Genomic DNA, 144179 nt, shown 5'->3' with positions numbered 1-144179 from the left:
CACCGCCTGATTCATCAATCCAGTTTATTTCCATCGCCGTGCCAGTTTCAACAAGCGTCAACACCTGGCTCATAAATTCCGTTTATTTCCGTCATCGTGCGAGGTTCAACAAGCGTCACCGCCTGACTCATCAATCCCGTTTATTTCCATCGCGCTGGTCTGGCTGTCCGTATAAGGAGTGGGGGTGTGGATATAACTTTACGAGGATAAAACTCGTCTCTCTTTTGCTAAGGGTTCGTGGGTCCCAAGGCTGACCCTGGAGCGGCTGAGCATACCTCAGCTATGGACGAAACCCCATTACACACCTTTCAACAATTGTTTTGCGTAAATGAATTTCTGCAGATCATTCCAACGTATTGCTGATGCGTTTACCTCAAAATCCTCGGTTTGAACCGTCAACAATCAAATTGAAAATTTTGTTACGGTCCATATTTTTTAATAAAATTAAAAAAATGATATTATTGTCTTACAAATCTTATTTGTCGTTATACAATATTCGCACTTGGTATTTAAAATGAGCTTTGATATCTCTTATTTTATTAGAATCAGTTACAATAATCGCTCGTAATTCTCACAAAAAGAATCTTTATAATTCTTATGTTAATAAAATCTTTAAAATTTTTATATTAATTGCATTTCATTACAGTGACCACTTTTAGTTTTCACAAAAACTTTATATTAATCAAATTGCATCACAATAGCCGCTTTAATGTTTACACAGAAAATTTGAAACAATCTTAACAAATTTTAATTAAAAAACGAAAGTTAAATAAAATTTAAAAGACTTTGCTGTTTGTGTTCCACGACGTTATTCCGTTAGTTCTGTACCTATGCAAGTGCTAGAAGGATTTTCTCTGCCACCGCTTTATAATTTGCAGCTTTCTCCAATGCAGCAGCTCGCAGCGCACGCACACACTTTTATGTTTATGCCACTTCTGGCACAAATTTCTGTGGGTTGCTGATTAAATTTATTATGTGGCAATTTATTATAATATATATGTATATATATATGTGGATGGCCGATCAAAGATCGATGGTCCATAGTGGTCCGCACAGAGCCATTTCTCCTGTCATTAGAAATGAGCGAGCCTAGCTAACAGTTGACTGGATCTGGTAGGTTTTGACATTTCTCAATTGAAATGACTGAAACGGCCAGATTGAAATTCTCCCAAAAATATACATATGTGGACAAAAGGATTTGTTGCCGCGGTTCAAGATCGCTAATAAAAAATTTTAAGCAATGAAAATTAGAGAAAATGCGAAATTTAAATGTATTGGATTACACATTTTGTAATGTGATGCATAGTAGTAATAATTTCCAATTAAAAATTATTAAAAACATTCATTGGTTGAAAGATAAAAATCTTATTTCACTTTATTAAGAAAAGTTAGTTGTTTTATTATGAAAAAGTATTCGGTTACTATTACAACTAGATTAGATCGTATTAAAAATACAACCCTGTATAAATTTATTTTTCATTCCCTGTATAAATAAAGTAAGTCGTTGAATAAAAGCCCATCAGTTAAAACGTGACTTCAATTTATTCCATTTTTATTTTATGATTCTCCGCTATATATCTAACAAAGGTTGTGGACCTAGGCGGTTTGTTTGTAAATGCGTGTATCGTGTGTGTCGCGAAAAGTGTCCTTATATGTACATGGACTGTGGCATATAGTGAACGAAAGGTTTATAAAAAATGAAGAATATGCGGCCGAGTGGGAAGCACTCGAAGAAAAAACCTTAGCTACAATAACTCTAAGTGTGAAAGCGTCGCAGCTTAGCCATATCAGGCAATGCAAGTCGTTCACAGAAGCGTGGAAAGTGCTAGAAAAATTGCATCAGCCAAGTAGGCCTCTGCATAAAATTTCATTATACAAGAAACTGCTGAATATGAAGTAAAGTGACAATGAAAGAATGCCGAAATATTTAAATGATTTTAGATCTATTGTTGAAAAATTATCGGAAGTCAGCATGGAAATTATAGATGAGTCAGTAACTATTATTCTTCTTTCAAGTCTGCCGAAACAATACGAACATTTTGTTATTGCTATAGCAACAAGAGACGCGTTACCAACGTTAGCTATTTTAAAAATAAAGCTTCTAGAAGAATCAGAAAGAAAAAGGCAGTGTAAAAGCGGTACTGTTGAATCCCAAGGAGAATCGCAAGCGTTTGCAGTGTGGTCGAAAAACGCTGAAAAAGTAAAAAAATCTTCGAATAACTGAAACAAGAATATGCAATACATTAAGTGTTTTAAGTGCGAGCAGCGCGATCAAATCGCCACTAAGTGCAACGTAAAGAGAAACAATTTCGATCATAGGTCACCAAAGAGAATCGAACATTCGTTTACGTTGTTAGCAGTAGCGGACGCAGAGGCGTTCGACAACACAACCTGGCTTCTTGACAGCGGAGTAACATCGCATGTGCGTAGTAATCGAAATTTGTTAATTTCATTAGAACAGCATATAGAGAAAATCTCTTTGTCTGGAAATAAATATATTACAGCTGAAGATCTAGGAAATATGTTTTCAAAAGTGTGATATTATTCTTCGGAATGTTCTGTTTGTGCCAAATATGTGTAGTATATTTCATGTCAGTCGCGAGAGCCGTAGAAAATGGACTAAAAGTAACGTTTGATAAAAAATGTGCAAGGTAATGACAGAGAAATAATATTATATTAAAAGGAAAGAAAGTAAACAAACTTTTCATATTTCTATGCGAAAATAACAAGTGTTTTTATTATTCGAATGAAAAGGCGGCATCATGGCATGAACGATATGGACATTTAAATTATGGTAGTTTGCAGGAATTAGTGAATAAAGACATGGTTCGAGGTATGGAAAAAGTGAAATTTGGTAAAGACATTGTATGTAAAGTGTGTGCGAGATGCAAAATAAGTGTAAAGTCAAAAAATATTTTAGGGATAGTGCATACAAATGTGTGTGATCGAAGTCTCTGGGAGGCGCTCGTTAGATCTTAAATTTTATAGATGATAAAACAAGGATAATGCTTGTGTATTTCCTAAAATCTAAAAAAGAAGTTTTAGATAAATTTAAAATGTTTAAAACTTAGTAGAAAAGCAAATTAAAATGATTCGTAGTGACAATGGACGTGAATTTGTAAACAAAGACTTTGATAATTTTTGAAGTGAGTGTAGTATAAAAAGGCAGTTGACGGTGCCATAAGCTCCACAGCAAAATGGAGTTGCCGAAAGGGCAAATCGTAAAATCATTGAAATGGCACTAAGCATATTGTTACAAAGTGAACGTAATGAATTTTTGTGGGTAGAGGCAGTTGCTACTGCGGTGTTTTTGTGTAATAGATCTCCCACAAAATCATTGCATGCTATTACGCCTTACGAGGCATGGTCCGGACAAAAACTAGCTGTTAATTTTTTGAAAATATTTGGTTCAGAAGCCATTGCACTAAACAAAGTAAATAATAATAAATTTCAACCAAAAGGTAAAAAATATATTATGGTAGGGTAATCGCTTACATCGAAAGCATAACTTTTGTACGACTCTGATCAGCGTATGATTGTAGAGAAACGTGATGTAACATTTTTACCATTTAAAAAGAATAAGGCGGTCGATTTTTCCGAAGACGTCCAGGACGTCCACGAAAAGTGTATAATACAATAAATATGATGCAAAATGTATGCGAAATTGAAATTCCTTAAAGTGTTGCCGAAGTTAAAAACAGTAAATATTCGAGCGAGTGGTCAAGAGCAATGAAAGCTGAATTTGATGCTTTAGTGCGAAATAAAACATGGAAGTTGGTTAACTTACCAAGCAAAGAGAAAGCAATTGGATCCAAATGGGTGTTCACCGTAAAACATGACAAGAATGGTGAAATAGAACGTTTTAAGGCGCGTTTAGTTGCAAAATAATACAGTCAAAAATTTGGGGTGAATTATACTGAGGCATTTTCCCCAGTGGTGCGTTACGCTTCGATTCGTATGGTATTGGCCTTAGCGGCAGAACTCGAAATGTATACACATCAGATGGATGTATGTAGCGCGTACATTACCAGTGAACTAATCGAAAATGAAAGGAAAAGAAAATTTCCTCGACAAAAAGTTTACAGATAGTATTTTGAAGCTCAATAAAGCTATATATAGGTTGAAACAATCTGGAAGAGAGTGGAACCATAAGTTGGACGAAGTCTTGAAGCGAATTAGTTTCGAGGCGTGCAGTAATGAACATTGTTTGTACAGAATGGCTAGTCAAGGTTATTATGTCTCATTGCTGTAGATGTGAATGATTTGAATGTAAGTTGCCAAGCAAAGAGAGATCTTCTTACAATCAAAGCAGCCATCGCAAATAGCTTCGAGTGTGTCGAAAAAGGTCCAATATCATATTTTTTGGGGATGGAAATCAGCAGAGATGGTGAAACAGGCAGCATTGAAATTGGTCAATCATTGTATGTTAAAGAGATTTTAGAAAAATATGATATGACCAGCTGTCAATCAGCAAAAACGTCATTAGTTATAGGTTTTCAAATTGGGTGCACCAGCGAGTTGTGTAGTAAAGCTGACGTTAAAAATTTGTACGAGGCCAGATATTTTACTTTCAGTCGCAAAATTGGCTCAATTTTACGATACCTATCAATGACAGAAGATTATAAGTTGATATATTGTCGTACAGGCAAGCAAATAGAAGGGTTTGTGGACACCGATTGGGACAGCAACAGTCTTGACCGAAAATCATACTTGGGTATGTGTTTTTCTTGGGCGGTAGTGCAATTTCATGGGAAAGTAAACGGCAAAGTAGCGGAGGCCTTAGTAGTACAGAAGCTGAAGATATAGCATTATTTTCAACAACGAAGGAAGCGGCATATGTACGCCGTCTAATAGCAGATATTGGTATTAGTGATTCAGATGATCCGATCAGAGTTTACGGTGACAACTTAAGGGGGAAGCCTGCTTTAGAGGCTTCAAAAATCGATTTTTTTTGAGAATTTTTTTTGGGAAGGAAAGAAATAAATGATTAAAGCGAAATTTCTAGGGTCTATAGTTATATATCAAAACATCAATCGAAAATATTTTGAATACGAAATCTTTGATATTCTGCCCTTGGGAAGCAATTGGCCGATGCATCTCGCATGTGTATTTATCGGTTATTAAGTTTAAATAGAAAATAATTTAATGCCAAACATAATAAACTTTGCCCCAATTCCATACGACGCACATTGGGGTAAAATGTGTCGATTTTGGAGATTAATTCAAAAATCAAAATTCAAGGTACAAGTAAATTTTTGGTATCAAACGAAAGTAGATAAAATTCTACATCACTAACTGAACAAATATTTGGCAAAAAAATTTACAGTTTTCTTGTAATATTCTCTGAAAATTGCAAGTTTATTTCTTTTTGTATGCGCACAGTGATATACGTGATTTTTTTCATTTTTCGAAGTTTTTTATTTTCTTTCTTGAGAAAATTGTAATAGAGCCTTTTTGTTCAGGTAATTTAGTAAATACAAAAAGATTTCATTTGTGTTTTTACGTGTCTCTAAGTATTTCAATTTTTTTTTTTTGGGCGAAAGCCTTAAAATATTGGGATTTCGACCTTATATGCAGACATATAGTTGTGAGTTAAGCGGGGTAAAGCAAATCTTGTTTCATTCCTGTAATCTATGACTGTTGTAGTTTCTTTTTGTAAAAAAAAAAGTTGCGCCAATACTGCGCACTTTCTCAGTATATGCATTTCTTTATGCGAACTGCCTGGTCAAATATACACGAATACGTTACGATAAGCGGCAGTTTAAATGCATAAGAACATATTCCGAATTAGTCTAAAATTCGCGTTTTACTTACATATGTATAATAATAAACATCATCACATACATTTTTGAAATAAATTTTGATTTCTTACATTTTGTAATAATTAATTAATATGGCATAAGGTTCTTATCTAAGGTTTAGGGTATATGTAAAATCATGATAACCGACATTGTTTTTTCCCGCGCAATTTTTATTACTAATGTTTGTATGTCATGTGCAGTCGAGAGAAATAACAATAGTGATGTATATTTAACTAACATGGTAAAAGCGATACCGACATTGACTACACTTAAAGAGGATAAAAATATTATTATCTTCCTTATAGGAACCAGTTCTAATGTAATTTGGGTTCCTCGTCAAAGTCTTTATGACATAATGAAAAACTCTGGCTGTGATACATTTAATGAAAAATTTTAATTTTTAAAAGAGCAATTGAAAAAGCGTATTGAGCCATCTGATGAATTTATAAAAGAGTTTGATGATAGGATAAAAACCTTGATTAGTCAATTTAAAATTCGTTGGAGCAGAGCCAATAGGCATTGTTTAAATGACTTAAGCATCCACCCACTCTACCCGGGAAAAACTGGCGCACCCTAATAAGACAGCTTAGTTCACCACAGCTGAGAACACGACAACACAAGCCTATACACCAACAAGCTTATCAAAAAGGATGGACAACGAGAAAGCAGATACATTCGCTTACGCAATTCGTCCGACACGATCCGATTCCCCACTGCGCCGCGTAGACTTTACTTTCGTTTTAACCTTACCGCCATATACCTCGCTGTTAGCAGCTTTCGTTACATACAAAATTCGCCAGAACTCTACGTGATTCAACAACAATTTCGCACTGGGATAATTTATACACCGAAGTTCCAATTCTATTTCGATCTATTGAAAATTGTATCGTATTTTAAATTTATCAAACATTAAAGTTAATTGTACACAAAATTACTCGCGCATTTTCATTTGTATGTTTAATAGCGGGTGTAAGTGAGTTGTGCATACCCTAGCCAATGGGATGTTAATCAGGCATGAAGAGCGTTTCCTTAGAATAAACCAAAGTTGGCTGTATTCTTCGATAGGTTTCACCCATTCACAAGGAATGAAACGTGGCTGCAAAGAACTTTCATTTGAAGAATCAAATGAGAAAACGAAGCAAAAAAAAAGTAAATTTTTAAGAGATAGTGTGCCTTTGCCTTTATTAGCTTATGCTGCACAAATGAGTTTTAGAGCTTCAGGGCAAGTGAAAGCGTCAAAGATAGTGAAAGAGGTTGCAAGTTCACCATCGAGAGCGAAAAAATTTCATAAAAGTATTGTCAAATCATCACTATCACAGCAAATGTTCAAAGAAGACGCTTTATTTGTTTTGGTGGAAGCAAAGTTATCTCGACAATAGTACAATGTTATGAGGCAATCTGCTCCAGATAGGTTTCCTTGCTATTCATATGTCCAATAAGCAAAAAAGGATTGTTATCCTAGACATGAGAGCGTGCATTTTTGCGAGATTTCAGCACAAGTAAGCTTGCAAGCGCTTTTAGACCATACCACTGAGCGTATAACTTTAGCCCAAAATAACGTAATTAAAACATTGAACGATGAGGAAATGACGAATTTATGCTTGTACACCAAGTGGGGATTCGATGGAAGCTCTGAACACAGCTCATATAAGCAAGCGTACCATAATCCGGGTGCAAATGATTCATCAGTTTTCATCACCTGTATTGTTCCAATCAGGTTGATTTGTGGAAGCAAAATTATGTGCAAAATCCGCGTCCAGCTTCTACCAGGTTCTGCAGGCCTTTTAAAATTGAATTTGTAAAAGAGTCCACAGCTGTTTCTAGAACTGAAAACGAAAGAGTTGGTATAGAAATACGAAATCTTGTTAATTTGGTTATACCTTATGGAAATAAATATTTGGAAGTTAAACACAATTTAATTTTATCTATGGTTGATGGAAAAGTATGCAACACATTAACAGAAACAACATCTACACAAAAATGTTATTTATGTGAAGCTAGCACGAAAGATTTTAATAAAATTGATGAAATGGTGAAGAAAGTTGTGAAAACAGAAAATTTACAGTTTGGGCTTTCAATACTTCATGGGTGGATTAGGTTCTTTGAATGTCTTCTCCACTTATCATATAAATTGTCTATAAAAAAGTGGCAAGCTCGAACAGAAAGCGAGAAACTATTAGTTTCGGAAAATAAAGCACGGATTCAAAAAGGATTTAAAGATAAAATTGGTCTGATTGTTGACCAACCGAAACCTGACCTTGGGAATTCTAACGATGGCAATACAGCTAGGCGTTTCTTTCAAAATACCGAGATGTCAGCAGCAATTACTAAAGTTGACATAAATTTGATTAAAAAGATGCATACAATACTCGTAGCTGTTTCTAGTGGGCACGATATTGAGGTAGAGAAGTTTCGTGATTACGCTTTAAATACTGCAAAATATTTCGTTGAATGTTATCCTTGGTATAACATGCCTCCAACACTTCACAAATATTTTATCCATGGTCCAGAGATAATATCGCACGCTATGTTGCCAATCGGACAATTATCAGAAGAAGCTCAGGAAGCTCGAAACAAAGATTTCAAGAATTTTAGAGAACATTTTTCTCGCAAATTCAGTAGAAAAAAAGCAAATGAAGACATATTTAACAGACTTTTAGTCAGTTCTGACCTCGTTATATCAACCACAAGAAAATTACCAAAAAAAAAAGTGCAGGATTTACCCGAAGAAGCATTAGAGTTGATCGTGATAGAGAGTGGCAATAATAATGAAGTTGATGATGACGATGATGATGAAGGCGATGATAAAAATTCAAGCGAAGACGACAATGATCATGAATATGAAGAAACAGTTTATATATCTTATATATAAAAATGAAACCGTTTTCGTTGTCACGGCATCACGCGTGAATGGCTGAACCGATTTGGCTGATTTTTTTTTTGTTGTATTTGTTATTATTAGGAGAAGGTTCTTATGTAAGAAAAAATTACGAAAGTTGCCGGAAAACCCCTAAAAACAGCCCTTTTCTTTTTCCCATACAAACGTTTTATTTTGTATATACATACATACATACATATGTATGTACATATGTAAGTAAAAATGATTGTTTGTTTGTTAGTAACGCTAACGCACGAGAACGGCGGAACCAATCTTCATGAAATCAGAAGTTCGCTGCGGATCTGGAAAGGGTTAGATATAAAAAAACCATAAACTTTTCATAAGGAAAAGTCGAAAAAGTGGAAATTTCCAAAAAGTGACTTTTCATACAATCCTTTTTTGTTTTGTTTTTCAATATTTTGTTTTGTAAATTATTTCAATCTTTCAATTTCGGTCGCTTGCTTTTTTATTCCGGCTATTTAAAAGAAAAATTATTGAAAATTGTTCAGTGAAAACTTTATGGGTGTTTCAAACGAAGTGATCAATTACAGATTGAAATTTTTACGAGGCAACAAAGACATCGCGCTAATATCGGTCGGCTTTCTTTTTGCCATCAACGTATCAAAATGAACTACATGAGACTCCCAGGATGCGATGACATATGAGTGGAATTATGGATCGCTGTCAATCAGCAAGCGATCATCACGATAATACAGCAAGATTTTTCAAACAACAGCTACGATATTTGATGGACTTTATCTTGAAGCAACGTATGTATAATATATATATTGTATATACAAGTATGGTGCAGTCAGATGCTGGATGTACTCTGTTGAGTTGCAAAAACGAGGTTTGCCGCACGCACACATTCTTCTTTGAATGGTGGATGGTGGTTACACCAGATCAAATTGATGAAATCATTTCTGTGGAAATTCCTCATGCAGAGAAAGATCCATTATTCTACGAAGTGATGAAAACCAATATGGTGCATGGACCTTGCGGACACCACAATCCCACTTGCAATAAATGCACGAAACACTATCCACGTGCTTTTCTTTCGGAAACGCAAACTGGAAATGATGGATATCCACTCTATAGTCGTAGCTCATCAGACGACAATGGCATGACATTTACCATTCAACTTAGAGTAGCGAATATCGAAGTCGACAACATATGGATCGTACCATATTCGCCACTATTGTCTAATTCACATTCAAAACTCATGCCAATGTTTGATATTGTAGTTTGGTGAAATCGATTTTTCCGACTGTTGTGCGTTTCGCAGTTCATTTGGAGAATGGCTAAAGAGTGTTTTTCAACCCAGAGAATACAGTACAGCCAGCGGAAACACTTCCAACAACAAAATTTACATTGACGAGTTTTTTCTCAACTTGCGTCAGCGATTCGTTTGTGAGAACATTGCTCTATTTGGAAATGCCTTGATATTATGCATGGAATGCATCGCCGAAGAAATAGGTACTCAGAAAGCAATGCCAACCAATAGATTGACATCCAGGTGTGTTCTCAACTAATTCCTTAGGATGAATTTACATAATCCACCCGAAAAACTACGATTGCTAATACCTTCGGTTGCTATTAATAAATGTACGTTGTTCCGTTTGATTTGAGTCATTGCGCACACTTTTCGCGATGATCATTTCGACATATCAGCCTTCAAATACGCGTCAATTATGGAACACGAACAAAAGTACATTGCCGAAGACATTTTACATCGTATTCGTTAGGAATTGGAAATAGGCAAATTTCTGTTCCAGTGGTTTGATATCAATTCCACCTCCCTTTTGTCAATTCACTTCAACGAAATATGAACTCATCACGAATGTTTATGCCAAATTGGCCAAATTATCGTAACTACGATTGCATGGGTTTTCCCGAGTTCCCGAGTTCCCCATCTTCTCCGTACATTTACTCACCGGAATAAAAACCAAAAAATGTTGCTTATCAAACTGCGTGACATTGAAAAAATTTAGAAAAATCGAAAATAAATGATTTTTAACACAACGTAAATTCAGTTTTTTTTTTCATTTCAAAACACATAATTTCACGCAGGACAACGAGTGCGTTGTTACGGCATCACGCGTGAATGGCTGAACCGAATTGGCTGATTTTTTTTTGTAGTTTTCTAATACTCTGTACAAGGTTCTTATGGAAAAAAATATTAAGAAAATCTCTCAGAAAGATTGAAAAATATACATTTCATTTTGCTTATTTTAAAAAACGCGCGTAACAAATGTAAACGTAATTCAATTTAAATGTCAACGTCATTCAATTAAAAAAAAAATTGTGATAATCTGTTTTCATGTAAATTTTATTAAGTTTTTGGTAAAGTTCGTTTTGTTTTAAAGACTAAGAAGTTTTTTGTTTGCTAATAAGTGCTTATTAATCACGGTAAGTTAAATTCACCTTATATCGAGTTTTGGTAACTTTTGCTGACTACACAATATTACAATTTGGTATACATGGTTAAACAGAAAAAATATGAGATCATTTTATTTTCAGTTGGATTTTCGTTTTTAACAATGACACCAACCAGACGTACAAACAAAGATCAAATGGATGAAATCATTTCTGCGGAAATTCCTGATGTAGAGAAAGATCCAGTATTAAACGAAGTGAGGAAAACCAATATGGTTCATGGACCTTGCGGACACCTCAATCCCACTTCGGTTTGTATGTCTAACAACAAAAGGAACGAAACACTATCCAATTGTTTTTCTTTCGGAATCGCAAACTGGAAATGATGGATATCCACTCTATCGTCGTAGCTCATCAGACGACCATACAACTTAGAGTAGTGAATATCGAAGTTGACAACATATGGATCGTACTATACTCTCCACTGTTGTCTAATTCACATTCAAAACTCATATCAATATTGGTCTTGAACGATACGGTCGATACGTGAATTGCAATAAAGCGCTTTGTAGGGTATTTACTTTTGCAATTCATGAATGTTTTTCGAATGTTGTGCGTCTCGCAGTTCATTTGGAGAATGGCTAAAGAGTGTTTTTCAACCCAGAGAATACAGTACAGCCAGCGGAAACACCTCCAACAACAAAATTTACCTAAAACATTGACGAGTTTTTTCTCAACTTGCGTCAGTGATTCGTTTGCGAGCACATTGCTCTATTCGGAAATGCCTTGATATTATACATGGATTGACATCCAGGTGTGTTCTCAACTAATTCCTTAGGACGAGTTTACATAATCCACCCGAAAAACGACGATTGCTAATATCTTCGGTTGCTATTGATATTTCCAACGTAAATTTAACTTTCTTTTCATTTCAAAACACATAATTTCACGCAGGTCAACGTATGCGGGGTCAGCTAGTTTTAAATAAAATTTGAAGCTTAAAAAATTAAAAATTTAGAAAACCGATGTTCAGCATATTTTGTTTTTTAAGATATAAAAAAAACAATCAAAAAACTCGAATTGCATTATTTTCTTACTTCTTTATGATTAATTAACTAAAAAAAAAATAACTTTTCCATAACTAGAAGACTTGTGGGAATTAATCTCCATTTTGAGCACAATTTACCCCACTGTGCGGCGTTTGGATTTTTTTTCTATCATGCCCGCCATTTAAGAAAAATCGTAAAAATGAAGAACTGAGAACTCGGCCACTATTTTCCTTCTAGCTTCGACAATATTTCGAATACCCATCTATAACTTTGGTGACATATTCTTAGATAATTCTTAAAGAGATTTAGGCAAAAAAATCGATATTTTGAAGCTTTTAAAGCAGGCTCCCCCCTTAAGTGCACAGCAGCTAACAAAGAACCCATTATATCATTCAGGAAGCAAGCACATAGACATTAAGTATCATTTTGTAAGATAAGCAATAAATAAGAAACAATTGATGATATGATATGAATGATATGATAGCTGACGTACTTACAAAGAATCTGAATAAAATTAAACATGAAAAATTTGTAAAACTTTTAGCTTTTGAACAATAGTAATGTAAACGATCTACTCGTGTTGAGGAAGAGTGATAAAAAAGTATTCGGTTAAAGTACCCATACACGAAGATACTACCAGGAAAAAGACTGATAGCATGCACGATTCATATTGTCCGCTAAAGTACACCTCTTTCGGGACCACGCCCATACAGTAATAAATAACTATGCTGGACTTGCGAAGCAGTATGCCTACGTACTAAATCTATAACTCCGGCTGCTGTAGCTTGTATTCGGACCTGCGGGATCGCCGTTAAGCACTAATTCGCAGGCCGAAGCTGGGTGGTAACTGCCTCTTCACGACCTACCGCTCGGGTTATTCATGTGGTATTATGCTTCTTCGCTGCCTTTCTTTCGCTCTGAGTTCTAGGAGCGCTATTGCGGCCCACTCTTTTATTTTAGCCCACACCAGCTGTGATCGCAGCATGTGACCCACTATGTTGTCGGGCGTTATCCTCTCATTTGTCAGCTTTTCTCTCTATTACATACCTCGAGCAGGAGAAAAAGACGTGCTCTGCGTTTTCTGCGGCATTTCCGCAGAAGGAACATTGCGTTTCGTCATCGTGGCCAAATTTGTGCAGGTATTCCCTGAAACAGCCATGGCCCGATAAGAACTGCGTTAAGTAGAAATCTGTCTCCCCGTGTTGTCTTTCAATCCAAGCTGATACATTCTTAATTAATCTATATGTCCATCTTCCTTTATCTGCCGCATTCCATTGCTTTTGCCACTCATCGAGACTTGTCTTCCTCTCCTTTTTGCGCTCGTCGACCGTTAGGCGCCTATTCATTGCTTTTGTTTTACGGTAGACTGTACTTAACTCAGAGGCCATTATATCCGGTGGCATAAGAACCAGATATGATAGCACTCGCCTCGTGCGACACCGTTCTAAATGCACAGACTACTCTCAGGGCACATAACCTGGACACAGCCTTTGCTATATTGACATAAGTTTTTTGACGCAGGGCTGTCCCCCATATGGGAGTTGCGTACATAAGCATTGACTGGCTCACTTTGGCCAACAGAGCTCTCCTACTTTGACTTGGGCCACCAATGTTTTCCATGATCCTCGACAGGGCCGCAGTCACTTTAGCCGCCTTACCACAGTTCTTTTCAATGTGCGCCTTGAAATTGAGCTTCGTATCGATCATAACGCCAAGGTACCTCAGTGAATTTTGCGTTACAACGTTATATCCATCAATGTTCAAGGTGATCGTTTCTAGCCTTTTTCTGCTCGTGTTGAGCACTGCCTCTGTTTTTTCACCTGCAAGCTGCAGCTTGGTACTCGTAAGTCAGTCTTTAATTTTCAACACGGTCTCATTGCATATGTTCTGAATCTGCAAGAGTTCCTTAGCTACGATCGTTGCGGCAATGTCGTCCGCATAGCCAATTATCTGTGCTTCTTTTGGCAGCGGTAATCGTAACACCCCGTCGTACTCCACCTGTCACCGTGTAGGTTTTTGGCTTTGGCCGCAATGTCCATCAATTTTCCAACTGCGTCTAAAGTGGACCGATGTCTTCTGAATCCATATTTGTTTTCAGATAACTACTGGATGCCATCAAGTCCTGGAGCCTTTGTGTTGCCAAATCTCTCCGCCACTTCCATCACCCCCTTCTCGTCTACAATTGGAGATTCCATCCTGGTTGGCATCGTTCTACTCGATTGTGGTTCTTGCGTTGGGAAGAGCGTTTTCACCACCATTTCTAGGAGGGTCAGACAGATTGGTGCTTGACTTTTACCCCCTCTGATTTTCGCCATCACTATTTTATACGCGTCACTCTATGGATTCTCGTCCACCTTTTCACATATGTAGTTCCTTAAAACTCAAAGACTTACTTCTTTTGATAGCATTCTTGAGTTCTTTACGTTTTCTTTTGAAACTTTCTCGCAATATTGTATGGTATGGCGTACCTTGGCTTCTTTGGCAGAGGCGTCTCGCTTTATGGCATTCTCTTCTCAATGTGCTGATCTCCTCGTTGCACCAATATGCGGGCCTTTGGGTTATGTTGTGTCTTTTCCTACACATAGTTTCATTGCTTCTGTTAGCCTCTTGATCATGTCCCCTAGTTCAGACATAATGTCACCCTTCGGTTGCATTGGTTCCGATTGAGGCGTGTTGTCTTGCAGCGCAGGTGGTGACGACCTTGCTCTTACAGGTTTTTCAACAACTAGCGCCTGTTTTGGTGATCGCATCAATCTTGGTGCACGTTTGAAGGGGTAAGCTCGCTAGATCCGCTAATGGTCGGCGTTTTCCTGGATAAATTCGTTTCTAAGAACATGCTGCCAGGCCTTTGAGTGAAGTTGCTCATCATGCAGTCAGGTACACTGCTGCTATTGGTTTTGATGTATTTTCTCAACTAATTCTCCATTTGTTGGTTTTTTACAGCGCATCGTGTGTAGGGGGCGGGCCGAAATAGACAGGAAGGGGTGTTCCCTCGGAGACTATGCTTCTACCCCAGTTCACTGAGGCCTGTCCTTCGCTTTACCAGTCCCGGAAAACACGGACGGACCGGTGCTCGCCCGGGGCAACGCAGGCTACTACTCCTGCGCCCAATGCACACTAGGGTGGGTCGATTCCGGACTTTTTTCGATTCGGGGTTCCTAATAGTGCGGAAAAGTTGCCTTAGTACTTCCTGATTCCAATGCAACTTTTTGTTTTGAGATCGGATTGCATCTTCAACCACAACTCCGGCCTTGAAATTTCGGAAATTCGCCTAAAATCGTGAAATTGTCTACCTAGCGCCTGAAATACGCATCTCATTGCAAAATGTATAAAACAAAAGTTATTTGTCACGTCATTTGCTACCGAAATAGTATATGTGATCATGGCCGTAGGACGAACCGTTCCCGAGATACGAGCGAAAAGGCGGCGCGCCACAGCGCAAGGTGAAAATTGTTGCAGCTCTCAGCTAACCTGTATTGGTCACCCAGAACCCACCTCGTGGAGGTGGCTGCTCTTCGGGTTCCTCCCTGGCCCAACCCAACCAACCAACCATATGTCAGGCTTGTTTTAGTCAGAATCTGTGTCAAATTTATTGATAAAATCAGATTTTGTACTAAACTTTGGCACTTGTTGCCTAGATTTCAGTGTAGAGCGTATAAAACGATCACGAGATTGGGGGCCAATAACTTTAGAAGATGCCTCTGTCACCAGTTTTACGGTTCTCTCGACTGCCACGGTGTGAGAGGGGAATTCACTAAATTTCCATACCTCTGCAGTGTCTCCCGACAGCCCTTTTATGAAACTGAACAAAGAACTGGTGGAACAGTCAAGGTAATAGTCTTGCAGTTAATCATATCATAATAATTATTAGCTTTGAAATTCAGCTTTGGCACTTTATTACATCTAACCCTTCCATTTACAGTGTCAGACTCTGCTTCTCTGGCTGCCAGAAGACGGTCAAGGGCCAACTTCCTGACTTCTATCCGTTCGTCAGTCATCATACTAAGGAGAATGTTTTCTGGAAAAGCAAAGAAAGCATTCTGTTGAATGGATAAATCGACAACCTTGCGCAGTTAGCAGGTAAGTATCTCGACTTTGAATTGCAGCATAGAGATGGCGCGAGCCATCTTTGATTGAAATGTTGAATCTGATTGAGAACCACAAAGGTGAGTAAACTGTAAGTATGTACTTGACCAAAATCTTTATTTCCTTTGTTGGTTTGTCAGTAGAAATGTATAATCTCAGAATTCTATTTGTACAGGTGAGCCAGCGAGATTTGCACATGTTACCTGGATGCATCGACGCTAAATCTGAGGAACATTGACCGGAAATAGCAGCTTCTGATATTTTATAGAGATAAGCTTGGTCTGTGCTAAGTTGGGTCGGATTAATAACCTCAGAAGGTAATTGGCAGGATGGAAAACTTTCAAATTTGACAACAGGCAATTTCTCACAATCAGGGAGCAGTTTACCTATGTCCCCAGAGAATGTATTTGGACTCTTTGAGACACCATCTATGTGTTCGAAAAGAGCACGAAATGGAAGTTCGTTGAACCTACCTACAGTGTCGCGGTAGTACTTTTCACCTTCGCTGACTTGTGTAAGTGTATTGTCTTTGCGGCCGTCAAAATACAGCCCATATACAGAGTCAATACTTTCGGTGTTTTGGAGCTTAACTCCAACACTTTTTTTTTCCGACTAATCTTGCATTTGTCAGTGACAAAGCTAGCGTGATCCTCTGTTATCAAACCTGATTTATTGACATCCAGAAAAGCAGATGAAACAATCAAGGCCGCTGCTCTATCACTTACTCCAAATCTTTGGGCAGCTAAAGCAGTGTGTTCTAATACTGGTGTGTTTTGTTTGGTTTTAGAGGATGGAAGAGAAAATTCATCATCAGCATCGTTTTTGAAAGAAGAAGAATACATTGTTGTCGTCTGTATGAGAGTCTGGCTGATCTGAATGGTCACGTGTTCTAGCTGATACTTTTCTGGTAAGTGTTGATGTTGAATGACGTTTTGAAAGCTCTTCTTTACGTTCATTTTTCTTTGTAATCTTTTTTGTTTCATGTAGATCAACACTTCCAATGCAACCAATTCTTCTGGTTCTCTGGTCCAAGAGAAATGGTTGTTCATTGATAGGAACTTTCCTCTCCTTTGGACAAGTGCAAGAAGAAAAATAAATGCATTTACAAGCAGCGATGTCAAAAAATTTTCCAGCAGAAGAGACAAAGTCGTCTCTTTTAGAGCTCAAACCTATTGGGTTCCTTAAAAACATTTGTTTAAGAGTCAGAAATTTTTTATGGTATGTGGTGAGCATTTGTACAACTCTGGTGTGTGAAACTATCGGAATAGATGACTTTTTGAAAGTATTTTCAACCATTTTTGCAACTATTTCTGTAACCTCTTTACTCCTAGGTTCATAGTTGTCGCCTCGGAGTCGCCCTATACGAAATCTTTCAAACTGATAACACAAAAGAACATCCTGGTAAGTAGGTAACTGGGACTCAGAGAGATTGTACGGATATATGCAGGACATACTCAGGACATTTCTGTCTAAATTTAAATTTAGATACAGACATTTTGAGTTCTGTGTTCTGTTGAGAGAATGTAAGTGATAGAACTCGGCGAAATCACCGACAAGAGTGAAGGGAATCGATGAAAAAATATTTGTGTGGAGACCTATCCGAACGTGTCCTTTGGCGTAGGTGAATGAATGTGAGTGATAGCACTTGGCGAAATCAACATCAAGAAGTGAGGAAGCAAGCCGATTTTCACCTTGCGCTGTGGCGCGCCGCATTTTCGCTCGTATCTCGGGAACAGTTCGTCCTATGGCCATGATCACATATACCATTTCGGTAGCAAATGACATGACAAATAAGTTTTGTTTTATACATTTTGCCATGAGATGCGTATTTCAGGCGCTAGGTAGACAATTTCACGATTTTAGGCGAATTTCCGAAATTTCAAGGCCGGAGTTGGCGTTGAAGATGCAATCCGATCTCAAAACAAAAAGTTGCTTTGGAATCAGGAAGTACTAAGACAACTTTTCCGCACTATTAGAAATCCCGAATCGAAAAAAGTCCGGAATCGACCCACCCTAATGAACAGCCACAATCACCATGACCAGTGAACTATTTTTTTTTGTTGGGGACTACTTTGATTTAAAAAACATATATATTAAAAAAGTAAAACACGAAAAAAAATTTATTTTGTTCATTTCAAAATACAAAAAAAAAAATTTAAAAAATTAAAATTATTGAATTTTGTTGTCGCATAAAAAAAATTTCCTAAAAAGTGGTAAAATGTATGCGTTCACATGAGAGTACCCCCTTAACAATTGGCTACATCAGTTCCATCCGAACGTTTATTTTTGAAAGCTAATCAGACAGTGATAACACAAAGAAATATAATCAAATTTAAAAGGTTCAATAAAATTTTATTTTCTCAAATCTAGTAAAAGAATATTGGGTTTGGTAAAAGTTAAATAAAACATGTGCAGAAAAAGTTTTGATTTACACTTAAACTACTGGAAACCATAATTTTTAAATCCTTAAATAAATCAAACTTTAAATTTTCTATATTTACTGGTATAAGTATATTTCCTAAGCATATGCACTTAAACGTATGTAACTTAATTGGTATTCTTATTAGGGGTATCCACTTGATCTTGTAAAACCCTTGCAAGGTGCACGAATTGCAGAATTTTCCACTTGGTGCAACGGCACAATAAGAAACACACGCAGAAAATTATTCGCAATAACTGTAAAATATGTCAGACCAAAACCCATTTTTATTTTCGTGCAACGACACGTAAAAATATAATTCCAATCCTCTTTTAGCTGTAATTTTATATAAAGACTTATTACGCAGTTAAATTGTTGAGGAAGGACGTTTTAATAATCGCGTAAACGGTGTCTACGCCAGTAAAGAAGAAAGTACGTTTTAAATAGATTTTATAATTTCTACTTAAATTATAAAGTTTTGTTAGAGTTTTTTGATAAGAATGAATACAGAATCTGAAATGCACAATAGTCATTTTCAATAATTTGACCCAATCAGCCGTTGATATATCACTAGATGGCACAATTCCGATTACTTTGGAGGTCGGGAAAAAACAAGAGTTTCGGTATAAATGGGATATGTACGGATAGGGGAGCTTCTCCAGAAAAGGAATATGCAAAAACAATGTTGCTAACGCTCATATATGTTTTAAAATATTCCCTATTAAAAATTCAAAAATATTAATTAATAACACTTAGTATTTCACAAGGTTTCACTAAATTTTATTACATTTTTCACTTTGTATATTTAAATCTACACCCTAAACGTTGACATAAGTTCATATTTCATATTTATTTTATTACATTTAAGCTAAATTTATTCATTTAAAAATCACTTAGCACACTCATCGTTGAAAAGTTTAGATTGCTTACAATTATGAGGAAACCGAGCGTTGCCACATCTTAAACACCAAATATGTAGGATTTTCAACGATTTTTCTTTGTTTGTATTTTCGCGTGATTTTTTTCTATATTAACCCTCATCGAGACCCTCGGGTCTGGCCAGGCATATTTTGTTTTTAAATGTTATTTAAATATATTTAGAGTGTTGCAAACGACTTGCGCTTCCAGGTAGCTTCCTAGAATTTTATTGTCTATAGAATTCAGAAAAAAAATTCAAGGATATCGTATCGAAAAGGACGAAAAAAGGATATTATAATATTACACCTTAGTGCACCAATGGTGCTTGTCTAGACCCCATATATTTTGTATGAAAATATTTGAACTTTGGTGTGTTTCTAACACTTCGCACGGTTGATTTATCTGTTTTCATGTTCGTTACATGTCCAAATTGGTTTGTATGTTTATCTAGGTCAAATACTTTAGCCGCTAGAGCGTTTTAAAGGTTAAGAAAAATGTAATTTTTCTCAAAATGTTACATTTTTGTGAACGCTATTGCCACGCCTCTGGTAGGGATAGAGGGGAGGTTGAGGGCTTTCCTGAAATCCCCAGGGGTGAACTAACTCGCAAAATGGTTTTGATTCCCCCCGGCCCCATAACCCCCCAACTGTAGTGAAACAAAAGGGGGGACATGGTGAAAACCCATTTTCGCCTACTGCCACGCCCCCGGTGGGGCCTTAGGGGAATTATACATTTCCTGAAAGCTCTTCAAATTACCTAACCGGTGCATTTTATTTGACCCACCTAGGTCAAATACTTAAGCCGCTAGAGCATTTTAAAAGGTTAAGAAAAATATAAATGTTACATATTTTGTGAACGCTATTTGCCACGCCAAGCGTGAACAAGGCAGTTAATTTGATTTCAACCAAATCAAGAGGTAAGAAATTTCAAAAATGCATTTATATTGTACCTATATGAGCGTGAATACAACACGTATTTCCATACAAATGTATGTAAACACCACTTTGCCTAGCCAAGCACCATTGGTCTCGACCAGGGTTAACTGTAATAAAAAATACTTTCCAACACTTTTCAAGCTATAATTGGGGTGTGAAAACTTTTTGCTTATATATATGCATTTTCACAAAAGGTCCACCACGCGTGCAAAATTATATATGTTGATATATAATCTATGTTTATTTTATAAATATGATTTATATTTGACCAAAATATACATTCAAAGTAATACTATGATGTTTTTATAATTTAAAAAATCTCTGCTGATAGTAACATAATGTTAATACTATCGGTAGTTTTTTGTGTTTGCTTTTGCTTAAATTTATATCATTATCAAAGTGTTGAAGTGACTGACTAAAAGCAGATACATTATTTCACTTAAAAAAAGTAATAATTGGCTCTCGGCAAAAACGATTAAAAAAATTTATTGGTGTTTGAAATTCGTCGCGTCCGTTACCGTAAACCTTAAATATTAAATAAAGTTGTAGAAATTGCAAAAGAAACAAGAAAAGCAATAACAATGAAGTATAGAGAGAAAATGAAAGAAAACGTCGATAAATGGCAGGAATACAAGAAGAAAGAAGCAAAACGAAAGCAAGAGTACCGAAAAAGATTATCGCAAAAAATGAAAAGTGATAGTAATTTATTAGAAAAGAAGAAAGAAAAGGACCGTGTTAGACAGCAAGTTTTGCGGCAAAAAAAGAGCATAAATAATATTGACAATTTGAATTGCGAAATTTACAGCTGTAAACAAACGATGGGAAAAGCGACCTAAAAACCTGAATAGAAAAATAGCTATCCTCAAATCTTTATGCAATAAATATATTAAGCCAACAGAAACGATGAATGAAAATACAACCAAGTCATCAAAAAGCCAGATGCGCGAAAATTAATTGAACAATTCTTTTTGCAAGATGGAATCAGCGTTCAAGCTCCTGGGAGAAAGGATACAATGATAATCAATTTCTCAAAACGTTTTATGTATGGCCTTAACAGAAGCATATCAACTTTTCAAAGCCGAATATACCGAAGAAAAAGGCCAACTTACATTCAGTTAATCAATAATTTACGACACAATATGTGTGTCTGTAAGTACCATGCTAATTTTATTTTTCTACCTGTGCAAAGATTTCTGCCAAAGCTGAATTATTTCTTACATCAGTTTGCTGCGACGTTATGAATGAAAAGTCCAATACGTTTATTAATAAATTTAATAAACAAATAACAGTGGAGAAAAGTAGATGATCGCATAACTTTAAACTACACTATTGGTCCATTAATCGACTTAATTCATGATATAGAGGTCAGCTTTTAAAATGCATTGTTTTGTTAAACGTCACCAACACTTTGGTGACAGCTAATGAAATTGTTATGCAAGTTGATTTTGCTGAAAATTTGCTTGACATTCCAAAACGAAGTTCAAGATGCCCACTTTAGTTATAGCCAAGTAACAGTGTTTTCTGTGTTGGTGCGGCCTTTGGTGATAGATTGACCCACAGTAAATTCGACGTTTATTGCTTTATTTCCAAAATTATCAATATAACAAAACCTGTTACCAGCATTTATATTTTCTCTGATGGAAGCCAATTCAAAAATAAATTTATTCTTTCTAGTATTCCAAGACTTGCAGCTGAATTTAATTGCGGAATCTTAGAGTGGAATTTTTTTGCCACTTCACATGGCAAAGGTGCTGTAGACGGAATAGGTGCCGTAGTTAAACGAAAAGTCTGGCAAATCGTTAAAGCAAAAAATATTGTTCTCGGTGATGCTTCATGCTTCTATGAATGTGCTAAGAACAACATTCATGGAGTTAACATTTTGTATATCTCTGGAACACAAATTGATAGTTTTTGTAATCAACTGTCAGAGTTATGGCAAAATATTCCAAATATCAAAGGAGTTAAGAGTTTGCATTGGTTTTCATATTTCGACAGTAAATTTATTGAAGTTGCTCGGACCGCCTATTCATTCAAGAAAATAATTAAAATAGACCATACTAAAAACTAATAACTTTCTTCTTAATTTTTTAAGTAATTTTTACTAAAATGTTACTTGACTTTTTAATTTACGTTATTGTTTTGCTTAATTTTCAATAAAATTGAAGTGTTATAATGAAAAAATTGTATTTCTTTGTTCTTGGAAGATTTTGTCGCGTCCGTTATGTCGCGTCCGTATTTCTTCTATACTCAATTAAAAAAAACTAAGGGAAAATTAACATATTTCATAAACCTACGAATAACAGTCATCTGTTCGCATTTATTAATATATATATTTTTATATATATATAAATCCTTAATTTGCTGAATTTTGTATATTTCTGAATGCGCCTCAAAAAAACTTCTCTTTTTTGTCGCGTCCGTATCACTTTATAATTGCTTATAACTGTACTCTGAAAGTACTGCGTCAGCCCTTCAAAACAATGTCAATATATATAAACTTTTCCTTTGTCTTCTTTGTTTTGGACGCACTTAAAAGCGTATGTCGCGTCCTCATGTCTGTATATGTTGGCGGCCTTCGGTCGCTGCATTTTGAAAAAATAACCCTGGTCGAGCCAATACCCAGGGAGACTGAATTACTTTCGCGTAGCACTCCTCTCGGCGTTTAGAAAAGCCGAATAATTTTTAGAAGCTTGTTTTTATTAGAACTAAGATTGCTAAATAAAGAAAGAGGATTTATAGCGAAAAAGGGAAATTTCAGCGAATTGCTCATATTTGCTTATTATCATATGGCAGCGCTCCATTTCCTCATAATTTTTAGCACATAAATGATGCTAACTACGAGTGTAAAACGTAATTTTTAAAATAAAGATTTCTTAGTTAAAAAACGTGCAAAATTGTAAAATGTGGATTTATTAGATGTTTATAGTTTGATTTAATTAATTTGAAGTAAAAAATGAGCGTAAAGTGTGTTTAATTTGGTGAAATGGATTGTTGAAATGTTCGAATTTTGGCAATTTTTAAACTTTGAAGTCGAATATCTCGTAAACAAAGCAGGAGGACTTTCCTTTCAAACGCTACCTTCAGATCGCGGCACCAAAGAAACCGGAATTGTGCCCACCAGACTCTGCAATGGATGCTCCCTTGGCCTTGCATATTTTGGAATAGAATTTTTGCATTTTGTGTGATCGTGTAATCTTACAAGAGCAAGAGGATTTCCCAAAATTTTTAAATAAATTTTTTATTTCCTTCGTTGAAAAGTTTTTCTTATATTCATCGAATAATATCGATGTCAAGATGACAACTATCGACTAAAACATCGATGTTTGTTTTAATGGACATCCCTAGGGCAGATAAAATTTTTTGTTTGCACCTTTTCTGTTGATAGTGTAGTCTGGTTGATGCTTTTAACTTTATACATATGTGTAAATGAGTAGCTTTTTGTTAGATTTACAGTTTAAAAATGAGGGAAAGCGTACGACTTTTGCGCATATTTTTGTGGAAGAATTGGCGACAAATTCGATACTCTTGGATATCATTAATGCTGATATTTGTCGGTTGTTCAGGCATTTTCATTGTTTACTTATTTTCTACAAATAGGCTTCTGACAACGCCTCAAACGACTTATGAGGGGAGATTATTTGTAATATATCACAAAAGTTTTTTAATATTGCTTATTGTTCTATAATGAAAGGATTTATTTTGCAGTACGATATTAGAACGGAATTCCCCTCTAATGACGTTGATCGAATTTTCTACGCCCCAAACAATTTGCGCACAGATATATTGATGGAAGAAGTACGTCAAGAGCTACAGTATCCACACACTGGTTAGTATATTGCTTTTAATTGTTTTACATATATAAAGTGAATAAATAAACCATGGGGTATATTTTGGAATAGCATCCCTCTATTTCGGTGTTAAAATGGGTATGTACGGATAGAGGAGGTTCTCCAGATTGAGAAACAAATGTTATATATAGTGATCGCTGTCTATGGTTTTTGAGATATTCATATTTATTTAAAATGGGTGTTTGTTCAATTTTTTAATGAATTTTACGCTTATAACAACAGTTGCATACCAAAAAACGATTACGATTCTTTTCGCGCCGCGATCTGAGGGTATGAACGGATAAAAGAGGTCCTCAAGGTTAAAAAATGTATGCACATATACCCACCTCAGACTTCAAGATTTGAAGATATTTATATATAAAGTTTGTGTGTTTACATTCCTGACCAATACTAATGTTGCCACATATTGTGTTTTGAAAAACTAATCCAAAATTTTTGTTTATATATAAAGGAACAATGGTTAAAAAAATGTAAGGCTGCGATTTAGAATAGCATCCCCCGATTTCAGGGTTAAAATGGGTATGCAAGGATAGGTAGTGCCCTCCAGATCAAGAATATATGTATATATACATATAGTTGCCGCTGACTTACGGTTTTTGAGATATTTGCATTTAAAGTTCAAAAAATCAAATATTTAAAATGCGTGTTTCTCCGATTTATAATGCATTTTACACTTATATTTTTAACCTTTATATATCCACTAACACTTCACTAATTTGTTTCGAATCATTTATTTTATAATAAATAGTGCAAAAATAACTTTAATTCCATATCAAACTTTAGTTAAAATCCATTTACTCATAAAATAAGAAAATGGTTGTAAACAAGCAAAAAATTAGTGTTACCATATGTTGTAATGGAATAAAAATAAGTAAAAAGAAAGATTATGACGTCATAACTAAATTCATTATCGTGAGATGAGTAATGAAAAACATTTCAGAATTCTCATTATCTTGATAAATCACGTTGTTGGATCGGTCAGTGTTATTTTTTTTTAAGCGCGGCCAAAGGCCGCCAACGCAAAAAGGAGTTCAACGCAAAAGAACTGAGCAAGCCCAGGTGTTGGTCCGACCGAGGGTGATTTTTTTTGAAGCGCGGCCGAAGGCCGCTAAAGCAAAAAGGAGTTCAACGCAAGTTTTGAAGTGCTGCCGAAGGCCGCCAATGCAGAAAGGAATTATATGCGGAAAACTAATGTGTTATATATTTCCTGTCATTGGGGTATTATTTGTTTTCTTTATTTCTTTTGGTTCTTCTGTAAAATATGAACGTAAGGTAGTACTGATTATTAGTTAGAATGCAACCCTTTAGTTATTGTGTGAACAAAAATAATTGAACACAAGTTAAATGTTGAATAAAAGTTATTTTTGCATTATTTATTATAACATAAATGGTTAGAAACTAATTAGAGAAATGTTAGTGGATATAAAAGTTAAAAATATAATTATAAAATTCATTATAAATGGGAGAAACACGCATTTTAAATAGTTGAATTTTTGAACTTTGAATGCAAATATCTCAAAAACCACAAGTCAGCGGCAACTATATATATTTTCTTAATCTGGAGGACCTCCTCTATCCGTACATACCAATTTTAACCCCGAAATCCGGGGATGCTATTCTAAAATTTACCCAAATTTAATAAATAGATATAAGTTTTGGTATATTATTTCGCATTTAATTTTTTTAACACTGGCCTTCGTCCGCGATTCAAAAAAATAGCTCTGGTCGGTCCAACACCGGAGTGTTCTGAGTTCTTTTGTGTCGAACTTGTTTCTTCACTAAATAATAATAAAGATGATAAACAATATTTTTAATTATTTTTTCACGACAAAATGTAGCAACACTAATACGAGTACTTGTAATAAATGTAATGTCACAACTTTTTGAATCTGTAGGTAAGAGGTCGTCTTTGCAATAATAATATTGATATAAAACCATTTTTGCATTATATATTGTAAAAAAAAAATGTGTACAAACGATTTAATGAAGAGTTAGTGAACAAAAAATATAAGTATAAAATTAATTTTAAATCGAAAAAATATGTAATTCAAATAGTGGTGATTTTCAACTTTAAACGTAAATATCTCGAAAACTTTAAGTTTCCTGCGGTTATTACTATATCTATCCTCTATCCGAAAATACCCATTTTATTCTCGAAATCCTGGGACGGTATACTAAAGTTTTCCCTCAATGTGTACAGTGTAATTGAATTATATGTGCAATTTGAGTTAAACTTTTATACTATGTTCGGACCGACAAAGAAAACATGTTTTCGTGGGAAAAACTGGTTTTCGCCCTAAAACTTGTGTTTTCGTCCATGTAAAATCTGTCAAACGAAAACGCAATTTTCGCTGAAAACTACTTGAAAACTTACATTCCACTCATTATAATCGGTGCCTGCTCTAGTTTAATCGATGTTTGTGGAAGACATATTTTGTCGGCCCTAAATTGTCACTTGATATTTGTTTACATTCCATATACAAAAACAGCTGTCGCTTGATATTCTCATATTAGGGGGATTCTCTTGTTCTTGCAAAACCTTGCACAGTGCAGAAATTGCATAATTTTCCTCTTGGTGCAACGGCACAACAACAAACACACGCAGAAAATTATTTGCAATGGCTATAAATATGTCAGACCAAACCCCACGTTTATTTTGGTGCCGTCATATATACAAAATATTAAGGCATCCAAAATGTAAACGAACAAATAAATTTACATAGTATTACTTGCAAATATGCAAAAATAGTGTAAAAATAACTTATCTTTTAAAATATTCCCGATTAAAAATTCAAAAATTTGCACTAAAAACACATGGTATTTCTCTATGTTTCAGTATATTTTTTTTTACATTTTTCACTTGGTATATTTAAATATACACTCTAAACATTGAAATAAGTTCACATCTCACTTTTATTTTGTAATATTTTACCTAAATTTATTAATTTAAAAATCACTTAGCACAGTCATCGTTGAAAAGGTTAGATTTTTTACAATTATGAGTAAAACGAGCGTTGCCACATCTTAACGATTTTTCTTTGTTTGTTTTTTTACGTGATTCTTTTTTCTATATTAACTATAATAAAAAGTACTTTTCAACATTTTTCAAGTTATAATTAGTTGTGAACACGTTCCATATACATATGTAAATGTATAATATGTGATTTATATTTAATAAACACAAATAAGTAAAAATCTATGATAATATTGTAAAATTTATATCATATCGGGGTGACTAAATTATTTTCGCGTAGTACTCCTTCGGGCGCGCTCTAAAAAAATAAATCTAGTCGATGACCGAAGTACTTTTGCGTAGTACTCCGTTCGGCGTTGGCGGTCTTCGGCCGCGCACTAAAAAAAATAACCTGGCCGAGCGAATGCCCAGGGTGACCGAAGTACTTTCGCGTAGTACTCCTTTCTGTGTTGGCGGCTTTCGGCCGCGCTCTAAAAAAATAACCCTGGTTGAGTGAATACCCGCGGTGACCGAAGTACTTTCGAGTAGTACTCCTTATTATTATATAATATTACTTATTTGTTTATTAAATTTAAATAAGAAGTTTATACTCTAAACTTTACACTTTATGACGTAATATTATAATATAATATTATTTATAAATATCGTCACCTAAAATGCAAAATAGTTCATAAGAGAAGGAGAAACGATATAAAACCATTCCTATTTGAGTTTTGGATGGTTAAATATTAGTTATTATATTTGACAGCGATTTCCATTTTTTTTTTTTGATGACACGTTGTTTTGTGTTTCAGGTGACAATATATATTATATTATTATATAATATTGTTATACTATATATAGTATTATTATATTATATTATATATTAGGTTGTCAAAAAAGTCTTGCGGTATTTGCGCTAGTTGGCGCTGAAAGCGCGTAGTTCTAGTTTTATTCGTCGCATCGGATCATGCTATATCTTTTTGGAAAGCGCGCTAATACGTGTTTGATTGATTGTCGTTTCTTTTAAGTCGTTCGTGAGTTATAGCGTCGCAAACATGGAGCAAAATAAAGAGAAAATACGGCATATTTTACAGTACTACTACGATAAAGGCAAAAATGCATCTCAAGCCGCCAATAAAATTTGTGCAGTTTATGGACCCGATTTCCATTTCCACCGCACAAGGATGGTTTCAACGTTTTCGTTCTGGTGTAGAGGTGGTCGAAGATGCGCCACGCTCCGGAGGGCCTGTCGTCGAAAATTGCGATAAAATCGATGAATTGGTCGAAAGAGACCGGCATAGTAGCAGCCGTAGCATCGGTCAAGAGCTGGGCATGAGTCATCAAAAATTCGTTTCAATTTCAATAAAAAAAAATCATTAAAAATACCGCAAGACTTTTTTTTGCAACCTATTATACAATATCAAAACCCATAAGTCAGCAGCAACTATATACATATGTATATACATACATTCATATGTATATTTTCTTGATCTGGAGGACCTCCTCTATCCGTACATACCCATTTTAACTCATAATCGGGGGATGCTGTTCTAAATTATATTATATTACTTATTTGTTTATTAAATTTAAAAAAGAAAATATCCGTATGCATGAATAGAGGAATTTTCGCGAAAAACAGGAATTTCAGCGAATTGCCTTGTTATCATATGGCAGCGCTCCATTTCGTAGTAATTGTTAGCACACAAATGTCGTTTGGTGCGAAGGCATTTTAAACCTTCCTTACAGCCTAAAAAAAAAAATAAAAATTACGACTGTAAAATGTAATTTTTAAAATAAAGATTTCTTAGGTAAAAAACGCAAAAAGTGTAAAATATGGATTTATTTAAATGTTTATAGTTTAATTAGAGTGTGTAAGACGTGGTGAAATAGCTTGTTGAAATGTTCGAATTTTGGGAATTTTTGAACTTTAAAGTCGAATATCTCGTAAACTAAGCGCTTGCGGTACCTATATTTTTTTTAACCAGGAGGACCCCTCTTTCCAACGGTACCTTCAGATCGCGGCGCCAAAGAAATCGGAATTGTGCCTAATGTTTTATTAAGTTTGCCAGAAAGTTTTAATTTAACCAGAAAGAAACTTCGAGGGCGGTATAAAATATTTATTTAACTGATCAGCATGACGAGCTAAGTCGGGTTTGCTATATTCGTTTTCCGTTTGTCGGTATATATGAGAACTAGTCGTTTAGTTTTTGAAATATCGATTCTAACTTTTCTCCCTAAGAAGCTGCTTATTTTTCAGAATCGCCAATATCGGAGCACTATAGCATATAGGTACAATACAAACTGATCGATCAAATAAATGTCTTTGTAAAAAAAACTTTTTTGGGTAAATTTTAGAATAGCATCCCCCGATTTCGGGCTTAACCCTGGTCGAGACCAACGGTCTGATACACTTATTCGAGACCAATGGTGCTTGGCTAGGCCAAGTGGTGTTTACATACATTTGTAGGGAAATACATGTTGTATTTACGCTCATATACATATGTACAATATAGATACATTTTTGAAATTTCTTACCTCTCGATTTGGTTGAAATCAAATTGACTGCCTTGTTCACGCTTGGCGTGGCAATAGCGTTCACAAAAAATGTAACATTTTGAGAAAAATTACATTTTTTTCTTAACCTGTTAAAACGCTCTAGCGGCTTAAGTATTTGACCTAGGTGGGTCAAATAAAATGCACCGGTTAGGTAATTTGAAGAGCTTTCAGGAAATGTATAATTCCCCTAAGGCCCCACCGGGGGCGTGGCAGTAGGCGAAAATGGGTTTTCACCATGTCCCCCCTTTTGTTTCACTACAGTTGGGGGGTATGGGGCCGGGGGGGATCAAAACCATTTTGCGAGTTAGTTCACCCCTAGTGCTTTCAGGAAAGCCCTCAACCTTCCCTCTATCCCTACCAGGGGCGTGGCAATAGCGTTCACAAAAAATGTAACATTTTGAGAAAAATTACATTTTTATTAACCTTTAAAACGCTCTAGCGGCTAAAGTATTTGACCTAGATAAACATACAAACCAATTTGGACATGTAACGAACATGAAAACAGATAAATCAACCGTGCGAAGTGATAGAATCATACCAAAGTTCATATATTTTCATACAAAATATAAGGGGTCTAGACAAGCACCATTGGTGCACTAAGGTGTAATATTATAATATCCTTTTTTCGTCCTTTTCGATACGATATCCTTGAATTTTTGTTCTGAATTCTATAGACAATAAAATTCTAGGAAACTACCTGGAAGCGCAAGTCGTTTGCTACACTCTAAATAGTATATTTAAATAACATTTAAAAACAAAATATGCCTGGCCATACCCGAGGGTCTCGATGAGGGTTAAAATTTTTGAACTTTAAATGCAAATATCTTAAAAACCATAAGTCAGCGGCAACTATTATATATATAGGTATATGTATATATTTTCTTGTTCTGGAGGACCTCTTCTATCCGTACTTACCCATTTTAACTCATAATCGGGGGATGCTATTCTAAATCCCAGGCACTTTTTATTGACAAGATATCTTCACGCAATTTTGTCATGGATTATTTTGCATGGATATTTTTGCAGTATAGGTAATTTCCAAAGAAATTGGTCAGATAGGACAAATATAGTATATAACTGCCATACAAACTGATCAATCAAAATCCAATTATTGTAAGGACAACTTTTTTAATTTGACAGGATATCTTTACAAAATTTGGCACTTATTATTGTCTAAGGCAGCAGTATAATCTTCGAAGAAACTTCAGATCGGACTACTATAAGATATACATAGCTACCAGGCAAACTAACAGATTAAAATAAAAAAGGGTTTTTTGTTATAAGAAATTCATCTGTGAACGAGGAGCTTCAGTTCAGCTGAGATTGACATATTTAACTCGAGTGATATCGCTTCCCTACAGTTTAATAAAAAATAATCTCCCTTATTTTTGAGGAAAATCAGAATATGAACGGTACTATAACGTACGTATTTCCAAGTGGAATATAAAAACAGGTATGATTTTTACCAGGTAATATCTGAAGGATGTCGAATAGTCATCTTCATACTTATTTATCTCATAATAGTTCAAAATAAGTAATAAAAGTTTTCAAAAAATAAAAAAAATTGTTTAGAAATATCCAGTAAAAGTAGTATAAACTAATCCATTGATTAAACGTGTGTATTATATTAAATAGACGATATTTTATAAACTCATTCCTTAATCCTTAACTTTTTTTTTTTATTTTATACATTTATAGATTCTTTCAGGCTCTTTAGAATTCCTTACGGGATCTCCTACTTGTAAACTAGTTCGATATCAATTACTTTCTAATATATTTAATATACAGTGGACCAATAAAGTTTACATACACCTAGTTCTATTAAATTACGACACGTTTATTTGTTATAAAAATAATAAATTTTGTGGTTTTTTTCTATCCATTTCAAAAGATGTATGTATATTTAACATTAAATTTAGCATATAAAATTTTTTTTTTTTTTGACACAAATAAAAAAAATTAATGCTAAAGCTAAAAATGGGCATAATTTTTATCAAAAAAGTTTACGTACACTAATATTATTTATATAAATCAAATGTAATTACAATAGTTTTAGCAGTTTTTGACCTACATTTTGTTGCTATTATTGTCCCTAGACATCGATGTAAGCTCCCCACTCAATTTCTAGGATTATTTCCGGCCTTATTTTGATGAAATTCGATGTTTTCGAATACGATTTTCCAAAAAGTTCCATATATTTTGAATAGGATTAATGTATGGTGATTGCGGGACCTGTGAAATTGTTTTTATTTCCATAACAACCCTGCATGTACAAGATACAATGTGTATTTTAGGTCGGTATCTTGTGGTAAACAGAAATGGCTGCTATTAACAGCCGATTTAAGCACACTTAAAATTGAAATTTTGTTCTTAAAATGTTCAGATACATATGCTTATTCATTTTTGAAATGTACCCAAAAAAACAAAATCCCGAAACAGTAAGGAATGTGTTGAAGAGTGCTGGTTTTCATAGACGATTCTCGCGTCGTAAGCCATACATAAGTAAGGTTAATAAAAAGAAGAGGTCGGCGTTTACTAAACAATATTTAAACAAACGGTATTAGTTTTGGGAAAACATTGTGTTCACCGACGAATCAAAATTTAATATATTTGGTTCGAATAGATCATGAAAAGTGTGGAGAATGAGGAGTCACAAGGAAAAAATTTATCGCCAACTGTAAAGCACTGTGGGGCTAATGTTATGGTTTGGGGGTATATGATATCATCTGAGATTGGATATTTGGACTATATTCGTGAAAAAAATGAGTAAGCATATGTATCTGAACATTTTAAGAAAAAAATTAAAATTTTAAGTGTGCTTAAATCGGCTGTTAATAGCAGCCATTTGGTATTGTTATGGAAATAAAAACAACTCCATAGGTCCCGCAATCACCATACATTAATCCTATTCAAAATATATGGAACTTTTTGGAAAATCGTATTCGAAAACATCGAATTTCATCGAAATAAGGCCAAAAAGCTGGATCATGGACTTAGTGGGTCAAAATATCCGGAAATAATACTAGAAATTGAGTGGGAAGCTTACATCGATGCCTAGGGACAATAAGCAACAAAATGTAGGTCAAAAACCGCTAAAACTATTGTAATTACATTTGATTTATATAAATAATCATTAGTGTACGTAAACTTTTTTGATATAAATTATGCCCATTTTTAGCTTCAGCATTAATTTTTTTATTTGTGTAAAAAAAAAATATTTTGATATGCTAAATTTAATGTTAAATATACATCTTTTGAACTGGATAGAAAAAAACCGCAAAATTTTTTCATTTTGTAACAAATAAACATGTCGTAATTTAATAGAACAAGGTGTATGTAAACTTTATTGGTCCACTGTATATATACATATATAAGGTGCGTACCAAAGTAATCTAGACTTAAAAAACAACAGAACAAATGGTATTTTCGGCAAAATCAATTTATTTTATTCAAAGTAGTCTCCTCTGCTTCAATACAGCTTTTTGCACGGTCCAAAAGCATGTCGAACGAGTGTTTTAGCTCGTTGGCCGGTATGGCCACCAGTAAGCCGGTGCAAGCCTTTTGAATGGTCTCTACGTTTGTATAACGCTTTCCTTTCATGGGCAAATGCATTTTTCCGCAAAGGAAAAAGTCGCACGGTGCCATATCAGGTGAATACGGAGAGTGGTTAACGTCGATCTGATCTGAGCAATTTTTGGTCGTCAATCAATTTGTGGACCGTAAGCCCGAATGTTCGGTCAAAATGCGATAAATCGATGTTCTGAAGATGTTCAATTCCATTTCCATGAATTTCAATTATGATTTCGGGTGATTTTTAAAGAATTCACGCACAGTTTCAATGGAATTTATGTCCTCACTACCACTTTGAAAACGTTGAAAGCACTCGTGAACTCTGCTACGGGATAGGTAATAATCGCCATAAACTTGTTTCATCTATTGAAACGTTTCGGTAAAAGTTTTACCAATTTTAAAACAAAATTTAATGTTGGCACTTTGTTCGAAGCTCATTTTCGCAACTATAACACAAACATACTGACACTTAAAACGCAGTAACTTCATTTCCAATACTTCCACTTACACTGATATGTCAAAATTTGTAAACTTTTATTTTTGTTTTTTCTTATTATTTACAATTATTATTATATTAAAAAATAAATATTTTCCGACAAATCCCGAAAGTTTCACTAATTTATCTTTAATGGTTAACTCAAAAACAATTTTTTAAGTAAAAGAACCTAAAATCATGTAAAATAATTAAGTCATTTAAAAAATTATACTTAAAATTTTCAAAAATCGTTTGGGGATAAGTGTCCCAATTTTGCGGAACTCCATCGATCGAAAGTGGTTTCGCCATCAACCCAAGTAAAACCGGTGGCACCGCTGCCGTAAATGAGAGACCTCCACCTCCAACCGGCGTATACAATGAAATATGTAGGGCTCATCCTGGATAGGAAGCTTTCACGGAAGCCGAATATCGAAGAGAGAGCAAAAACGACTTCGATGGCCCTAAACTGCTGTAGAGGACCCATTGGCATGAGGTGGGGTCTCTCATCGAAAGTGGTCCTCTTGCTCTATAACACCATAGTCTAGCGCATTATGTTCTATGGAGTTCACCAAACCGAACTCTGGCGGCTCCTTCTCTGCCCATATCCCGACGTTGGGAGATATGGGTGGGAGAAGTCGTTGGAGGAGAGAGTCGGTGAGCTTCTTTAAGGATGAGTCAATGCTCGGGGGAAAGTTGGTGTCGGGAGCTCTCTATCAACTTCAGTTTCAGACTTCCTGGCTGTTGTTGTGTCTTCCATGCCAAGGTTGCAACTATTAACGTAGCAGTAGATCTGCTGCTCCGGAGTGCAGCCCCTTTTAGAGAAGAGGCCATTCACTCAGATAGCAGAGCAACGATACTAGCCTTGAACTCGAGAGCATCGAGTGTCTTTGTGATAAGACCGGTATGGTGCACGGAGTGCAGCCCCTTTTAGAGAAGAGGCCATTCACTCAGATAGCAGAGCAACGATACTAGCCTTGAACTCGAGAGCATCGAGTGTCTTTGTGATAAGACCGGTATGGGTGCCGAGCTAGGAAAGGCAACCTAGAACCGCTCTCGACAGAATGGAGCGGGTCGGTGCTCCCGTATCCTCTTGTGTTCTACCACTGGATAGATGAACTTTGCGGAAGCTTGGCCAGCGCTGAGCCACCATCGGTAATTGCGCGGTTGCAAAACCCTTTTTACCCAAGGTTGATCGCAGGCGATCTACTAATCTCTTTGCCCTCAGAAAGGCCATCTGCTCTGCTGCTCTTCCTCGTTGTAGGGCTTTTAACAGAACATTGCCTTATTGGCGTTCATGCTGTAAGGTTGGTACTTTATCAGACGCCGTTTGCAGAACCTGTTTGGAAGAAAATGAGGTGGAAAGAACTCAACACTTCCTTCTTGACTGTCCCGCGTTTGAGAGGTCAAGACTTAAACACTTGGGAGCGAATACCCTCAGACATCCCACCGATGCAAATTCTGTATTGGTTACGAAGCGTTTTGCCAATCTTTAAGTCTGAACACAGGAGTTCTTATTTTCTATGGCTTCACAAAGGACTACATATACCAGTCCACGTGCGAACATCGATCAGCCATATAACCTAACATTGGGCGGATTTCTGCAATTTTTCCAACCGAAGCAGCTGTTTTAGCTAATGAGCACAACGGCTTACGCCATGCCGATCCCGGGGATCCCTGAAGAAGGGATATTAATTTGGAGATTCGGCGATTGGTATGGGATAGAGCATCTGAAGTCCTGCAACCTCTCCACCGGTGTAAGTAAGCTTTGGGATAATGTCAAGGCTTTGTCTAAGTCGAAGAGACATGATGACCGAGTTGAAGTTCAATTCAATGGTCATGCCTTTTCGGCAATTTACATTGCACCCTTCGGTAGACAAAACCAAGCGATGTGTTAACCGACGGCAGCGCAAAATGCCAACGAATGCGCGCCACTTACTTTCACCGATGAGGAAATTCACAATGCCATCAACAAATCGAAATCTTCCACATCCATTGACCCTGATGGAATCAACATGCTTATGCTAAAGCATCTAGGCTCGACGGGAGTAAGCTATCTTACCAAGGTCTTCAACCTGTCGCTGACCACTCTTCAAATACCCAATGGGTGCAAAGTCGAAAGCGTAGTCCAACTGCTGAAACCTGGAAAATCCGGCAACAAAGGTGAGTCCTATCGTCAGATAACTCTCCACTCCCCAGTCTCAGCACCTGAGACTACCCAACCACCAGCATGGATTCCGAAAAGTGCACAGTACCACCACATCACTTAGCGTCATAAACGCTCAAATAGTTCGTGGCTGACGTCGGGCAATTTAATCGATGGCATGTGTTCAAAAGTAAATAGCTATCTCTCCGACCTTTCTCGTTTCCTCATTGCACGGAACCTAACACTTTCCGCCACCAAATCCACAGGGCCCATATTTACGAACTGGTTGAAGTATAGACTTGAGCTTAATATTGCAGTCGATGGCGTAAAATTCCGACTGTCATTAATCTTAAGATTTTAGGTGTAACTTTTGATAGTCTATGCTCCTTCACTCCCCATACGACCGCGATTATCGCCAAGGCACAGAGCCGCAACAAAATCAAGTCGTTAGCCGGCAGCACATGGGGAAAAGACAAAGAAACGTTGTTGGCAACACACAAGGCAATCAGCCGGCCGGTCCTCAATTACGCCGCACCAATATAGTTCGAGCTGCAGAACTAAACAGAGAAGGTACCATCTTCTATAAGAGTGTACAGCTGCTGGCGTATGCCGACGATATTGATATCATCGGCCTCAACACCCGCGCCGTTATTTCTGCTTTCTCCAGGCTGGACAAGGAAGCACAGAAAATGGGTCTGGTAGTGAACGAGGGCAAAACGAAATATCTCCTGTCATCAAACAAACAGTCGTCGCACTCGCGACTTGGCTCTCACGTCACTGTTGACAGTCATAACTTTGAAGTTGTAGATAATTTCGTCTATTTAGGAACCAGCATTAACACCACTAAAAATGTCAGCTTGGAAATCCAACGCAGGATTGCTCTTGCCAACAGGTGCTACTTCGGACTGAGTAGGCAATTGAAAAGTAAAGTCCTCTCTCGACAAACAAAAGCTAAACTCTATAAGTTGCTCATAATTCCCGTCCTGCTATATGGTGCAGAGGCTTGGGCGATGACAGCAACCGATGAGTCGACGTTACGAGTTTTCGAGAGAAAAATTCTGCGAAAGATTTATGGTCCTTTGCGCATTGGCCACGACGACATTGACATAGTTCAGCGAATTAAAAGACAGCGGCTACGCTGGCTAGGTTATGTTGTCCGGATGGATGAAAACACTCCAGCTCTGAAAGTATTCGACGCAGTACCCGCCGGGGGAAGCAGAGGAAGGGGAAGACCTCCACTCCGTTGGAAGGACCAAGTGGAGAAGGACCTGGCTTCGCTTCGAATATCCAATTGGCGCCACGTAGCGAAAAGAAGAAACGACTGGCGCGCTGTTGTTAACTTTTCTATAATCGCATAAGCGGTGTCTACGCCAATTAAGAAGAAGAAGAATATGGTCGCCCGGATGCAGTGGTACGCAGATGAAGAACTTCAGACCTACCAGAACACTGCACTCCAAACAACGACAGGACGCCTCTTGATGTCTCCCATCGAACAACTACATAGTGAGACGCTTATGCTCCTAGTTAAGAAGCACGAAGAGCTCGAGTTGCCGCAAGAAACGTGAGTGACCCTAGCGCAGCTTCGTTCTGGATGCTATAGCAGGTTAAACTCCTACTTGTCCAGAATAGACACCGACATATCCAATATTTGTCTTGCATGCAATGAGTCTCCGCATGACACTGGCCACCCCTTTGCATGCCCTGCCAACCCGACTCATCTAACACCTCTTTCCCTTTGGTCCGACGCCGTCAAAACAGCACGTTTGCTGGGCCTCCCGCTAGATGACGTCGACGACAACCTCTCCAACACTAACGTTGTCCCGAGCCTAGATGCCTTAGGAAGGTTGCCCGGACTTCAGGTTTACCGATCGCGCTCATTAGCGGGGTCTGAGGGTATTCGCTCCCAAGTGTTGTAAGTCTTGACCTCCCAAACGCGGTACAGTCAAGAAGATGTTTCCACCTCATCTTCTTCAAAACAGCTTCTGCAAACGGCGGCTGATAAAGTCCCAATTTAACAGCATGATCAGCAATAAGGCAATGTTCTGTTAAAAACCCCACAACTAGGAAGATGATAGTATTTCTGAAGGCAAATAGATCAGTAGATCAAAGCGGTTTCGCGAAGTCCAGCTATCCAGTAGTAGAACACAAGAGGATACGGGAGAACGGACCCGCTCCCACTCTGTCGGTAGCGGTTCTAGGTTGCCTTTCCTAGCTAGCTGATCAGCTTTTCCCCAAGCTTTGACCCATTCTTAAATAAGCTCACTGCTCCTCTCCTCCAACGGCCAGAGTTCGGTTTGGCGACTCCATGGTATAGATGATCCGGTATGAAGTCAAAGTGTGTGAGGATATCCGAGTGTTCAGAAACGCGTTCCACTTCCCGGTCATACACCTTTCGGCGATGTCTATGGATGGAATGGAATTAAATGCTTATGAGCGCCGCCCATTGAACGCGATCGATTTTATTTGCAAGTGTGGTCTTTTCTAGAGCCATCCACCACATAAAGACTCCATAGAACATAATGCGCTAGACTAGGGTGTTATAGAGCAAGAAGACCATTTTCGATGGGAGACCCCACCTCATGCCAATGGGTCCTCTACAGCAGTTTAGGGCCATCGAAGTCGTTTTTGCTTTTGAAAGCTTCCTATCCAGGATGAGCCCTACATATTTTACTGTATACGCCGGTTGGAGGCGGATGTCTCCCATTTGCGGCAGCTGTGCAACCGGAATCTTTATCTTCAACGCTGAGATACCGCTGCCTGAACTCGTATACTGTGCTTGCAACTTTTCTTTGAACATACATACATAAGTGTTACATCGTCTGCATAGTCAATCACCCGGCAACCACGATCCTCAAATTTTTTAAGTCCTCCCTGTGGGGTACTTACATTTCGTCGCGCGAGTTAATTTTTACCAGAAGTAAAAATGAGTCAAAAGAATATATTTTGAGCTGCACCGAAATGTGTACTCTTTATTTATACTCCTAAGACTAACTTATTACATGGTTCTTACTTCTATTTATACTAACTAGTATGATACTTATTACTAGTTAATAGTTTGTTTAGATATAATACCATATATTGTTTGTTTAGGTTTGTTTACAAAAATCTTAGTGCTATTTATACTATTGAAATGCTGGTTGTTTATTGGTAAATAACTATTTGGGTTGTTATTGTTTGTTGTACTGATAGTGCACTTCTATTGTTCCAAGATAAGCTTGTTTTGATGATTTTTCTTTAATGTTGTTCGTTTATTGAAACATAAGGCTGTTTTGATGTTTGTTTGTTTAGGATTGTTTGTTGTAGTGATAGTGCATTTCAGTTGTTCCAACTCAGTGTTGTCTTGATGCATTCTGTTTACTGAAACAAAAGGTTGTTTTGATGTTTATTACTACAAGTATTATAAGGAATATATTTCTTAATTCGCGCAAGTTAATTTTTACATGAAGTAAAAATGAGTCAAAAGAATATATTTTTCAGCTGCACCGAAATGGATATTCTTTATTAATACTTTAAGACTAATTTATTACATGTTTCTTACTCCTATTAACTTAAATAGTAGATAGATAGACAGTGGCGTAGCTACAACTTCGGGCGCCCGGGGCCAAGGATGTTCTGCCGCCCCCCTTTATCTACCTACCTAAATATCTTCGATATTAAGTATATAAAATTTAGGAAGGCCACGCAAATTCTGAAGTTCCACAATTCTCACAATACGGTTTTTGAGGAAATTGATAGTAAATTTACAAGACATCTTATTAAAAGCCCTAAAAAAACCCCTTTTCGGCACATATCTTGTACAATTTTCAGGAATTTTTGCCCGAATTGGAGTTTTAAAAAACAGCGAAGATCGTTTTACCGCCCCAAGACGTTGCGCCTGGGGCGACGGCCCCCTACTTGGAAAGCGTCCCACTGGTATGGATAGCTTGGTACGCGGTACCGCAATGTCTGCTCCAATGCCTTTCGGTGTTTTTGAGCCGTCAGTGTACCACTGGATAGTCTCTCAGCAGTATGTCAAGCGTGGAGTCATTCCACTCTGTCTTATTGCCTAGAATAACTCTAAAGTTCTTTGTGAAATTAATCCTCTTTATAACGCCGTCCCTTGGGAGAAGGGCTAGTGGTGCTAGTGCCTTCATCTGTTGAGACGACATTAACTTCCCTTTGCCCAAAACCCTCTGCTGACCTTAGCAGCATGGTATGTTTCACTACCTGTTTGATCACCAGATGCTTCTGTGTGAGCTCCAATATGACTTCAAGCGCAGCAGTAGCGCATTGCCCCTGAAGCACAGGCACCGGCAAGCCTTTGCAGTTTTGATAGTCTAAGGCCTACCGAACACCTCGTTGCCTTGGCGGCCCAACAACCGCTCCATAGAAGACAATAGGCCTGGCTTGCATCCCCAAAATTTGCTGTGGCCGTCTCCCCTGGAAAGTAGGCGGATGCAAGGACGAAGTCTGGACCTTCCTTGTCCTTCACCTGCACCGCCATCAGATCTTGCGTTAGAAACTCTGAAATACAGAAGAAGTCTATATCGGTTCTAACAACTACACAAATTGTTGTTCCTCGAATTGAGGCCTCTTACCTCTCCTTCCCGTTTTCGTTTCTTCGTTTTAGTTCTTAAATAAACCAAGCGCGAAGTCGTATGGTTTGTCTGCACTCCGGGGAAAGAATACTGGCATGTTGTGTAGTGGTGTTATATCTTCACCTCTCTTCACGCACATGACCGGACCTTTCCAAAACCTCCAGCTTCAAAGTGAGTTCCGCTGGCCAGGTGGCCGACTTCTCGTCCTGACAGGCGACCAGTAGTAGGCCTCCTTTGAAGTACACCCAACTCTTTTTTTACACGGCAGATACGTTGCTCAAAAATCCGTGTAAAAAAAGAGGCGTTTCCTATAGTAAAATGGGGGATACGTTCCTTGTCATCTGAAAAGCGTGTATAATGAAATAAAGTACTATATTTACTTCGAAAAACCGTGTAAAAATTTTTGAAAACTATATAAAAGATATGCATACAAATTGTATATTCATATGGCATTTTATTGAGCATTAAAACTTAAAATACATAATTCATACAGGTGAAAAATTTGTAGACTCAGCTAAAAACAAAAGAAATCTGTTAATCCAGAACTTAGAACAGAAAAATTAGAATAGAAATAAGGAAAAAGTATTTACATATCTACATAATTATTCGTCGCTACTTGATAACAAGCGCAACAGTTTGCGACGAACTTGACTAAAGTCGGTATCATAGCTGGAGATATCCATTTCAGCAATGTAAATATCATGCGAAAAAAATGTGTAGGTAAGATTTATCGAATAAGTTTACTACAATGTATGTTCATTTCAGCAATGGTGCTAAGTGTGGTAAAAACAAACATAATTACAAGACAGTGATTTTGAAACCGTAGATTAAAAGTTTTTAACAAAAAAAAACAAAATTTTCAACCGTGTAAAAAGAAACCGTGTACAAAAAGAGTTGGGTGTATATGCCGTTGAAGGAGCCGGTGTATCCGTCTCCCACAAAGAGCGCATTTACTAAGCAGTCCTGAATAGCCGTCTACTCTTCAGACCTCAAGAGCTCCGCCGGTTAGTTGCGTGGCAGCACCGCTTTTTAAGGCCTCCGACTACCTTCGCTGTACCGTTCCCACCGGCGGCGAATTTGGGGTGGAGCGTCTTCATCCGACCGCCTGTGGTTTGTTTTCTTTGACCTTGGTGGCTCCTAAGGGGTTATCTGGGCGCTTTTTCTTTTTGCGGACCGACTTGTTGCACCCTGAAGTGCCGACCTTTTGCTGCTCCGTCTCTCCGACGCTGCGCTGGATAGGCGACGCCTCCAATTCCTACGTCTGGTAGCAGACGCGCAGTTAGCACCCACGCGTCGTGCAGTGGTAGGATAAGGGTTGCTGCCCCTGCTCCTACTCAAAGACCGCTTCTCTACTGCCTCTGGTGTCATACCGTCTTGTTGGTATCTCAAATACCACTTGAGAGTGGCGCCACTCATGCCCGCTCTACGTGGGTCGTCACGACCTCCTGGTAGTCCTGATTCTGGGGTGTGTGGAATATTTCCTCCACCATTTCCTCTTTCTCTTCCGTTCGCCCTTCGATTCCACTCTCTTGAATTCACCCTGTTCTGTGCAGTCGATCCTGCTCGAGGGGGTTGTGGGGGCGGGGTTCGCAAAACCCGCAACAGCCGCAGTGGACGCCTTGCGCTGAGTACCGCTGCAATAGGGCACATCATCGTCGTCACGCGCATGCTCCTGGAAGAGAGCGCGTTCCTTCGGCGAAAGAGCGTCCAGGAAGCTGAACTTGCGTTTAGCCCCTGGTTGTTGCTGTAGTTGTTTTTGTTTTGTTCTTTTCCATCTGGTTCGTACGATCATTCGGCCCGTATAAGTGGGCCTACTGGGACCCTATTCTGTATCTCGATTCGTAAATGTATTCTATTCGATATTCGGATCTACTTTTTAATTATGCGAAAGTTCTACTACCCTGTGCCAGAATAAATACGTACAATTTTCGATTTTGCTTTCTACAACTCAAAAGCTAGCGAATATTTTATTCGAAAATTGGCTTGAAAATCCGAGAATCGAATTCGAGTAAATTTTTTTTTCGAATCGAGTTACAGAATAAGCCCCTTGGTCTTTTAAAGGGGAAACGCAAAGGTCCGCCGTGTCAGAGCTCCTTAACGCGGTAAGGCCACCGTTACTTCCCAAGGCGGCCAGGTATTGGGAAGCCTCCGTTCGAATACAGCCGAATTAACCTTCTGGCTGCAAATCATCTAATGTACGGGAGTCGCATAACACCCTGGATTAAGAGATGGTAGCTCTTGGTCGCCGCACACACGCGGCTTCTGTCAACCCCCAGGAGAGATGCCATGCCGAACCGCTCATGAAGGTTGGGAGGTACCGTAAATGCATTGCATTTTAAGCCCCTGCACCACGACAAGGTGCCTACCATTCGCAGTGGTACTAACTAGTCTAGTGTGTTTACTTATTACTAGTTGTTAATTTGTTTAGATATAATATATTTTTTTAGGTTTGTTTACATAAGTAAATCCTAATGCTACTTATACTATTGAGATGCCGGTTGTTTACTAGTAGATGGCTATTTGGGTTGTTATTGTTTGTTGTACTGATGGTGCACTTCTATTGTTCGAAGATAAGATTATTTTTATGAATTTTCCTTAATGTTGTTCGTTTATTGAAACATAAGGCTGTTTTGATGTTTGTTTGTTTAAGATATTTTGATAAGATACTATTATAAGAAATACGTTCCTTAACACGCGCGAGTTATGGTTGTTATGCTGTGAGCCAATTATGTAATCCAAATTAAATGTTATTACAAAGAATAACTACCAGTATGAACTCTGTTTTATGACTGCCTTATTCAAATCAAACTTAAGTCTACTTAAGCTACATATTATTCTATACCTGTTATTGTTTACATTAAAAAATGGTGACTCGTGACATTCCGTCACGGCATGGTTGGTTTTAACTTACAGCTATTAGGGAGGTCATACATAACACCCCCTTCGATTCTTTTAGGATTCTCCTGAATCTTTTACATTATTTGTTTTGATCCATATGATTAGCCATATAACTGGTATTATTATAATGATTATTACAATAGTATTTATACCGTATGAAATCTTTTTATGATATTTTAGTTCTTTGATTTCATTTAAATTTTCGATATGGTTTAATATCATTTTTTCAAAATTTACTTTCACTTCATGTGTCTGATTTAATACTGATACAGGATATGCATATTTATTTGTCAAAAAATTCTTTTTTACAATTTTTATACGATTTATCTTTATTTCGATTTTACAATTACTAAAATTTATTGTATAATGTTTTTGAAGTGTAAATTTCCGTGTATCGCAGTTTTGGATCATTTCATTGTTATTGTCATTTTTAACTAACAGATTATCAGCAGACAACTTTTGCACATAAGTTTTATTATTATATTTAAATATACAATTATGATTAAAAATACAACTTTCACTTAATTTTAATTTTCTTAACAATGTATTAGCTTTGTATTGATAACACAGGTCAACAAAAAAAATTTGTTTTTTTGGGTTTCTGTTCTCATGCTTGAATTCTGATCCTAGGCATTGAAAAACACTTAAATATTAATCTTTAGTTCTTTAAGTTTGCTTTGGGCTGATCTACATTGATAAGTATATTTGGGGTTTAATACGAGAGAGCTCATATTCGCGTAAAAGAAATACAAAAAATATTCATTTTTAGACAGTAATTTCTTGTTATTTTACATTTATATATTATTTTTTTTCACACGTCTTGAATAAAAACGACTCTTGTATCTAAAAAAAAGTTTTCTAATTATAATCTATAGTGAAATTGTACAAAAAATATAAAAATCAGTAATTTCTGCTTAAAAATCGAAAAATTGCTCTAATTTCTACAAAAGCAAACTTTAACTGAAAAAAAAAAATGTTTCCTTATTTTTGTCATAGGAGAAACTAAAATTTAACATGTAGATGTCAGACCCATAATCGTGTTGACCTGTGTAATGTTTAGATTCTGACGTTATATTTCCTCATCTATTTGATCAATTTCTAAATTATTCCTATTTGGCAAAGGTGTAATTAATTTTAAATCTGTAGAAAAATATGTTTTTGGAATTTGAATAGCGACCACAAGTGCTTCATTTTTGAAAGCTACTACTCCTACTTTGGCTAGTTTCAGCTTATAAAAATCTATGTCAAAACTATATATTTCCTCTTTTGTTAACATCCCCGGATGAATTAAATTGTTTTTAGCGGCGGCTATGTTATTTTGAATTTCACATATCTTTCCTTCAACATGTCTTAATTAATTCATTTGATCAATGTAAAGAACCAATTTCGCAAGCTCTCTATCCTCCTTTTGTATCTGATTTAATTCTTTTAAAATTTTACTCCTGTCATTTTTTACTATTGTTTTCATTAAATTAATTGAATCGTTCAAATGCTCATTTATGATAATCTGCTTATTGATATTTGTTATTGCGTTGTGCGAATTTCCCTCTATTACTTCTAAATGACTAATTATATCCTGTAGTTCCTCCTCGTCCATTACCCCGAACAACCATTTATACATTGTGCCTTCTAAATTAATTAAACCTCTCTTCTTTCTTCCCTCTTCCTTGGGAGTAATCGATCTAATTTTTGCTTTAATTATGTTAATTTCGTTAAAAAGAAGTGCCTTATTACTTAGGTGTGCTTGTCTTATGTTTTCTTCCATTTCCTCCACCAAACTTGCTAGCTCTTTCGGATGTATAATATGTAGTATTGTATTTACTTCGCCAACGATCTCTATTTCACCTAGTTGGATCATGGTGTATCCTGCTTCTTCAACTTTTGGTGACACTTGTAGGAATGCTGTAGCCAATTTCATGGCGGTCATCTGAAACATTATTATCCACATCATCTGAAAATATGTTGACTCGTGAATTAACACTTTCCAATACATCGCCATTATGTACTAGTATTGTGCTAAACCTATCATCTTCGTTTTCCATGCCTACTTTATCTAATTTAAGTGGTCTTTTTATGTTTGCTATATGAATGTTTTGCAAGGGGGTGATTCGGAAATATGGTTTTAGGGTTGAGTGATAGCGATCATTATAGTAACCTATAACGATCTGTATCCTCATTTCTGTTGAGAGGCTTGGATCCTCAATTCCTGTTAGTTTTTCTAACAAGGTTGAGTGCAGCCTCTCAATGTCTGCATTACCTGTATGGGAGTTTGGTTTTGTTAAGTGTACTTGACTCCTTCTGTATTTAAGAACTGAATCAACTGTTCGGCCCTGAATTCGTTGTCCATGATGATCTTCTTTGGTTTCCCAAATTTCGTGAAATGTTCAATTATGATGGCCTTCTTTGCTCTCCAATTTCTATCAGTTATATTGTATGCTGCTGCAAATTTTGTCAGTTTATCAATTACTGTGACAAATGATTGCTTTTTAAAATGAAAAATGTCCACATGTATTATTTCATTTTTATCTGAAGGAGTCTCTGTTAGTTTAAACTTTGGCTTTATCGGTTTCCTGTCATATTTAATTTGCTTGCATTTTTCGCAATTATCTTTAATTAGCTTTACAATGTCCCTTAATTTGGATAGTATATTTTATCCTTAAGTGTATTGTAAGTCTCGTTTATTCCGCTATGCATTGACTAATTACTATGGTAAAGTGAAATTTGTTTATGAAGATCTTCTTCTTGTATAATTTCCGTTGCCCTTTTGGTCCATTTTATGAATTACAGCTTGCTATTGCAAGAAAACATGTTTATAAATAAATGCTTTTAAATGTGATAATCGGCCTCCTCCACTTCGGAAAAAATACCCACTTTGCCCCTGTCAATATGTCTTCGGAAAATATTTTGCAATATGTTCTCCGTGTCAATAGAGTTGATCTCGATTACTTTTCTTCCATGTATTATTTGAACTTCAGTTTGGGGACTATATGTTATTATTATTTGGGTCTTATACTTGTTGACAATTTCTTCTTTTATGAAGAAATGTTCTAACAGCTCCTCTTCTGCGGAATGTATTGTATCTGACATTTCTAAATTGGATTCTTTATCATTGCTTTCGTCGATTTTTGGAGAGTTTTCAATCCGGCTTAAAAAATCTGCTACTACATTATTTTTCCCTTCTGATATTGATATCATCGGCCTCAACACCCGCGCCGTTAGTTCTGCCCTCTTCAGGTTGGACAAGGAAGCACAGAAAATGGGTCTGGCAGTGAACGAGGGCAAGACGAAATATCTCCTGTCATCAAACAAACAGTCGTCGCACTCGCGACTTGGCTCTCACGTCACTGTTGACAGTCGTAACTTTGAAGTCGTAGATAATTTCATCTATCTTGGAACCAGCGTAAACACCACCAACAATGTCAGTCTGGAAATCCAACGCAGGATAACTATTGCCAACAACTCCATAAGTCACTCATAATTCCCATCCTGCTATATGGTGCAGAGGCCTGGACGATGACAACAACTGATGAGTCGACGTTACGAGTTTTCGAGAGAAAAGTTCTGCGAAAGATTTATGGTCCTTTGCGCGTTGGCCACGGCGAATATCGCATTCGATGGAACGATGAGCTGTACGAAATATATGACGACATTGACATAGTTCAGCGAATTAAAAAACAGCGGCTACGCTGGCTAGGTCATGTTGTCCGAATGGATGAAAACACTCCAGCTCTGAAAATGTTCGACACAGTACCCGCCGGGGGAAGCAGAGGAAGAGGAAGACCTCCACTCCGTTGGAAGGACCAGGTGGAGAGGGACCTGGCTACGCTTGGAATATCCAATTGGCGCCACGTAGCGAAAAGAAGAAAAGACTGGCGCGCTGTTGTTAACTCGGCTATAATCGCGTAAGCGGTGTCTACGCCAATTAAGAAGAAGAAGAAGATATTCCATTTCATAATTGAACTCTTGCAGTTTCAACAGCCACCTTTGGTGACGTTGTGAAAACTCCTTACCTTTATATTTATTATTTAAAAACACTATTGGGCTATGATCAGTTATAATTTTAAATCTTGTGCCATATATGTATGCACGGCCTGAAATAGGTTATTGAATATATAATGGCTAGAAATTCGGTTTCTGTAGCATATTTCTGTTCATGGTTATTTAAAGTTCTGCTAATATAGCACACTGGCTGACCTTGTTGAGAAATCACTGCGCCTATTGCGTAATCACTTGCATCCGTTGTAATAGTAAATTCCTTATCATATTCAGGAATTTTTAAAATTGAATGCGATGAAATTAGTGTTTTCAAATTTTCGAAACTAGCTATGTACTGTGGATCTCTTGAATTTATTTTATAGCCTTTTTTTTTTAATATTTAATCATTGGATATGCAATTTTCCCTAATGAACTTTCTATAATAACCAGTGGCTCCCAAGAAACTTTTTAATTGCTTTTCAGTTTTAGGTATTTTCAAATTTTGTATTGCTGCTATCTTGTCCTGATTTGGCTTAATCCCTTCTTTTGTTAAGGTATGCCCCAAAAATTTTGTTTCTCTCTTTAGAAAACTACATTTATCGACTTGAATTTTTAAATTTAAATTATGTTCCTTTATCATTGAAAAAAATTTTTCTAAGGAGTTTAATTGTTCCTCTAATGACGTTGAAAAGATTAATACGTCGTCCAAATAAACGACACATGTCTTATTTATGTATTCTAGTAATATGTCATTCATTAGTCGTTGAAAGGTAGCCGGAGTATTTTTTAGTCCGAACGGCATTCTTATATATTCGTATAATCCCACCGGAGATACAAGAGCTGTCTTTTTAATATCCTTTTTATCCATTAAATTTTTTTTTTATGTTAAACTACGTTTTTGCCAAAATGTTACAACTAAGCGAAAAAACATCAAGATAAGGAAAAATGTAAAAGGTCATAAAAAAAAACTGACACATACGAACGCCAAACCCTTTGAGGGTTTTACTATACTGACCTAGTACCATCACCCTGACTTGGAATTTCTCACCCCCCAGATTAGCTGTTGTACTGTGTTACTAACCGATATTTTTTATTTCCCATGCTATCACATTTTTTTGGTACTATGATAATAGGTGAACTATATTTACTCCTACTTTTCTGAATTATACCTTGTTTTTCTAGCACCCTAATTTGCCTTATGGCTTCTTCCTCATGTTTCGGAGGTAACCTATATATTTTTGAATTGATGTGCTGGTTTGTGGTGGTTCTTATTTCGTGGACCACCGTGTGTTTGTCAGGGCATCTCCTTCTTTATACATTAATTTTTCATACTTCTTTAGCAATTTTTCAACCTCCTTTCGTTCATTTGATTTTAAATGATCCAATTGAATGTTTTGCATTTTACTTTCTTCCTATATGCATTGGATAGTTTTTGAATAAAACGGAATTTTAACACCATTTTTAAGCTCAATTTCTTCGTTTTCAATATCGATTATATTGAAATTATTAAATATAAAATCGTTTCCTAGTAGAAGATCGTACCGTTTTTCAAAGTCTATTTTCAGCCATCTCATCCTAGCATTGTGAGGGTATCTAAATTCTAGCGGATATGGTGTCTTAACTCTTTCGTTAGACGCTCTTATTTCACCATTCAGTGTATTAATTATTGTTTTATTTTTTTCCAAAACCGGTAACTTATAATGTTCGAAGCTTGATTTTTTCATAAAACTAATAGTAGAGCCTGGTCTACCAATGCACACCATTTTTTTATTAAATAAAGTAAGTGAAATTAATATTTTATTTTGATTTTCCGAGGCTAATTGGTAAAAAATTCCTCGTTGTTACTCGTTTCCTCTGTCCTGCTCACAGCATCAACATCCATGGGTGTTGGGCCATTTGAACGTCTTGTTTGTCGAGTGCCGTTCTGTATTATATTTTATCTTGCTGAATTATCATAGCCGTTATTATTATTACGATATTGATTTATATATTGGCCTGAATTTCCTGTCCAATAATTAGTTTGTCTTTGTGGATTATTTGGTGATATTTATTTTGCCCTGAAAAGTTGGTATTTCTTTGGGAGTACCGTCCCGAATTATTTTGTGCATAATAACGATCATTGTTTTGATCACCAATATTTTGTTTCCAAAAATTGTTTATTCTTTGAATTTTTTGATTTTGGTTACTATTAAAATTTCTTGCCTTTCGAGCAAATTGGTTTGAATTTCTGTTTCTTGCTAAAAATATAGGATTTAAATTTCCATCGTCCAGCCCTATGAAATTGTCGATCGTATTTGTCATGTCTGCCTATGTCGTTATATTCCGTATCATATAGGCGAAAGTCCCTGCTGCAAGTTCCTGAAAATATTTCTTTCATCATACCGCCTGTTTCACTCAAAGCACAATATTCGGTAATATTATCCATTATTTCTTTTGTTTTCCTACCAAGTTCTACTACCCACCCTAAGGTTAGCGATGTCGTTGGTCAAAGTCATCTGGTCATTTGTTGGCCTAAAGTGCTGTTTTAATCTTATTTTGCATGTATCCAAATTTTCTGGAGGATTCAATGTTAAACAATTTTTTGCCGATCCTAAAATTTTTAAATCATAAACTACTCTGAATGCTACCTGTTGTTGTTCTGCATAATCAGCTAGTACCCTATCAATTGCCTCAATAAACGCCGGTAATTTTTTTGCATTACCTTCAAATGGCTGTAAGTATTTTAGATCTTTCTCTATTTTTTGCCTAATACTAGTTTCCTTCTGTGCATCATTTTGTTGAAGCAATTGAGTTATTGCTGATAAACAACGTTCAACGTTTACATTTGATTTTGAGCCATAATTTTTTGTATCTTTTTCTTTTTATGCGAGATTATATTTTCTTTAATATACATATATTGGTTTTGAGAAATTAAAAAATATATATACATATGTATACATATACATATATATATTTTTTAACAATTTTTTTCTTTATCTATATCAAAAAAAAAAAAAAAAAAAAATATTGAATTTTAATCATTAATTTCAAATAGTTTTTTCTTGAAATTATTATTTAAAATATAAATTTCCTCCTTGGGTACATTTTCCATCTGTTTTTCTTCCAATAATTATGATATCAGATATTATCATTTTTTTTCAAATCTTGTTTTAATAAATATTTGTCACAACACCACGTTTCAGCACTATTTCCTCATGTTTTTCGTAAACAAAAATTTTGTGCACTTACTGCTGTTGCTGCTTGCTCCAGTTATGTTTTTATGCTGTTACTGTTATTGTTGCTTTTGCTATAACTGCTGCTGCTGTTTTCGATGGTGTTGCTATTGATGTTGAAGCTTTTATAATAACTGCAGCTGGTGATGATATTTATGGTGCTATTCGCTGTTTCCTTTTTTTCTCTTATGTTCTTGTTCTCTGTCTCTTACTATTATTAGACGTTTTACGCTTTTATACGTTGTAAAACAATTAATATTCATTCACAATTGAGTTTTGTTACTAAATTGTTATTATTATATGCCCCCTTCCGTTTTGTTTAATTTTGTAACCAGCAGATACATACATACATATGTATCTCTATTTGTACTTTGGGAATCATTAAATTGTCTAAATGGTATGGTTATCACGCACGTTTGAAATAAAAATACCGTATCACTTAAGTGTATAATATACAAGATAGTTTATTAAGAAAGTATTTAAGGGACTGGTATAGTGTGACACTTTCAAAAAAAATTTTTTTTTTTTGCGTTTTCGATAGTTTATATATTCAAAAATAAAGGCAAGGTCATATCTTGAATAGTTTTTAAATGGCAGCGTTCTAAACAATGGCAGCGTGCAAACATATATAAGTGAAACTTTAAACGCGTTTTTCTCGAAACGACATTTTTCAAAATTGCTGACATCATAACTCAACGAGAAATTGACCGATCGACTTCAAATTAAAACTGGGTATAGTTAAATACAAATAAATTTGCTATACAATGGACTACGATCTTGTTGATTGGTTGAAAATTGTCAATTTGGCATTAAAAAAACGACCATTTTTTTCGTAAAAAAACAATTTTTTTTTTCAAAATTACGCCATTTTCTTGATTTTTAATATTTTTCAAAGATTGTAGTTCATTGTATATAAAATATATTTAAGTTTAATAAACATTTTGAATTTTTTTGTTTCAGCTACTCATTCGACCAGAATTGAATCACTGCTTTTTTCGGCACTCCCGCAGACACCACACAACTCCGTTATTTTTCAATATTTTTGTAAAAAAAAAATTCTTAATATAGGTAAAAATATACTTTATTACATCCATAACGAAACATTCAATCTAGTACTTTCTTTCAAAAAAATTCACGAAAATCGCCTAATTTTTCATGCGTCACACTGGTATAGCCCCTTAACTTTATACAAATGTTCCATTTCTTAAAATTAAATGTCTCAATTATTTAGGTAAGGTATGTTGCGTATGTAGATAGCGCGCCAGATCGCTGTTGTCGAAATTCAAACTGTAGCGCGTGAGACGGGTGTTGCAAACGGAATGTGTTCTAAACGATAATCCAATTCCTTTTGATTTAGATTCTTTTTGATCTGACAAAGTTATTACTTTCGTTAATGTTTAATTTTTTAAACTTTTCGCAAGTTTTAAGCTTATGCCTTCTTGTGCATAATTCGCATGACCTCTGTTCGGATCTGAACGATTGTGTTTTTTTTTTTTTAATTCTGTTTGATTTTTTTTTGCTTCTAGCTTGGATTTTTTTGTTCTGACTATTTTTTCTTCTACTCTTTCCGCAATTTCATATTGGGTAGTCAGAAAATCTTTCATTTGTTGTCACGTTGGGCACTTCTTTCGTAATGAGAGCGATTGCGGCCACAAAAGTAACGATTTTTCTGGTAATGCTGCGGTGCATATGTTAACCTGAATAGGGCCCCAATTGTCTGTGGGAATATTTTGTGTCGATATAACCGTCAAACAATTTGAAACAATGGATTCTAGTTTCATGAATTCTACACTTGTTTCTTTTTGGTAAGTTCATTTGTGTCGTTACTTGTTTATCGACCAGTATCTTTTGTTCTCATATCTCGCTTTCAGAGCTTCCCAAGCCAAATTGAAATTTTCGTCATTAAGAGCAAACTGAAAACTATTACGCCTGCTTCACCTTTAGTTTTGTATCGGAGGTGATACAATTTTTGTGCTTTTGATATTGTGGATGGTTGAACGGCTGTAAAAATGTCCCGGAAGGACGGTCATTCTTCATAACCTCCATAAAATGTTCCTGTGTCTCAAGGTAGATGCCTGAACTTGCCTTTTGACTGTCTATTTGTGGCAGCTCTACACTCGGATGTGTAGTAGGTGTAATTGCTTTTATTAGCTTTAATTGATCGGAGATCATCGCTTTTGTTTCTTCGTACTGGTTTAAGCAGTTTTCGTATATTGCGTGAGCCGAGGATTTAAAATATCTGAATCGTCAGAATCTACTACGGCGTCATGAGCCCTCGGAGACGAGTGCAAAAATTTTTAAGATTTTGATTTTTGATTTCTAATAACGATTCGGAGTTTTCATGAACGTTTGAAGAGGCAAATCTAGTGCAGTATCTTAATAAATAAGAGTTTTTTCAGATTTTGTCCGTGGAAAACGTATATTTTATTAATATCGTTTTGTGTTTACTTGCAAAGATATTATTATACCCTGAACAGGGTATATTAAGTTTGACACGAAGTTTGTAACACCCAGAAGAAATCGTCGAAGACCCTATAAAGTATATATATAAAAGATCAGTATGTTGAGCTGAGTCGATTTAGCCATGTCCGTCTGTCTGTCCGTCTGTCTGTCTGTATATATACGAACTAGTCCCTCAGTTATCGTTTTGAAATTTTGCAAACGTCATTTTCTCTTCAAGAAGCTGCTCATTTGTCGGAACGGCCGATATCGGACCACTATAACATATAGCTGTCATACAAACTGAACGATCGGAATCAAGTTCTTGTATGGACAACTTTCACATTTGACAAGATCTATTAACAAAATTTGGTATATGTTATTTTTTAAGGCAACAATGTAATCTCCGAAGAAATTGTTCAGATAGGTTAACTATAGCACATAGCTGCCATACAAACTGAACGATCGGAATCAAGTTCTTGTATGGACAACTTTCACATTTGACAAGATTTATTAACGAAATTTGGTATATGTTATTTTCTAAGGCAACAATATAATATCCGAAAAAATTGTTCAGATCGGTTAACTATAGCATATAGCTGCCATACAAACTGAACGATCGGAAACAAGTTCTTGTATGGACAACTTTCACATTTGACAAGATATATTAACGAAATTTAGTATATATTATTTTCTAAAGCAACAATGTAATCTCCGAAGAAATTGATCAGATCGGTTAACTATAGCATATAGCTTCCATACAAACTGAACACATAGTTACTAACAGAAATGCACCTGTGAAGGGTATTTAGCTTCGGTGCAACCGAAGTTAACTTTTTTCTTGTTTTTATTTATATTTTATTTTGAATATGTATATATTTGATTGGTTAATCACTATTAAAAATCGCGCTTTTAATTTATTAAATTATTTGATGTTCGAATAATTTGTATTTAGGTACACCCTAATACTTGGACTTGTATGTTTGTATATACAAGTACTCTTATGTTTCGCGCAATTGAGAGCTCGTTGAAGAGGTCAATTCGCTTTTTGTACGCATTCCTGCTTGTTTTTGTTTGTCGAAGAAAAAGGAGTATTGCCGTATGATTGTCAATGTGGACTTTGAATTTTTTTTTTGTTTTCGGATCGCTGTACTCGCTATCGAATACGCTCTTTCGAAATTTCCTGATTCGATAACGTGTTGTCGTTTGTACGAAAGAATCGAAATCTCACTCGTTAGCTATTTGAGAAACGTGATAGTACATATAAAAAAAAAAGTTTTGAATATATCAGTTAAAAATAATCGGAGGTAAAATGTAAGTTATTTTTATACTCTCGCAACAATGTTGCTAACATAACGGTTGTTTGTAAGTCCTAAAACTAAAAGAGTCAGATAAAGGGTTATATATACCAAAGTGATCAGGGTGACGAGTAGAGTCGAAATCCGGATGTCTGTCTGTCCGTCCGTCCGTCCGTGCAAGCTGTAACTTGAGTAAAAATTGAGATATCATGATGAAACTTGGTACACATATTCCTTAGCTCCATAAGAAGGTTAAGTTCGAAGATGGGCAAAATCGGCCAACTGCCACGCCCACAAAATGGCGGAAACCAAAAACCTATAAAGTGTCATAACTAAGCCATAAATAAAGATATTAAAGTGAAATTTGGCACAAAGGATCGCATTAGGGAGGGGCATATTTGGACGTAATTTTTTTTTGGAAAAGTGGGCGTGGCCCCGCCCCCTACTAAGTTTTTTGTACGTATCTCGGAAACTACTATAGCTATGTCAACCAAACTCTACAGAGTCGTTTTCTTCAGGCATTTCCATATACAGTTCAAAAATGGAAGAAATCGGATAATAACCACGCCCACCTCCCATACAAAGGTTATGTTGCAAATCACTAAAAGTGCGTTAACGGACTAACAAAAAACGTCAGAAACACTAAATTTTACGGAAGAAATTGCAGAAGGAAGCTGCACCCAGGCTTTTTTTAAAAATTGAAAATGGGCGTGGCCTCGCCCACCTATGGACCAAAAACCATATCTAAGAAACTACTAGACCGATTTCAATGAAATTCGGTATATAATATTTTCTTAACACCCTGATGACATGTACGAAATATAGGTGAAATCGGTTCACAACCACGCCTTCTTCCAATATATTGCTATTTTGAATTCCATCTGATGCCTTCTCTGTATAATAAATAGTACATTAGGAACCAATGATGATAGCGGAATAAAACTTTACAAAAATACGGTATTTGAAAAATATGTAAATGACGTATAATGAAATCTCGATTATCACTTTATCATGCGAGAGTATAAAATGTTCGGTGACACCCGAACTTAGCCCTTCCTTACTTGTTCTTTTATTGAGTTTATTTAACATGTATTATAATTATAACTAATCATTTAAGGACCAATGTAAACAAAATAAATATGCGTTAACAAAATTTGATTTTATGCTACAGCGTTAGAACTTAGCAAATAATATTTTTCCAGTTAACGCTGTCGGGCCACCGATGAAAGATGCTAAATTTTGGCGAAGAGTAAGATCAATAAATAATATTGATTAAATAAATAAAATAATAGATGATTAAAATAATAATATAATACAAAAATAGGTATTTGCTGATCAAAAACATAATTGGGGTACTCACAACCCGTCGTAAAGCATCGTAAAATAGTAAAATTATAATTTTTTACACTTGTTTAAAAAAATGTTTGTTGGATTTCATACAAAAATGAGTTTACATATTTACAATTCTCAATGCTATGTATTCGAATCGTTATAACTTATAACTTTATGAGACTTGTGAAAACTCTAAATATAAAAAAGAAAATTTCATTCAACAATGGACTGGCAGAAGAGGAACTCCTCCAAGCTGCGGGAATAGATGTTGTAGTAGAAGTAAAAATGTAGAGAAACCAATTGCTTTAAAGAAGAGATTGCTGCAAATCAAAGAAGAGGTACAAAAAGCAGATACGCAAATAAAAGCTGTGGAGTTGCAGATTAAAACTTATGTACTTGATATTTTAAAGAAAAAAGTTCAGAAATAAACACCAATATATACGATATGTTAATTCCAAGTTCCTGTTTATATTGAAAATATATTCGTTAAAACAAAATATGAATTCAAATGATGTTGGAACGTTTAATTCAATTATTATCTAAAGACAGCATAATATGCTCTATAATTTTATGACCAATTTATTTAATTGAGTCTCATTTCCCCTTATCTATTTCTGTATCATTGTTTTCATTTACAAAATATCTGCAATATGTTGAATTTTTAAATTGTATGCAGATGTTATGCAACGCTGCACATACATTGCCGAACTTTGCCATCTTTTCAAGACTTATCATTACTGAGAATTTTCCACCGGCTGATTGAAGCATTGGTGGCACTGCGGTTGATAAATGCCCGTTAAATTTTATTTCCGCTTAAATGATTTAAAATAATAAAATATATTTACGTTCAATTCCAATTCAAATACTTTTTTATTTTGTTTTGTTTCGTATTTCAATGTATTTAATGTCATTTAGAGCTACACCATGGAAGTTATTTCATAAAATTTCTTCGTTTGATATCGAGTGCGACGATCCGCATACTCGACACTATATGAAATGACTACGCTCACTTTGGGCTGTGTAGGGTATGAATCCCTTCCTTCTGAAGTCTTCCAGCCAAATTGTTGTTTAACAAATTGGTCTTTAAACGGGATATACACTTGCAGACTTGTATGCATACCGTGTCGCAAGTCAGTTCACTATACACTTGTGCGACATGTTGTTCAGACATCATTTCGTTGTGATCATTGAAGTGAACGGACATGGCCTCAGAAGAGGCAATTTTAGCGCTACTTGTATTTTCGGTGTGTGCAGAAAATGAGTAGCAAAAAAAACGGAAGCAACGTTTGGGTCTTCCAGTGTACTTATTCCTGTTGTTGTCACTTCATGTTCTCGAAGAAAATCTATGTGGTTTAAGTACCAAAGCGTTGGCTCATATATGTCCTCTCCACCAGCACCAGACTTTTCAGATTTTTTAATTTTGCACAATTTTCAACTATAGGAATTTCGCACGCCATTAAGGGAGGAGCCTGCTTTAGAGGCATCGATTTTTTTTGAGGATTTTTTTTGGAAGGGAAAGAAATAATTGATTGATCGAAATTTCTAGGGCTTAAAGATATATATTTAAACATCATCCGAAAAATTTTTTTGAATAAGAAATCTTTGATATTCTGCCATTGGGAAGCAATTGGCCAAGTCATCTCGCATGTGCATTTGTCGGACGGCAGGCAGGATGCAGGTCGCAATTTCTATCGGAAACAAAAAATTCAAAAAGATTCTTATGTTTTAATAACTTTTCTTCTAGTTAAACTAAGAAAATTACAAAAAAAGTGTAAAATTTTAAAATATTTTAAAAATTGAAAAAAGTGGTATTTTACCAAAAAATTTTACTTTATGTTATAAAATATGTTCAAACTTGAATTTTCTTAGTGTTTTTTTAGTTTAAATAGGAGATAATTTAATGCAAAGATAATAAACTTTGCCCAATTTCATGCAACATTTAGTCTTTTTTTCTACCCTTAGTCTTTTTTTGTGCTCCTGATAGATAGTCCCTTGGAATGCGCATCCTTATGTACCAGTCCATCAGTCTTTCAAGAGTTTTTAATAAGAAGGAGCAGAGACTGATGGGCCTAAAGTCTTTGGTCGTAACGTGGGAGCCCTTGCCAACCTTCTGATGCAGTTTGCATAGATAGGTGCCAACCAGCTGCATGACACCTTAACAGCCAGATGCAGCTGCGCTGGTATGATGCCGTCCATATCCAGAAGATCAACAAACGCAGTGCAGTCATCATGTAGCACTCCTAGAGATATCCCCGCAGAGGATGTATTGTCCGGGAAGCGGGCATTGAGGAGCATCTGAAGTGTATCTTCACTGCTCAGAGCCCACTTCTCATTTTCGTCCTTGAGATAATCCAGGGGAACGGGATAACCCAGGGGAACGGAGTTTTTGCGAGAATACGCTTGAACCTAGAAGACTCGTCAGCTCTCCACTTTTTCACATTTTGGATTTTGAAAGTCTCGTTTTATACAACGCCCAGTCGTCAGTTGACCCACGGCCCCTTTTCAATAAAGGTATGCAGGAAGCTCTGATTTCCGAAAGTTCCATAGTCCACCAAAGAGGTTTCCCTCTGCCCTTCGGTGTTTTCAGTGGACAGGAGCTTCCTAGAGTAGTTTTGCTCTGCGAGCTGAAGACTTCGACCCACCCGTCCACCACTTTGGTGGGGACCAATGCGTTCTCACCGGTGCACGGTGAAAGGACCGATGGACTCCGCATTTAGCAGAACCATCCATCCTCATTACCTTTCAGTCTCCATCTGAGGATTTCCTCAATCTTACTCGCAGAGGAACGTTCGGCTGACAACCAGACTCGAGCCTTAAAGCGCAGTGAAAGATCCATTTTGTCCACAGACTCCTATCTTGCTCCCCTTCATACCATATCCCACCTGAAAGACTGCCTCCTTATATAGGAGGGCCGATCGTTCATCAGCGCATCTAATGAACTTATGACGCTCATGGTGCCATCCGGCACTCTGGATTTTGACTACCTCAAGAAGACTGAAGAGATACCCGCCGCTAAATTTTTTAAAATATTTTAAAAATTGAAAAAAGTGGTTTTTTACCAAAAAATTTTACTTTATGTTATAAAATATGTTCAAACTTGAATTTTCTTAGTGTTTTTTTAGTTTAAATAGGAGATAATTTAATGCAAAGATAATAAACTTTGCCCAATTTCATGCAACATTTAGTCTTTTTTTCTACCCAGTTAAGAAAATTCGTAAAAATTACTAATGTGACTGATGCGCGCACAACCTTTCACTTCAAAATTTAAACAAGTATGAGATCGGTATGCAGACCGCACTATACACGTTGCTACGCGTCCCAACAACGAGCAGAAAAATTTTTAAGATTTCAATTTTGCTCATACTTGTATGCATACCTAGAATTTGGTATGCATACCTGCCTATACACGATGCGACGGTAGGCAATACTTACCTTGTAGGACAGACATGTCTGCAAGTGTTTATCCTGCGCCCGTTTTTTGGTTTTTATTTGTATTTAAGTTTTGTATTTTGTGTTGCTTTTTTGCTGTGAAATATGTATTTACACTTGTATATATTATATGTGTGTATCTACGTATAAATTTTCCTTTTCTATTTTTTGATATATATATATATGTTGTTGTTTTTAATATGTTATATATATTTTTGTTTTTTATCACTTCAATTTTTCTCTCCTCTTATCGAGAGCGTATGTACGTATGTAAGCCATTTAGGACCATCATACAGGCTCTGTTTCTACCTGTGTCGTTGGCCGCCTGCAGTTTATGGTTATTTGTCCTCAATCTAGAGATTCCGTTACAGGTCAGCCCCCAGAACTTGCTACATCCGAGGGACTCGGGTCGTTATCCATGGTCGTTTGGCCATCACCATCGCCGCTTGTCGTTACCATCGCATCTGCAGCCTGAACGCCATCAGCTTAGGCATCCGTCGGGAGTACTTTAAGGACTGCACTTTCCAACCCTTGGTTTTGCTGAGAGGACCGATGGACTCCGCATTTAGCAGAACCATCCATCCTTATTACCCTCCAGTCTCCATCTGAGGATTTCCTCAATCTTACTCGCAGAGGAACGTTGGGCTGACAGCCAGACGCGAGCCCTAAAGCGCAGTGAAAGATCCATTTTGTCCACAGACTCCTATCTGGCTCCCCTTCATATCATATCCCACCTGAGAGACTGCCTCCTTATATAGGAGGGTCGATCGTTCATCAGCGCATCTAATGAGCTTATGACGCCCATGGTGCCATCCGGCACTCTCACATTTCGACCACCTCAAGAAGACTAAAGAGATAGCCGCCGCTACTCTTTTCTATTCCCGTTAGAGTTTTCTCTTACTTTTATTTAGATAATGATATGGGTATGTTGGTTTTTTGTTTTTTGTTCTGGTTAGTCATTGCACTGTACACTTTTATGGAAGTTTGTTTGTATATATATTTACTTATTTCACCACCGCATTTTTATAGTCACCACACAATTATTATTATTTTTTATATGTTATTAAAAATGTGCTTAGTTGGTCGCAAAAATTAGTTGCTTTTATTTTCCTAAAAATCCATAGTGCCTGTCAAACCGGCTCGAAGGACCATGTTTAATTTTGTAATCAGCAGATACATATGAATCTCTATTTGTACTTTGGGAATAGTCAGATTGTCTAAATGGTTACCACACACATTTGAAATAAAAATACCGTATCACTTAAGTGTATAATATACAAGATAGTTTATTAAGGAAGTATTTAACTTTCTACAAATGTTCCTTTTTTTTAATTAAATGTCTCAATTATTTAGGTAAGGAAGGTAGCGTATGTAGATAGCGCGCCCGATCGCTGCTGTCCAAGTTCAAATTGTAGCGCGTGAAACGGGTGTTGCAAACGGAATGTGTTCTAAACGATAATCCAATTCCTTTTTTGTCTTATTCGATGCTTGGTGATAATCCTTGTTCTTGCTTATTAGTGTGAGGTGTCGTCGGGTGGTGATATCTTAAGTAAGTGTGGTGTGGTTTTCAGTTGTGATGTGTTGTACTAGGGTGTGCCAGTTTTTACCAAATAGAGTAGTTTGGTAGGAGTAGGCTTAGCTCATTTAAACATGTTTAAATCACTCTGTCGCTCAGAAGACTGAGAATGAGATGTTGGAGGTTTGATTCAACCTCAAGAACGTCTAGAGCAGTAACGATTACCTACGGCAGGACGCTATTGAAAGCCCCCTCAATATCAAGGAAGGTCTCAACAGCGAAATCCTTAACCCGAATGGCTTCCTCAAGTCGTCACACGATAGTATTCAGGGCAGTATCCACTGACTTGCCTTTACGATAAGAATTTTGCGCTCCTGATAGATAGTCCCTTGGAATGCGCATCCTTATGTACCAGTCCATCAGTCTTTCAAGAGTTTTTAATAAGAAGGAGCAGAGACTGATGGGCCTAAAGTCTTTGGTCGTAACGTGGGAGCCCTTGCCAACCTTCTGATGCAGTTTGCATAGATAGGTGCCAACCAGCTGCATGACACCTTAACAGCCAGATGCAGCTGCGCTGGTATGATGCCGTCCATATCCAGAAGATCAACAAACGCAGTGCAGTCATCATGTAGCACTCCTAGAGATATCCCCGCAGAGGATGTATTGTCCGGGAAGCGGGCATTGAGGAGCTTCTGAAGTGTATCTTCACTGCTCAGAGCCCACTTCTCATTTTCGTCCTTGAGATAATCCAGGGGAACGGGATAACCCAGGGGAACGGAGTTTTTGCGAGAATACGCCTGAACCTAGAAGACTCGTCAGCTCTCCACTTTTTCACATTTTGGATTTTGAAAGTCTCGTTTTATACAACGCCCAGTCGTCAGTTGACCCACGGCCCCTTTTCAATAAAGGTATGCAGGAAGCTCTGATTTCCGAAAGTTCCATAGTCCACCAAAGAGGTTTCCCTCTGCCCTTCGGTGTTTTCAGTGGACAGGAGGTTCCTAGAGTAGTTTTGCTCTGCGAGCTGAAGACTTCGACCCACCCGTCCACCACTTTGGTGGTGACCAATGCGTTCTCACCGGTGCACGGTGAAAGGACCGATGGACTCCGCATTTAGCAGAACCATCCATCCTTATTACCTTTCAGTCTCCATCTGAGGATTTCCTCAATCTTACTCGCAGAGGAACGTTCGGCTGACAACCAGACTCGAGCCTTAAAGCGCAGTGAAAGATCCATTTTGTCCACAGACTCCTATCTTGCTCCCCTTCATACCATATCCCACCTGAGAGACTGCCTCCTTATATAGGAGGGCCGATCGTTCATCAGCGCATCTAATGAACTTATGACGCCCATGGTGCCATCCGGCACTCTGGATTTTGACTACCTCAAGAAGACTGAAGAGATACCCGCCGCTACTCTCTTCTATTCCTGTTAGAGTTTTCTCTTACTTTTATTTAGGGCAATCCGTACACGTTTGCTTTATACCTGAGACAGACATGTAGTAACTATACCATATATAGTACAAATACCACATGAGTGTCACCAAATACCAGCAAAATACCATATGAGCAATGTAGTATTTTGCTGCTAACAATACTATGATGTTTCATTGTGGTATTTGTATAAACACAGCTAAAAAAACAGGTAACAAACTTTGCTAAAAGCTTTTACACAAAAGCTCTTCGAAATATTCTGTCAAAATGATTTAAAAAATTAATTATTGAAATCGAAAACAAAATAGTTCTTAAATAGAAGTATATCTTTTCAATAGATCTGTAAATATTTCCCTTATAACGTTTTCTACACACGATTTGTATTTTGATATATAGGTCTCAGGTTCTTTGGTAACTCAAGTGAGATGATTCTTGAAATGGAACGCAGCTGTAAAGGGAACTGTTATGCTGTGAACTTCTTAAATTATCCGACTGATGCATCACGCGAGAAATTAAAGTATTCGATAAGTTCAACAAGTATAAGAATATCACCTAAGAAGCGTTATGTTAATGACGAAGAGGTAGCTGGAATTAAAGGTAATTATGTTCAGAGTTCATTAATTCAGTTGATATGAACTTCCTCAAACTTCTTACTGACTTTACTACATTTAGTTCTGATTTCTCCTACAAATGTTAAGCACTACTTTTGCTATATTTATACCATGAGAGGTCTAAAAGTTAGCAGCGTGACGAACTGAGCTCATCAAGATAGCACATACAAATATTTTCTTTCGACAAAATAAAAAACAAACAATATTAAAAATTAAAAAAAACGGTTATAATCTTTATAGATGATGATGACTACATACGATCTGGTTTTATGACCCTTCAACACACAATTGATAGAATGTTTATAACACTTGAAGACAGTCCCAAAGCAATTAACTTCGACTTTGAAATCGCTTCAATGCCTACAATTGCGCAAGAAACAATTGATTCACAGCGTATTATTTGGTTTGGTTCCTTATATTCAGTTATTTTTAATGTTTTACTGCTTAGTACGTTTCTTGTACCTCTGGTCGAAGAAAAACAAAATGGTATCAAGGTAGTAAACCCATATACAAAACTGAGTATTTTATTACTGATTATAAATTAATACTTTAATGTAGGAATTTTTAACAATTGCAACTCCCATGAATTTTTTGAATGGTGTTAGCTTTTTCGTGATCAGATTATTTATGTATGCAGTGTTTACCGTGGTGGTGCTAATTGCTGGTGGGATATATCAGGCTTTCAGTGAAATTGTGCCTGTCGGATATATAATTGTACTATTTGTGTTCTACATACTTTCTGCTATGTCTTACACGTATCTGATATCAGTATTTTTTCACTCAGGTAAGTTAACAATTTTTTAATGATACAATAAATTTAACAATAAAATATATTCAGTATTTCATGCCAAAGTTGGTGGACTTTTAATGTTGGTTGCGCCATATATTCTATACTTCTCAAAAGGAGAAGTTTCAACATTAGCAAACATATTTAGCACGAAAACATTCATGGAGGGAATTAAAAATTTTCAAATCTTCACCAATAAGTGTAATTTGTGTTTATTCGACAAAAACATATAATGTAATAATATAATTGTTTACCACCTTAGATCGTGAAGTTGGCCCCAGTGTACTTAATATAAACATAACAGAATCTTCATTTACAGTGATATCCGTTTATTGCATTTTTATAGCCCAATGCTTAATATATGCAATGCTATATAATTACTTGGCATATGTATTTCCTGGCCCAGGTAGTTTACAAAGGCCGTATCTCCTTCCTATCATGGTGAAAAATATTTCATATTTTACTTAAACTTAAACTTTATTGAATGTTTTGAATTAATAGTCATTATGGAGAAGAAATAAACCAAGCACTGAGTATACAACCAGCAAAATTGGACCCGATGCCATTATCATTCAAGACCTTCATAAATCCTTTAAAAAACCTATGCGAATCATTTCCGATGGTCTTAATATAGCAATTAAGAATAAGCAAATTACTGTACTCCTTGGACATAATGGAGTAGGTAAAACGACGACATTGAATATGATTATGGGTAAGTTTGTATTTATTTCTATATTTAATTGATTGATCCTAATATTGCATATTTAAAGTTCTTTAACTGATATAAGTAATATTAGCACTAATTATAAAAGGTCACCAGTCTCAAACCTATCGGACAGGATAGGATTGAGATTGAGGATAGCGTTGAGATTTAGACCAATAATATATGCCAGTTCATTGTAAACTGTTTTCTCAAAAATAATTAAACTACCATCTATAAATCATGTAAATTATTTTCCGACATTTATATAATCCTCTATTAATAACATTTGTTCAAGTATATTTCACAACAATTAATTATTCTATTCATTGCTATAATCTTAGGTTCCGAACTTCAAGATTCGGGTAAAATAACGGTATGTGGAGAGCATGAGGTTGGCTCATATCGTCATTTAATTGGATATTGCCCACAGAAGAGTGTTTTCATGCCTTATATGACTTGCGCTGAACATTTGAATTTTTTCGCTCAGGTATATTTTTCCCTTTTCAAATTTTCTTTAATTTTGTTTTTTTTAACGAATTTATTTAAAAAACTATTTTGATATGAAATTATTGCAGAAATATATCTATTTAATAATGTAATAATTTTTAAATAAATATTCAGATTAGAGGAATGCCAAAGCATGATGCCGCCATAATTACAGATGAATTATTAATTAAGCTCAATTTACAAGATAAGGAAAAAGAATTCGGAAACTGTCTATCCGGTGGTATGAAACGAAGGTTATCCCTGGGAATAGCGATTGCGGGTAATACAAAGTAAGTTATAACAATATTTTGATTACGACACAATACATTACACTTCGTGGATGTAAATATATATTTTATTGAGAAAAATATCGTGAAGTAGAAAAAACGGATTTTGCAAATTCATTAATAGGCATTCTCACATTTTGTACAAATCCGGTAAAATAAGTTGTATCCAACAACTTTAATTTATAATTGAAAATCTGATGTCCTTGAAAGATACACTGAATCAAAAAGTTTAGGCACACCGTAAATTTAAGTGTTTATCCAAAAATTACAGGTTTCCCTTTTAATTTTCGAAAGTAATAATAATCATATGTTTCAATTTCAATCCTTTTTGGCGCAAAAATATCTTTCGGATGTTTTTTGGCTGTAATTTTTTCAAAAAATTAAAAACTTTGATTCTGCTTGTGGATTATTTTTATTTAGTGTTTTAAATTTTTATACCCTAAACAGGGTATATTAAGTTTGTCACGAAGTTAGTAAAACACCCAGAAGGAATCGTCGGAGACCCAATAAAGTATATATATAAATGATCAGTATGTCAAGCTGAGTCGATTTAGCGATGTCCGTCTGTCTGTCCGATTGTCCGTCTGTCTGTCCGTTTGTCCGTCTGTCTGTCTGTATATATACGAACTAGTCCCTCAGTTTTTAAGATATCGTTTTGAACTTTTGCAAACGTCATTTTCTCTTCAAGAAGCTGCTCATTTGTCGGAACGGCCGATATCGGACCACTATAACATATAGCTGCCATACAAACTGAACGATCAGAATCAAATTGTATGGAAAACTTTCACATTTGACAAGATATATTCACGAAATTTGGTATATATTATTTTCTAAGGCAACAATGTAATCTTCGAAGAAATTGTTCAGATCGGTTAACTATAGCATATAGCTGCCACGCAAACTGAACGATCGGAATCAAATGCTTGTATGGACACCTTTCACATTTGACAAGATATATTCACGAAATTTGGTCTATGTTATTTTCAAAGGCAACAATGTAATCTCCGAAGAAATTGTTTAGATCGGTTAACTATAGCATATAGCTGCCATACAAACTGAACGATCGGAATCAAGTTCTTGTATGGACAACTTTCACATTTGACAAGATATATTCACGAAATTTGGTATATATTCGGAATCAAGTTCTTGTATGGACAACTTTCACTTTTGACAAGAGATATTCACGAAATTTGGTATATATTATTTTCTAAAGCAACAATGTAATCTCCGAAGAAATTGTTCAGATCGGTAGACTATAGCATATAGCTGCCATACGAACTAACCGATCGGAATCAACTTTCACATTTGACAAGATATATTCACGAAATTTGGTATATATTATTTTCTAAAGCAACAATGTAATCTCCGAAGAAATTGATCAGATCGGTTAACTATAGCATATAGCTTCCATACAAACTGAACACATAGTTTCTAACAGAAATGCACCTGTGAAGGGTATTTAGCTTCGGTGCAACCGAAGTTAACGTTTTTTCTTGTTTTACATCAAGTCGAGAATATTATATCATGTAAATGGCCGCCGCCACAGTTGATTATCATTTGAGCCCTTTTTATGGCATTTTCCATCACTTTGGCCAGAACTTCCGGCGATAGGTCCTTACATTCTTGTTGACATAAACCCGCGACTTCAAAAAGCCCCACAAAAAGAAGTCTGGAGCGATCAAATCGTCAAAACAGAAGATTAGGCGCCCGGGAAATGCATCCTTCAGCATATCGGTTGTGGCACATGCTGTGTGTGCCGTTGCACCGTCCTTTTCACATGTTTTCCAATCCCAGTTCATTAAGTTGCGGCAAAAAAAACTCGTTGATCATTGCTCTGTAGCGCTCACCACTCACAGTAACCGTTTGGCCCGCGACGTCTTCGAAGAAAAAAGGTCCGATGACTCCTCCAGCGAAAACAGTGACTTTGGGCGGGTGTAATGGCTCTTCCGGGGTTACACGAGGATTTTCAGTGCCCCTGAAGCGTAAATTTTGCTTATTTACGTACCCGCTAAGATTTAAATGGGCCTCATAACTCATGATTATTTTTGATGAAAAATCATCTTCCTCTTGGTGGGATTAAGGATGGCTTGAGCGTATGTTAGACGCAATTGGTGGTCAGCAGCTAATAGCTGATGCACCGTCTATACTCTGTACGGAAACATCTTCGTATCTTGTACCAAAATTCACTGTAAACACCGTCGACTGATACCCATTTTCATGACATCCTCGGCAACAGGCAATATTCTCTGCAGAACGGCTACTCGGGGGTCTGCCACGCCTGGCAGCATCTCGTGTTGTGCCAGTCTCTTCGAGGCGAGCGGATAAACGTCGCAGTGTTTCACCAGTAGGCGTCGGACGCCCAGGAAATCTGCGACGAAATTCACGTTGTGCCAAAGTCACCGACCGATTATTGGTCTTATAAATAGTTACCAATAGCCCGCGTGCTGGAGCAGTGCAGCGTACCATGGTTTATTTACGTGTATTTAGCATGGGTTTTTTTCTACATAAAACAGTTTAGACATATGGAAAATATTGCTTTAAATCGGACTTTTTTAATTCTAATATTTTGTTAAACCTTTTTCATTGGTACTGTCTTTTACGTGGCGGGTCCCAAACCTTCAAACGGATGTTCTTAGGCTACCCAGAGAATACTTGGTCAAAGACCGGAAGTTGTGAGCTGCTTGAACCTTGTGTAAAAGAATCGTTTCTGGCCACTTCCAAGTGAATGGCCCGACGATTGAAATTTAAGTGTGCTCTGCCCAATCCACAAAAAGGGAGACCCCACAATCTGCGCCAACTACCGTGGGATAAGCCTCCTCAACTTCGCGTATAAGGTTTTGTCGGGCGTATTGTGTGAAATATTAAAAGTCCACCGTCAGCAAACTGATTGGACCTTATCAGTGTGGCTTTAGACCAAGTAAATCAACAACCGACCAGATATTCACCATCCGCCCAATTTTGGAAAATACCCGTAAAAGGAGAATCGACACACACCACCGCTTCGTCGATTTCAAAGCTGCTTTCGATAACACGAAAAGGAGCTGCCGCAAAACTAATACGGCTGTGTAAAATAACGTTGAGCAACACCAAAAGCTCCGTCAGGATCGGGAAGGACCTCTCCGAGCCGTTCGATACCAAACGAGGTTTCAGACAAGGCGACTCTCTATCGTGCGTCTTCTTCAATCTGCTGCTGGAAAAATAGTTCGAGCCTTGGGATTATTGTCTGGGGGGTGATAAATTCCACGTCAGGGTGATGGTACTAGGTCAGTATAGTAAAACCCTCAAAGGGTTTGGCGTTCGTATGTGTCAGTTTTTTTTATGACCTTTTAAATTTTTTCCTTATCTTGATGTTTTTTCGCTTAGTTGTAACATTTTGGCAAAAACGTAGTTTAACATAACTCGCGAACCACTATTATCTATTTTTCCAATCCATTAGACGGTTGTAGCAGCTTTTACACACTATATTTGGTCCCAATTTTCGTTCACTATAACATAAGAAAAAATTTAAAAGGTCATAAAAAAAACTGACACATACGAACGCCAAACCCTTTGAGGGTTTTACTATACTGACCTAGTACCCTGACTCGGACTTTCTCACCCCCCAGATTAGCTGTTGTACTGTGTTATGATATACATGTATGTATGTAAGCTAATAATACGAACTGCGTCGAAAAGATGGTTAAAAAAATTGTCATTTCAATTTTGAATACATTTTTCAGTAAGGCAACGCCTGTGCCAAAACTTTTTTGATTCACTGAATAAGTATAGTATATGTGTAAGTTAATCAAACACAAACGGTTGATTTAAAAAAATATATTTTTGGGAGCTATGTAAAGGAGCATTCCTTCAACTCCAACTAAAAACTAAAACTTTACATTTTATCATTCTTAATGCTAGCCCTAAATCTGTCGCTACTGCTACGTGACCAAAAGTGCTGATTCTGTGGTTCCCACCGTTTTGCTAGATTTGTGTTGCTGGCCGTCCGTTCCCATAGTCTGGAGTTACACATGCCGCAACGTCAGCGCCTTTATTAGTTGGATGTATGTTGGATGCCTATGCCTTAACATAATGAGGTGTTATGTTGGTGTAAAAGTATGCGTATCTTAACATTTGTTAATATGTGTCGTGCTAACATGTATAGCAAGGGAAAATTAGTTTTATGCTCTGAACACGGTATATTAAGTTTGTCACGAAATTTGTAACAGCCGATGGGAATACGTTTCCGTAGGTCTTATAAAATATATGTATATTATATATATAATCAGCGTGACGATCTGAGTTAACCATTTTCGTCTGTCTGTAGTATATATGCGAAATAGTTCCTCAGTTTTTAGATATCGATCTGAAATTTTGCACACGTCCTTTTCTCCTCAAGAAGCTGCTCATCACATCACACAAACAGACCCATCAAAATAAAATTCTAGCCTGAAAAACTTTTTTATTTGATATCTTTGCCAACTATGTCATGGATTATTTTCTGCGGCAACGCTAAAATATTTGAAGAAATGTACCATATCGGACCGCTATATCATATAGCTGCCATACAAATTGAACGATCAAAATCAAGTTATTAACTTCTTCTAGGTGTTCTAGATTCGGTGCAACTAAATTTAACCTTGTTTTTCCTTGTTTATTCTTCTTCTTTACTGGCATAGACAATGCTCATAGCCGAAATAACAACAGCGCGCCAGTCGTTTCTCCTGTTTGCTATGTGGCGCCAACTGGAGATTCCAAGCGAAGCCAGGAACTTTCCTACTTGGTCCTTCCAACGGAGTGGAGGTCTTCCTCTTCCTCTGTTTCCCCTGGTGGGTATTGCGTCTAAAACTTTCAGAGCTGGGGTTTTCGTCCATTCGGACGACATGACCTAGCCCGGCGAGTACTAATACTCAAATACTTTCAGACTTGGAATGTTTTAAATCGCTGAACTATGTCAATGTCGTCGTATATCTCATACAGCTCATCGTTCCATCTAATGCGAAGTAGCTCGTGTTGGCAAGAGTTATTCTTCGTTGGATTTCAAAGATTATTTTTGGTGTTAATATTACTTCCAAGATAGACGAAATAATCTACGACTTCGAAGTTACGACTGTCAGCAGTGACGTGGAAGCCAAGTCAACTGTTTCTTTGATCACAGGGGATATTTCATCTTGCCCTCGTTCACCGCTAGACCCATTTGCTTCGCTTCCTTATCCATTCTGTGGAAAGCAGAAATAACGGCGCAGTTCTTGAGGCCAATGATATCAATGTCATCGGCAACGCCAGCAGCTGCACACTCTTATAGAAGATTGCACCTCTTCGATTAAGATCTGCAGCTCGAATTATTTTCTCCAAGAGCAGATTAAAGAAGTTGCAGACAACACGCCGGGCAATTGCTATTCGAACTTCTTCATGGTCGGACAAAGGAACGTCGGCTCCATCGTCATTGGTAGTGGAATCGGGTTCGTCATTTTCTGGTGTTATGCTCTCATTGCCATTCAGCAGGCTGGCGAAGTGTTCCCTCCAAGATTAAAGTATATACAGTCACTACATCATCTCTGGGGGTCTACAAGAGATGATCCGGTATTAAAACCTTCTGTTAGTCGTCGCATCTTTTCGTAGAATTTTGAGCATTACCCCTGTCGGTCAGCTTTTCAAGCTCTCCATACTCACGCATTTCAGTCTCTCTTTTTCTGTCTGCCAATGCGTCTTCGCTTTCCTCTTCAACTCTCGGTATCTATCCCATATCGCACGGGTTGTGGCCAATCGTAACGTTGCGAGGTAGGCAATCTGTTTTCTCTCCGCTACGTCACGGTACTCCTCATCGTACCAGCTGTTCTTTTGCATTTTCCGAAAACCAATTGTTTCGGTTTCAGTTGTACGTAAGGAGCTTGAAATAACTTTCCACAGTTGCCTTGTACCGAGTTGTTGACGAGTTCTCTCAGAGAGCAGGAATGCAAGTCGAGTAGAAAATCGTTCAGCTGTTTGTTGTGATTGCAGCTTCTTTGCCCACCCTGACGTTAAAGTCGGCAAGCACGATTTTGACATCGTGGTGGGGCAGCTCCAAGCGCTCATAGAAGGCGTCTTTGATCAAATCGCCCTTCTCTTCCGTAGGGGTGTGGGCGCAAGTTAATGATATGTTGAAAAACTTCGCTTTGATGCAGATTGTGGCTAGGCGTTCATCCACCGGGGTGAATGACAGTACTCGGCGACGGAGTCTCTGTCCCACCACGAGTCCTTATATGGCCACTGTAGTAAATGCCACAACGACCTACTCGTCTCAGTCCAAATCAACCAGCTAGGCAGCGGCAATTTCCCAATTAAAGGAACAGTTTATTCTTGTTATATGCCCCTATTATGGTATACGGTTGCCAAACGACTATTATACTCACTTAGTGTTCCTACATATTGTGGGTACTATAAAACGATTCGCTGAAATATTCCTTAAAATGTTTTAAAATTTAAATTTGCAGTATATAATACTATTTATTTTTTTGTGTACTTTAGAGTCGTAATTTTAGATGAGCCGTCCTCCGGATTAGATATTGAATCACGCCGTGAATTATGGGACATATTGCTTAAATTGAGGAAATCAAAAGCCATTTTGATAACTACGCATCACATGGAAGAAGCGGAAGTGCTAGGTGACACTATCGCCATACTAGCTAATGGTCGTGTTCACTGCTCTGGGTCACCTTTAGAACTGAAACGCAAAATTGGTCAAGGATATGTACTAAAATTGTGCATAAGTAGAGATCAATTTAAGGATGAGATTCTACAAATAATTCAGCAACAAATGCCTGCCTCAAAAATTTTGGTAATTATATTCGGAATATATTTAAGCTGTTAACTATAATTATTTCATTTATGTTACTTTTGAAAAATTCAGACCGTAGTCCTGCCTGCACTGCACATTAGCTTACCATACGAAAACCAGAGTGAATACAGTAAAGTAATACAACAATTAGAGCGTAGGCAGAGGGAGTTGGGTATTAATTCAATTTCTATCTCTGATGCTTCGTTGGAGGATGTTTTTCTAAAGTATGCGGCTGATTTTGTAAAACTTTTAAAATTGTTAGTTAAAATTAATTATTCTAAATATAATAGTTGTTTATCTGAAATTGACGTTGTGGATGGTATAGGATCGGATAAAGAAACCCCTGCGTACACACCGTTTGAGTCACAGAAATCTCAAATAAGTTGGAAAGAGCAATCAGAAGCGGTGTTTTATAAAAAATTTATATTTATAAAAAGTCAATGGGGTAACACTTTGCTAATGGTAAGTTATCTAGAATATGCATTTTTTTATTTTTAAGGGGTCAGTAGGTCTTCTATCAAGTTTTTTTGCATTATCTGTTCCCTTATTCCCTTAGAATTAATGTAGAAATCCACTTTACAGTTGGAAAGTTTCGAAAAAGGCACAAAAATAATAATACCGCTCGACGTTTGGAGCTCTCGGAGTGCACACCTCAAACTTTGAACGCGTTTTTCTCAAAACACACTTTTTTAAACTGATGGACATGATTCCGGTCGAACTACTCAACCGATTTGCTTAATTTTTTTTAAATGTTCACAAAACGCCTGGCTATCGTCCCTATTTCATAATTCATAATTTTTTATAATTTATTGACAATGTTATAACAAAATTTATGTAAATAAACATTTAAAAAAAAAAACGTTAATTACTTTTCTATTAATCAACATTTTTTCATGATTCTAATAGGAACGATAACCATTCACGTACTTTTTAAGAATAAATACATACAAATACATTCCATTATATACCTGATATGTAGAAAAAAGTTCTATTGTAGAATACAAATTTCTATGAAAAAAAATGTCAAAAAAATGCCCTACTGACCCCTTAATAAATGTCAATAGATTTAAAGATTTTAAATACACGCATCCTTATTGCTTTCACAGTAATTTTATTCTTTAACTAATGAGTAGTTTTACAAAAATTTGCGATCCAAACAGTACTAAAGACAAGAGATCAAATACGTATTGGTGAAAAGTTTGTTGCAATGTCTGTGTAAACCCTGTCCCTTTATATGCACGTCATCTAACGCGATATTTTGATGGTGTAACACTATAGGTATACCTATACTATTTGTAAAAAACGTTAAAGGTAACGGTAAAAAAGTTTAAGTGGTTAATGAAAGTTATTAAGTAGTAATATAATAATTCAAGGTTTCTCACTTTTTTTTAAAGAATATAGACAGAGAATAGTATAAAAAATATTTGTTTGAAATTTGTATTTGTAATACAAAATTTAAAAACTATTTTCAATCAATATTTTCGGGATTTAAAAAAGTGTCAAATGTTTATTAAATTAGAAATTTACATCCTGATCATTATTACTAGCATTCATATGTGAAAAATTCCGCATTACGGACTTTTCTTATAGCTTTCATTTATTCATACATATATAGTTATGATTCTGATTCTAAGTATACATTTTAAATCCACGTTTGGCCACACCTATAGCCGGACAAAAACACTAAATTAAACCTGAAACTGGACGAGGCATGCTACAATTAAGAAACTTAATTAAATTAAGGGATTGATGAAAATATTGAGTTGATACAATATACCACTCCTAGGAATATACTTTTTAACTAAAATGAAAATTTTAAAACTTTTTCCCTTCTCTTCAGTCATTTGTGTTATATCCTTCGATTATAGCCGAGTTTACAACAGCGCGCTAGTGGTTCTTCTTTTCTACTGTTTGGCGTCAGTTGAAGATTCCAAGTGTAGCCAGGTCCTTCTCCACCTGGTCTTTCCAACGGAGTGGAGGTCTTCCTCTTCTACCCCCGGCTGGTAATGCGTTGAATATCCTCAGAGCTGGAGTCTTTTTAACCATTCAGAAGACATGACTTAGCCAGCATAATCGCTGTCTCTTAATTCGCTGAACTGTGTCAATGTCGTCGTATATCTCGTATAGCTCATCGTTCCATCGAAGCGGTATTCGCCTTTCTCATGAAAACTCGTAACGTCGATTCTTTAGAAGTTTTCATCGTGTATGCATTTACTCCATATGGTAAGACGAAGATGATGAAAGACTTGTAGAATTTGGTTCGTCAAGGGAGTGCTTTACTTCTCAGTTCCCTACTCAGTCCGATGTAGACGAAATTATCTACGACTTCGAAGTTATGTCTATCAATAGCGACGTGGGAGACAACTCGCGAATGCGACTACTTTTTGTTTGCTGAGAGGAGATATTTCGTCTTGCATTCGTTCACTACCAGGCCCATTTGCTTCGCTTCTTTGTCCAAACTGGCGAAAGCAAATTTAGCGGGGCGGTTGATATGGCCAATGATATCGATGTCATCGGTGTACGCCAGCAGTTGTACACCCTTATAGAAGATTGTACATTCTCTATTCAGCTCGAATTATTTTCTCCAGCAGTCCGCCGCTCTGTTGTTCTTCAAAGTGGTAATTGCTATTCGAACTTCATGTTCGGGCAATGGAACGTCTGCTCCATCGTCATCGATAAGGGAATTGAGTTCACCATCTCCTTGTGTTATGCTTTCACTGCCATTCAGCAGACCAGAGAAATGTTCCCTTTATAATTTCAGTATGTACTGGACATCAGTCACTAGATCACTTTTGAGGGTTGTATAAAGGTATGCTCCGGTCTTGAAAATTTCTTTTAGTGGTCGCATCTTTTCGTAGGTTTTTCGAGCATTACCCCTGTCGGCCAGCTCGTCAAGCTCTTTTTTGTCTGCAAATACGTCTCGCTTCCCTCTTCAATTGTTATGTTATGGTTGATTGCGAGGTAGGCTGTCTGCTTTCCTTCCACCGCGAAACGACACTCCTGATCGTACTAGCTTTCGTTTGCAGTTCAAGTTCCCTTAAACCGAGTTGCAAGTGCTCTCAGAGAGCAGGACTGCAAGGCGGGCAGGAAATCGTTCGCTTGTTTGTTGTGATTGCAGGTTCTGGGCGTCGAACCTTCCTTGTGTTTGTTGACGTGCGTTTTTTGCTGCACAGAGGTGGGTGCGTATCTTTGCTGCAACAAGATAGTGGTCCGATTCAATGGGAGGACCTCGAAACGTATGCACATTTAAAACACTGGAGCCGTGTCTTTCGTCTATCAAACATGATCGATCTGGTTGGTGGCTTTTTGATCCGGAGACAGTCAGGTAGCATGATGAGATTTCCTATGGTGGAATCTAGTAATATAGATAACTATATTACGGAACCGAAGTCGAAGTCTCATCTTATTTGGAGATGTTTCCTCGTGGAGGCTGAATTTACCAACTGTTGTACCAAATATACCTTCTTTGTCCACCCAGTAATAAGGCCAAGGCGAGGGTTGTCGCATTCCTATGTAAGGCTATGCGTTCAGAGTAGACCAGTTCAAAGAAGGAGTCGTCTCAACATGCGCCTAGCACGCCAACTTAACGACGTACTCTTGGGTCTAACAGGATTTCAACGGCACGGGGATAGTTGCGACATTAGCCCATCAGCTGTTTCTAATGGGTGTCACTCCATCATACTCCGTAAGTCATTTAGCGGTACCAAATATGCACCAACTCGGTGGCGATCTGCACTACATCCCTAAAAGAAAAAAATATTACCCCAAATGTGTTAATATTTATGTACACTATTGAATCATTGTAATTTATTTTAGTAAAATAAGATATATCCTTATTTTTCTCACATGTCAAAAGCGCATTACTATAAAAGAAAATCTAATAAAAAAGACTGCGGGGTAAAACTATAAGAAACTTATTTTTAATTTGTTCCCAACAAATTTAACTAAACAAATAGCTTTTGATTTCCTCATATATTTGAATGCACATTAACTTATTCTGCTTAATTGGCGTAGACACCGCTTACGCGATTATAGCCGAGTTAACAACAGCGCGCCAGTCGTTTCTTCTTTTCGCTACGTGGCGCCAATTGGATATTCCAAGCGAAGCCAGGTCCTTCTCCACTTGGTCCTTCCAATGGAGTGAAGGTCTTCCTATTCCTTTGCTTCCCCCGGCGGGTACTGCGTCGAATACTTTCAGAGCTGGAGTGTTTTCGTCCATCCGGACAACATGACCTAGCCAGCGTAGCCGCTGTCTTTTAATTCGCTGAACTATGTCAATGTCGTCGTACATCTCGAACAGCTCATCGTTCCATCGAATGCGATATTCGCCGTGGCCAATGCGCAAAGGACCATAAATCTTTCGCAGAATTTTTCTCTCGAAAACTCGTAACGTCGACTCATCGGTTGCCGTCATCGCCCAAGCCTCTGCACCATATAGCAGGACGGGAATTATGGGCGACTTAGAGTTTAGCTTTTGTTTGTCGAGAGAGGACTTTACTTTTCAATTGCCTACTCAGTCCGAAGTAGCACCTGTTGGCAAGAGCAATCCTGCGTTGGATTTCCAGGCTGACATTGTTGGTGGTGTTTACGCTGGTTCCAAGATAGACGAAACTATCTACAACTTCAAAGTTATGACTGTCAACAGTGACGTGAGAGCCAAGTCGCGAGTGCGACGACTGTTTGTTTGATGATAGGAGATATTTCGTCTTGCCCTCGTTCACTGCCAGACCCATTTTCTGTGCTTCCTTGTCCAGCCTGGAGAAAGCAGAACTAACGGCGCGGGTGTTGTGGCCGATGATATCAATATCGTCGGCATACGCCAGCAGTTGTACACTCTTATAGAAGATAGTACCTTCTCTATTTAGTTCTGCAGCTCGAACTATTTTCTCCAAAAGCAGGTTGAAGAAGTCGCACGATAGGGAGTCACCTTGTCTGAAACCTCGTTTGGTATCGAACGGCTCGGAGAGGTCCTTCCCGATCCTGACGGAGCTTTTGGCGTTACTCAACGTCAGTTTACACAGCCGTATTAGTTTTGCGGGGATACCAAATTGAGACATCGCGGCATAAAGGCAGCTCCTTTTCGTGCTGTCGAAAGCAGCTTTGAAATCGACGAAGAGGTGGTGTGTGTCGATTCTTCTTTCACGGGTCTTTTCCAAGATTTGGCGCATGGTGAATACCTGGTCGGTTGTTGATTTTCCAGGTCTGAAGCCACACTGATAAGGTCCAATCAAGTTGTTGACGGTGGGCTTTAATCTTTCACACAATACGCTCGATAGAACCTTATATGCGATGTTGAGGAGGCTAATCCCACGGTAGTTGGCGCAGATTGTGGGGTCTCCTTTTTTATGGATTGGGCATAGCACACTTAAATTCCAATCGTTGGGCATGCTTTCGTCCAACCATATTTTACAAAGAAGCTGATGCATGCTCCTTATCAGTTCTTCGCCGCCGTGTTTGAATAGCTCGGCCGGCAATCCATCGGCCCCCGCCGCTTTGTTGTTCTTCAAGCGGGTAATTGCTATTCGAACTTCTTCATGGTCGGGTAATGGAACGTCTGCTCCATCGTCATCGATTGGGGAATCGGGTTCGCCTTGTCCTGGCGTTGTGCGTTCACTGCCATTCAGCAGGCTGGAGAAGTGTTCCCTCCATAATTTAAGTATGCTCTGGGCATCGGTCACTAGATCACCTTTGGGGGTTCTACAAGAGTATGCTCCGGTCTTGAAACCTTCTGTAAGCCGCCGCATTTTTTCGTAGAATTTTCGAGCATTACCCCTGTCGGCCAGCTTATCAAGCTCTTCATACTCATGCATTTCGGCCTCTTTCTTCTTCTGTCTGCAAATGCGTCTCGCTTCCCTTTTCAACTCTCGGTATCTATCCCATCCCGCACGTGTTGTAGTCGATCGTAACGTTGCGAGGTAGGCAGTCTGTTTTCTCTCCGCTGCGACACGGCACTCCTCGTCGTACCAGCTGTTCTTTTGCACTTTCCGAAAACCAATGGTTTCGGTTGCAGCTGTACGTAAGGAATTTGAAATGCCGTCCCACAGTTCCCTTATACCGGGTTGTTAACGCGTGCTCTCAGAGAGCAGGAGTGCAGGAGTGCAAGCCGAGTAGAAAATCGTTCGGCTGTCTGTTGTGATTGCAGCTTGTCGACGTCGAACCTTCCTTGTGTTTGTTGTCGTGCGTTTTTTGCATTAAGAAAAAACTGTATATTCCATTTAAGAAGGAATTATCTGAAGAAGTTTGAAATGAAATTAATCACATATTTGTATATAATGTTAAATATGAAATATATTTTTAATAATTAAAATAAAACATATAGGTTTTACTTCCGATGCTAAGTCTTGCAATTGCATTGGTATTAATGCATTCCATGTCCCTAGTCACTTATGAAGACAAGTTGGTTTTAAATCTGAATTCCATACAGCGCGGTATTATACTGGTCGACGGTTCCAATACTGAAATTTTAAATATATTAAAAACAGAAATTGAGAAATATGGTGACATACGAGTCGAAAGTCTTGAAAAGAGGAAGGGAGAAAACATTACAAATTGTAAGTATTAGTTTTATGCTGATCTATAAATGCGTAATAATACATTTGCTACTATTTTTTTAGTTTTGCTAAATCTCCAATATCAAAATTTGGCATATTTTTTGGAAAACTATATCGGTGTTATTGATTTAACCACAGAAGGAAATGGCAATATTAATTTCAATATTTATTTCTCTGGCAACATATACCACAGTTCTGTTATTTTACTAAATTTAGTTGATGATACAGTTGCTCGTTGGAAAATGGGAGAATCTGGCGGAATTGAGACCACTTATGTTCCCATTAGAAGGTAAATAATTGAATATCCCAAAAATTATTACGTGAGTAAACTAACAAGATATATGTATGTCTTTATCAGATACATTAGTGATGTAAGTCCAACGCGATTGGAATACTTTGCAGTAATAATGCCAATTGGTAAGCAGGCTTCGGAAATAAACAATAGAATTTAATATACTTTCCAATTTTAAGGATTGTTTTTCAGCATATTTTTTTATATTGCCTTGCCTTTTCATGAGCATGCAAGTGAATTCAAGCAGTTACAAGCCATACCACGAACGATTTTTTGGCTTGCAACATTTGCTTTTGATGCTGCGCAACATTTCATCGTTTGTATACTTTTGTGCCTTCTGCAATATGTACTGATGCCGAGCGAATTGTATAATTTATCCGAACAACTTATTATCATTGCGTCCATTTTTTTCTATGGCTGCAGTTATCTTCCAATTATATATAGTTTGGCAAACGCTTTCCGTTCGATATCAACAATTTCAACTTATATGCTTTTTATGCTCATTGTGTCAGGTAAGCTAACTAACGCGCTATTATTGTGATGCCTAAAAATTATTGAACTATTTAAAAGCAATTGCACCTTTAATAACATCTGGCAACATACGTGCAATGGAGTATAATGAAGGGAAAATATTTATATTACTGCAATTGCCGGACTTCAATTTAAATCACCAGTTGCGCATTATCAATGAACGATTTTTACTTACCCGGCGAAATGAACTTATTCCTACAATAGGATTACCGAAAGTACTGAGTGTTAATTATTTCTTTCTAGAATCTACAATGATTGCAGTTATCGTAATGGTAAGTACATAGAAAATATGTTTTCTTATTTTGTATGTATGTGAAAGTTTATAAATTGTAGGTGATCTTTGTAAGCGTTTTAGAGAACAAATATAAATGTGAACAGATTAAACGAGTGTTCAAATGCTATCAGTGCCGGCAGGTTACTGTGAATAACACCGAAAATGTTGATATTGAAGAGGAATTAATGACGAATGAAAAAGCGGTAGTTACCGATATTATGAATGGTAAATATTGTATATGTGTGGAGTAACTTTTTTTTAGTTTTATATGAGTACATCATGTATATTAGTTATAAATCCGAATTTACATAATAAGGACACTTTTTATTCCAGAGAAAAATGAAAAAAACTATCCACTGTTGGTTTATGATTTATATAAGTTCTTCAATCACAAAGTCGCAGTACGTGGTTTAAATTTTATTGTAAAAAAGCAGGAATGCTTTGGTTTACTTGGTGTCAACGGTGCAGGAAAAACGTCTACTTTCCAAATGATTGCTGCAAATTTAACTATTACTGGAGGCACAATTAAAATTGATGGTATTGATATCATGGAAAATGAGTCTGAATATCGATACCGTTTTGGATATTGTCCACAAACCGACTGTCTAAATGAATTTATGACTGCATATCAAACACTATTCTATATGGCTAAGTTGCGTGGTATTTCAGATTCCGCCAAAGCAAAGTATGAAGTTTTATATTGGCTAGAGCAACTAGATCTTCAAAAATATAAAGACGTTAAAGTTTGTCGTTATTCTGGTGGAACAAAGCGTAAATTAAATGCAGCTATTGCAATGGTAAATGAAAATAATAAGTTTATTTTTAAGCTATTTTATGGATTGTTATTACAATACATTTTAGGTCGGCAGCCCTTCGCTTGTTTTGTTAGATGAACCAACAACAGGTGTGGATCCAGAGTCTCGTAGATTTTTGTGGAAATGTATAAAAGATTATCAAAGTCGTGGCAATACTGTTGTACTTACATCACACAGGTATATAAAGCCATAAAAACTATTATTTATTCATAAACTTGCATGTCCTAGTATTTTCTATTAGAGTTTAGATAGGGTTTTTCTTGGCTCATAAAATAGAAGGATATTTAAAGAATATTCATACTAAATTTCAAAATCGCTCAATTAGGATTTGTGATGAAGCACAGTAAAAGTAGTTTCAAGAAAACGCGATTAAACTTTAAAGTTAAGAAAACCGGCGGACTTGCCACGACAATATAACGGCTAAAGTAAAAGAAGTTCGTCGGGATTTTTATCAGTCTCAATATACACAATCAGGAGTGTTGTGGAATCTGATAGTTGTCGGAATCAGAATTGAAACCATTCAAAAAAAGCAGTAGGTGTCATGAATTCAGATATTATTGGTTTGATATTCAAAACAGAATTTGTATCGGTTTTGGGTGTCACGGAAACCAATTTTATCAAAAATAATCAAGATATTTTATTGTTACGAATTAATTTATCTTTATTTCTATAGGAGAAAACATAACAATAAAACACGAAATGTCTTAATTATTGAGTTTTTGGAAAAAAATCCGGATATTTAAAGATATTAGATTTACACAACGTAATAAACGTAATTTAACACCCAAATGCGTCTTTATATATACGCATAACTACTTCAGTCACCCTGGGTGTTGGCTCGACCAGGGTTATTTTTTGAAAACTCGACCGAAGGCTGCCAACGCAGAAATGAGTACTACGCGAAAGTACTTCAGTCACCACGATATAATACAAATTTTATAATATAATATTATAATAGAGTTTTACTTATTTGTTGGGCTACTCCCAACGTGTCATAAAGCATCGTAAAATCATAAATTTTTATACTAGTCTTAAAAATTAGTTGTTGGATTGCAAACTAAAAAAAAGTTTACGCAAATACAACTCGGAACACTATGTTTTCAGATCGTTATAACTTATAACTTTATGAAACTATGTGAAATCCCTATGTGTTAATTAAATATAAACAAGTAAGGAAGGGCTAAGTTCGGGTGTCACCGAACATGATAAAGTGATAATCGAGATTTCATTATACGTCATTTACATATTTTTCAAATACCGTATTTTTGTAAAGTTTTATTCCGCTATCATCATTGGTTCCTAATGTATATACTCGTATTATACAGAAAAGGCATCAGTTGGAATTCAAAAAAGCGTTATATTGGAAGAAGGCGTGGTTGTGAACCGATTTCACCCATATTTCGTACATGTCATCAGGGTGTTAAGAAAATATTATATACCGAATTTCATTGAAATCGGTCTAGTAGTTCCTGAGATATGGTTTTTGGTCCATAAGTGGGCGAGGCCACGCCCATTTTCAATTTTTAAAAAAAGCCTGGGTGCAGTTTCCTTCTGCCATTTCTTTCGTAAAATTTAGTGTTTCTGCCGTTTTTTGTTAGTCGGTTAACGCACTTTTAGTGATTTTCAACATAACCTTTGTATGGGAGGTGGGCGTGGTTATTATCCGATTTCTTCCATTTTTGAACTGTATATGGAAATGCCTGAAGAAAACGACTGTGTAGAGTTTTCGATTTTGCCCATCTTCGAACTTAACCTTCTTATGGAGCCAAGGAATACGTGTACCAAGTTTCATCATGATATCTCAATTTTTACTCAAGTTACAGCTTGCACGGACGGACAGACAGACATCCGGATTTCGACTCTACTCGTCACCCTGATCACTTTGGTATATATAACCCTATATCTGACTCTTTTAGTTTTAGGACTTACAAACAACCGTTATGTGAACAAAACTATAATACTCTCCTTAGCAACTTTGTTGCGAGAGTATAATCACATACTATACATATTCATATGTATAGGTAAAAAGTGTTCACAACTCAATTATAGCTTGAAAAATGTTGGAAAGTATTTTTTATTATAGTTAATATAAAAAAGAATCATGCGAAAATCTTTGAAAATCCTACATATTTCGTGTTTAAGATGTGGCAACGCTCGTTTTCACAATTGTAAACAATCTAACCTTTTCAACGATGAGTGTGCTAAGTGATTTTTTAATTAATAAATTTATCTAAAATATATCAAAATAAAAATTAAATGTCAACTTATTTCAATGTTTAGAGTGTATATTTAAATGTACAAAGTGAAAAATGTGAAAAAATTTAGTGAAACATTGTGAAATACTCTGTGTTATTAATACATATTTTTGAATTTTTAATCGGGAATATTTAAAAAAAATATAAGTGTTAGCAACATTATTTTTGCATATTCCTCCTATGGAGAAGCTCCCCTATCCGTACATACCCCATATATGTACATATATCGAAATTCGCTTTTTTGACCCGACCGCCAAAGTAATCTGAATCGTGCCGATAAATGTTATCTCTTAAAATCTTTCTTTAATTCGGAACTCTTTAAAAACTTTAATAAGATTGCTTCCAAATGTATTCATTTGGAGGTTTTGTCACATTGGTAAACAGCTGATTCAAATATTGGTTTTGCATATGTTGAAAAAGACGGAAATTGAAACAGATTCTGTGACACCATTGAAAATCCGAATTGGTGTGCAATTCTGACAGCTAAGCAATTCTGTCTTGGATTTCACAACACCCCTGATTGTATCTACTGAGGGAAAGTAGCCGCCAAGTTTATGTTAAAAAAAATATATATGGATAGTATGTGAGAATGTGTTAAATTATTTTACCGATAGTTTATATTTTCCAAAATAAAGTAAAAAGGGGTCGTAAGGGTAAAGAAACCACAGAGGAAGAGAGAAAGATCATCGTGAAGTTAATAACTTGTGGAAAATCCATAAAAGAAATGTGCTCTATGGTTTCGAGGCCGCGATCAACCGTACGCATCATTTTAAAACATTTCGAAGAAACAAACACATATAAAAATTGCCTTCGCACTGGCCGTCCGTGCACGCTAAGTGAAAGCTTTATTGCTTAATAACAAGAATGATGAAAAAAATCCCAAAGCTGCATCTTCCAAAATTGCAGCTACAATAACTGAAGATTTGGACATAACCGTTCCCCCCCTCACAGCTCGACGTGTGCTGAATGAAGCTGGGTTCAATGCCAGATTTGTCGCAAAAAATCTTGCATAAGTAAGACAGTTTGGTCCTTTGCGATACCAGATGGAGTTCACTTGCTAAGTCCAAGAAGAGTAGAGATGCTCCATTGTTTCAATGGTGCCCTGCTCTAAACATTGCTTCCAGTCTTCTCGATCTGTTAGCCCCATTTTGCGGGCGTGTGCCGCCACTACACAGTGACCAGTTAATATTCCGATCATGTTCCTACAGTCTCGTCTACCGAGTGCCAATAGAAATTTTGTGTACTTCCGATCTACCGTTTTGCACATAATTTTTGCGGATATTTAAGGGGGGAGCCTGGGAAAGAAATAATTGATTAAAGCGAAATTTCTAGCGTTTATTGCTATATGTTTAAACATCACCCGAAAATTTTTTGGATATGAATTCTTTGATATTCTGCCTTAGGGAAGCAATTGCCCGATGCATCTCGCATGTGCATTTTTCAGACGGCGAGCAGTATGCAGGTCGTAATTTCTATCGAAAAAAAAAAAAATTCAAAGAGAGTCATATTTGTTAATAACTTATGTTCAAGTTAAACTAGAAAAATTTCAAAAAAAAAAAGTGTAAAATTCTAAAAAAAATTTAAAATTTGAAAAGAAGTGGTTTTTGAACCAAAAAATTGTACTTTATGTTGTTTAAACATATGTTCAAACTTATTTTTTTAGGTTTAAATAGAAGATAATTTAATGCCATAGACAATAAACTTTGCCTCAATTCCATACGACGTTTAGTTTTTTTCTATCCTGCTCCCCAAAAAAAAATCGTAAAAATGAAAAACCGAAAAATCGCGCGTCAAAGTTTTCGCTTTCTGCCCAAGCGCTCATATATCTGCTAGACCCTCGGTCACTATTTCCCTTCAAGCTTCGACAATATTTCGAATTTCCATCTATAACTATGGGGACATATTCTTAGAAAATTTTTAAAGAGATTTAAGCAAAAAAAATTTGATTTTTTGAAGCTTCTAAAGCAGGCTCACCCCTTAAAAAAGACTTACAAAACGTAACAAACGTAACTTAACACCCAAATGCGTCTTTATTCATTCGATAAATGTTATCTCTTAAAATCTTTCTTTAATTCGGAACTCATTAAAAACTTGCAAGTTTTGCCACATTAGTAAACAGCTGATTCGAATATTGGCTTTGCGTATGTTCGAAAAGACGAAAGTCCAATCAGATTCAGTGACATCATTGAAAGTCAGAACTAGTTTGCAATTCTGACGGCTAAGCTATTCTGTCTTCGATTCCACAACACCTCTGAATATTTTCCTCGAATTTACACTGTACATATCCGCCGATGTGAAGTATGTACATATACAGATGTATGTAAGCTCAAATTTATTATTGGCCTACTTATTTACCGTTTTAAACAGGGCATAAAAATCGGTTATTCCGTGACCGTAGAAACGGCTGTCATAGGAATTGAAAACTCGTGTACAACTACCGCTATACGAAAAATTCACTATTCACAGCAATATAATTCCATTACATCTGTATGTGCAAACTTCTTTCTACTTACGTATCGATAAAAACAAAGGGGGTTAGATCACAGGTCACTTTCGGTCCGTAGACCGGCGTTCAAAAATAAAATGAAATTTTTTCTTGTGTTATATATAACACAGCAACAAGAGTTGTGCTGAGTATTAATTATGTTTCCCATGAAATTTTTATACTCATGTAATCTTGCAGAGTACAATAGTTTTGTTCATCTAACGGTTGTATGTATCACCTAAAATTAAGAAAGATAGAGATATGTAAAATAATAAAAAATCAAGATGACGATAAATGTTGAAAAATGGGTGACTGTCCGTCCGTCCGCCTGTGCAAGCTTTAACTTGAGCAAAAATTGAGATATCTTGATGAAACTTGATATACAGGTTCTTTAGCACAAAAAAAAATTACCAGCTCGTAATGGGTGTAATCGATCTAGTACCACACCCACAAAATGTCATTAACCGAACCACCCATCATAAATGTTATAAAAACTCTTACCGACAGTGTGAAATCGGAAGATAACTCCGCTCACTTTCCTTATAGCGGAACTATTAAAATCTTCTAAAAGCGCAATAAATCAATATTTAAATACGCCAGAGGCATTAATGGCGCAATTCTGTAAGCAGTCTCTAGTCACTATTTGAGACATTTTGAAGTAAAGTCTCAATTTGTGACGAATTACTATTCACAACATAGTCTCTAGTCTTTAGTCAAAAAATATTGTCTTAAAATTGTCGCCTGGTCACAAAACTAAAAAGACAAGTCAATTATAGTGATATCATAGGTATTAATCGATTGTCGTCTTTTTATATTTTGTAAGCAACTCAAACACGAAAAAGTTAAAAGTAAATCAATTTCTCTAATTTCAAATCTCAATTTTAGAGACTTGTTGCTCTATCGCAGTACGGAATTGCGGTATAAATATTACCATCCAGATGGTATGAGAGGGCCTTATCTGAGCCGGTTTGAAAATTGGACAATGGGCGCGGCACCACCCAATTTTTGGTGAAATCCTTAAAATATAATATGTGTGACCCCAGTACCTAAAGTTGACTTCAATTGAAATTCAGAGAGAACATTTTCCTGACAATTATATCAATGTGTATCAAAAATGTGTTGAATCGGGTCAATACTTCCCTGAGCCCCCATATACGGAATATAAAGATTTTCGAACTTCTTGATCACTTTACATATACTATATATATCGGTCAATATTTCAGTTATCTGAACGAAGATTACAGAATGATTTTTTTCATAACAGTGTATCTATGTGTGTGCCTAAAATAGATAAATAAGCTGAATATATCGGTCAGTTTTATATGGTATATCTACTATATAAAAATAATTCGGGTTTTCCTTCCTGACGCTATAACTCCTTAACGCATTAACCGATTTCCACGGTTTTGCATTCCTTGGAAAGGTCTCGGGCTCCGTGAGGTTTATAGCAAAGAAAATTCAGGAAAAATTTCAACAGAAAATCGGGAAAATCTTTTTTTTACATACAGCGCCATCTCTGATACATAGCATGTACTACAAACCAATATTTTAAGTAATTTGCGCCGGTGCGTGATACATTGTTTGACAGCTACTCATTGTTCTCTGCTCAGTTAATTTCATGTGACAAACCGGTATTGTGTTCACTGTGAAATTGTGAAATAAAATTTAAAAAAATAAGTTATTCGTTTCCTAATATTTCAAGTGGAAACCATCAAATCAATCACGTGTTTTGTGCAAATTTTTATTCAATTTCAACAGCAGGCATTTGTCTTTAAGGTGGTAAGTTGAACTGTGTAAATTACGTGGACCGTGCATTTGAGGTTAAATTCACCACTTTGTCCATAGTCCGAAATGCCAAAATACAAGCCAGCAACAAGTGTATTCACAGAATTTTAGCGAAGAAATACAAAATATAATAAGAGAAAATGCCCGATTGAGACAACGCGTGAGGACACGAATGCCCCTATTGCGGTTTTTAACCCGACTTGGTCGAATTGAAGTTAAGGCAACTCAACTACAGATCAACCAAACTCTTTTTTGGTATTGCGAACTTCAACTAAGTTCAGTCGAAGTATGATTGGCGTTGCCAACCTAAGAAAAGGAAATTTGACAGATAGTGAAACAGCTAAAATTTTGTAAACGACATATTTAAAAAATTGAATTCAGTTGCCGCTCGCGAAAAAGTGAATAAACATATATAATAAACAATAAATAAAAAATGGATATAAGTTTTGATTTATATTACAATGACGAAAATGCTGGGGGCAAAATTGATGTGCTACGTATACGAAAAAGCCTTCGTGATCACTCAAATCCATTGGAGCTTCCAAATGCAAAGTAAGCCATAGTTTTTCACAATTGAATTGCTTTTTAATAATGTTTGTTGCAGATTCATAAGTTATTTTCGATTAAATAAAGAAGCATTTTATTTTTTACTGAATGAGATGAAGGAACATTTCCACAAACGTGTGCGAGGAACGGCCATACTTCCTATATTAAAATTATGCGCAACTCTGCGTTTCCTTGCTGACGGTGGTTATCAAAAATGCAGTGGAAATGATTTTAACATTGGGTTGGCGCAACCTACGATATCTTTAGTAATTAAAGAGGTTCTAAATATAATTGAACAACGTATTTGTGCCCAATGGATTAAAATTCAAATGACTGAGGAGGAGCAAAACGTTTCAAAAGTTTCATTTTATTCAAAAAGTGCTTTCCCGGGAGTAGTTGGTTGCATCGACGGCATGAGTCGCATAATTTCACCAAGAAAAGAAGTGCAACATCTTTATCTTAACAGAAAGGGCTACTACAGTTTAAACGTGATGATTGTATGTATAAAATCTGAATTATATTAGAAACAAAATGGTATAATTTCTTAAAATTTTTAGCTTTGTGATTATAAAATGTCTATTCGGTATGTGGATGCTAGGCATGCAGGCGCAAATCATGACTCTTTTGTTTTCAGTGTTAGCGATTTGAAAGTGCATTTACAGAACAACATACAGAATAACACTTGGATCTTGGGTAAGACTTTATCGTATTTATTGCTAAATAATTAGAGTAATGTAATTTCTTAGGCGACGCTGGCTATCCTCTGCACAAATTTTTAATGACTCCTTATCGCTTGGCGGAAGCTTCTTCACCCCAAGCACGCTACAATACAGTACACTCAAAGGCCCGGAATATTGTAGAGCGGACAATTGGTGTACTCAAGAGTAGATTTCGATGTATTTTATCTGTACGAGGTTTACATTACACTCCCGAAAAGGCTACGCAAATTGTGAATGCTTGTTGCGCATTGTACAATATTTGCCAACACTTTCAAGTGGAATCTCCGGAAGAAATACCATCTACTTCACATATTACAATGACCAATGATATTTTGGACATAGAAAGAGAAGAAGAGGATACGGCTCGAATAATTCGCATTAATATTATGACTTCCCTCTAAACAATTAAAATATTAAATTTCATTTATTATTTCTAATGTGCTATTTATTCGGGCAAATATTTAAATTTTATTTAAATAAATTCATTAAATAACAATATCACATAATTTTTTAATGTAAACTTAACTATGGTACAAAAATATAAAATATCAGTTCATTCCAGAATTATTAAAAATAAATTAAAAAAAAATATTACTTTGTGTCTTAAATAACCAAAAAAATTAAAATATTTGCGAAGATTTTAATTAAGCAATTTTGAGGCGCTGCACCTCAATTTGAATTTATTGTTTCCAAATTGTGGCTTTCCTCTTCCTACTTCTGGAAACTTCTCCATTAACTCCACCAATTTTTCGAATTGATTTTTTGTTGCAACTTTATTTTTTCTAAAAATTTATAAAAAATATTAATTAAAATTAATTTAACATTAATTAAAATAGTTATTTTACACGTCCTCCATTTTTCTTTAATATTTTTTTGTATTTCACTGCACGAATGTGAAAAGTTGAAGTTCGATCATACTTCAACCGCAATTTTTTTTGACGGATTGAGTTGAAGTTGGCAATACCGAATTTTTAAACTTCGACTGAAATGCAGTTGGGTTGAAAACCGCAATAGGGGCAGAAGATCATTGGCATCATACAATCGCTTGACATTCCAATATGATCCCACTGCGAAATGCAGTGATGATGAAAATTTAGATATTGGACCAATGACGACTATAGGCCGATATTGCAATGCGTTAAAGTTCAAAAGAGAAACGGCTGGATTGTGCTGCGCAAGTGGAAAAGTCAAACTGGATCCATTACTTACACCACCATAGCCATTGAAACCATTGTTCGATGGATGTGATCCCGATTCCAGCCATTTTCTTCAACACATCCTTGAATACAATAACTGCTTTCGCATGACTTCCTTTCGAGCTAATATCATTCGAGAAGGCGGCTTCATGCCGACTTGCAAGGTAGAAGATACAACACACATAACCAATCACTCACACCAACATAATGAATTGCAACACATAACAACTACATATACACCACACACTACACCATCACACGATCAGAAGTTACACCGTATTCTTCAGCAAATGATTGTTTGCAATTACAGATACAAGGACAAATATATCATTTGCATTGTTCAATGGTGCCAACACCAGATGAACCGCATCAATTTCTGCAAATATATTTCATTTCGTCGATGGTGGAACAGCTGAATGTGCGGTGCAATATACAGGGAACACAACAGTTAAAGAGACGAATTATTGAACCGTTGCAAGCATTTTTTCACGCTAATAATGCTGTGGTTAAATGTTTAAAACAGCATTGGAACGAATGCCATCGGATACGCACAAATTTGTCATAAGAGCGGATTGTGCCCCAACAGGTGAACATGTGCGAAGATTCAATGCACCCACCGTTAATGATGTTGCTGAATTATTGTTGGCAATCCAACTAAATCACGAGACATTGTCGTTCAGCGAAGAAGAAATATCATGCATTGCCAGAAATTCCCCGTGACAAATCCGTTGATTCCATAACAAATCCCGATGATGTAGTAAATTATCCAACGGAGTTTTTGAACTCTCTGGAGTTACCAGGATTTCCACCACATAACTTGCAACTCAAAGTTAGTACAGTTATTATGATATTGCGTAATTTGAATCCATCGCGACTTTGCAACGGTATTCGACTTTCGATAAAAAGACTTATGCCGAATTTGATTGAGGCAACCATTATTAACGGAAAGTACGCAGGTGAAAATGTATGTATTCTTCGAATACCAATGATTCCGACTGATCTTCCGTTTGACTTCAAACGATTGCAATTTCCAGTTCGCAATGACAATTAACAAGTTGCAAGGCCAGTCGCTTAGTGTATGCGGGATATATTTAGAAAATCATTGTTTTTGTCATGGGCAGTTATACGTTGCGTGTTCACGAGTAGGGAAACCATCCGCTTTGTTTGTGTTAACGCCAGACCAAAAAACAAAAAATGTGGTTTACCAAAGAGCACTTCAATGAAACGGATAATTTGCGGACACATATAAGTACATAGTATAACGCTTCGATTCGGTATTTACTTTGGATTCTCTTTCATTTACTTGGAGAAGTTCAACTAAATAACACTTCACTTTTGTAATCGAAATGAATTCATTACTGTTATGAAATGAAATATCATTCTTCCTTTTCAAATATAAAACAAAAAAAATTGTCTTCATCTTTTAATCACCAAACGAAATGTTACATAAAACGAAGCCATCTGGTGGCGAAACGGAGTTCGCCGGGTTTGCTAGTGTATATATAAAATTGCTTAGATTCCGATCCTCTGGTTGACGTTTTACATCTTAAGGTATTTCCCTGGCTTTGTTTGAAGTTGCAAGAGTATAAAATGTTCGGCTGCACCCGAACTTGGTCCTTCCTTACTCGTTTCTTTTGTTATATTCAACACAGCAACAAAAGTTTTGCTGAGTTAATTGTAATTTACTTTTCTAAATTCAAAATTTCACAAAATTGTTATGATTTTTAGAGATTGAATTTTTTAATGGAAATATTTTATATTTGATTTTCCAGCATGGATGAATGCGAACAGCTGTGCAATAGACTGGCGATAATGGCTGGTGGAAACTTCAAATGTTCAGGATATGTGCCAGACTTAAAGAAACGATTCGGTGGTGGATTTACAATGAAAGTGAAGTTAAAATCTGAGGAAACTCATGTAGTTGAAGATATAACAACCGAGTTGTGTAAAATATTTTCTGATAGTCAGTTGCGAGAGAATCACGCTGGGATTGTTACCTATTTTATAAATAACGTTGATGATCTTAAATGGTCCGATATTTTTAAAAAAACGGAAGCCTTCGCAAGTGGAAATACAGACCTTGTGGTAGATTATTCCTTGAACGAGACCACACTTGAAGACATATTCCTAAAATTTGAAAGCAATAGAATAAGGTGTATACCTCAACTAAGCGTATCATATGAGATTACACCTTAAAGTTTTTAAACTATCCCCTACAAGTAAATCAAAATTTAAGGGGTCAGTAGGGTAATGATTTTTTTTTTTTTTTTTACTTTTTCTGTTCCCTTATACTCTTAGAATTAATGTAGAAACCCACTTTACCATTGGAAGGTTTCGAAAAATAATAATACCGCTCGACGTTCCGAGCGCTCAGAGTGCACACCTCAAACTTTAAATGCATTTTTTTCAAACACACACTTTTTTAAACATATATGCTGCTAAGTCCCGTTATTTAAATTTTTTTGACGCGCGGTTTTTTGCATTATGTAGTCTAGTGTATTGTGTAAGCTTACAGTGAATTGTTCTATGTAAGGGTTCATTCAGTAGGCGTTTTTCGTAGAGTGAAATTGTCAAAATCGCGAAAAAAGGTGTATACGCAAAAAGTATTTAAAAAGATTAAAATAGCTGTTTTATTGTAAAACCAAGGGTACAACAGAAATAAATAAAGGTAAGATAGTTATTAAAAGTAAAAATAAGTCATTGGAAAAGTGTTTAGTTTGTTTACAATAATTTTGTCAAAGTGCTGTTGCCTATAGGAAACATCCTGTAACTAACGAACCAAGACACTAAGGACTTTGAAATTTGTATCACTTCATACTTGAGTTGAGACTAACATATACATATGTATCTGTTCTAAAAAATATTTTAGCTCCGCCCTCTCATTAAAATGTTCACAAAACGCCTTTTTCATGATTCTAGTAGGGACGATAACACAGTACAACAGCTAATCGGGGGAGTGAGAAATTCCAAGTCAGGGTGATGGTACTAGGTCAGTATAGTAAAACTCTCAAAGGGTTGGGCGTTCGTATGTGTCAGTTGCTACAACCGTCTAATGGATTGGAAAAATAGATAATAGTGGTTCGCGAGTTATGTTAAACTACGTTTTTGCCAAAATGTTACAACTAAGCGAAAAAACATCAAGATAAGGAAAAAATTTAAAAGGTCATAAAAAAAAATTGACATATACGAACGCCAAATCCTTTGAAGGTTTTACTATACTGACCTAGTACCATCACCCTGACTTGGAATTTCTCACCCCCCAGACAATAATCGCAAAAATGTTCCACAGTGTAACTATTCACGTTCTTTTTAAGAATAAATTGGGTTTTTGTGTTTCAGATGATCCAAACATGAGAAATCTTGTCCGCCCTTGAAAAAACGTATCTCATTCACCCAGCCGTTTCTCCAACAGATGTCATAAAAAAATTCCGAAAAAATTTGTTTATGCATTCCACGATATACCTCATGATATGTGAAAAAAGTTCTATTGTAGAATAAAAATTGCTATGAAAAAAAAATGTAAAAAAAAAAACAGGCCAGATTACCCTACTGACCCCTTAATGGCGTGTTCATTATTATTATGCATATATGTATATAGTATCGAAGAATTTGTTATCATAATCAAATTAGTTTTAATCAAGAAACATGCGTACATATATGCACATATGACGATTTACTTCATGGTCTGCTCTGCACTTAACATTAACGTTGAGACTTCACTATTGGGGTGTCTAGAGGCATTAATGATTTCAAACATACATACAAGACCAAATATATTTGATTTAATCATATTCTCATTCATATATATAACATATGTTTCGCCTTGATGAGTTTTCATATTTTGTATCATGGACGAAGATATTAAGATTAAGTGTGGTATATCTGTACTCTCATAAATTAAGACATGTATATTTATTGGCATTTTAAAGAATTCGTGAAAATAATAAAAGGCAACTCTTATACAATTTTGCATATGTACTTGCTCTCTTTAAATTTAGATTGACTACAGACAAAGAACAAATTGCAGCCGTGTCATAAGGTTTTTGTGGGGAATCAATTTCTTAAGAATACTGAGCTTTAAACAGCCTATTTCGTAACTATAATATTGCGAGTTCTAAAATATACAGGGTGTACTAACAAAAACGACGTAGTATAAAAATTAAATAAATCACTCAAAATGTTGTATCGATCTCCTCCAGCATTACTGGTTTATTAACCTTTGATTTAATATAAGAAAATAGGAATAAAAATAATCTAGACAATTTGCTCGTTTGCTGACGAAGCCATTAACCCCAATCAGGCCTCATCAAAGAAGATGATTTTTCGATGATTAAATTCGTTGGCTTCCATCATTTCCAACGCCTAATCGGCAAAGCTACAGCGCTTCAAATCGTTTGACCGCTTCAGTTCTTGCATCAACAACATCTTATACGATTTCAGAGCTAAATGTAATCGCGAAATTTGCCATATTTTCACCCAAAGAGACCTAACTGTGTAGAACGACATTGAGCAGACTGATCCTGGTTGTCCTCAACACTCGCCTGAGTCGCGGAGATTATTATACTTTTCGAATTTTTCACTTATGCGTTGAATAGCGCGTCCAGAAGGAATATTATGACAACAGTGTTTTGCGTGAATAGCTCTTACAGTACCCACCGGAGAACCTAAATTTGCGAAATAATCTTGAACAATTTTCAAACGTTGTACCAAAGTTATATATGACATGATGAAATAACAAACCTTACTCAACACGCTGGCAAAAGTTCACACAAATCCGTACACAAATATGGCCGCCGCGAGCTGTTAAAATCACGTCATTCCTAGACAGTGTACATTTAGTCGGCAACTATCAATTCCTGAATGCGACGTGTAAGCCGGCGGCTGCAAAAAATGCCAAAAGTTTGTGCGCGACATATTTTCACCGATGAACAGGTTCAGAATGTCACCAAGGAGCCGAAATTTTCTAGGGTCAACGGGATTAAAATACCTAACCAAGGTCCTGAACCTGTCGTTGACCACTCTTCTTATACACGATGTTTGGAAAGTCGGAGGAGGGTTCCCCTACTGAAACCTAATAAATCAGCGAGGCTAGGGGAGTCTAATCGTCCGATAACTCTCCTTTCACCAGTAGTGAAGACACTTGAGGCCCCGTAACTGTCACAACCACCAAAAGGGAATTCCATCACCTCATGGGCAAATGCGTCAAGCAATAGAATTAATGGCATGTGTTCATTCCAATACCCAATACGGTTCTACCCACTGGAATTGACCCGGATTTTATCCAGCCCGTACGGTGAGTATTAATCTAAGTTTGTCATCATTAGAGCAACGCCTTGCAGCAGGGTTGCTCCGTATTCTCCTGACTCGTGCTGGCATTGAGTTCAACGCGGACCCGAACGAATTTTTCTGCTGCATTTGCGCCAAAAGGCTATATCCAAACTCCACCTCGGTCAGGTGTAACACATACAATGGATGGAGCCATCTTAAGACCTGCTCAGGCCTTAAGAAACATAGGGAGTGGACCACGAGTTACATGGCCCCAGTTTGCGCACAGCGCTGTCACTCTACCTGAGTGACCAACAGAGGAGCTGCGCGGTCCATAGAAGCTCAAATATTCAACATGACTCCCATTTTGATCAACCTGTGGACACCTGCACCTTCGTTAACGTTAACAAAGCTCACTGTGTCGACTTCACAGAATTTACTGAGAACACCCTCAACGCTTTTCCCATTCCTACGAACGTATCTGTTGGCGAACGTCGATTAGCAAGGTGATCGCAGAAGCTACCGCCCGCTTCATCCCGGCTGGAAGAATTGCGGAACTCAGGCGGTCGGAAGTGGTCTGGCCATCAACCCAAGTAAAACCGAGATGGTTTTATCCAGTAGAAGATATAAGACCCAGGTGGCATCTCGGCAGCTCATGAGGAAAAGACAACGACTCTCTGTCAACTACGCCGCACCAATATGGTTGCTTGGATGCAATGGAACGTTGATGAACAAGCTACAGACCTGTCAGAACACTGCACTCCGGACCACGAGAGGATGCCTCTTTATGTCTCCCATCGAACATCTACATAGTGATAGGCTTATGCTCCCAGTTAAGGAGCATAATGAACTCCTCTCCAAGCATTTCCTGTTGATGTTTTCGCAGAAATCACCTGCTTGGAGCGGGACCGCCTCTTACGACGACATCGAAAAATACGCCGACCGGACTTCGGCCGCAACTAACTTCCGACAGGTACTGACCACCATTCACTGTGGAGCCATCAAAACCTTCACTAACTCCCTTCCAGTGAATGGTGTTCTTGGAGTCAAATCACCATCTGACCCTTGCGCAGCTTCGTTCTGGATATTGTAATAGGTTAAACTCCTACTTGTTCAGAATAGACCCCGACATATCCAACATATGTCCTGCGTGCAATGAGTCTCCGCATGACACTGGCCATCTCTTTGCATACCCCGCCAACCCCACTCATCTGACACACTTTTCCCTTTGGTCCGACCCCGTCGAAACAGCACGTTTCTTGGGCCTCCCATTAGATGACGTCGACGATAACCCTCATCACCCTAACGGGGATTAGTAGCTTTGTTAAAACAACAAAATGGCATGTGTTCAAAAGTAAACAGCTTTCTCACCGATCTTTCTCGCTTCTTCTCCGCAAGGAGCTTAACACTCTCTCCCATTAAATTCATGAATAAGATTTTAGGCGTTGTACTTGATAGCCTGTTCTCCGTCGCCCGTATACGATCTCGATTATTTCCAAATTACAGAACTGCTACTAAATCATCAAGTAGCTAGCCAGCAACACTTGGGGAAAAGACAAAGAACGTTATTGGCAAACGATATGGTTGCCTAGATGTAGTGAAACACAGAGGACGATGCCTCGGGATGTTTCCCGTCGTAATTTTGTCTAGGATGTTTTCGTAGAAATCAGCTCAGCAATATGGCATATAAGTATCGCGTTGAAATAGAAGAACACAAATGGAATAACCAATCACTTCAAAAGATTAATAACTATTGATTGGTGGTATGTTGTTAAATGCTTCTTCTTCTTCTTAATTGGCGTAGAAACCGCTTAAGCGATTATAGCCGAGTTAACAACAGCGCGCCAGTCGCTTCTTCTTCTCGCTACGTGGCGCCAATTGGATATTCCAAGCGAAGCCAGGTCCTTCTCCACTTGGTCCTTCCAACGGAGTGGAGGTCTTCCTCTTCCTCTGCTTCCCCCGGCGGGTACTGCGTCGAATATTTTCAGAGCTGGAGTGTTTTCGTCCATCCGGACAACATGACCTAGCCAGCGTAGCCGCTGTCTTTTAATTCGCTGAACTATGTCGATGTCGTCGTATATCTCGTACAGCTCATCGTTCCATCGAATGCGGTATTCGCCGTGGCTAACGCGCAAAGGACCATAAATCTTTCGCAGAACTTTTCTCTCGAAAACTCGCAACGTCGACTCATCCGTTGTTGACATCGTCCAAGACTCTGCACCATACAGCAGGACGGGAATTATGAGTGACTTATAGAGTTTGGTTTTTGTTTGTCGAGAGAGGACTTTGCTTCTCAATTGCCTACTCAGTCCGAAGTAGCACCTGTTGGCAAGAGTTATCCTGCGTTGGATTTCTAGGCTGACATTGTTGGTGGTGTTTACGCTGGTTCCAAGATAGACGAAATTATCTACGACTTCAAAGTTATGACTGTCAACAGTGACGTGAGTGCCAAGTCGCGAATGCGACGACTGTTTGTTTGATGACAGGAGATACTTCGTCTTGCCCTCGTTCACTACCAGACCCATTTTCTGTGCTTCCTTGTCCAGCCTGGAGAAAGCAGAACTAACGGCGCGGGTGTTGAGGCCGATGATATCAATATCATCGGCATACGCCAACAGCTGTACACTCTTATAGAAGATGGTACCTTCTCTATTTAGTTCTGCGGCTCGAACTATTTTCTCCAAAAGCAGGTTGAAAAAGTCGCACGATAGGGAATCGCCTTGTCTGAAACCTCGTTTGGTATCGAACGGCTCGGAGAGGTCCTTCCCGATCCTGACGGAGCTTTTGGTGTTACTCAACGTCAGTTTACACAGCCGTATTAGTTTTGCGGGGATACCAAATTCAGACATCGCGGCATAAAGGCAGCTCCTTTTTGTGCTGTCGAAAGCAGCTTTGAAATCGACGAAGAGGTGGTGTGTGTCGATTCTCTTTTCACGGGTCTTTTCCAAGATTTGGCGCATGGTGAATATCTGGTCGGTTGTTGATTTGCCAGGTCTGAAGCCACACTGATAAGGTCCAATCAGTTTGTTGACGGTGGGCTTTAATCTTTCACACAATACGCTCGATAGAACCTTATATGCGATGTTGAGGAGGCTAATCCCACGGTAGTTGGCGCAGATTGTGGGGTCTCCTTTTTATGGATTGGGCATAGCACACTTAAATTCCAATCGTTGGGCATGCTTTCGTCCGACCATATTTTACAAAGAAGCTGATGCATGCACCTTATCAGTTCTTCGCCGCCGTGTTTGAATAGCTCGGCCGGCAATCCGTCGGCCCCTGCCGCTTTGTTGTTCTTCAGGCGGGCAATTGCTATTCGAACTTCTTCATGGTCGGGTAATGGAACGTCTGCTCCATCGTCATCGATTGGGGAATCGGGTTCTCCTTCTCCTGGTGTTGTGCGTTCGCTGCCATTCAGCAGGCTGGAGAAGTGTTCCCTCCATAATTTAAGTATGCTCTGGGCATCAGTGACTAGATCACCTTTGGGGGTTCTACAGGAATACGCTCCGGTCTTGAAACCTTCCGTAAGCCGCCGCATTTTTTCGTAGAATTTTCGAGCATTACCCCTGTCGGCCAGCTTATCAAGCTCTTCGTACTCACGCATTTCAGCCTCTTTCTTCTTCTGTCTACAAATGCGTCTCGCTTCCCTCTTCAACTCTCGGTATCTATCCCATCCCGCACGTGTAGTGGTCGATCGTAACGTTGCGAGGTAGGCAGCCTGTTTTCTCTCCGCTGCGACACGGCACTCCTCGTCGTACCAGCTGTTCTTTTGCACTTTCCGAAAACCAATGGTTTCGGTTGCAGCTGTACGTAAGGAGTTTGAAATGCCGTCCCACAGTTCCCTTATACCGAGTTGTTGACGAGTGCTCTCAGAGAGCAGGAGTGCAAGCCGAGTAGAAAATCGTTCGGCTGTCTGTTGTGATTGCAGCTTCTCGACGTCGAACCTTCCTTGTGTTTGGTGGCGCGCGTTTTTTGCTGCACAGAGGCGGGTGCGAATCTTAGCTGCAACAAGATAGTGGTCCGAGTCGATGTTAGGACCTCGGAGCGCACGCACATCTAAAACACTGGAGACGTGTCTTCCGTCTATCACAACATGATCGATCTGGTTGGTAGTTTTTCGATCCGGAGACAGCCAGGTAGCTTGATGAATCTTCTTATGCTGGAATCTAGTACTACAGATAACCATATTTCGGGCCCCGGCGAAGTCAATCAGCCTCAACCCATTTGGGGATGTTTCGTCGTGGAGGCTGAATTTACCGACCGTAGTGCCAAATATACCTTCTTTGCCCACCCTGGCGTTAAAGTCGCCAAGCACGATTTTGACATCGTGGCGGGGGCAGCTCTCATAAGCGCGCTCCAAGCGCTCATAGAAGGCATCTTTGGTCACATCGTCCTTCTCTTCCGTCGGGGCGTGGGCGCAAATCAGCGATATGTTGAAGAACCTCGCTTTGATGCGGATTGTGGCTAGACGTTCATTCACCGCAGTGAATGATAGTACTCGGCGACGGAGTCTCTCTCCCACCACGAATCCTACACCAAACTTGCGCTCCTTTATATGGCCACTGTAGTAAATGTCACAAGGACCTACTCGTCTCTGTCCTTGTCCCGTCCATCGCATTTCTTGGACGGCGGTGATGTCAGCCTTTGTCTTTACGAGGACATCAACCAGCTGGGCAGCGGCACCTTCCCAATTAAGGGACCGGACATTCCAGGTGCATGCCCTCAATTCGTAGTCCTTATTTCGTTTGCCATGGTCGTCATCAAAAGGGGGGTCTCTCATCCGAGGCTGGTTGTAGCTCTTCACTGGGGGTGTTTTTACGTGGCGGGTCCCAAACCCAGCGCACAACCCTTGTAGGGAATGTTTCGCCTTCTCACTTTAGCTCGCCTTCGAACGGATGTTCTTAGGCTACCCAGAGGATACTTGGTCAAAGACCGGAAGTAGTGAGCTGCTTGAGCCATGTGTAAAAGAATCGTTTCTGGCCACTCCCAAGTGAATGGCGATCAGAGAACTTTCCTCACTTGCGTGAACTTCTACACATGACTCCATCCTCCTCCTTAAATGCTTCACCTACGAAAAAAGCACTTATATTGCAGGCCACTGTAAAATTGTAGTTTAAAAAAAACGTTGTCGATGTCAGTTTAATAAAAATAACATCAAAAGAAAACTAGGATCTAAACGAAATAAGAAAATGTTAAGTCGCAAAGGCGTATTGGGCACATCGGAACGGTTAAAGTTATGGTACCGGCTTCCATAACAGTTATGGGTTATACAAAAACACCCAGTATTCTTCAACAAACCTCACTTTTTATTATTTTTTATATTACGATTTTCAACTATTTTCAGTTTAAGTTTGATTGGTGTTGTGAACATAAAATACGAAGATTTGACAGGTAATTAAAAAAATTAAATAATTTGACAGATAATTAAAAATTCTTAAACGAAAAATTAAAACGATTTAATTTAGATATGGCTCACAAAAAGGTGAATAATATGAAATTAATTTTGATTTATATTACGGTGACAAAAATCCTTCGCGGTCACTCAAATCCATTCGAACTTCCTATCGCCAAGTAAGCCGAAGTTATATTGACAAGTAAATGACTTTTAAATAATGTTCATAGTTATTTCCATTCAAATAAGGAATCATTTTGTTTTTTTTTTTTTTACTAAATAAGATGAACTCTACATTTCCTTGCTGTCGGACTGAAGTAACCTCCGATATTTTTAGTTGTTACATAACCTGCTTGGAGGATGGAGTCGTGTGTAGAAGTTCACGCAAGTGAGGAAAGTTCTCTGATCGTCATTCACTTGGGAGTGGCTAGAAACGATTCTTTTACACATGACTCAAGCAGCTCACGACTTCCGGTTTTTGACCAGGTACCCTCTGGTAGAACATCCGTTCGAAGGCGAGCTAAAGTGAGAAGGCGAAACATCCCCTACATAGGGTTATGCGCTGGGTTTGGGACCCGCCACGTAAAAAACATTACCAATGAAAAATTACCAACAGCCTCGGATGAGAAACCTCCCTTTTCATGACGACCATGGCAAACGAAATAAGGACTACGATACTAGGGCATGCACCTGGAAAGTCCGGTCCCTTAATTGGGAAGGTGCCGCTGTGCCCAGCTGGTTGATGTCCTCCTGAAAAGATAGGCTCACATCACCACCGTCCAAGAAATGCGATGGACGGGACAAGGACAGAGACGAGTAGGTCTTTGTGGAATTTACTGCAGTGGCCATGTTAAGGAGCGCAAGTTTGGTGTGGGATTCGTGGTGGGAGAGAGACTCTGTCGCCGAGTACTATCATTCATTCCGGTGAATGAACGTCTAGCCACAACCCGCATCAAAGCGAGGTTCTTCAACATATCGCTGATTTGCGCCCACGCCACAACGGAAGAGAAGGACGATGTGACCAAAGATGACTTCTATGAGTGCTTGTAGCGCGCCTATGAGAGCTTCCCCTGCACGATGTCCAAATTGTGCTTGACGACTTTAACGCCAGGGTGGGCAAAGAAGGTATTTTTGGCACTACGGTCGGTAAATTCAGCCTCCACGACGAAATATCCCCAAATGGGTTGAGGCTGATCGACTTCGCCGGCACCCGAAATATGGTTATCTGTGGTACTAGATTCCAGCACAAAAAAATACATCAAGCTAACCGGCTGTCTCCGGATCGAAAAGCCAACAACCAGATCGATCATGTTGTGATAAACGGAAGACACGTCTCCAGTGTTCTAGACGTGCGTACGCTCCGAGGTTCTAACATCGACTCAGACCACTATCTTGTTGCAGCCAAGATTCGCACCCGCCTCTGTGCAGCAAAAAGCGCACGTCAACAAACACAAGGAAGGTTCGACGTCGACAAGCTGCAATCACAACAGACAGCCGAACGATTTTCTACTCGGCTTGCACTCCTGCACTCCTGCTCTCTGAGAGCACTCGTCAACTACTCGGTATAAGGGAACTGTGGGACGGCATTTCAAATTCCTTACGTACAGCTGCAACCAAACCATTGGTCTTCATAAAATGCAAAAGAATAGCTGGTACGACGAGGAGTGCCGTGTCGCAGCGGAGAGAAAACAGACTGCCTACCTCGCAACGTTACGATCGACCACAACACGTGCGGAATGGGATAGATACCGAGAGTTGAAGAGGGAGGCGAGACGCTTTTGCAGACAGAAAAAGAAAGAAGCTGAAATGCGTGAATTCGAAAATTCTACGAAAAAATGCGGCGGCTTACAGAAGGTTTCAAGACCGAGCATACTCTTGTAGAACCCCAATGGTGTTCTAGTCACCGATGCCCAGAGCATACTTAAATTATGGAGGAAACACTTCTCCAGCCTGCTGAATGGCAGTGAACGTACAACGCGAGGGGAAGGAGAACCCGATTCCCCAATCGATGACGATGGAGCAGACTTTCCATTGCCCGACCATGAAGAAGTTCGAATAGCAATTACCCACCTGAAGAACAACAAAGCGGCGGGGTCGATGGATTGCTGGTCAAGTTATTCAAACACGGCGTCGAAGAACTGATAAGCAGCATGCATCAGCTTCTTTGTAGAATATGGTCGGACGAAAGCATGCCCAACGATTGGAATTTAAGTGCGCTCTGCCCAATCCGCAAAAAGGGAAACCCCACAATCTGCGCCAACTACCGTGAGATAAGCCTCCTCAACTTCGCGTATAAGGTTCTATCGAGCGTATTGTGTGAAAGAGTAAAGCCCACCGTCAACAAACTGATTGGGCCTTATCAGTGTGGCTTTAGGACCTGGCAGATCAACAACCGACCAGATATTCACCAAGCGCCAAATCTTGGAAAAGACCCGTGAAAGGAGAATCGACACACACCACCTCTTCGTCGATTTCAAAGCTGCTTTCGACAGCACGAAAAGGAGCTGCCTCTGTGCCGCGATGTCTGAATTTGGTATCCCCGCAAAACTAATACGGCTGTGTAAACTGACGTTGTGCAACACCAAAAGCTCCGTCAGGATCGGGAAGGACCTCTTCGAGCCGTTCGATACCAATCGAGCTTTCAGACAAGGCGAGTCCCTATCATGCGACTTCTTCAATCTGCTGCTGGAGAAAATAATAAGAGCTGCAGAACTTAATCGAGCAGGTACAATCTTTTATAAGAATGTACGGCTGCTGGCGTATGCCGATGATATTGATATTTTCGGCCTCAAAACCCGCGCCGTTAGTTCTGCTTTCTCCAGGCTGGACAAGGACAGCAAATGGGTCTGGTAGTGAACGAGGGCAAGACGAAATATCTCCTGTCATCAAACAAACAGTCGTCGCACTCGCGACTTGGCTCTCACGTCACTGTTGACAGTCAAAACTTTGAAGTTGTAGATAATTTCGTATATTTGGCAACCAGCATAAACACCACCTACAATGTCAACCTGGAAATCCAACGCTGCTTTTAGATAGATAGATTTTAGATCGGTATTATGAACACCATATACATATGTGCGCATTAGATAAAACACCATTGACTTTAGAGGAGCAAAACTCTTCAAAATTTCATTGTACTCAAAAATTATAGAAGTTGTAGTTGAATTGAGTCATTAACAAATTTTTTTTATTTTTATCCAAGGAGGAGATATAGTCTACAAGTCTGACAATCTGATCTTTTCATCCTATATGGTTCGTAAATGGCCATAGGGAAAGAAGAATATACGTTTGTAAGCTAAGGACTCTCGTATTTGGTGAATATTTGAAATCGAGAAATTTTTTTAGCTTTATGGTTAATGCTATCAACCAACTTACCTCCAACGTGTCGTCCCTTTTTTGCGAAATTATCATATATTTTTTACGATTTTGAGTTTCTCATGCAAGATTATTCTAAAGTTGCATACTCATCATTCGGTAAAAAATTATAATGGTAATCAGAGATATCTATCTAACTTATCCGGTGTGAGAGCCCCTAAAAAATTTGCGTATTTTATGACATTTTCCTTCGTAGTTAAATCGGAAAAACACTAATGCCCCTATTGCGGTTTTTAACCCGACTTGGTCGAATTGAAGTTAAGGTATTTCAACTTCAGATCAACCAAACTCTTTTTCGGTATTGCGGACTTCAACTAAGTTCAGTCGAAGTATGATTGGCGTTGCCAACCTAAGAAAAGGAAATTTGACAGATAGGGAAAGAGCTAAAATTTTGTAAACGACATATTTAAACAATTGAATTCAGTTGTCGCTCGCGAAAAAGTGAATAAACGTATATAATAAACAATAAATAAAAAATGGATATAAGTTTTGATTTATATTACAATGACGAAAATATTGAGGACAAAATTGATGTGATCCATTGGAGCTTCCAAATGCAAAGTAAGCCATAGTTTTTTCACAATTGAGAGGCTTTTTAATAATATTTGTTGCAGATTCATAAATTATTTTCGATTAATTAAGAAGCATTTTTTTTTTACTGAATGAGATGAAGGAATATTTCCACAAACGTGTGCGAGGCGCCATACCTCTTATATTAAAATTATGCGCAACTCTGCTTATATTAAAATTATGCGCAACTCTGCGTTTCCGTACTGACGGTGGTTATCAAAAATGCAGTGGAAATGATTTTAACATTGGCTTGGCGCAACCTACGATATCTTTAGTAATTAAAGAGGTTCTATATATAATTGAACAACGTATTTGTGCCCAATTGATTAAAATTCAAATGACTGAGGCAGAGCAAAACGCTTCATAAGTTTCATTTTATTCAAAAAGTGATTTCCCGGGAGTAATTGGTTGCATCGACGGGACTCATGTTCGCATAATTTCTCGGGTAACAAATTCTTTTGTTAGCGCATAGATCACCTATGTGTTATGGATAACAAAAAGTATTTGTTACTCGAATATTTGTTAGTGTTATTATTTTCGTTATCAGTTTGTTACCTATAACATATAAACGTGTTAGCAGGAATAAGCAGTAACAAGATTATCTGTTACCCATTTCTTACCTCTAGCAAATTCAATTCTTTTAAATAAAATTCAGTTTTTTTTTTATTATTTCGCTTTATTTAATAATAAAATATTTACTTAACTATTTACTTAAACTGATAATTTGCCTATTATGTATTACTACATTCGGCAGAAAAATATTAAAATTTAAGTTTATTTTAGTATAAAAATTATAATTCTAAAAATTCATATTTGTAAAAGTAAAATTAGAAACTTCAACTTACAACTTAAAACTAATTTATACAACTTTAAACTAATATTTACAACTTAAAATTAATATATATGTATGAGTAATAATAAGAAAACTTATACATATTAATTTTGCCTTAAGTTTATGCTTTTTTTGCTTAAAACGATTGTGGCTTAAGGCCACAAATCTCCGGAGCTCCCTACAGATAGTGTTTATATCCTTGTCAGGAAATATATCTAAAATGAAACGTTATAAGTTAAGGCATTCAAATATAGTATCAGTAAAACAACCTACCAAAAACTAACCCTACACACTTTAGCTTTAGTAGGGATTCCTTTTCCTTGCGCCTCTCTAAATTGTAGTGGTACATTAGATCGTCAGAAAACATACCACGCAGTACGCCGTCCACACTGCCTTTTAAGCCCTTTGACTTCAATATTAGCCGCATCTGTAAAAAAAATACAGTAAATTATATAACAATCGCATAATATTTAAAAACGAAATATTTACCATAGCATCCGTGCTTTCCTTTTGTGAAAGGTTGTCTTCCACGTAGCGCACGTGCTCTTCCGATGACATGGGCAGTTTCGAAGCGAGCTCCACGTAATGCTCGTCCTCCTAGTCACCGGTGATGCGGCTAATTGAATGGTGCGTCTTTGCCGCTATGACGCGCAATAAATCACTCTGTGCCTGCAGCTCAGCCTTTTCAGGCATATAGAAAATTAAAATATAAAAATTAACTTCTGTTTTAATTTGGTAATGTAATACTGCGTTACTTACTTTGTCTTTCAGGTACTTTTCAATGGCAGTGAGAGTCTCAATGGCATTCAGCCTCTGGATTATATTTGAAAACGTAAATGTATTTTTATTAAGCAAATACTATTAAGTATATTTATATATTCATACATTATACCTGCATGGCCGCCAGAAGATGGTGACGGTACTACAATTTGTGATGGTTCTACTAGGGGAGCGCAAGATTGTAAGATATTTTTTTAAACACTTTATCTGTAAAAAAATATTATTAAAAACTTAAAAATCGTTTTGTTCAATACAACCTCTATGGGGGCTCAACGGTTGTGAGCATTCCACTTCGGAATCCATTTCTTCCACGAGGTCATCGAAATTCATTCTATGAAAAATCATAAAAAGGTGATGATTAATGATATTTTAATTTTAATTTAATTTTTAAGATCATGCTTCGGAGCAGAAATGCGTATATGTACATACTTATATTCGAACTATGTTCACTTTTATTCATTATGAAACATTAATGTTGCTTTTATTTTAAACAAATTTAGATATTCTGCGTGCGAACAGCTATCTTGGACGAACAAATGAACATTTTTAGTTATAGAGGAGGCTCTCAAGTTCAATAATATACTATATATATGTAGTTACACCCGCGGGAATATTCGAGATGTTTGCGCTTAAATCTGAAAAATACCATTATTTGAAGAACGTATTTTTTCGATTTAAAACTAATTTTACTCTTATATTTCGCATTTTTATGTCCACTAGCACTTCACTAATTCGTATGAATTTTTTTTAATATTAAACTTATTGTTACATTATATTTATTTAACATCAACTAAAGGATTGCAATATTGATCTGAAGAACCTCCTCTATCCGATCATATCCATTTTATTCCCGAAATCTTGGGACGGTATTCTAAAGTCGACACAATTATAATTGTAACCGAACAATTCGTTTCAACTTAGATTTTAAATTTTTTACATTTACACATGTATGTATGTATATGGCACGATTCCGATTACTTTGGCTTAGGGTATGGCCGCGCTTTAAAAAAATAACCCTGGTCGAGCGAATACCCGGGGTGACTGTAGTACTTCCGCATAGTACTTCTTTCTGCGTTGGCGGCCTTCGGCCGCTTTTAAAAAAAATACCCCTGGTCGAGCGAATACCCGGTGCGACTGAAGTACTTTCGCGTAGTACTCCTTTCTGCGTTGGCGGCCTTCGGCCGCGCTTTAAAGAAATAACCCTGGTCGAGCGAATACCCGGGGTGACTGAAGTACTTCCGCATAGTATTCCTTTCTACGTTAAAATAAAAAAAATATATTGAGTTTCGTTATAAAGTGGTTATATTTTTTGGTTATCTTGCACTGATATTGAAACAAAATTTGAGTTTTCGTTATAAAATTGTTAAATTTTGGTTATTATATCTGTCCGCGCTTTCCATTTATTTTTGATAATACGTTGTTTTGTATATTATGTGATAATATATATAATATTATTATATAATATTACTATATAATATTACTTATTTGTTTATTAAATTAAATAAAGAACATATCCATCCGATAGAGGAATTTTTGGGAAAAAAGGAATTTTAGCGAATTTCCTTATTATCACATGGCAGCGCTCCATTTCGTCGTAATTTTTAGCACACGCATGATGGTCACTACGAGTGTAAAATTTACTTTTTAAAATAAAGATTTCTTCGGTAAAAAACTGTTAAAAGTGTAAAATGATTGGATTAATTTAAAAGTTTAGTACTCCTTTCCTTAATTAATTTGAAGTGGAAAATGTGAGTAAAGTCCTCGTTTGAAACTTTAGGTGTATTGAAAATTTGGTTGAGTCCTTCTATTGCCGGTTGTGACAGTTTATTGGGTTCATCTTCTTTTTGTTTCATCAGAAGATTCTTCCCGAAAATTAAGGCGATGATTATTAAAATGACGATTAGAGTGATGCTGGTTCCGTATTTGACTCTGTTTGCTGCTTCTAATAGACTTACTTCCTTTGTATTGTCAGCATCTCCAGCGAGAGGAATTCTTCTATTTTGAGTGGTGCGGATGATGGTTGTATGATGGCTGGTAGTTGTTTACTTGCTGTTCTTTCTTCGCTATAGAACTTTTTCCCGTTGATAGCAATGATTACGTTGGTATACAAAATGATGAAGGTCCCGTTTAGAAATGTAGATTCGTTGCTTATTAAAATTTCTCCGTTGTTGTTTAAATGAGTTAAGCATCCATCCCCTCTACCCGGTAAAACTGGCGCATCCTAATAAAACAGCGCAATTCACCACAGAATGCTACTGCAAAGCAAAACTAATAACTCACCATACCTATACCAACCCAACCAACAAAAGGAATGGACAACGGGGAAGCTGACACTTTTCGTCACACACTATCCGCATAGCAAAATTCGTCTACAAGACTTTCGCTTGGGCACTGTGCCGCGTTACCGCAACGATCCTGTGCTCATATCAACTTACGCTTTTTTTCCGTCACCGATCTCGGGCGCTGTGTTCATCTAATAAACCGAACGAAGGAATCGACAAATCATTTCGTTACCCTCGGAGCCGTTTTTTATACAATCATCTTAATTGTAACGATCACAATTTAATAAAACTAAAATAAACTTTAATCTATGTATCTGAAATAATTCGCATTTTAACTTATAAGTGGTACTCGAGTGTAAGTGCTTTATTAACGATCTAAATAGTAGTGGATGTTCCCACGAATTGGGCATCCAGTTATTCATGGTCCTTCGAGCCTTACAGAAAGGCACTATTGGATTTTAATGTAAAAATCTAAAAAAGAAAAAATAAAACAAAACAAAGTGTGGTGACAAAAACAGTGTTAATAAAAACAAAAAAAAACATACATACTCACACACGTATATATATGCAAGAGTGCGGTAATAAAAAGTAAACAGTTTCTGACACACCAAATATATGTTAATACATACAGTGAGTTCAAAAAGTGTTCACGTATAGTTAAAAATAGTGCATTGCTGCTGATCTTTAAACAAAAAAATAAACATTCAAATAAAATTTTGTGTTACGAAAAGCGTAAACAAAATCAAAAACGTTTTGAGAAAAAGAAGACATAAAATACAAACTTAAGTGCGTGATAGCAAAAAGCAAAAAAATAAAAAAATAATAATAAAACAATAAAAAAGCAACCAAGCGAACAGAGCACAGTGTGCTAAGATTAAAAAACGAAAAGTGTCTCAAACAGAAAAAAGTACCTATATACTTATATATACTATATACACATGCGAAAGGAAAATTAAATTTTGTATACTTATTTACAACAAAGAAGTCAAAAAAATAAAAAACAAAAAAAGTGCAGTGGAACAAAAACAAAAAAAAAAACCAAAACTGCGACATAAAAATTAATTTAGCAGTACAGTGACACAAAAAATAAAACACATATGTATACACATATAAGTATATGTATACCTAATGATACATAACACATAACAAAAAGTGTGGTGATGAGAAAACAAAAAACAAACTTAAAAAAGTGCGGTAAACAGAACAAAACAAATTAAAATATATTTATATGTAGTACAAAAATTACAAAAAAGGTGAAGTGACAAACACAAAAACAAATTACAAAGAAAATCAAAGCAAAAACCAAATAAAACATAAATCGGGCGCGAAATGAAAAAGCACCTAAACAACAAAGCATAAAAACCATCAAACGGGCGCGAACAATTAAAACAAACAACAGCATAAGGAGGTAGCCAGCTGGAACACAGAACGGGGAACAAAACGCAGAAAGCAGAAAGCAGGCAACATTTGCGCAGACATACACCCTACAAATATACCATTCAGAGTACCAAGTGAGCGTATTATGTTCATCTTAATTTAATATATGCAAATATGTATGACCAATATTACAGTTTTATCCGATATAAAACTTGTAATAAAAAATGCGCTTGATAAAAAAATACTAGAGAATTTACTAGCACTTGTATCCTGCAATACCTCTTATACTTTATCAAGTAATAAGCAGGATTGCTTAAAATTCGTAAGCGAAGGCAAACAATAATATCATTACATAAAAGGTAACATATAAAAAAATTAAGACACACATACATACATATTCGCATATTTACCCAAAGGAAATATATTTCTCCGATACACATATTTTTAATATGTGTTCATACTATATACATATGTACATGTTCATATCAGCAACATAAACAAAGTATATCACAAACATAAACCTAACTTCTTACAAATCAACAAACAACATACAAAGTGCATGCGGGAGAATACCTGCACATTCTTTATTTAGCCTTCACACTCTCTTCTCAGAGCGAAAATACGGCATAGAATCTGCCTGTAATTTTATACCCTATACTGGGTACCATATGCTAAATTATTAAAATTTTAAATTTTAATTAATTTTCCAAAAAAGGGTTATCTTAATTTTCCGTAAAAAACTAAACGGTAAGACAAAGTAAAATTGACTTTTACAAAATACATTTATTAGAACGTATGCAAAACTAAAAATCAGATTAACGAAATACACATCAAATTATAGTAAATTTGAACAACATACATTCCAACATACGTACATACACACCTGTGCATTTAAACATACACATCTTTTTAAAGTCCATATTAGCATCTCTTCTGCAATACCACTTGTTCTTTGTCAAACAAAAACAAGCAGGATTGCAAGAAAAACAAAAAAAAAACATTACAGCATATTCTTTGCCCACATGCATTAGCACTAATAGGTCGTGCATACTTATGTACAAAGCATATTGATCTCTTCGACGAGCTCTCAATTGCACAAAAACAAGTACATACAAGCCAATTCTTAGGGTGTGCCTATATACCTATATAGAAAATACTTAAAAATAATATTGTGGTTTGAAAACAAATCATATAAAATAAAAACAAATTTAAATAGCAAGTAAACAAGTAACGGTATTAATAAAACAAATAATCCGTCTTTTACGAAAAAAACGTTTATATACTTAAAATAGTATTCAGTTCACACTGAGAAACTTTTTCTTCATTTTAAAAAATATTTCTTCATAGAACTAAAATAATGAACAATAACAAAAATCATAGCACACCTGGAGCTACACGCTCAAAACAGATTGCTAGATTTATTTCAGAAAGTGACAGTTTAACAAGATACTGCACTAGATTTGCCTCTTCACCGATTCACGAAAACTCGGAATCGTTACTAGAAATCAGAAATATAAATCTCAACAATTTTTGGATACGACTCCAAGTGGCTCATGACGCCATAGTAGAATCTGACGATTCAGATCTACCTCAAAATTTCAAATCATCGGCTTACGATATTTACGAAAACTGCTTAGACCAGTACGAAGAAACAAAAGCTATGATCTCCGATCAACTAAAGCTCATTAAAGCCATTGCACCTACTCTCCACAGTAGAGTAGAGCAGCCACAAACAGACAGTCAAAAGGCAAGTTCAGGCATCAACCTCGAGTTGCCCGCATGTGACACAGAAACCTTTTACGGAGGTTATGAAGAATGGCCGTCCTTCCGGGACATGTTCACGGCCGCGTACATAAACCATCCTCAATTATCACATGCGCAAAAATTGTATCACCTCAGATACAAAACTAAAGGTCAAGCAGGCGAAATAGTCAAACAGTTCGCATTAAATGACGACAATTTCAATTTGGCTTGGGAAGCTCTAAAAGCTAGATATGAAAACGACAGAATACTGGTCGATAAGCAAGTGACGACACTAATAAACTTGCCAAAAATCAAGAAAGGAACAAGTGTAGAATTCATCAAACTAGAATCCACTGTTTCAAATTGTTTGTCGATTCTATCGACACTAAATATTCCCACAGACAGCTGGGACCCAATTCTGGTAAACATTTGCACCGCCGCATTACCAGAAAAGTCGTTCCTTCTATGGGAGCAACCGCTATCATCACGAAAAAAGTGCCCAACGTGGCAACAAATGAAAGATTTTCTCACCACCCAATATGAAATTGCGGAAAGGTTAGAAGAAAAAATAATCAAAACTAAGATCATTAAACACGACCAAAATAGAAGCTTCAATAGACCCCAAGCTAGAAACAACAAAAATTTAAACAAAAGCTTTCACAAAGCGCACTCGTTCATATCCGAACAGAAAAAACACACGTCATGCGAACTATGCACAAGAGGGCATAAGCTTAAAACTTGCGATAAGTTTAAAAAATTAAATATTAACGAAAGGAACAACTTTGTCAGATCAAAAAGACTCTGTACAAACTGCTTGTCCCATACACACAATCTTAAAAGTTGCAAAAGCAAATTTAATTGCTTATATTGTCATAAAAGACATCACACAATGCTTCATTACAGCACATATTCCATCTCACCTCAAAGAAGCGCATATACAAAAAAAACCACGGGTTCAATTGCAAAAGCAAATCCCGAAACCTACAATTCTAAAAATTGCCAAGAGACACCATGTTGTTCAAAGGCACAAAAAGCTCAAACGCTGCACATCCTAACAAAAAGTGGACCAGCTACAAAAATAGTTACCACCATACCAACTCAAGTTGAGTATAATACAAACAAATACCTTAATTCACAATTAAGGCAATTTCAAAAGTTAAAGAAACTTCCCCCCATATCAAACAAAACTTTAGAAGATCAGTATTGTGAAGACTTCTCTAAAGCCACAACTACTCGATTAAATAATGGCCGGTACGTCGTATGACTACCACATGAGCCACCATTTTTCAATACTCCACAAATTGGTATACAAAACAAAGTCAGAGTTACCTCTGACGGTCCCTATATTAAACGCTCATACAATTTTCGGCCCCGCAGCATGGCTTTCGCCAGTAATGAAAAAAAAAAAATCTGAACAAATCCTAGAGCGGTGGCGGGCTACTACTTGCCAAATTAATGCATACGTACTCAAACACAATATGTAACAAAATTGTCCCAAAGGGATAGAGAATCGACATTCTCATAAAATATTGCTTAATAAGTAGTTCTCTAAATTCTAAAATAGATAAATAAAAAAAAAAATAACAAAAGCAGAGATCGCTCTTATCGTCCCTACATAAGCGCTCCTCATAAGGGTAGTTGGTGAGAATCTGTTGTAAAGCATGAACATCCCACTTAAAAAATTATAATTCTAGTGAAGCCGTTCGCAATTACCTGCCACTCTCTCGCAAGGTCCCTCTATTGGCACAGCCCTAACTCCAGGGCTATGGAGTACCCATTCTGGCCATATCTGAGCCAGGCGTGGAGTTACTATCCTTCATAAGCCAATAATAAATTAAATGCAAACAATTGCCGATAATACAGAAAAGGCAAATACTAAGCAACCGGTATACCAAAACGATAAAAAGAAAAAATCGCAAATACAAAAAGTTGTCAGTAAAATCAAATAAACCCGCAAAAGTTGCTTCTCTTAAGCACCTACCCGCATATTAAAATGCACATTTATACATGGGTATGTTTCAAACCAAAATCCGTTCTCTACACACACGGACAAACATGAGTATATTACAACTCCACCAAGATATACTTCCGCGCTTCGGCTACTCCACCAGCAGTACGTCGAGAAATACATACCTATACGTATACTACTAGGCAAAATATTCGCCTAGGGGCCCAGGATGTTTAAATGAGTTAAGCATCCACCCCCTCTACCCGGTAAAACTGGCGCATCCTAATAAAACAGCGCAATTCACCACAGAATGCTACTGCAAAGCAAAACTAATAACTCACCATACCTATACCAACCCAAGCAACAAAAGGAATGGACAACGGGGAAGCTGACACTTTTCGTCACACACTATCCGCATAGCAAAATTCGTCTACAAGACTTTCGCTTGGGCACTGTGCCGCGTTACCGCAACGATCCTGTGCTCATATCAACTTACGCTTTTTTTCCGTCACCGATCTCGGGCGCTGTGTTCATCTAATAAACCGAACGAAGGAATCGACAAATCATTTCGTTACCCTCGGAGCCGTTTTTTATACAATCATCTTAATTGTAACGATCACAATTTAATAAAACTAAAATAAACTTTAATCTATGTATCCGAAATAATTCGCATTTTAACTTATAAGTGGTACTCGAGTGTAAGTGCTTTATTAACGATCTAAATAGTAGTGGATGTTCCCACGAATTGGGCATCCAGTTATTCAGTTGTATTTATTTAAAAGTAAAATTCCCGGTTTCTTCTATAGTTGGGATATGTTGGTTGTTGACCTCCGTGCAGTTTGGCAAACGACTTTTTAAAAGATTAATTATACAAATATCATTACTTAAATCTTCTACATTATTGCTTAAGCATATTTGTAGGGAATTGTATTTCTTACAATAATTTTCTATTCCATAAATTCCCTTTTCGCAGTTTAAAATTGTATTAAAATTTATCTTATTGATCCTCCCGTTATTTTTTACTGCCCTAATATCTAATGTTTTACAATTTTGGTTATCTACGGTTGGGAGGCTAACAATATAAATTATAATTTTGCCATTAGTTGCAATTTTTATTTCGGAAAATTTGAGTGCTTCGTCTAAATTTACATATGGAATATTGTCATTCAGGGGTGTTGTGGAATCCAAGACAGAATTGCTTAGCTGTCAGAATTCCAAACCAATTCTGATTTTCAATGGTGTCACAGAATCGGATTGGATTTTCGTCTTTTCGAGCATAACCAATATTCGAATCAGCTGTTTACTAATGTGACAAAACTTGCAAATGAATACATTTGGAAGCAATTCAAGTTTTCAATGAGTTCCGAATTAAAGAAAGATTTTAAGAGATAGTATTTATCGAATGAATAAAGACGTATTTGGGTGTTAAGTTACGTATATTACGTTTTGTAAATCTTCTTTAAGGGGGGAGCCTGCTTTAGAAGCTTCAATAAATTGATTTTTTAAAAATTATAAGAGAGAATGTCCTTAAAGTTATAGACGGAAATTCGAAATATTGTCGAAGCTAGAAGAGAAATAGTGACCGAGCGTCTGGCAGATACATACATATGTACATACATATATGAGCGCTTGGTCAGAAAGCGAAAACTTTGACGCGCGATTTCTCGGTTTTAATTCTTACGATTTTTCTTAATTGGCGGACAAGATAGAAAAAACTAAACGTATGGAATTGGTGCAAAGTTTATTATCTTTGGCATTAAATTATCTTATATTTAAACAAAAAAAGAAAAGAAAGGTTTGAACATACATAAGTAAAATTTTTTTGGTCAAAAACCACTTCAAATTTTTAAATTTTTTAGAATTATACACTTATTTTTTGAAATTTTCCTAGTTTAACTTGAAAAAAGTTATTAACAAAGATGAATCTCTTTGAATTTTTTGTTTCCGATAGAAATTGCGACCTGCATACTGCCCGCCGTTCGACAAATGCACATGCGAGATGCATTGGACAATTGCTTCCCTAAGGCAGAATATCAAAGAATTCGTATCCAAAAATGATGTTTAAATATATAGCTATAAACCCTAGAAATTTCGTTTTAATCAATTATTTCTTTCCCTCCCAAAAAAAAAAAAAACCGATTTTTTAAGCCTCTAAAGCAGGCTCCTCCTTAAATATCCGATTTTTTTTTTCAAAACTCAACAATTAAGACATTTCTTGTTTTATTCTTATGTTTTCTCCTATAGAAATAAAGATAAATTAATTCGTAACAATAAAATAACATGAAGTTAAGAAACTTACATTTCAAATCTGTGTGCGAATATCTTCTTACTTTGTTTCTGACAGCAAAACCGATAAAATTGGTTTCCGTGACACAAAAAACCGATAGAAATTCTGTTTCGAATATCAAACCAATAATGCCTGAATTCATGACACCTACTGCTTTTTTTGATCGGTTTCAATTCAGATTCCGACAACTATCAGATTCCACAACACCCCTGATTGTCTATTACTTCTTTCACAATATTTATTTCTTCATTTGATAAAATAAAAGAATTTATTATGTTGGCTTTTGCCAATGTTTTGCGTATGCAATATTTAAAATTTCTTTCTTAATTATTTCTAATTTATATTTTAGCTGTAAAAATTCTTCAATTTCTAAACTTTTTCCATTTTGCATGGTTTTAATTATATTATTTGTAATATTGGTTATGTCGCTAATTTTGCCAATTGTAAGATTGTTAATTAATACCTGATTATTGTTATTTTGTAAGACATTATTTATTTTATTTGAAATTATTTCATAGTCTTCATGGTCAGGACTTCCTGCAATCCATTTCCATGCGCTACCCAGGAAATTTATTGGTCTTTTTATTTTTTGTTCTACTTTGAGATTGTTAAGTTGGGCTCTTATCTGTGTTATCAAATGGGATAGGAAGGGGTAATTAGGGTTTTTGCGGATAGTTTCAGTTTTGATAGTCGCTTCAATGTGGTCAAGTGTGTCTGTATATTTTTCTATGCCAATTTCATGTATTATCCTAAATGTTCCTGTTTGTAGTCTAGCCGTTCCCTTTTCTATTGTTATTAATTGGGAGTTTGAGTAGTCGAAGATCTGTACTTCCGCCAGGCATAGCGGTAGTAATATTCTGAAAAAGATATCATACATATTTAGTTACGTATTCTACCTTTGTGAATTATTTGTCCTTTTTCGGTTAACACGGTACTATTTCTATCTTCCTTAACTATTTCCTTACTGTAGGGTTTACTTAACTTAGTTCCTAATCTTCTATTTTTCTTAACAAATATTATTTGTCCTGACAGATATGATTTTATTTCCTTCTTATTTTTATTATGGTATTCGATATCCTTTCTTTGTTTCTCAGCTAATTTTTCTAAATTGCTTTGTCTAGTTCTTTCTATGTCCTTGGAGGTAAATGTAACATTTCTATGAAAAAATAGGTCTACTGGTCTTTTAAGCGTTGTGGAATGAACTGAATGATTATACTCAGATACTGCTCTTTCTAAAAGTTCTTCAAAATTTCTGTGTCCACCGTTTTCTTTTATGCAACGCATTATTTCGATTAATGTAGAGTGGAACCTTTCCACTTGTCCATTAGCTTGGCTTTTGTATGGAGGAGTAGTGTAAACTTCTATTCCTAATTCGTCTTTCATCATACATTTTAAAGAGGCTGAGTTTAAAGATGGCTCATTGTCGATAACTATTAATTTTGGTACTCCGAAGAAAAATATAATATCTCTTAAAGGTTTTCTGACGTCTTCTATTGCTCTGCTATTTAGGCTTTTTGTTATTGCGTATTTTGTTAATTTATCTAAAGCTGTCAAGACTATTTTTCCCTCTGTTAAAAATATATCGATATGGACTGTGTGTCCTGGATATGTTGGTAATGGAGTTTCTTCAATTTTCGGTTGATTGGGATGTCTCTCGTACTTATTTTCTTTACAAACGGTGCAGTTGGCTATTATTCGTTTTATTTAAATTAACATACCTGGAAAATATTTTGTTTCGAGAATTTGTGTTTTATTTTCAGTGGCATTCCTATGTGCTCTTAAATGTTCTTTTAATATGACGTTCTCCTGTTCTTGTTCGTTACTAATATCTTCAACTAATTTTTGGGTGTATCGGCTTTTAATGTTACTAAAATGAACAGGATAGATATTTTGCATCATACCCATTATCCTTTCTTCTGTATGAATTCCATTTATAACAGATGGGTTAAGGTATCGTTTCATGTAAGAAATCAATAGCTACTCGTTGTACTCTGGTTCTGTAATTATATGTCTATGAACTGTTGGAAAAATTATTTTAAATTGATATGAAGATATTTCATCGACCTTGAAAAAAATTTGGTTTTTGAAAACATTAATTGGAACTTCTGTACAAGGGATTAAATTATGACTTGAGCTTTCATCGCTATGAATCGTAGGTGTGAGTGAATTTATTTGTATTGGTATCCTTGAAAGGGCGTCTGCAACTACATTTGTTTTTTAGGTTTATAAGTTAGTTCGTAGTTATATTCTTCTAAAATGGCTTTCCATCGCTTCATTTTACTATTAGTATTCTTTTGGCTTAAGGCATAGGTAAGAGGTTGATGATCGGTGATAATTTTAACTTTTTTTGAACCGTAAAGGTAATTTCTAAGTGAATTAAGTGACCATATTATACCAAGCATTTCTTTCTCATTGGTAGCACAATGCTCTTCGGCTTTGCTTAAAGTTCTCGATATGAAAGTAATGCGAAATCTGAGGCGTCGGTCGTTAGTTCAAAATCTTTATCGAAATTTGGGTGCGCTAAAACTATATCCCTGGATACTAAAGTATTTTTTATTTTATTAAATGCTTCTAAGGCCTCGTTGTCTAATTCTATTTCTATTTTTTTCGAGTTCCGTTTGGAGACATGACCGGCTTCTCATCTAAATAGTGCTGTTAATAGTTTAGTTACTTTTGCGTAATCCTGGATAAAACGTCGGTAATAACCTGACATACCTAGGAAGGATCTTAATTCTTTGAGAGTTTGTGGAACTGGAAATTTAGCTACCGCTTCTACTTTTTCGGAGTTGGTTTTTATCCCATTTGAACTGATTACATATCCTAAAAGTTCTACTTCCTCTTTAGCAAATGTGCATTTGTCTAATTGGATTTTCATATTTGCATCTTCTAATGTTTGGAATACTAACTCTATATTTTTAATATGCTCTTCTTAATTTTTTCCAAATATAATTATGTACATCGTCAATGTAAACGTAGCATCTTACTCCTATATATTGTCGTACGATATCGTCTAGTGCTGTTTGGAATGTGGCTGGAGCATTTTTTAGACCGGAGGATAAGCGGAGGAATTCATATTTTCCGTTGTTTACGGAAAATGCAGTTTTTTCAATGTCTGACTCGCGAAGTAGAATCTGATAGAACCCACTTTTTAAGTCAATAACAGTAAATAGTTTATTGTTTCCCAGATTTGCAAGGACTTCGTTAATCTCTGGTATAGGATATTTATCGGGGATCGTAACTGAATTAAGTTTACGATAATCAACAACCATTATATACTTTTTTTCGCCAGAGGCATCTGACTTTTTGTTAACTATCCATATTGGGGAGTTATACGGAGATTTCGATCTCCTTATTATTCCGTTATCTAGGAGTTCTTCAATTTGGCGTTCGATTTCGTATTTTAATGCCATCGGATACGGGTATGGCTTGGAATAAACAGGGGTTTCAGTTGTTGTCCGGATTTCACCTTTTACGAGAGTGGTGTAGGTGAGTTTTTCATCAGGATCAGAAAAAAGGTTTGGTCATTTATCAATATTATTATTAACTTTGTTTTGTTGTTGTAAAGAGAGGTGTGGAATATTGATTGCCACATTATTCACTTCGTGTGATATTCTTTGTTTTAACATTATAGTAGGGGAGCCCAAGAGGGGATTTTTGCAGTTACTTAAGCGTGTCAGAAAACTTTATGGGAAGAATCAATGCACCTTTTTATGTACCCCTACCAAATATGAGCCCTTAATATGGAGGCGTGCGTTGGAGGGAGTTCATCAGATTAGAGAAAAAAAATCGATCCTTCGGGAAACTCGAGCGCGTAAGATTAAGAGATGGTAAATTAAATACATGAAGACGAGTGTATATTTCAATATTCTGACAGTTTGAGGGTGGCTTAGAGAAATGGCAGGGTGACAAATATGTAAAAAAAACGTCACCTTGAAATACTCGAGCGCGATAGATTTTTGTTTCATTTTAAAAATAATTCTGTCAGAATCACGAAAATCATATAATCTGACAGTTTCCGTGGGGCGATGCAGGTAAAATCGTCGAAAAAAGTCAAGTGTACTGATCACCAGAGCGTGGTTGTTGTTAGTAGATGCTTTTAATTTATTTGTATATATATATCATATATATGTGTCATATGTATCATATATGATACATTGGACAGGGAACATGTTAATTAGTTTTTTTTTTTGCTAACAAAGTCGTCGCCAAAGCAACGGGTAAGTGCCGCTATTTTTTTGTTTTTACAATCAATCTTTCTAACATTCATTGTAAAAATGAGTGACGTTAGTGACAGATGTGTTTTCTGTGGCGAAGAAATATATGAAAAATTCAAAAAGTTTACTCCACAAACTCTAAATAAGTGTGTAACTGTTTTCGTACGAGGACATCGTCATAACACCTAATATTTTAGGAGATACCTGCATCAGGGTAAATCTTTTTTTGAAGACTATACTGTCATAAAAGAAGTAAAAAATTGTAAACTTTCAAATTTTTTCTTGGTTACAGAAATGCAAAATGACGAGGAAGTTCAAGAAGTGGAAACCAACTTCGACGATGACTCGAATGACGAAAATTGACATGTTTTTTTTTAAATTTTATTTTTTCTATTTTCATATAAATAAATTATTAAATTTTCTATACATATATATGTATACACTGCTTTTATTACATCCTGTAACAAAAAACAAGAACCAAACAGAATTCTTCCACTTTTAAACCGTCAGATTAACGATATGCCTCTATATAATTGTCAGATTATCTTTTGGGAAGACTCTGGCATCAAGTTCATCCCCCTGCATAAAAATCTGACGCGCTCGTGTATCTCAAGGTCACCTTTTTTTTTACAACTTTTAAAATCAATAAATGACCTTTGGCCACGTCGAAATTGTCAGAATTTGAAATGGCACACTTTTTAGAGGTTCATTAACATTCGCTTTGAAAATCTGACACGCTCGAATAACTTTTTTTTTTTTTTTTAACCTCTCATTACGGCCCTCAGCCCTGAATTAATTGTCAGATTAATATATATCGACTATCAGAAATACAATGCGCGTATATGCCATAAATGACTGACGCGCTTGAGTATTTTTATGTGACTGTTTTTTTTTTACATTTTTGAAAATAATTACCCGCTCTTCTCCCCACTAAAATGGAAAACTTCACATAGACTTTCTTTTTTTTTAAACGTTATCTTGACAATCTAGTAAGTCTCAATGACGCTCCAGTAACTGCAAATTTAGCACTCCGGGCTCCCCTACTATTATATTTATACTTTGACAAATCGTCATTAAATTTTTATCGGTATGAATAATTGCTTTTAATTCTTTAAGTGTGTAGGTAAAATGAAAAATTTTATTTTCTCTACTGTTGGTTCAAAAATGTCGACAAAGGTGTGGTGGGTAATTTCGATTGTCCCGGCAACTGATTTTACTGTAAAGGGCTTTTCGTTCGGAATTGGATTCCTAATTCTAGTGGACTGGATGTAATTCTTATTGGATCCGGTATCAATAAGAAAATCTATTGTGTCTCCGCGCCTTGTTCTAAATTCGTAATAAGGCAGCGAAGATGGCGCTAATCTAAAAAATTAATAGTATCAGGCTCATTTTTATCTACATTATCATAATTGCTATGGGAATTGTCATCGTATATCCCGTTCGGGTCTAATTCGACTGCGTTAGTAAAATTATTTCTTTGTATTTTGCTTGGAAGGTGAGTCAGTTGTGCAGAAATAGGACGTTTCGGTGGTCGATTGTCCTGGAATATATTGGGCCTATTTTGATAATTAATTTGTCTTGACCGTATGGACTGGTCTACTTCCATTGGGGACGGTGGTTTGGGTGGTAGGTTCGGTCTGTTATTAAAAGAAGAATTTTCTCTATTAATATGGGGGTTGTTCGGGTAATTGTTGAACCTCGGCATGAATCCTTGGTTATTTTGCATATAGTTGGGAGAGTGTTGGGGATATCGATTTGGTTGGCGACCGATTGTATGTTGGTCGAAATTTCGACCTGGTGGAGTGAGAATATGTTAATTCGGAGTAAAAAGCTCTATTATTATTAAAATTATTATTTCGGGGAGGTCGTGGTGGTGGTTGGATATTAGCTTTGTGCGTGTTATTTGCATGATTAATTCTATACGTCATGTTGTCAAGTTTTTGACATAAATGTAATGCTTGGGGCAAGGTTGTCGGTTCCCTCATGCTGAGAAGACGAGGTAAATCGCCATTTAGTCCTCTAATAAATGTGTCAAGGGCTTTGTCCCTATATGAGTTTGTCATAGTCCGTATGGATTTGTCACTTAACTCGAGACATGAAATTTTGTCTAATATAAGTGAAAGGTGTTGGTAAACTTTTTGGTAGAAGGTCGGTATGTCGTCGTAGCGTTGGACCAGAGTGGTCATCTGGTATTCGAGGGTACCTATGTCCCTTTTATCCGAATAATGCATCATAAGCCATTTTCGAATTTGACTCCAATCGAGTGGAGTATTGTACGATTCTAATGCGGTGTCGGCATCGAAATTCTGTCTACGCTCTTTCTCCAGGAGTTAAATTCACCTGGTCGTCCTGAAAATTCTCTAAGGCATTTAACCATGTCCGGAATTTTATCTAGTTCGTTTATGTTGTTCGCGTTCAGTGTCACGTTGTGGTCGGGTTCGGTAAAGTCAGTTATATTCTGAGTACTCATTCGTTCGAGTACTTCTCGAACTATTGTCGTTATTAAAGTTGGGTTAGGAGTGGGAGGGTTTAAAGGATGGTTGGAAGGATTTGAAGGATGGGTGGTTTGCCCATAATCTAACCTCATTTGGTTAAGTTGTTCAATTAGTTCTTCAGCTGTATCTGGCATTATAATAATCTTTTCTTTTAAGTTAATTAGTTTAAAAAAAAAAAAATTCCTTTGTAATAGTACTTTCTTTGACAATATTGGAATCTTTTTGTAAAGCTTACGTTATTTTAAGGCTTTTTTTTCTTTTTTTGTGTCGGATAATTAATTTCTTTCAATTCAAATTTCGTATTCTTTATAATAATAAAATTCTTTACAATTCTTTTTTTCTTTTTTGTGTCGGATAATTATTTTCTTTCAATTCAAATTCCGTATTCTTTATAATAATAATATTCTTTATAATAGTATTAAAATATAATATTTTATAAATCTTACACTAGGTGTTTCCAGCTTTCCAGGATGTTACGATGCGTTCCGGGCTTGTCCTTTTCTCTACCGGTACTTGGGTCCCTCGACGTTTCCGAATCCCACGTTGTACGTTGTAGCCGCTGTTCAGCACAGTATTTATTGTATTTTATGTTTTTCACACACTTTTTTTTTGTTTTTAACTCGCGGAGCCTTACTTTTTGTTTTTCAGGTTATTACTACTTACGCGCGCTGGTCCCTGTTCGGGCGCCAGTTAAAAAACGTTTAGTTAATTTTAATAAAAAAAATGTATAAGGTGCTAACTTATATATGCATATATATATGTAGATATGACGCACAAATTACATATTTCACAAAAATGCACAATTTACAACTATTTCAATTAAATATGCACTATTTAACTTTAATAATTTAAAACTTGCTCTCTTATTTGTTTGTTATACGCAATATATTTGAATTATCCAAATGCTCCAAATGATTTCTGTAATATTAAAAATTTTAATTATACACACGACATTCAATTCACAATGCTTACCTTTTTCTCCTTGTTAATCTTTCTCGTTTTCTTTATATAAAAGAAATTAATAATATATATATAGATATATATAAAAGAAATTAATTATAAAATATCAAATTATGGTGTAACGAACTTACCCCTTTAAAATCCAAAATAAACAGCGCTTTTCGTTTTCTTCTTCTTGAAAAATTGGGTATTCGTCTCTCCTATTCTAGCAAGTTAATATTACAATATGTTTAGAATGTCCATAGTTTTTCTCTATCTTACTTACGTATTCTCCCATCCCTGCCAACCACGGCTACCCGCTTGAGACAAATATTCCAATACAACTACACATTTTTTCTCTATACACTAACACCAACGCACATTTTCGGGTTATTTTTTGTTTACCTAAATGCGATGAAAAAAGTTTCTTTCGTCTCTTGATTTATTTGAATGAGTGCGAAGGAGAAAACATTATTGTCAATAGTGACAATAGAAAATCCCAAAAAGGGTAATAAAAAAAACGATTGAAAGCCGCATGTCGTTCGTGATCGTACCATCGTAAAGGAGGTTCGTACGACAAGAAGGTAAGTAAATGAATTTTATATGATTTTTTAACAATATTTTGAAACTAAATACTTCATTTAGTTTTGTAGCATTGGAAGTTGGAAGTAGTAGCAGCAGCTATATCATCAGAAGCGGCAAATATCAATTGTTAAGTAAGTATGTGAAAAAAGTGTGTGTACTTTGAAATTGGACTGCGCAGTCCAATATAATACGCAAAAATAAATACATACATACATACGTATATGTACATATGTATTTTATGCGTTTAAGGCGGCCTGCACAATCCAAAATAATATGTGAAAACAAATGTTTGCTTTATATTTTAAATAATCAGACACTATTATTCTTTTATTTCAGATATTATTATGATTTTTGTTTAATTATTCTTTCTTTTCAGATTTTATCACTATTTTTATTTAATTAATCTTTGCTTTCAGAGTAAATCCTATTTGTATTTAATATATTTTATTCTTTCAGATAATACTAATCTTTTTTACAGATATTATTATCATTTTATACAATTAATCTTTCTTTTTCTTTTAGATATTACAAATTCAATGTAATTATTATTTATTTTCAGGTGTTAATAATCTTTATTTTATTTTCAGGTTGTAATAATTCCTTTCTTTAATTAATCTATTTTCAGATATTAATTATTTTTTTGAATTAAACATATTTTTATTTATATATAAATTATAATAAATTTTATGTAAAAATGTAAAAATTAAAATAAAATAAAAATTTTAAAAATTAAAAAGTTTTCTTTTAAATTTTAAAAGTAGGAATTAAAAAATGCAACCCTGCATCAGCTATTTAAAAAGAGAAAATGCAACCCTCAATCAGCCTTCGATTGGGGATATTAGAGCAGGACAGATATACTTTTTTATATGACACTGCTGAATGAGCGCAACAAAGATGTCCGATCACATGTATACGTACGTGAGTAGGTAAAATATCTGCCAGGCTTAAGAAACATTCTATATGTTTACCACCACGTTTACCACCATGTTACCCGCTAATTATCTGGTGTTTTACCCGCTCATGGTTGGCAGGGATTCAATTGAAATATCCAGAAAATGTAACAGTGTTAGTGAACAGCTGAAAATGTTTCAATGTGTTTGTGCCTCCGTCTTGCAGGGAGGTAACTGTTGCCAAACGTGTAAGCGGCTTGTTATTGTTTACCTTTGCATTCGTTAAAATGTTTGTTACTTTTGTTTTTAAATATTTAAATACTAGCTGACCCCGCATACGTTGACCTGCGTGAAATTATGTGTTTTGAAATGAAAAGAAAGTTGAATTTACGTTGGAAATATCAATAGCAACCGAAGATATTAGCAATCGTCGTTTTTCGGGTGGATTATGTAAACTCGTCCTAAGGAATTAGTTGAGAACACACCTGGATGTCAATCCATGTATAATATCAAGGCATTTCCGAATAGAGCAATGTGCTCGCAAACGAATCACTGACGCAAGTTGAGAAAAACTCGTCAATGTAAATTTTGTTGTTGGAGGTGTTTCCGCTGGCTGTACTGTATTCTCTGGGTTGAAAAACACTCTTTAGCCATTCTCCAAATGAACTGCGAGACGCACAACATTCGAAAAACGTTCATGAATTGCAAAAGTAAATACCCTACAAAGCGCTTTATTGCAATTCACGTATCGACCGTATCGTTCAAGACCAATATTGATATGAGTTTTGAATGTGAATTAGACAACAGTGGAGAGTATAGTACGATCCATATGTTGTCAACTTCGATATTCACTACTCTAAGTTGTATAGTCGTCTGATGAGCTACGACGATAGAGTGGATATCCATCATTTCCAGTTTGCGATTCCGAAAGAAAAGCAATTGGATAGTGTTTCGTGCATTTATTGTTAGACATACAAACCGAAGTGGGATTGAGGTGTCCGCAAGGTCCATGAACCATATTGGTTTTCCTCACTTCGTTTAATACTGGATCTTTCTCTACATCAGGAATTTCCGCAGAAATGATTTCATCCATTTGATCTTTGTTTGTACGTCTGGTTGGTGTCATTGTTAAAAACGAAAATCCAACTGAAAATAAAATGATCTCATATTTTTTCTGTTTAACCATGTATACCAAATTGTAATATTGTGTAGTCAGCAAAAGTTACCAAAACTCGATATAAGGTGAATTTAACTTACCGTGATTAATAAGCACTTATTAGCAAACAAAAAACTTCTTAGTCTTTAAAACAAAACGAACTTTACCAAAAACTTAATAAAATTTACATGAAAACAGATTATCACAATTTTTTTTTAATTGAATGACGTTGACATTTAAATTGAATTACGTTTACATTTGTTACGCGCGTTTTTTAAAATATGCAAAATGAAATGTATATTTTTCAATCTTTCTGAGAGATTTTCTTAATATTTTTTTCCATAAGAACCTTGTACAGAGTATTAGAAAACTACAAAAAAAATCAGCCAATTCGGTTCAGCCATTCACGCGTGATGCCGTAACAACGCACTCGTTGTCCTGCGTGAAATTATGTGTTTTGAAATGAAAAAAAAAAACTGAATTTACGTTGTGTTAAAAATCATTTATTTTCGATTTTTCTAAATTTTTTCAATGTCACGCAGTTTGATAAGCAACATTTTTTGGTTTTTATTCCGGTGAGTAAATGTACGGAGAAGATGGGGAACTCGGGAACTCGGGAAAACCCATGCAATCGTAGTTACGATAATTTGGCCAATTTGGCATAAACATTCGTGATGAGTTCATATTTCGTTGAAGTGAATTGACAAAAGCCAGGTGGAATTGATATCAAACCACTGGAACAGATTTTTGCCATTTTTCCAATTCCTAACGAATACGATGTAAAATGTCTTCGGCAATGTACTTTTGTTCGTGTTCCATAATTGACGCGTATTTGAAGGCTGATATGTCGAAATGATCATCGCGAAAAGTGTGCGCAATGACTCAAATAAAACGGAACAACGTACATTTATTAATAGCAACCGAAGGTATTAGCAATCGTAGTTTTTCGGGTGGATTATGTAAATTCATCCTAAGGAATTAGTTGAGAACACACCTGGATGTCAATCTATTGGTTGGCATTGCTTTCTGCGTACCTATTTCTTCGGCGATGCATTCCATGCATAATATCAAGGCATTTCCAAATAGAGCAATGTTCTCACAAACGAATCGCTGACGCAAGTTGAGAAAAAACTCGTCAATGTAAATTTTGTTGTTGGAAGTGTTTCCGCTGGCTGTACTGTATTCTCTGGGTTGAAAAACACTCTTTAGCCATTCTCCAAATGAACTGCGAAACGCACAACAGTCGGAAAAATCGATTTCACCAAACTACAATATCAAACATTGGCATGAGTTTTGAATGTGAATTAGACAATAGTGGCGAATATGGTACGATCCATATGTTGTCGACTTCGATATTCACTACTCTAAGTTGAATGGTAAATGTCATGCCATTGTCGTCTGATGAGCTACGACTATACAGTGGATATCCATCTTTTCCAGTTTGCGTTTCCGAAAGAAAAGCACGTGGATAGTGTTTCGTGCATTTATTGCAAGTGGGATTGTGGTGTCCGCAAGGTCCATGCACCATATTGGTTTTCATCACTTCGTAGAATAATGGATCTTTCTCTGCATGAGGAATTTCCACAGAAATGATTTCATCAATTTGATCTGGTGTAACCACCATCCACCATTCAAAGAAGAATGTGTGCTCGCGGCAAACCTCGCTTTTGCAACTCAACAGAGTACATCCAGCATCTGACTGCACCATACTTGTATATACAATATATATATTATACATACGTTGCTTCAAGATAAAGTCCATCAAATATCGTAGCTGTTGTTTGAAAAATCTTGCTGTATTATCGTGATGATCGCTTGCTGATTGACAGCGATCCATAATTCCACTCATATGTCATCGCATCCTGGGAGTCTCATGTAGTTCATTTTGATACGTTGATGGCAAAAAGAAAGCCGATCGATATTAGCGCGATGTCTTTGTTGCCTCGTAAAAATTTCAATCTGTAATTGATCACTTCGTTTGAAACACCCATAAAGTTTTCACTGAACAATTTTCAATAATTTAAAAAAATAATAAAAAAGCAAGCGACCGAAAATTGAAAGATTGAAATAATTTACAAAACAAAATATTGAAAAACAAAACAAAAAAGGATTGTATGAAAAGTCACTTTTTGGAAATTTCCACTTTTTCGACTTTTCCTTATGAAAAGTTTATGGTTTTTTTATATCTAACCCTTTCCAGATCCGCAGCGAACTTCTGATTTCATGAAGATTGGTTCCGCCGTTCTCGTGCGTTAGCGTTACTAACAAACAAACAATCATTTTTACTTACATACATATGTACATACATATGTATGTATGTATGTATATACAAAATAAAACGTTTGTATGGGAAAAAGAAAAGGGCTGTTTTTAGGGGGTTTCCGGCAACTTTCGTAATTTTTTCTTACATAAGAACCTTCTCCTAATAATAACAAATACAACAAAAAAAAAAAAAATCAGCCAAATCGGTTCAGCCATTCACGCGTGATGCCGTGACAACGAAAACGGTTTCATTTTTATATATAAGATTTCTCTTTTAAATATTAAAAAAAAAATATTTACCATCGCATCCGTGCTTTCTTTTGTGAAAGGTTGTCTTCCACGACACTACCACGTACTCTTCCGATGACATGGACAGTTTCGAAGCGTGCTTCACGTATTGCTCGTCCTCCAAGTCACCAGTGATGCGGCTAATTGAATGGTGCGTCTTTGCCGCTATGACCCGCAATAATTTACTCTGTGCCTGCACCTCGGCCTATCTATAAAAATTAGCTTCTGTTTTAATTTGGTAATGTAATACTGCGTTACTTACTTTGTCTGTTAGGAACTTTTCAATGGCAGTGAGACAGGTCTACAATACATTATACCTGCATGGCCGCCAGATGATGGTGACGATACCACAATTTTTGATGGTTCTACTGGAGGAACGCAAACGAAATTATAAGATATATTTTTAAACACTTTAACTGTAAAAAAATATTATTAGAAAATGCAAAATATTTATGTTCAATACAACCTCTATCTATGGGTGCTCAACGGTTGTGAGCATTCCACTTCTGAATCCATTTCTTCCACCAGGTCATCGAAATTCATTCTATCATAAATCATAAAAAAGTTGCTGAATGAGTGGAACTAAAAGAATTTTATCATCTATGTATAGGTTTGGAAAAATTTAATTTATAAAATGAAATGTTAGTACTTTATGTTAATAATATTTAGTTTAGTAGTTTATAGCAACAAATATTAGTTTGATAAAGATTTTTGATTTGTAAATATTTACAAATAGTATATTACAGGAGGAAAATATATAGGTTGTCAAAAAAGTCTTGCGGTATTTTCGATAGTTGGCGCTGAAAGCGCGTAGTTCTAGTTTTATTCGTCCCATCGGGTCATGCTATACCTTTTTGGAAAGCTCATTTCACGCGCTAATACGTGTTTGATTGATTGTCGTTTCTTTTAAGTCGTTCGTGAGTTATACGATAGCGTCGCAAACATGGAGCAAAATAAAGAGAAAATACGGCATATTTTACAGTACTACTACGATAAAGGCAAAAATGCATCTCAAGCCGCCAATAAAATTTGTGCAGTTTATGGACCCGATACAGTTTCCATTTCCACCGAACAACGATGGATTCAACGTTTTCGTTCTGGTGTAGAGGTGGTCGAAGATGCGCCACGCTCCGGAAGGCCTGTCGTCGAAAATTGCGATAAAATCGCTGATTTGGTCGAAAGAGACCGGCATAGTAGCAGCCGTGGCATCGGTCAAGAGCTGGGCATAAGTCATCAAAAATTCATTTCAATTTCAATAAAAAAAAAATTCAATAATTCATTATTTGAGAAGTGTCTTTTTAAAAGAGAAAATGTACATCTTAATTTATTTTTCTAAAATGAGAAAATATTATAAGGGAAATATATACTGATTTACCGAATAATAGTATTTCTGTTTAGGACTCACAATTTAACCTTTTTAACTTGCGAAATATCTTCTTGAGATGAACATTATTATTCATTATGGAACACTAATGTTGTTTTTATTTTAAACAATTTTAGATATTCTGCATACGAACAGATATCTTGGACGAACAAATGAACATTTTTTAGTTATAGAGGACGTTCTCCTGTTCAAGAATATATATAGTTATACTCGCGGGAACATTCGAGATATTTGCGTTTAAAGCTGAAAATTACCACTATTTGAAGAACGTATTTTTTCGATTTAAGACTAATTTTTCACGTATATTTCGCATTTTTATGTCCACTAGCACTCCACTAATTTGTGTGAATTTTTTAAAATATTAAACTTATTGTTCAATTATATTTATTTAAGGGGCTATACCAGTGTGACACTTTCAAAAAAAAAATTTTTTTTTTTTGCTTTTTTCGATAGCTTATATATTCAAAAATATCCTGTGAAATCGGCGAGGTCGTATTTTAAATAGTTTTTGAATGGCAGCGTTCTAAATAGCGACCGCTCAGAGGTGCAAACATATATAAGTGAAACTTTAAACGCGTTTTTCTCGAAACGACATTTTTCAAATTTGCTGACATTATAACTCAACGAGAAATTAACCGATCGACTTCAAATTAAAACTGGATATAGTTGAATACATTTGCTATACAATAGACTACGATCTTTTTGATTGGCTGAAAATTGTCAATTTGGCATTAAAAAAACGACAGTTTTTTTCGTAAAAAAACGATTTTTTTTTTCAAAATGGCGCCATTTTCTTAATTTTTGATATTTTTCAAAGATCGTAGTCCATTATATAGAAAATATATTTAAGTTTAATAAACATTTTGAATTTTTTTGTTTCAGCTACTCAATCGACCGGAATCATGCCAGCAGTTGAGGCACTTTTTTTTTGGCACTTCCGCAGACAGCACATTACTCCGTTATTTTTCAATATTTTTGTAAAATTTTTTTTTTTAATATAGCTAAAAATATACTTTATTACGTCCATAGAACGTCGAAACATTCAATCTAGTACTTTCTTTTAAAAAAATTCACGAAAATCGCCTAATTTTTCATGCGTCACACTGGTATAGCCCCTTAACATAAACTAAAGGATTGCAATATTGTTCTGAAGAACCTCCTCTATCCGATCATATCCATTTTATTCCCGAAATCCTGGGACGGTATTCTAAAGTCGACACAATTATAATTGTAACCGAACAATTCGTTTCAACTTAGATTTTACATATGTACATACATATGTATATACATCTTTTTTTACACGGTAGATACGTTCCATATAGCATTTTATTGAGTATTAAAACTTAATATATATAATTGATGCAGGTGAAAAATTGGTTGAGCGTGCTAAAAACAAAAGAAATCTGTTAATCGAGAACTAAGAACAGAAAATTTAGAAAAAATAAGGGAAAGAACTGGACTAAAGTCGGTATCATCGCTGGAGATATCCATTTCAGCAATGTAAATATCATGCGAACAAAATGTGTAGGTAAGAGTTATCGATTAAGGGGACTTCCCAATTACTACTATGTATATTCATTTCAACAATGGTGCTAAGTGTGGTAAAAACAAACATAATTACAAGACAGTGATTTTAAAACCGTACTAGATTAAAAATTTTTTACAAAAAAAATTTTCTCAACCGTGTAACTTCAAATCCGTTTAAAAAGAAACCGTGTAAAAAAAGAGTTGGGTGTATGTAGATATAAGACACAAATTACATATTTCACACAAATACACAATCTAAAAAAACTATTTGAATTAAATATACACTATTTAACTTTAATAATTTAAAACTTACTCCCTTATTTGTTTGTTATTCGCAATATATTTGAATTCTCCAATTGCTCCAAATGATTTCTGTAATATTAAAATTTTTAATTATACACACAGCATTCAATTCACAATCAGGGGTGTTGTGGAATCCAAGACAGAATTGCTTAGCTGTCAGAATTGCAAACCAATTCTGATTATCAATGGTGTCACAGAATCGGATTGGATTTTCGTCTTTTCGAACATACGCAAAACTAATATTCGAACCAGCTGTTTACTAATGTGACAAAACTTGCAAATGAATACATTTGCAAGCAATCCTATTAAAGTTTTTAATCAGTTCCGAATTAAAGAAAGATTTTAAGAGATAACATATATCGAATGAATATAGACGCATTTGGGTGTTTAGTTACGTTTATTATGTTTTGTAAATCTGTTTTAAGGGTTCCTCCCTACTGCTTTAAAATCTTCAAAAAGTTGAATTTTTTTTTGCTTAAATGTATGGGCAGAGAGAGAAGACTTTGACGCGCGATTTCTCGGTTTTTCATTTTTACGATTTTTGGGGCAAAGTTTATTATCTTTGGCATGAAAATATCTTCTATTTAAACTAAAAAAAACTAAGAAAAGTTAAGTTTGAACATATGTTTAAACAATATAAAGTAAAATTTTTTTGGCCATTTTTCAAGTTTTAAAAATTTTTTAGAATTTTACAATTGTTTTTGAAATTTTCTTATTTGAACTTGAACATAAGTTACTAACAAATTTGAATCTCTTTTTTGTTTCCGATAGAAATTGCAACCTGCATACTGCCCGCCGTCCGACACATGCGAAATGCATCGAACAATTACTTCCCTAAGGCAGAATATCAAAGAATTCGTATCCAAAAAATTTTCGGATGATGCTTAAATATATAACTATAAACCCTAGAAATTTCGGTTTAGTCAATTATTTCTTTCCCTTCCAAAAAAACCTCAAAAAAATCGATTAAGCCTCTAAAGCAGGCTACCCCCCTTAAATATCCGCATTTTTTTTTAAACTCAATAATTAAAACATTACGAGTTTTATTCTTATGTTTTCTCCTATAGAAATAAAGATAAAATAATTCGTAACAATAAAATAACTTGATTTCTTAACTTGCATTTCAAATCTGTGTGCGATTATCTTCTTGCTTTGTTTCTGACAGCAAAACCGATAAAATTGGTTTCCATGACACCCAAATTCTGTTTCGAATATCAAACCAATAATGTCTGAATTCATGACACCTACTGCTTTTTTTGATCAGTTCCAATTCTGATTAGGACAACTATCAGATTCCACAACACCCCCGATTATCTGGAATTTTGAATGGGAGAAGGAAGCCTGCTTTAGAGGCTTAAAAAAAATCGATTTTTTGAGTTTTTTTTGGGAGGAAAAGAAATAATTGATTAAAACGAAGTTTCTAGGGTTTATAGTTATATATTTAAACATCATCCGCAAATTTTTTTATACGAAACCTTTAAGGGGGTATTCTGGTCTAGAAATTTAAAAAAATCTAAATTTTTTTCTTATATTTTCAAAGTTTAACTATTCAAGAATATGTGTACAAGAGGATTTTTAAAAATTCAAATTATTTTCAGAGATAGAGGTATTTTTCTGACCCGGCATCCAAACTGGTTCGGCCGGAACTAATCAAACAAAAGACCTTACGCGAAACTTTAAACGCGTTTTTCTCAAAACTGACTTTTTCGGAACGATACCCAAGATTTCTCAGGTTCTACTGAACCGATCAGCTCAGAAGCTTCGATTTTTAACTTTTTTTAGTTTTTAATTTTTTTCTGTACTCTTCTAAAATTAACAAACAACTAATAAAAAAATGGATAATAAAAATATTAATTGCCTTTTTTTTTACGACACTTTAACAATTACCTGAAATTCATGCTTCTAGACCAGAATACCCCCTTAAAGGCTTGCCTTTGGGAAGCAATTGCCAGATGCTTTTCGCATATACATACATATGTATGTATGTACATACATACATATGCCGGGTAAGATGCAGGTCGCGATTTCCATCGGAAACAAAAAATTCAAAGAGATTCACAGTTTTTAATAACTTATGTTCAAGTTAAACTAATAAAACTAAAAAAAATTGAAAATTCTAAAATTTGAAAAAAGTTTTTTTTGACTAAAAAAATTTTACTTTAACATATGTTCAAACTTAACTTTTTTTAGTTCTTTAGTTCTTTTAGTTTAAATTGAAGATAATTTAATGCCAAAGATTTGCGTTTAGTTGTTTTCTGTACTGCCCGCCAATTAAGAAACATCGTAGAACTGAAAACCCGAGAAATTGCGTGCCAAAGTTTTCGCTTTCTGCCCAAGCGCTCATATATCTGCTAGACGCTCGGTCACTATTTCCCTTCTAGCTTCGACAATATTTCGAATTTCCATCTATAACATTGGGGAAATATTCTGTTTTATATTTAAATAATTTTTAAAGAGATTTAAGCAAAAAAAAATCAATTTTTTGAAGATTTTAAACCAGATTTCCCCTTAAAGAAGATTTACAAAATGTAATAAACATAATTTAACATATAAATGCGTCTTTATTCATTCGATAAATGTTATCTCTCATTAAAAACTTTAATAGGATTGCTTCCAAATGTATTCATTTGCAGGTTTTGTCACATTAGTAAACAGCTGATTCGAATATTGGTTTTGCGTGTGTTCATAAAGACGAAAATCCAATCCGATTCTGTGACACCATTGAATATCAGAATTGGTATGCAATTCTGACAGCTAAGCAATTCTGTCTTGGATTCCACAACAGCCCTGAATGTAACAGTGTTAGTGAACAGCTGAAAATGTTTCAATGTGTTTGTGCAATCTGTTACCTCCGTTTTGCAGGGAAGCACAGCAAGTACGAATATAGTAAATTATGTGCGTATACATATATTGTGTGCTTACAGCTTCGCTTGGGTTTCTGTTTTTGTATTTTGAATATTTTTCTTTCTTGCTTAATCAACACTGCCGCGTATTCAAAGTACTGATGGACGGTCTCCAACGCATTTAAAGCTAGCTTCATTGAGTTGATCTTTATTTCTGTTTCCGCAATCTGCGCCTCGTTTTCACTGTCATTTCCAGCCATACAGGTAATAGGAAAAACTACTCTCTCTTACAGATGTTTCTGTTTCTCGCTAATAGAGGCTTTAGGAGATAGTTTTTTCTCACTTACCCAGGTTCGACTGTAGATATATCTTATTCAGAAATTTTGTTACAAAATAAATTCTAATTCTGATGAAAACAGCAATTACTTTCTTTGGGTCACAGTCTTCACAACACAAAAAGGGCCTAATATCTTTTAATTAAGTCAGTAGAATTTCTCCTACACCTATTTCTGTCAAATTCCTCAACTAATTTTATTTCTAAGTGGCAAAATGAGTAGCGACGTCACATCACATTCACATCACTTCACCACATTTAAACACACCACTCACCACATAACCAAAAGCACGCATTCACCTCATCACGCGAGAGAACACTACAAATTAACACACACACACGCACATGCTCCAAAACACGATGCCACCATCCAGCATACCAATTAGAACAAAAGGGAACGAGAAAGGATCTCGCGCACCTTTTGTCGATACGCTGTCGCAGCATCGTAGTATCCCGGTTCCTATTACCCTCCTGTATATGTACATATATAATATATATTTAACTTTTGAACCTAATTTTTTAAACACATTTGTAATAACAATTTTGAAGTGCATTTCGCAAGAAATAAAAGTTTGTAACACGATCTTGCGGAATTTGTGAATTTTTCCTTTTAAAAGAAATCGTGAGTGCCCTATAAGGTGAAAGGCACTGTAGCTAAATAAAGTAAAAAAAATTAAGATTTCGAAAAAATAAATAAATTTTAACTTGTGAGAAAGTGCGGTAATAAAAACCGAAAAGTTAATAACAAGTGGCAAAACCAAATAAAGAAGCAAAGCAGCGACCAAAAAGAAAATATAGTCCATACATATATATATATAATATTATATATACTGTGCTATAAATAGTACATATATATAAAAAAGATAAAAATATTAAACAAATAAATAAAAGTGGAGTGCAAAAAGCATAAAAATACGTATATATAATTAAAAAATAAAAAAACTCACAAACATATGTAAATTGCTGCGTCTAGGCCACCAAATATAAAACAAAACAAATATAATAAAAATAGATTATTACTTAGTTTTGTGAAAAATTAATAAATAAAATAAAGAAACAAAATTTTACAAAAAATTTAAAAGAGTTATCCAGTGCGAGTAGTTCACGCATATAAAACAACAAAAATATAATAAAAGCAAGTAAGGAAGGGCTAAGTTCGGGTGTCACCGAACATTTTATACTCTCGCATGATAAAGTGATAATCGAGATTTCATTATACGTCATTTACATATTTTTCAAATACCGTATTTGTGTAAAGTTTTATTCCGCTATCATCATTGGTTCCCAATGTATATATTATACAGAGAAGGCATCAGATGGAATTCAAAATAGCGTTATATTGGAAGAAGGCGTGGTTGTGAACCGATTTCACCCATATTTCGTACATGTCATCAGGGTGTTAAGAAAATATTATATACCGAATTTCATTGAAATCGGTCTAGTAGTTCCTGAGATATGGTTTTTGGTCCATAAGTGGGCGAGGCCACTCCCATTTTCAATTTTTAAAAAAAGCCTGGGTGCAGTTTCCTTCTGCCATTTCTTTCGTAAAATTTAGTGTTTCTGACGTTTTTTGTTAGTCGGTTAACGCACTTTTAGTGATTTTCAACATAACCTTTGTATGGGAGGTGGGCGTGGTTATTATCCGATTTCTTCCATTTTTGAACTGTATATGGAAATGCCTGAAGCAAACGACTGTGTAGAGTTTGGTTGACATAGCTGTAGTAGTTTCCGAGATATGTACAAAAAACTTAGTAGGGGGCGGGCCCGCGCCCACTTTTCCAAAAAACTTACGTCCAAATATGCCCCTGCCTAATGCGATCCTTTGTGCCAAATTTCACTTTAATATCTTTATTTATGGCTTAGTTATGCCACTTTATAGGTTTCGGTTTCCGCCATTTTGTGGGCGTGGCAGTTGGCCGATTTTGCCCACCTTCGAACTTAACCTTCTTATGGAGCCAAGGAATACGTGTACCAAGTTTCATCATGATATCTCAATTTTTACTCAAGTTACAGCTTGCACGGACAGACGGACGGACGACGGACGGACAGACAGACATCCGGATTTCGACTCTACTCGTCACCCTGATCACTTTGGTATATATAACCCTATATCTGACTCTTTTAGTTTTAGGACTTACGAACAACCGTTATGTGAACAAAACTATAATACTCTCCTTAGCAACATTGTTGCGAGAGTATAACAAGAAGAATACAGTGTTGCGAAAAAAAAAATATATAAATATTAAACAAAGTCGGACGCGTTTTAACCGTAAAAATACCAAAAAGTAAAACACAAATCGGGCGCGATATATGTAATTAGAAAAACATGCATACCTACATATGTACATACATACTCTAGAAAGGAGGAACCTGGAGCAAGAGGACACTAAACAAAGAAGGAAATTAGGAAAGGAATATTAAACACAGGAGGAAATAGGAGTAAAAGAACACTGAACACGGAAACCGAAACGAAAGCAGAGAATAATATCCCTAAAATTATTCAAAAACATATGGGGTATTCCATACCAAATCGACCACTTTTGAACCCGACCCCTTTAGATTTTGCTGAAACTTATCCATCCTTTTCTACTCTTTGAAAAACATTTTTGAGAATTTTTTCAAAATTTTTCGTCCATTTTTATTTTCAAATAGCCATAACTTTTGTAGAAATTGACTTTTGGGGACCTTTTTTATTTAAATTTTTGCTTTTGAATGAACTTTTCGAAAAAATACACGAAAAAAATTTAACATGATCAATTATATAAAATAATCGGTTTTTTAAAGTAAAATTTTTTGGAAGTTCGCAATTTTTTAAATTTTTTTTTCCTCAAAAAAAACTTTAATTAATTTGACAACTATCCCTGCTAATCCCGGAGTGGGCAGATTTTTTTTTTATTTTTTTTATTTATTTTAAAAAAATTCTCAAATTTTCAAAATGAAAAAAAAATTGTTTCTGTAAACTTTATTTCTATAATATAAAAAATATAATTTAACGATTTTATGATATAATATTCTCAATTTATAGACGATACACACAAGCGTATAGTTTCTAGTATACTGACTATAGGTAAGTAAGGTCGATAAACTAGGAGTGGACAATTATGGAGTCATGTGTAGAAGTTCACGCAAGTGAGGAAAGTTCTCTGATCGCCATTCACTTGGGAGTGGCCAGAAACGATTATTTTACATATGACTCAAGCAGCTCACTACTTCCGGTCTTTGACCAAGTATCCTCTGGTAGAACATCCGTTCGAAGGCGAGCTAAAGTGAGAAGGCGAAACATCCCCTACTTAGGGTTATGCGCTGGGTTTGGGACCCGCCACGTAAAAAACACTACCAATGAAAAATTACCAACAGCCTCGGAAGAGAAACCTCCCTTTTCATGACGACCATGGCAAACGAAATAAGGACTACGATACTAGGGCATGCACCTGGAAAGTCCGGTCCCTTAATTGGGAAGGTGCCGCTGTGCCCAGCTGGTTGATATCCTCCTGAAAATGTAGGCTCACATCACCACCGTCCAAGAAATGCGATGGACGGGACAAGGACAGAGACGAGTAGGTCCTTGTGACATTTACTACAGTGGCCATATAAAGGAGCGCAAGTTTGGTGTAGGATTCGTGGTGGGAGAGAGACTCCGTCGCCGAGTACTATCATTCACTCCGGTGAATGAACGTCTAGCCACAATCCGCATCAAAGCGAGGTTCTTCAACATATCGCTGATTTGCGCCCACGCCCCGACGGAAGTGAAGGACGATGTGACCATAGATGCCTTTTATGAGTGCTTGGAGCGCTTATGAGGGCTGCCCCCGCCACGATGTCAAAATCGTGCTTGGCGACTTTAACGCCAAGGTGGGCAAAGAAGGTATTTTTGGCACTACGGTCGGTAAATTCAGCCTCCACGACGAAACATCCCCAAATGGGTTGAGGCTGATCGACTTCGCCGGCACCCGAAATATGGTTATCTGTGGTACCAGATTCCAGCACAAGAAAATACATCAAGCTAACCGGCTGTCTCCGGATCGAAAAGCCAACAACCAGATCGATCATGTTGTGATAAACGGAAGACACGTCTCCAGTGTTCTAGACGTACGTATGCTCCGAGGTCCTAACATCGACTCGGACCACTAGTAACGCTCGAAAATTCTACGAAAAAATGCGGCGGCTTACAGAAGGTTTGAAGACCGGAGCATACTCTTGTAGAACCCCCAAAGGTGATCTAGTCACTTATGCCCAGAGCATAGTTAAATTATGGGGGGAACACTTCTCCAGCCTGCTGAATGGTAGTGAACGTTCAACGCGAGGAGAAGGAGAACCCGATTCCCCAATCGATGACGATGGAGCAGACGTTTCATTACCCGACCATGGAGAAGTTCGAATAGCAATTGCCCACCTGAAGAACAACAAAGCGGAAGGGGCCGACGGATTGCCAGCCGAGCTATTCAACCACGGCGGCGAAGAACTGATAAGAAGCATTCTTTGTAAAATATGGTCGGACGAAGGCATGCCCAACGAATGGAATTTAAGTGTGCTATGCCCAATCCATAAAAACGGAGACCCCACAATCTGCGCCAACTACCGTGGGATTAGCCTCCTCAACATCGCATATAAGGTTCTATCGAGCGTATTGTGTGAAAGATTAAAGTCCACAGTCAGCAAACTGATTGGACCTTACCAGTGTGGCTTTAGACCTAGAAAATCAACAACCGACCAGGTATTCACCATGCGCCAAATCTTGGAAAAGACCCGTGAAAGGAGAATCGACACACACCACCTCTTCGTCGATTTCAAAGCTGCTTTCGACAGCACGAAAAGGAGCTGCTTTTATGCCGCGATGTCTGAATTTGGTATCCCCGCAAAACTAATACGGCTGTGTAAGCTGACGTTGAGCAACACCAAAAGCTCCGTCAGAATCGGGAAGACCTCTCCGAGCCGTTCGATACCAAACTGGGTTTCAGACAAGGCGATTCCCTATCGTGCGACTTTTTCAACCTGCTGCTGGAGAAAATAGTTCGAGCTAATAGAGATGGTACCATCTTCTACAAGAGTGTACAGCTGCTGGCGTATGCCGATGATATTGATATCATCGGCCTTAACACCCGCGCCGTTAGTTCTGCTTTCTCCAGGCTGGACAAGGAAGCAAAAGAAATGGGTCTGGCAGTGAACGAGGGCAAGACGAAATATCTCCTGTCATCAAACAAACAGTCGTCGCGCTCGCGACTTGGCACTCACGTCACTGTTGACAGTCAGAACTTTGAAGTTGTAGATAATTTCGTCTATCTTGGAACCAGCGTAAACACCACCAACAATGTCAGCCTGGAAATCCAACACAGGAAGTTCAGCGAATTAAAAGACAGCGGCTACGGTGGCTAGGTCATGTTGTCCGGATGGACGAAAACACTCCAGCTCTGACAGTATTCGACGCAGTACCCGCCGGGGAAGCAGAGGAAGAGGAAGACCTCCACTCCGTTGGAAGGACCAAGTGGAGAAGGACCTGGCTTTGCTTAGAATATCCAATTGGCGCCACGTAGCGAAAAGAAGAAACGACTGGTGCGCTGTTGTTAACTCGGCTATAATCGCGTAAGCGGTGTCTACGCCAATTAAGAAGGAGATATGATAGAAATAAAATTTAAGGACAATTTTTTTTCATTTTTGAAAATTTGACAATTTTTTTTTTAAATAAATAAAAAAAGTATATAAAAAAATCGGCCCACTCCGGGATTAGCAGGGATAATTGTAAAATTAATTGAAGATTTTTTTTTGAGGAAAAAAAATGGCGAACTTCCAAAAAAAAAAATGACGATTTTACTTAAAAAACCCGATTTTTTGATATAATTGATCGTGTTAAATTTTTTTTGTGTATTTTTACGAAAAGTTCATTCAACAACAAAAATTAAAAAAAAGGTGCCCAAAAGTCAATTTCTACAAAAGTTATGGCTATTTGAAAATAAAAAAGCCATTTTTTTTGAAAAATTCATAACTTTTTTGAAGTTGGACAAAAAATTTTGAAAAAATTCTCAAAAATGTTTTTCAAAGGGTAGAAAAGGATGGATAAGTTTCAGCAAAATCTAAAGGGGTCGAGTTCAAAAGTGGTCGATTTGGTATCGAATACCCCATATGTACTTAATTGAAATACATTCTTTCTCCCAAAACTCCTTTGAGGCGAGACAAAGTAATTCGTTTCCATTTTTTATTAACATATGTATGATATCATACGGTTTCATCAAATATAAAACCTATATAATCCGTTTGATCGATTTCAAAACGAGAACAAAAACCAGTTTGACAAAATATATAATCCATATATTGTTATAAATACATAAGGAAATCATTTACTGCCTTATAAGCTTACCATTGTGTATACAAACCCACCCATTATAAAAGAAAACCAACAAATTGTATTCAAGTATTTACTTGCAAATCTTTCCAGCAATGCCCCTTCTGTTTCTTCAAAGCAAGATTGCATAAAATAGATAAGCAAAAGGCATAAGGCGTTTTGCCTACGCGGTAATACAAACCTAATAATAATAGGGTAGAAGGGGGCACATTCGCTTTTTTTTTTGAATTGCTGTGGAAGTCAAACTAAAAAATTTTTTCTAGCAATGTTTGCTTGGCTGTCAACCTACATTTTTGGGCTTCTTTTCCTTATCTTCCCTTACCGGTTGTTTTTAATTGTTCTATATTTTTTTCAACACATTTTCAAACTTCCCAAATTGGTGAAACCGCCCCACCCATTGGGCAGATGCGCCAAGGGGATGGGGTACAAACGCCACGGTGTAAAAAACATTTAATAACTGCTTCTTTATTGTTTCTTTGAATGTTATTGATTTATTTTCACAGAGATTAACAACAGCTCTTATTGAAAAATTATAAATTATAGCTCTTGTCAACTTTACTTAACATTATATTCTGTTAAATCTGATTCAAATATATATGTTGCCGACGCTCGAGAAGTTCCAGGTGGATGGATGGGCTCAGGAAGCTTCAATACAATATCTGCTCTCGGTAAAAGCGTTACGTCTTTAACAATAGGTTGGAAAAACACCCACAATTGCGTTTTTTTTTTCTTAAAAAATCGATTTCAAGAGAACTTTCAAACTTGCGTACTATGCGGCCAACGTAAAACTGATCTTGTGGACCTTCAAACCGCACAAGAACGTAATTATTCAAATCCAAGCTCTCGGAGTCAAAGAACGATCCAATAGATTGATCGATATCTGCAAAACTTTTAACTAAGGAATCATCATCTGATGATTCATCCGAGGATACTCGTTTTTTAAAAGTCAAGGACCTTTCGGTAGATTTTCGTGGCAGCACCTTCCCTGATTTAATTTTCTCCTTTTCTTCCTTTGAAGGTGTAGATGTAAGAATTTTAAATGAACCTTTCCTTGACTTCGAAGAGTTAAAAGGTTTGATTATTCTAGGAATAGGGCGAACTTGCTCTGGAGTTTTGCCAACAGATGGTATGGGTGAAGATTCGCAAGGAGTAGCAGGCTCAATTGAAACATTGTTTTGGTTTGTAACTAATTCTAATGCAAAGTCAATATCAGCAGTGTGATGTTCGACATCTACGCTAATGAAGTCTGCCTCAGGAACTGCTTGTCTCTTAAATGGACTTATTCCACCTGTGGAAAACCTTTGCATATGTTTTCAGAGACGAATGACTTTTGAAAAGGAATTTTCGAAAGTTGAGGTATATCGTAAATCGTAATAGCTCGTCCAGGATTGGATAAAAGGAAATCACTATATGACGTGGCCAAATGTTTTTTAAATGGTATAAATACCGATATGCCCAAGGGCTGTAACTTGTGCGACGAATGCGGCGGGAAGCTTATCATGTGGATGCCATTCTCCCTGCAAAACATTATAGCAGCCAAGCTGCAGTGCGAAACATGATTGTCCAAAAAAGCAAAATTGGTCTTTCTAAGGAACATCGGGTGTTTTTTTCAACATGTTTCAGAACTTCACAGAAGCCGTCCGTTGACATCCACCCACTTTTAGCAGCAATACCTACGCAGCCGTTGGAACAACATTAACAAAGTAATCTTTGTACTTAACTCGCGGAAAAACGTATACTGGTGGAAGTGCATTTCCAGTAGCATTTATTATGCCCACCATGGTAACTAAAGAACCTCTTTCCGCGGACGCCACCTGAGACACAGTACGCTTTCCTTTCGTCGAAATCACCTAGCAAAAAACCATTATGTACAAATGCAAAAAGGTAAAGAAAACGTGCTAAAATACCTTTGGAGGAGGCATAACAGTTGTTATTCCTGTTTCATCAAGATTATAAATGTCGACAGGAGCAAACGATTACGATTTACTATACAGAATGTGCACATTGTCAAAAAATGCCACAACAGCTGCTTTGGTAAAAGACATAGAACGCGCAAGGCTGGTGTTTTCAGGTTTTCTCAAACTTAAATCACTGTGTCGTTTCATGAAGCCTTGCATCCAATCAACTCCTGCTATTTTATTATTTTTCCAGGATAAAGGGATTTTAGTTTCATTCATTTCAGCATAATCAAAAACGAACTTCCGTGCAGCGCTGTACGTGAATCCATGTTGGAGGTTTGAACATACTTTGAAGTATTCTGCTATTTCATTTTCCATTTTTTTTGAAAATATCTGCTTTGAACTATATTTCGAAGAGAACAAATATGTCTCATCGTCCGAGGATTGCCCGGAATCATCAAGTGCTTTAGCTCTTTCCTTATTTATCTTCGCTAGTCGGTCTCGTAACGTAGTGCGTTTCAAGCCATAGGTTCGCGCAGATTCACTTATATTGAATTTCTTTGAAAGAACATCCTTGATTGCAAGTTTAACTTTTTTCTCATCCAAATCACTTCGGTCTGTCTTTTTTTTATACAAGTACCAAAATGCGCTTATCAGTTTATAAAATATTTCCCACCTTTTAATATGTCTACTCATGTGCTCATTTTCCAGATGGGGTATGGTAAATTTATCCCATCATGGTACATATGCCTGTGGTGCATTTACCCCATGGGGCACATATGCCGGCGAAACAACCCCACCTGTAGTGTGGCGGATGTGCCCCAGGTGCAGGCATGCTTCAAAACTCACTTTGCTTTTACACTCTCCAGCACTTTATCAAAACCTTTTTTGTATTTTTACTAAAAGCAATATAGTCGGTATCACACTTATGAAAATCTTTTACTGAACACCTTAATTGACAAAGTTATTACAAACAAGTAAGGAAGGGCTAAGTTCGGGTGTCACCGAACATTTTATACTCTAGCATGATAAAGTGATAATCGAGATTTCATTATCCGTCATTTACATATTTTTCCAATACCTTATTTGTGTAAAGTTTTATTCCGCTATCATCATTGGTTCCCAATGTATATATTATACAGAGAAGGCATCAGATGGAATTCAAAATAGCGTTATATTGGAAGAAGGCGTGGTTGTACATGTCATCAGGGTGTTAAGAAAATATTATATACCGAATTTCATTGAAATCGGTCTAGTAGTTCCTGAGATATGGTTTTTGGTCCATAAGTGGGCGAGGCCACTCCCATTTTCAATTTTTAAAAAAAGCCTGGGTGCAGTTTCCTTCTGCCATTTCTTTCGTAAAATTTAGTGTTTCTGGCGTTTTTTGTTAGTCGGTTAACGGACTTTTACTGATTTTCAACATAACCTTTGTGTGGGAGGTGGGCGTGATTATTATCCGATTTCTTCCATTTTTGAACTGTATATGGAAATGCCTGAAGCAAACGACTGTGTAGAGTTTGGTTGACATAGCTGTAGTAGTTTCCGAGATATGTACAAAAAACTTAGTAGGGGGCGGGCCCGCGCCCACTTTTCCAAAAAACTTACGTCCAAATATGCCACTCCCTAATGCGATCCTTTGTGCCA

At 36.4% G+C, this 144179-nt stretch overlaps 2 protein-coding genes, 1 long non-coding RNA gene and 1 pseudogene across 4 annotated transcripts in view; 2 read left to right on the top strand and 2 right to left on the bottom strand.

Annotated features, from left to right (window-relative positions):
* The window catches only part of LOC126764979 (uncharacterized), an 824-nt gene extending 660 nt beyond the window's left edge, over window positions 1-164 (bottom strand). Inside the window, exon 1 of the long non-coding RNA XR_007668191.1 lies at window positions 65-164. This is a non-coding gene — a long non-coding RNA (uncharacterized LOC126764979). The remainder of the gene's footprint in view (window positions 1-64) is intronic.
* Window positions 165-23815: 23651 nt separating this feature from the next.
* Window positions 23816-93210, top strand: LOC126764830 (retinal-specific phospholipid-transporting ATPase ABCA4). Of its 2 annotated transcripts, XM_050482401.1 has the most exons (23): window positions 23816-24102; window positions 24168-24288; window positions 51633-51740; window positions 62513-62713; window positions 62968-63221; window positions 63286-63511; window positions 63566-63715; window positions 63777-63955; window positions 64016-64226; window positions 64559-64704; window positions 64839-64993; window positions 71474-71783; window positions 71856-72007; window positions 72074-72245; window positions 78103-78334; window positions 78398-78623; window positions 78693-78751; window positions 78806-79138; window positions 79197-79429; window positions 79491-79656; window positions 79765-80228; window positions 80293-80423; window positions 91005-93210. In XM_050482401.1, exons 1-23 carry the CDS (start codon window positions 23923-23925, stop codon window positions 91426-91428), a joined length of 4833 nt encoding a protein of 1610 aa, XP_050338358.1. In that variant the 5' UTR covers window positions 23816-23922; the 3' UTR covers window positions 91429-93210. The 2 variants fall into 2 exon arrangements, with proteins under 2 accessions (XP_050338358.1, XP_050338360.1); XM_050482403.1 differs by lacking the exon at window positions 51633-51740.
* LOC126764878 (putative nuclease HARBI1) lies at window positions 84173-88522 on the top strand. Its single transcript, XM_050482523.1, has 4 exons — window positions 84173-87323; window positions 87376-87814; window positions 87875-88010; window positions 88064-88522. Exons 1-4 carry the CDS (start codon window positions 87205-87207, stop codon window positions 88435-88437), a joined length of 1068 nt encoding a protein of 355 aa, XP_050338480.1. The 5' UTR covers window positions 84173-87204; the 3' UTR covers window positions 88438-88522.
* Window positions 93211-104382: 11172 nt separating the features above from the next.
* LOC126765034 (uncharacterized) lies at window positions 104383-105515 on the bottom strand (annotated as a pseudogene).
* Window positions 105516-144179: the final 38664 nt, after the last annotated feature.

This window comes from Bactrocera neohumeralis, unplaced genomic scaffold (assembly GCF_024586455.1).
Source record: "Bactrocera neohumeralis isolate Rockhampton unplaced genomic scaffold, APGP_CSIRO_Bneo_wtdbg2-racon-allhic-juicebox.fasta_v2 cluster10, whole genome shotgun sequence".
Classification (NCBI taxonomy): Eukaryota; Metazoa; Arthropoda; class Insecta; order Diptera; family Tephritidae; genus Bactrocera; species Bactrocera neohumeralis.
The sequence above is the reverse complement of the archived record's forward strand: the minus strand, read 5'-3'. Positions and strand labels throughout refer to the sequence as shown.

Coding starts and splice junctions, on each gene's coding strand:
- LOC126764830 (XM_050482401.1), top strand. CDS start 23,923: ATGAGGGAAAGCGTACGACTTTTGCGCATATTTTTGTGGAAGAATTGG. Junction 63,222..63,285: donor AAAAACAAAATGGTATCAAG/GTAGTAAACCCA, acceptor ACTTTAATGTAG/GAATTTTTAACAATTGCAAC. Junction 80,424..91,004: donor GTTGTACTTACATCACACAG/GTATATAAAGCC, acceptor TTGATTTTCCAG/CATGGATGAATGCGAACAGC.
- LOC126764878 (XM_050482523.1), top strand. CDS start 87,205: ATGGATATAAGTTTTGATTTATATTACAATGACGAAAATGCTGGGGGC. Junction 87,324..87,375: donor TTGGAGCTTCCAAATGCAAA/GTAAGCCATAGT, acceptor TGTTTGTTGCAG/ATTCATAAGTTATTTTCGAT. Junction 88,011..88,063: donor GAATAACACTTGGATCTTGG/GTAAGACTTTAT, acceptor GTAATTTCTTAG/GCGACGCTGGCTATCCTCTG.